The sequence below is a fragment of the Ipomoea nil genome, unplaced genomic scaffold, assembly GCF_001879475.1.
Source record: "Ipomoea nil cultivar Tokyo-kokei standard unplaced genomic scaffold, Asagao_1.1 scaffold1250, whole genome shotgun sequence".
In the NCBI taxonomy this organism is placed as follows: Eukaryota; Viridiplantae; Streptophyta; class Magnoliopsida; order Solanales; family Convolvulaceae; genus Ipomoea; species Ipomoea nil.
Window position 1 is genome coordinate 2,982,106 of NW_017617678.1, and position 144,179 is coordinate 3,126,284.

Genomic DNA, 144,179 nt, shown 5'->3' on the forward strand with positions numbered 1-144,179 from the left:
TTGGAAGGGATAGCATTCAATATGGCCTTTAATTGGTATTAAACCAATTGTATAACACCTGTAACAGTATTAATTCCGTAACAAATGAGTTTAATCTGTACAACAGGCTGAACTTTCGCGTTTCAGACCGCAAGGCCAGCCCATTTCCGGACGACATTCGTGCCCGCAGGTGCCGGCGCATGCGAGCTCGGGCTTGAATCAAGCCTTTTTGATGTCCTCTAGTTGGATTTTGATTTGCACCCCCCCCCCCCCCCCCCGCGCGAGACTGTGTTCAACGGTCGATCCCTGCATAGGATAGGTAGGGTCACACCCTTTGAACCTTCCCTCGTGAAGATACATTTACTGTACTGACTGTACGGTAGAACGCGATGTCTTTGAACGGACTGCCGTTTGTGTAGACGATGACATATCTCATACAGGAACCTCCCAACCATGCTTTGTTCTCATGATTGTGCCCATTTTGGTCGTGGGTCACCATTCCTGGTTCTGCAAGAGTTTGTGAAGAATTGTCCCCGTCAATTCTCCTTTGAAGCGACCCTCACTTCTCTCTCACATAGGTGATTCTTTCCCGAGTATCCCGCATACTCACATATGTCAACCAACATTCGAATCACTAAAGCATTTAACATGCTAACCTTGTGCGGGAGCCACTGTTTCTAACGAGGAGTGGTAGGGAATCCGAGACCCCCACAGTGACACGCTTCATTCCATAATTTAGTTGTCCCATTGAACCTAGGTGCCAGCTAGGTTGGGTGTCCACTATAGAACTTTATACCAAGGGCTTTAGACCCATTCCTTGTCTCAACTTCTCCACAGCTACTCTACATAACCCTTTGGTTAGCGGATCCGCTATGTTGACTTTACGTAGTCAATCGAGACAACACCAGTTGTGAGAAGTTGTCTAATGGTATTATGTCTACGACGCACATGTCTAGACTTACCATTATACATGTGATTCTGTACTCTCCCAATTGCAGCTTGACTATCACAATGCACACACATTGGAGGTACAGGTCTTTCCCAATTAGGAATATCCTCTAAAAAATGGCGTAGCCATTCAGCCTCTTCACAACATTTGTCCAAGGCTGTCAGCTCAGATTCCATCGTGGATCTAGCTATCACGGTCTGTTTAGAGGATTTCCATGCAACGGCTGCACCGGCTAGTGTAAACACATAGCCACTTGTGGACTTGGAGTCCATAATATCGGATATCCAGCTAGCGTCGCTATACCCTTCAAGTACAGCAGGATATCTCCCATAGTGCAGTCCAAGGTCTCGAGTATACCTTAAGTATCCCAGAACCTTCACTATTGCCGTCCAGTGCATGGCACCGGGGTTACTAAGTTTACTAAGTTTACTATTACTGAGTTTACTAACCACAAAGGCAATATCCGGCCTAGTACAGCTCATTAGATACATTAAACTACTAATAACCCGAGCATATTCTCCTTGAGAAATACACTCCCCGTGGTTCTTGGTTAGATGAACGCTTCGATCTAATGGCGTCCTAGTCCCTTGATGATTATCCTTGTTAAATTTTTCAAGGATTTTATCAATATAATGTGATTGGCTTAACACCAGACCTTCAGGTCTTCTAATGATTCTAATCCCGAGGATTAAATCAGCCAAACCCATATACTTCATGTCAAATCTCGCATTTAACATGTTTTTTGGTAGACTTGATCATCCGATCATTACTACCAACGATGAGAATATCATCGACATATAAACAAAGAATGACGTAGCCGTCTATCGTTTCCTTAACGTAGACACATTTGTCACTTTCGTTTATTTTAAACCCGTTAGTTAACATCGCATGGTCAAACTTCTCGTGCCACTGCTTAGGCGCTTGTTTCAAACCATAGAGCGATTTAACCAACTTACACACTTTCCTCTCTTGGCCCGGAACCACGAACCCTTCGGGTTGTTCCATATAGATTTCCTCATCTAATTCGCCATTTAGGAAAACTGTTTTCACATCCATTTGATGAACTTCCAAGTTCCGCAACGCGGCTATGGCAAGTATCATCCTAATGGAGTTTATTCTCGTCACAGGAGAATACGTATCGAAGTAATCGAGGCCCTCGCGTTGCCTGTAACCCTTGATTACAAGCCTAGCCTTATACTTCTCGATGGAACCGTCCGGTTTCATCTTCCTTTTAAAGACCCACTTGGATCCTAAGGGTTTACTACCCGGAGGAAGATCAACCGGTTCCTAAGTGTGATTCTGTAGAATAGAATCCACTTCACTTTTTATAGCCTCTTTCCACATTGGTCCTTCTGTAGAAGTCACGGCTTCTACATACGTTTGAGGCTCGTTCTCTATCAAACAAGATAGAAAATTGGGTTCATTTTCTAATAAACAAGTTAGAGTACCCGAATCGTACTCTAGCAAGTAAGTTAGAAAATCAGGACCGAATGATGTTCCAACTCTCACCCGCTTACTGCGTCTTGGCTCGAGCTCGGGTTCTCTCTCGGATTCCCCATTATCATTATCCATAGCTTCGTCAAATGTTCGTTTTGATGAACTCGGTCCCTCATTGGACCTACAAGGAAATACATTTTCAAAGAAAGATGCATTCCTTGATTCTATTATCGTTGACTCGTGTACGTCCGGATTATGGGACTCGTGTACTAAGAACCGATAAGCACTACTATTATGTGCATATCCAATAAAGATACAGTCCACCGTCTTAGGACCTATCTTTACTTTCTTAGGTGTTGGCACCAAAACTTTGGCAAGACACCCCCACACTTTCAGGTACTGGTAGGAAGGTTTCCTACCGTTCCACAGCTCATAAGGAGTCTTATCAAGCTTCTTGTGGGGTACCTTATTTAAAAGGTAATTACTTGTCAAAATAGCCTCACCCCACGCGTCTTGAGGTAGGCCTGAACTTATAAGCATCGCATTCATCATATCTTTCAAAGTACGATTCTTTCGTTCGGCAACACCGTTCGATTGAGGTGAGTAAGGTGCAGTACGTTGGTGTATTATACCTACACTCGCACAGAAGTCACCAATAGGCGCTTCGTACTCACCACCTCGATCGCTTTTAACTTTCTTAATCTTACAATTAAGTTGGTTTTCAACTTCATTCTTATAAAGAATGAATTTTTCCAAGGCTTCGTCTTTGCTTTTAAGCAAATACACATAGCAATAACGTGTGCTATCGTCGATAAACGTGATAAAATATTTATTACCACCTCTCGTTTGTATCGATCTAAAATCGCACAAATCATTATAGATTAATTCTAGTGGTTCAGTTTCCCTTTCAACCGATTTGAAAGGTACTTTTGTTAATTTTGCCTCAACACAAATTTCACATTTGTTATTTGTGTTAATTTGAAAATTAGGAATATGGTCCATGTTAATTAATCTGCGTATAGAATTATAATTAACGTGACCTAGTCTACCATGCCACAAATTGGAAGACTCAAGCAAGAAAACGGAATTAACTTTGCTCGTATTCATGATAATAGGCATTACATTGAGCTTAAAAAGCCCATCAGTTACATAACCTTTGCCTACAAACATTCCTAACTTAGACAAAACAACCTTGTCTGACTCGAACACCATGCGAAAGCCATGCTTGTTCAACAGTGAGCCAGACACCAGATTCTTCCTCAGCTCTGGAACATACAGCACGTTGTTCAACGTCAGTTCCTTCCCAGAAGTCATCTTCAGAACCACCTTGCCCACGCCTTCCACAGCAGACTGAGCAGAGTTTCCCATCCAAACCTTCTCGCCCGCAACGGTCTCAAAGGTGTTGAACATTTCTCGGTTGCAACACAAGTCCCTTGTTGCACCAGTGTCGATGAACCACTCTCGTGGGTTAGAGTCCACGAGGTTCACCTCGGTCACCATAGCTGAAAGGCTAATCTCGACCTCCTTCTGATTGCTTTTCTCAACCATGTTGGCTTCAGAACTATTGTTCTTCTTCTTTAGAACTTTGCACTCAGAGGACTTGTGGCCAGTCTTGCCACAATTGAAGCATTTTCCATGAAATTTCTTCTTGGTAATGCCTCTTTTCGGACCTAGCTTTTGCTTGTCCTTCTTGTTCTTCTTGGAGCCTTTAGCATGCTCCACAACATTGGCTTTAGCACCAATAGTGACAGAATTTCTTCCATCATTCGTCCTGTTCCCCTCCTCAATTCGGAGTCGCTGGACCAGGTCCTCCAGGTTCATTTCCTTTCGCTTATGCTTAAGGTAATTCTTGAAGTCCTTCCACCCTGGAGGCAGCAAGTGGATAACAGATCCCACTAGGAAGGCTTCACTCAACGTCATGCCTTCGTCACGGATTTCATCAAAGATTAGTTGTAGATCTTCAACCTGACTTAGCACGGTTTTGGAATCAACCATTTTGAAGTCAAGGAATCGGCCAACCACAAATTTCTTTGCGCCGGCATCCTCACTTCGGTATTTATGATCCAAAGCTTCCCACAGCGCTTTCGCTGTGCCAATCTTGCGATATACATCGTATAACGCATCACATAATCCATTTAGGATGTAGTTTCGGCATAGGAAGTCCGAATCCTTCAAATAGCCAACTGCCATCACGGATTGGGCATCCTGTTCCCTTAGTTCGGGAACCTTCTCGGTCAAAAATCTCGCCAAGCCGAGAGTTGCTAGGTAGAACAACATCTTTTGTTGCCACCTCTTGAAGTTCGATCCAATACCGGTGAACTTCTACGGTCTTTCGGCCGAACCACTCGGTACCGTAGGTACCCGAGTCATGGGAATATATCCCTCGGTGCTCCCACCATCTTGTGAACCAACGTTCACTAGTGTAGCTTGGGAATTAGCGACATTATTGCCATTCCCACCATTGTTGTTCTCAACAACATTCTCCTCCCCGAGAGCTGGCAAAACTGGATTCTCCATTTCTTCTAGGAAATTAGAGATTAACAACCAACGGGAAACGGATATAAGGTTTTAAGATTGTTGGGTAATAAGGTTGAAAAATCCCAAAAATAATAATCCTACGAAAAGATTAATATTATATGGGAAAAAGAAAAACTGGGAAGGAAAAGGTTGAGTGTTTGGGTATAGATTTAGCACGAGTTCGAACACAAAGCTCTTTTCCTTAAAACCTTATTTGCTACCTCCCGCAAGTGCTAGGAGCGTTGTAGCCTAGGTTTCCCAGGATAAAACGTGCTACGATTCCTTGTTTAAGCACCTAAACAAGGAACCCGGCAAACAAAGCAAAGCTTAGAACACTGGTTGGCTAAAAGAAGAGAGTAGAAGCAGAGTTTTGAGATGAAAAGCTACTGGAATTCCTTTGTTTCTCACTGTGTGTAAAATGCTACTGCTCTACCTCTCTTTATATAGGGATGTTGGAAGGGATAGCATTCAACATAGCCTTTAATTGGTATTAAACCAATTGTATTACACCTGTAACGGTCACCACTAAGTAGGGATTAAACTCAGAATTTAAAATTGGAATTAAAACAGTATTAATTCCGTAACAGATGAGTTTAATCTGTACAACAGGCTGAACTTTCGGGTTTCAGACCGCAAGGCCAGCCCATTTCCGGACGACATTCGTGCCCGCAGGTGCCGGCGCACGCGAGCTCGGGCTTGAATCAAGCCTTTTTGATGTCCTCTAGTTGGATTTTGATTTGCACCCCCCCCCCCTCTGTAACACCCCAGATTTTCAAGACTTTTAAAACTTGTATAATAAAGATAGAATCTCATTAAATCCCAAAATACGATACAAAGAGTACGGGGTGCTATGCCACACCCGAGCTAGAGAACTCGGGTGCACAGGCTAATTTCTAAAACCTCAATCAGTATCAATACTAAATCATGGCACGCAGGCCGAAAGGGAAAACTATCTACTTCTACGTCCCAAGTTCTAGCGCGCTTCAGTGACTTATTCTTCTGTGCCTGAAAGCCAAATATATCTGTTCAGCGAGAGATGCTGGTAACCCACTCCAACGCGTTGAAATACATTACATATAGAGATATATATAGATATACGAAAACCATTTTGAAGCATGAAGATATATCCTACGAGACTCTAGCTTTTAAAACCGGGAATGACTCGACAGATAAGGCTAGACACAAGCAACAGTTATAACAAGCGCATACCATAGGCAAGACAGATAAAGCTGAGCACAATTAATAATCATGACCCAACATAAACAATCCCCAACATAAATCCCATAGTCACATCCCCCAATATACTCATAAACACAACTCATCCATTTCTCACCACATAGCACACTTTGTTGGCGCCACAGGACCAATCGCATGCCCATACATGAGGGTCAGCGCATATAGCTCTGACACGGCCCCGCAGCACCCTGCCCCGTCTCACATTACGGAGGAGTCGATCGCAACCGACTAATGAACTGCAGTTCTATATAATATTTATATACCTGACCGGTCTTTACCAGCCTGGTTAACAGTTGGGATGGTTCTCAACCCATTCAACTGCCCGTATAGTGGACCTTTGCCCTATATAATATTTATATACCTGACCGGTCTTTACCAGCCTGGTTAACAGCCGGTATGGTTCTCAGCCCACCCGACTGCCCGTATAGTGGAACTTAGTCCTATATAATATTTATATACCTGACCGGTCTCTACCTGCCTGGTTAACAGCCGGTATGGTTCTCAGCCCACCCGACTGCCCGTATAGCCCGATTGATCTCAACCAAATCGGGGTAACATGCACACATAACACATAGCAAGCACATGCAACCCACATTAACACATTGGGAAGGGGAGAAAACGTATAACAAAACCTATGCGTGATCCTTCACATACTAAGAATAGTCCTAAGGGGTTCATACTCCTTTCACCTAGGTCAGCGGGATACCAATTCAACTAGCATGCAATATATAAGACTCATACAACCTACGAACGGTACCTGAAACATCAAACTAGACATAGGCACGATAGACGGAGTCCGTTGGGACACCACGGGGGTCGGGGAAACATCAAACGGGGAAGTCGGGGTCCCAAGTGTGGGAATTTCTAGCGGGTAGCCGGTGGGTGGGGGGGCCACCCGCCGGCTGCCCGCTGCCGGAACTGCTCCTTTTTTACCGCGGGTAGGTGGCGGGTCCCCTACCCCCACCTACCCCCCCACTGACTCATTAACACCAAAAACGCCCCGGGAACCTTCGTGGGACCCGAGGCCATGCTTAGACACTTTCAAACGCAATTGATAACACACGTAGACAATTTAACGGATCAAAATCAAGAATCAAACGACACATAACCTATCATGCTTTTCTAGACCTAATAAACACCCAATCATGTGAAATCCCACCCAATATACCAAGAATAATACCATACGAATTCCACGATATAACCTAGGGTTCTAATTATTTTTAATCCAACAAGAATACGATTCGTCTTCTAATTACAAGATTCGGTAAGAATATTACATAAGCATCAAGAACGCCAACAAGAACATCAACCTAGGGTTCTAATTACTTTTATATCAACAAGAATACGGTTCGCCTTCTAATTACAAGATTCGGTACAAATAACACATAAGCATCAAGAACGCCATACAATTATCAATAACACCATATAATCATTAAGAACTCCACATAATCGTTAAGAACACCATGGTTATCAAGAATCTCCCGATGTCAAGATCACCCATGGAACTATCCCATCAATCATCAATAATAACATCACAAATCATCAATACACAATAATATGGGGAAAACCTACGGGGGAATTCATAACTATGAAAATAGGTTTTGTTGAGACATGGGTTACCTCTTAGCCTTAATTAATTCCTTGGCTATGAAGGGTCTTTCTTTAAGCTTTCTTTCTTTCTTGATTTCTTCTAAGGGAATTCTTGGAGCTCTTTGGGGTGGTGGGACGTTTATTGTGGTGAAAGATCTAGGTGCCTCCTATATCCCTATTTATATATTTAAGACTCCTAATTAGGGTCTGAATGGTATGGGTTTACTAATTCTATTCCTTATAGGACTAAGGGTTTATTTTAGGGATAAGGGTCCATGGTCCATAGTGGACCATATTAATTAATTAAAGGGAATCCTAATCGTAGTCGGGTTTAATAGGCTTAAGACATTAATTTAGGCAAGGGTCCACGGTTCATGGTAGACCTTATTAATTAATTAAAGGAAACCTAACCGAATTAAATCATATTTAATTATTATTAACGGGATTAATTAAATAATTAATTAATTAATCCAGGATTGAAGGCCGTAACACGGGGTGTTACACCCCCCCCCCCCGCTCGAGAGAGCCTCTATGCTATACAATTCTACAAGCTTCAAAAGAGCTCATGTATATAAGGGGGGCAAATCTTGTTTCCAAACCAATGTGGGACAAAGTCCCTTATTTTCCCTTCATTTCCCAACTCAAATGGGTCTACTTTGAGAATCAATATCTCATTCACCCATTATCCGTTTTGAGCGTACAATATATCAATATCTTCGTCTCACTACGAAGAACACGAATCCACTTTGACCCGACCGAAATCGGAAGTGGACCCCACTGATAATTGTACCACAAAATAGCCACTTAATATGCCATTTTAAGCTAATTTTTCCAACAAGTCCATCGCTCATTACCCATGCGCATTGACTTCCAAACACCGAGACTTAGTAAAATTTAGGCATCTTAATTATGAGTAACAATTAATACGAGCTCATGGTTAAAGTTCAGGATTTTGTTATTATACATAGTAGATATTAGAATAGGAATTGTATTAAACAATTTTATAATATTAGTATACTAATTTTAACCTAGAATTATAGTACGAATAGAAAAGTAGAAAAAAATATATTTTTATTAGAAAGAGAGTATTTTCGGAATCGGGCGGGAAGTGAAAGATCAGGATTTTGTTTTTATATATAATATAGATATAGATTATAATAGGAAACATATTACACTATATTATAATATTAAAATAGGAATTCTTAAGCCCGCACGGGTTTAGCTCAATGGTTCCATGGGTAATATTTGGGAGAAAAAACCAAGGATCAATCCTCAGGCAGCGATAGTGTGGGAATTATGTCCAAAGTGGGCAGATTCCTTTTATTAGAAATAGAGATTTTTTTAGGAATTTGGCCGGAAGTTAAAGTTTTGGATTTTGTTTTTATATGTAGTGTAGATTAGAATAGGAATTGTATTACACTATTTTATAATATTAGTCCACCGTTAACTTGAAACCAAAGTAGTCAACCGTTTATATTTATACGTGAAGTATAATATTATGAGAACAAAATAATTTTATGGTTATACACACACACACACACACACACACACACACACACACAAACACACACACACACACACATACAATTTTATGGTTATTTTCGCAATTATGACAATGCTTGGTGAGGGGGGCAAAAAAAAACATTATAATATTAATTTAACAGGTGAATAAAAGCCTAATGATAATAATGAATGAAAAGTCAAGCTTGGTTAGGGGTTGGGGGTTGGGGGTTGTGGGGTTGGTGGGTGGGTAGGGGGGGTGGCAAAGCCTCCTGCAATTAATAGGTGGTTGCACCCCTAGAGGGAAACAATACAAAATGAAGAATTATAATTTTCAAAGTCACTCATCCATTGTATTAATTATTTAACAATGAAAAGAAAGAGAATAGTGTAAAAAATATTATTCAAACTGGAGGAAATTTTCATATGCTGGCATAATATGCAGAAAATTAACCATAATACCTCCAGGACATACATTAACATAAAGAAACCAAGTTCAGTTTTGGACTCACAAAAGAAGTTATACTTCAAAAATAAGTAAAACACTGAGCAGAAAATAACCTTCTTCCCTCGCAGTTGGTTGCCAAAGCTGGACGCCGCTACTCGCCTCACAGATATATAGCTAACGGTGGTCTCGCAAAAGCTCACTGCCGTTGTCTCGCATCGTAGATGGTCATTGAAACTTGAAGTCGCTGTCTCGTCAATGCCGCTACTCGCCTCATAGATATATAGCTAACGGTGGTCTCGCTCAAGCTCGCTGCCGTTGTCTCGCATCGTAGAGGTTCGTAGCTAACGGTGGTCTCGCTAAAGCTCGATGCTGGCGTTGTCTCGCATCGTAGATGGTCGTTGAAGCTTGAAGTCGCTGTCTCGCCACTGCCGATGTCTAACATTGCAAAGATATACAGCTAAAGCTCGCTGCCATTGTAGCCTCACAGATATATGGCTAACGGGCTAACGGTGGGGTCTTGATAAAGCTGGACGCCGCTCCATGTGCCCATTAAATATGCGTCAACAGCAGGATTTGAACCTGCGCAGGCAAAGCCCAATAGATTTCGAGTCTATATCCTTAACCACTCGGACATATTGACAATAAGCCCAATAGATTTCGAGTCTATATCCTTAACCACTCGGACATATTGACAATCATGCTAAGATCATTGAAATAGATACATCAAAGACAAACTGAAAGGAAAAACAACCGGTAACAACAATAAACTACCCACTGTGGGGCTTGAACCCACAACCACAAGCTTAAGAGCCTTGCACTCTACCAACTGAGCTAGACAGGCTTGTTGATAATTAGCCACCAATAATATAAATAATCCGTAATCATAGAAAAGTCTACACTAATCTTCCATTTAAAAAGGTGAGTGGAAAACCCATTATTTGTTTGGAGGGGCATATTGCATAAGTCTGCCATTTAACTATTGACTCCATCACATCAGTCCATCGCTCATTACCCATGCCGTTTGATGCTGCTACTAGCCTCACAGATATATAGCTCGCTAAAGCTGGCTGCCGTTGTCTCGTCACAGGCGATGGTCTACGAAGCTCGACGCCATTTCTAACATATTGACAAGTGAAACGTCAACAGCAGGATTCGAACTTGCGCAGGCAAAGCCCAATAGATTTCGAGTCTATCTCCTTAACCACTCGGACATATTGACAGGTTAACACTCATGCTAAGATCATTGTAAGGAAACAGCAAAAAAAATTGCCCACCGTGGAGCTCCAACCCACGACCACAAAGTTAAGAGCCTTGCATTCTACCAACTGAGCTAAACAGGCTTGTTGATAATTAGCCACAACTACTATAAATAATCCGTAATCATAGAAAAGTCTACACTAATCTTCCATTTAAAAAGGTGAGTGGAAAACCAATTATTTCTTTGGGGGCGCGTATTGCTTAAGTTTGCCATTACACTATTGACTCCATCACATCAGTCCATCGCTCATTACCCATGCGCATTGACTTCCAAACACCGAGACTTAGTAAAATTTAGACATCTTAATTATGAGTAACAATTAATACGAACTCATGGTTAAAGTTCATGATTTTGTTTCTATATATAGTATAGATTAGAATGGGAATTGTATTAAACAATTTTATACTTTTAGAATACTAATTTTAACCTAGAATTATAGTACGAATAGAAAAGTAGAAAACAATATATTTTTATTAGAAAGAGAGATTTTTCCGGAATCGGGCGGGAAGTGAAAGATCAAGATTTTGTTTTTATATATAATATAGATATAGATTATAATAGGAATCGTATTACACTATTTTATAATATTAAAATAGGAATTTTTAAGCCCGCACGGGTTTAGCTCAATGGTTTAGTGAGTAATATTTGGGAGAAAAAACCAAAGTTCAATCCTCAGACAGCGGTAGTGTGGGAATTATGTCCAAAGTGGGCAGATTCCTTTTATTAGAAAGAGAGGTTTTTTTAGGAATTTGGCCGGAAGTTAAAGTTTTGGATTTTGTTTTTATATGTAGTGTAGATTAGAATAGGAATTGTATTACACTATTTTATTATATTAGTCCACCGTTAACTCGAGACCAAAGTAGTCAACCGTTTATATTTATACGTGAAGTATAATATTATGAGAACAAAATAATTTTATGGTTATACACACACACACACACACACACACACACAAACAAACACACACACACACTTACAATTTTATGGTTATATTCGCAATTATGACGATGCTTTGTGAGGGGGGCAAAAAAAATATTATAATATTAATTTAACAGGTGAACGAAAGCCTAATGATTATAATGAATGAAAAGTCCAGCTTGGTTAGGGGTTGGGTGTAACACCCCCAAAACAACAAGACCTAAAAACAAGTCTTAACACATGCAGATTAACAACAAAACACTAGCACAGCGGAAGATAGAAAGATAACTGGATAAAGGGAATCCAAAACGGGGTGTTATGACACGTATACCACACTTGGCATACGCTACGGCGACAATCTGAAGGTTTATCACTATCCCAAAAACAACAAACTAGAACAATCTAAAGACATTGGCACACAGGCCTCAAAAACACTGTCTAAAGATACAGGTGCTAAGCTACCGGCTCTAGACATCGCGCTCGACTACGCATCACCTGAAAGATACAAAGATAAACATCGGGGCGACGCCTGGTCAGCGAAAGATGCTGGTAACCCACCAATACCGTTAAGTATCATAAATAGGTAGATATATAATATGAAAACCATTTTCGAAACGGAATACATATATATAAGTCAAAAGCCAAGATCAAAAGACAACACAAGACTCACCACTCACAAAGATAACACCGGGAACACGTCCCAACCACAAGGGTTAACCACACACAAGGATAAAAACTCACCCAACGGTAACACATGCCAAACACCACAAGACTCCGTGACTACACACGTCACGAGAGAAGATAACTCACCGCACGCCTACACAAGCCCTCGTGACATCACCCATCACGAGTTGATATGCCTTCCTTATGCCCTGTTCCAACCTTATGGCTACCCCCAACCTTGTACCTTCGGTGCCAACCATTACCTCCAGAAAACCCCTGTACAGCCAAGTCCAACCTTATTCCGCCGGGACCGTCGTCCCCCACCTATAACCACCAACGAAAACCCACCAATTCACGGCAACACATGCCCGGATAACACAATGTTATCCCCCAAACACGTGGACTCAGCCACAACTCCATAATCACGTCACGGCCACCACCACGACCGCTGTAATACCTTGGTAAATAGCGTCCCATACCACTAATCATGCAATCCAGGTAAAGCCACACACGCACCACCACTCACACGAATCAAGCAACGGATTACAAAAGAGGTATGAAACACACTCAATCAAGAGATGGGTCATCGCCCAACGACAACAACGACGCTAGCATTAAGATAATAACTTGCAAGCTCAACAACGGGGAAACTCAAGATAGTTCCGAGGAACACACAAGACACCACACGGTTCAACGAAACACAATGTTGAACACTTAGCACGATACACAACACCAAAGATCCTACATAGATACCTACCATAAAGCTCTAGACCTACGAAACATCAATAAGACGCTCAAATAGTTCCACAAAAGAACATCGGGAGGCCAAAAGATCAAAGACCGAGACGAACAAATCACGGGGAACAAATCCCATCTCGACTCCAACGTGTTCCCCGCGGGAGGACCCACGGGTAGTGCCCCACCCGTGGTCCCGCCCGCGGGTACACAACCCGCAGGGCGTACGTTCCCCGCGGGTAGGCCGGCGGGTGGTGCCTCGCCCGCGGGTACGTCCCTGTACCATCACAAATCCCTTCGGGGATTTTCTCCTCCAAACACAAATTCAAGTCCAAAACATGCCAAATCTCACCAAACACAACAAAATGACTTGAACCAAGGAACATGCCAAGCAATGGCACAAAGGAATCCTAAACACAAGCTCTAGATATGCAATATCACAAGATAATTAAATGCATAAACACTCACATTTCATAGCAAAACACAAATAGAAGCCAAGAAATCATATATAGGTAAGCAAAATAGGTTTTGTAGAGCATGGGTTACCTCTTGAAGACCAAAAGACTCTTCTTACACCACAACAAGCTCTCCACTAAGCTCACTAGCCAAACCCCACTTCAAGATCAAACCAAAAGATCATAAAGATCCAACCTTTAAGAAAAAGACAACTAAGATGGAACCAAAAAGACTAGACAAGCTTAGATCTTACCCTTCTAGATGCCAAAATAGAGGAAAGATTGAATCTTGGAAGCAAAACTTGGAATCTTGACAAAGGTCTCACTTGGCTTGAAGAACAAGCTACTCTTCTTTTCTAGAGAGAAGGTAGAGATATTTTCTAGGAAATGTAAGGGAATGAAATGAAGAAGTCTTCTAGGTTTAGGTTACAAAACTAGCTCTTGGTGAAAAGACAAGGATACCCTTACTAACTCTTAGAAAGTGTAAGGAACAAGGGAACCCCTCTCAAACCCCAAGGTACAACACCACTTAAAGATTGACTAGTCAAATACTAGTCCTTGAGTATTAAAAATCAGGATTTTAGGAATCAATTCCTCAAAAGAAATAGAATTAATTACTCAATTAATTCATGGTTTGGAGTGTGGATTTTTGGGGTGTCACATCCTCTCCCCCTTCAAAGAAGTTTCGTCCCCAAAACTTGGGTACAACGAGTTAAAACGAAGGTAACAAGGAAACAAAATTGTGACAAGATGTCCAAGAATATCCCTTTTGGTCAAAAACTCCAAAAGTTCTCACAAGGTTCCAAGGCAAAGAGAAAGACATTACGGATTCAAGGATAGGCAAGAGATCAACAAACGGATAGATTGGGCATCAAGAACTCTAACCTCAACACAACAACCAACTTCTAGCCTACAACCAAGAACTAAACTACTAACCCAAACACCAACTAAAAAACTAGCTAAACAACAAGGCAACAAACAAAACAAGCATGCACACAAAGCACACAACAACCAAACACCAAGCTACAACAGCTAAGAAACAACAAGAAAGAAGCGAACGGGGTTACCACAACACCACTAGAACCCTTCACTCTCCGACTCTTCGGCCTCTTCAGACTCTTCCTCTTCGGCTTCAACTCTGTGACTAGAACTAGCTTTAAACCGATCCAGCCTCTGATGCACTGCGGCAAACTGAGACCTCACAAACGCAAAACCTTCGGTGATCAAACTGTTCTGCTGACGAAGCAAAGAGGCGACATCCTGCCCTCTCTTGGTGCGAACTTCTTCCCTTCTAAGGCTTTCCTCACCGTCTGAATCACTTACTTCAGCTTCAGCGATCTCCGGTGTTCCTTCCTCTTCTTCCTGATCTGCTTCCTCCTCAACTTCATCGTCACCACCCAAACTCTGGACTGCAAGGCTCAACTTCCTGGCATGAATCTCAAGCTCAGCAACTAACTCTGCTCTCTCAACAGGTGCTTTCCTAACAACCTCTTCAAGCGTGATGTACTCACCACTATCCAACTGAAAAAGATTACAACTCCGGAGATTAACGGTATCCAACACCATCTTTCCCACAGCCTTCGAGGGACAACCATCCACGCTAACACCTTTCTTAACCAAGATCCAACTTAACCCCATTCCATACGTCAAACTCTTCCGGTTGTGATCCCGGCAAAACACCATGTGTTGCATCATCAAAGCAGGCAGATTGAACTTAACCATATTCTTCAAACAGAATGCAAAGGTACATTCCAACTTACCCAACAAACTGCACTTGTTGTTGTTATGCAACAAACAATCTGACACCAACATAACCAAGATCATTTGTTCCGCAGACAACCACTTCCTTTCCACCCTCGAAGCTTGAGTGAAACCACTCGTATGGCCAAACAGATAACTCAAATAGTCACGGTACCCCATGGTATCCGTACTAACCCAAGAATGGCCACTGTACTGAGCCACTCCGGTAGCAGACAAACTCAACAACTGGGCTAACCTCTTCTCAGACAACACAACCTTCACACCTCTCACCTTAGAGGTGATCTCAAGCCTTTCACCTTCCTTCGTCACAACCATGTGACGGTAAAACTCTTTCACCAAACTCGGGTAAGTCTCGGCCCTTATGGCGAGAAAACCATCTAGCAAACCTTGAAACTTAAGCAAATCCAACAAGGAACTTGAAAAAGATTCCGGATCAAAAGCTTTACCTTCAAGCACAAGGTAGTGGGCATCCACCCATTCCGCTTTTCTTGCCAAACTTGACCTTCTAGGCATGGTGAAAGATGATCCAAAGCTTAACAAACAAAGCCCACACTTCTTCTTCTTCTACCACACTATCGCGGCTCTCTCTCTCTCTCTCGAGCTCTCTCTCTCTCGCGGCTGCTCGGCGGCACGGCACACAGCAGGACAGCGGCGACGACGGGACGGCGAGGCGGCGGCGACGGGCAGGTTGGTGGTGGCGGGTTGCGAAGGAGCGACGGGGTGGGGTGGCTTCGAGTAGCTCACGGGTAGGGAGAAGGAAAAAGATGAAGAGAATTTTGGGGAAAGAAATTAGGGATTTGGGTGAGATTGGGGAAAAAGATGATTAAATTTGGGGATTTTGAACAAAGTGGGATTTAAGGTTTAAAAAGAATTAAAATGGGTTAGGTTCAAGAAAGATAATTGGCTCAAGTGGTTTAGAGGTTGGGTAGAAAAGAAATAGGCTACTTTTAGGCTACACAAGGAAAGATTTTGTTAGGGATTGGCTATTTTTTTTCCAAATCAAAGAATACTTGGAAAATTTAGGGAAAAGCACAAGGAATTGTTGTAAGAACAACCAAGTCCAAAGGTGAAAGAATTGGGCTAAGCACAAGATAACTCAAGGATAGATGGCTACCACAAACAAGATGCCAACTAAAGAAAACACTTAGCAAGAAAAGAGTCTATACTAAGCATCCAACGAAAAACAAGCAAGGGAAACAAGCCAAGGATTGCCAAACAAGGACAACTACGAAACACAAGATAGCACCCAAGGCAACAAAGAACACAATGACAACTACGAAACACAAGATAACACCCAAGGCAACAAAGAACACAAAGCTCTTGGGGACACAAGGATAGGCTCAAAACAAGGGTTACCTGCTAACTCCTCCTCCACCAGACCGTCTGACTCCGCCTGCGAACGCGCCATCACAAAAACTCTCCCAGGCGGCCTAGCCCCAACAGCTCCATGACTCGAACTCCCTCCTGGTGCTCCTCCGACTCCCGGGGGGTGGCGGCAACGCTCTCTGACCGACGAGCTGAGGACACTCCGCAACTCTATGACCAACAGCCCCACAGCGAAAACACTTAAACGCCTGGCCATAACAAACTTGACCCGGATGCACCTTCCCACACTTGCGACAACCAACCGACTTAGCTTGAACCGGAGGCTCCATCCTAACTGGTCCTTGAGAAGAAGATGACACAACTCTAGCCGGAAAACTCGGTCGAGGCTTCTTGAAAGCAAAAGAACCACCACTCTCAACTCTCTTCCTAGCCAACTCAAGCGAACTCTTCTGAAGCTGCTGAACACGAAACAGATCCGTGGCACACAGATACGCATCCTTGAGGGAACTGGGTCTACTCACCGTCAACGCTTTTCGTGCCTCATTTGGCAAGCTCTATAGGCACCAACATCCTCGCGAAGTGCGCCAGCTCTAAAAACTTCTTGTGGTACTCCACCCCAGATAGGGGTCCTTGCTGCAGATGAAGGAACTCATCAAACATGGCGGCTCGCACATGCGCTGGGTAGAACCTTTCGCGCATCCTGTCCTTGAGCGCGGTCCAATCAAACCAGGCTCTTGAAGAAAGGCCGGATTCTCGTGAACCCTCCACAGATCAGCTTCATGGCAGAAGTAGAACGTTGCCAGTTCTACTCTCCTCTCTTCGGAACAACCCACCACGGTAAAAATCTTATCAAACACCCGTTGCCACTCTTCAAGGACTACAGAGTCTTCTTCACCAGCAAAGGAAGGCGGCCGATGCCCTGACACTAGGCGACCCACATCACGGTGCCTAACCGGAGGCGGAGGCGGCACAGCTTGATTGTTGTTCAACAGAGCTTCACTGAGAGACTGCATCGTCTGCGTCAACTGATGGAGATTCTGGGCGAGCTGCTCGTTGGTCGGGGTCTCTGGGGAGCGGGCGCGAGGACGAGGAGGCATCGCACTTCTGCTACAACAACAAGGTTACCACAAAAAGCAAGCAAGCAAGACAGAAAACAACACACATCTCACCACACAACCTAGAGTCCTAAACCTAACACTTAGCTTCTTAAGGTCGCTTAGAGGTCTCAAAACACACTTAAACACATAGAAAGTCTAGACTTAACTCTTCCTAGGCTCTAAACCAAGGTTCAAACCTAGGCTCTGATACCAACTGTAACACCCCCAAAACAACAAGACCTAAAAACAAGTCTTAACACATGCAGATTAATAACAAAACACAAGCACAACGGAAGATAGAAAGATAACTGGATAAAGGGAATCCAAAATGGGGTGTTATGCCATGTATACCACACTTGGCATACGCTACGGCGACAATCTGCAAGTTTATCACTATCCCCAAAACAACAAACTAGAACAATCTAAAGACATTGGCACACAGGCCTCAAAAACACTGTCTAAAGATACAGGTGCTAAGCTACCGCTCTAGACATCGCGCTCGACTACGCATCACCTGAAAGATACAAAGATAAACATCGGTGCGACGCCCGGTCAGCGAAAGAAGCTGGTAACCCACCAATACCGTTAAGTATCATAAATAGGTAGATATATAATATGAAAACCGTTTTCGAAATGGAATACATATATATAAGTCAAAAGCCAAGATCAAAAGACAACACAAGACTCACCACTCACAAAGATAACACCGGGAACACGTCCCAACCACAAGGGTTAACCACACACAAGGATAAAGACTCACCCAACGGCAACACATGCCAAACACCACAAGACTCCGTGACTACACACGTCCCGAGAGAAGAGAACTCACCACACGGCTACACAAGCCCTCGTGACATCACCCATTACGAGTTGATATGCCTTCCTTATGCCCTGTTCCAACCTTATGGCTACCCCCAACCTTGCACCTTCGGTGCCAACCATTACCTCCAGAAAACCCCTGTACAGCCAAGTCCAACCTTATTCCGCCGGGACCGTCGTCCCCCACCTATAACCACCAACGAAAACCCACCAATTCACGGCAACACATGCCCGGATAACACAATGTTATCCCCCAAACACGTGGACTCAGCCACAACTCTATAATCACGTCACGGCCACCACCACGACCGCTGCAATACCTTGGTGACTAGCGTCCCATACCACTAATCGTGCAATCCAGGTAAAGCCACACAAGCACCACCACTCACACGAATCAAGGAATGGATTACAAAAGAGGTATGAAACACACTCAATCAAGAGATGGGTCATCGCCCAATGACAACAACGACGCTAGCATTAAGATAATAACTAGCAAGCTCAACAACGGGGAAACTCAAGATAGTTCTGAGGAACACACAAGACACCACACGGTTCAACGAAACACAATGTTGAACACTTAGCACGATACAGAACACCAAAGATCCTACATAGATACCTACCATAAAGCTCTAGACCTACGAAACATTAAGAAGACGCTCAAATAGTTCCACAAAAGAACATCGGGAGGCCAAAAGATCAAAGACTGAGACGAACAAATCACGGGGAACAAATCCCATCTCGACTCCAACGTGTTCCCCGCGGGTGGACCCACGGGTAGTGCCCCACCCGTGGTCCCGCCCGCGGGTACACAACCCGCAGGGCATACGTTCCCCGCGGGTAGGCCGGCGGGTGGTGCCCCGCCCGCCGTTCCGCCCGCGAGTACACCCCTGTACCACCACAAATCCCTTCGGGGATTTTCTCCTCCAAACACAAATTCAAGTCCAAAACATGCCAAATCTCACCAAACACAACAAAATGACTTAAACCAAGGAACATGCCAAGCAATGGCACAAAGGAATCCTAAACACAAGCTCTAGATATGCAATATCACAAGATAAATGCATAAACACTAACATTTCAAAGCAAAACACAAATAGAAGCCAAGAAATCATATATAGGTAAGCAAAATAGGTTTTGTAGAGCACGGGTTACCTCTTGAAGACCAAAAGACTCTTCTTACACCACAACAAGCTCTCCACTAAGCTCACTAGCCAAACCCCACTTCAAGATCAAACCAAAAAATCATAAAGATCCAACCTTTAAGAAAAAGACAACTAAGATGGAACCAAAAAGACTAGACAAGCTTAGATCTTACCCTTCTAGATGCCAAAATAGAGGAAAGATTGAATCTTGGAAGCAAAACTTGGAATCTTGACAAAGGTCTCACTTGGCTTGAAGAACAAGCTACTCTTCTTTTCTAGAGAGAAGGTAGAGATATTTTCTAGAAAATGTAAGGGAATGAAATGAAGAAGTCTTATAGGTTTAGGTTACAAAACAAGCTCTTGGTGAAAAGACAATGATACCCTTACTAACTCTTAGAAAGTGTAAGGAACAAGGGAACCCCTCTCAAAGCACAAGGTACAACACCACTTAAAGATTGACTAGTCAAATACTAGTCCTTGAGTATTAAAAATCAGGATTTTAGGAATCAATTCCTCAAAAGAAATAGAATTAATTACTCAATTAATTCATGGTTTGGAGTGTGGATTTTTGGGGTGTCACATTGGGGGTTGGGGGTTGGTGGGTGGAGAGGGGGGGGGGGGCATAGCCTCATGCAATTAATAGGTGGTTGCACCCCTGGAGGGAAACAGTACAAAATGAAGAATTATAATTTTCAAAGTCACTCATCCATTGTATTAATTATTTAACAATGAAAAGCAAAAGAATACTGTAAAAAATATTATTCAAACCAGAGGAAATTTTCATATGCTGGCATAATATGCAGAAAATTAACCCATAATACCTCCAGGAGATACATCAACATAAAGAAACCAAGTTCAGTTTTAGACTCACAAAAGAAGTTATACTTCAAAAATAAGTAAAACACTGAGCAGAAAATTACCTTCTTCCCTCGGAGATAGTTGCCAAAGCTGGATGCCGCTACTCGCCTAACATATATATATATAGCTAACGGTGGTATCGCTAAAGCTCGTTGCCGTTGTCTCACATCGTAGATGGTCGTTGAAGCTTGAAGTCGCTGTCTTGCCACTGCCGCTACTCGCCTCACAGATATATAGCTAATGGTGGTCTCGCTAAAGCTCGTTGCCGTTGTCTCACATCGTAGATGGTCTTTGAAGCTTGAAGTCGTTGTCTCACCACTGCCGATGTCTAACATTGCAATTGGTCTACGAAGCTCCCCTCGCAGAGGGTTGCCAAAGCTGGACGCCGCTACTCGCCTCGATGTCTAACATTGCAATTGGTCTACGAAGCTCCCCTCGCAGAGGGTTGCCAAAGCTGGACGCCGCTACTCGCCTCACAGATATATTATATATAGCTAACGGTGGTCTCGCTAAAGCTGGACGCCACTACTTGGCTGCCGTTGTCTCGCCAAAGGCGTTGGTCTACGAAGCTCGACACCATGTCAGCCAATAAAATGCGTCACCAACAGGAAAGCCCAATAGTTGACACATTGACAAGTGAATGTGCTCAATAAATTTACGTCAACAGCAGGATTCGAACCTGCGCAGGCAAAGCCTAATAGATTTCGAGTCTATCTCCTTAACCACTCCGACATATTGACAAGTTGACACTCATGCTAAGATGATTGTAAAAGATAAATCAAAGAGAAACTAAAAGGAAAAACAACCGGCAACAGCAAAAAACTGCCCACCGTGGGGCTTGAACCCACGACCACAAGGTTAAGAGCCTTGCACTCTAACAACTGAGCTAGACGACCTTGTTGATAATTAGAATAGGAGTGGAAAACCCATTATTTGTTTGGGGGCGCGTATTGCATAAGTCTTCCATTAAACTATTGACTCCGTCACATCAGTCCATCGCTCATTACCCGTGCGGATTGACTTCCAAACACGGAGACTTAGTAAAATTTAGACATCTTAATTATGAGTAACAATTAAAATGAGCTCATGGTTAAAGTTCAGGATTTTGTTTTTATATATAATATAGATTACAATAGGAATTGTATTAAACAATTTTATAATATTAGAATACGAATTTTAACCTAGAATTATAGTACGAATAGAAAAGTAGAAAAAAATATATTTTTATTAGAAAGAGAGATTTTTTTTCAGAATCGGGCGGGAAGTGAAAGATTGGGATTTTGTTTTTATATATAATATAGATATAGATATAGATTATAATAGGAATTGTATTACACTATTTTATAATATTAAAATAGGAATTTTTAAGCCCGCACGGGTTTAGCTCAATGGTTTAGTGTGTAATATTTGGGAGAAAAAACCAAGTTTGAATCCTCAGACAGCGGTAGTGTGGGAATTATGTCCAAAGTGGGCAGATTCCTTTTATTAGAAAGAGAGATTTTTTTAGGAATTTGGCCGGAAGTTAAAGTTTTGGATTTTGTTTTTATATGTAGTGTAGATTAGAATAGGAATTGTATTACACTATTTTATTATATTAGTCCACCGTTAACTTGAGACCAAAGTAGTCAACCGTTTATATTTATACGTGAAGTATAATGTAATGAGAAAAAAATAATTTTATGGTTATACACACACACACACACAAAACAAACACACACACACATACAATTTTATGGTTATATTCGAAATTATGACAATGCTTGGTGAGGGGGGCAAAAAAAAACATTATAATATTAATTTAACAGGTGAACGAAAGCCTAATGATTATAATGAATGAAAAGTCCGGCTTGGTTAGGGGTTGGGGGTTGGGGGTTGGTGGGTGGGTAGGGGGGTGGCAAAGCCTCTTATAATTAATATGTGGTTGCACCCCTGGAGGGAAACAATACAAAATGAAGAATTATAATTTTCAAAGTCACTCATCCATTGTATTAATTATTTAACAATGAAAAGCAAAAGAATAGAGTAACAAAATTATTCAAACTGGAGGAAATTTTCAAATGCTGGCATAATATGCAGAAAATTAACCATAATACCTCCAGTAGATACATCAACATAAAGAAACCAAGTTCAGTTTTGGACTCACAAAAGAAGTTATACTTCAAAAATAAGTAAAACACTGAGCAGAAAATTACCTTCTTCCCTCGCAGATGGTTGCCAAAGCTGGACGCCGCTACTCACCTCACAGATATATAGCTAACGGTGGTCTCGCTAAAGCTCACTACCGTTGTCTCGCATCATAGATGGTCATTGAAATTTGAAGTCGCTGTCTCGCCACTGCCGCTACTCGCCTGACAGATATATAGCTAATGGTGGTCTCGCTAAAGGTCGCTGCCATTGTCTCGCATCGTAGATGGTCTTTGAAGCTTGAAGTCGCTGTCTCACCACTGCCGATGTCTAACATTGCAATTGGTCTATGAAGCTCCCCTCGCAGAGGGTTGCCGAAGCTGGACGCCGCTACTCGCCTCACAGATATATATAGTTGATTGAAGATTGCAACATCGAGGTACTTGAAGCTACATGGGATTCTTCCAAGTCTTTGAGGATTCGAGACAAAGGGTTTCTCGTGAGATTTAGGGTATTTTGATCCATCTCTATCTTTACTTTTGAGAGTAATCTTGGGACAATATTCCAACTTATTTGAACCTTGGACTAGGTTCATATCAATTTGGTATTCAGAGCCTAGGTTTATCTCATTATCATTAGAAATTTGGTTTCTTCGGTTCCCTAGGTTTATCTCGTTCTTATCTTACATACTACTTTTATTCGTGTCTTATTCGTTAAAAACCCCCCAAAAAAATTTTCCTTTGCATTCTTGATTGTGTTCTTGAATCTTGATACATGTTCTCCAGTTTCTTGAAAAACAATCCCGAGGATTCGAGACAAAGGGTTTCTCGTGAGGTTTAAGGTATTTCGATCCATCTATATCTTTATATTGAGAGCAATCTTGGGGCAATACTCCATCTTATTTGAATCTTGGACTAGGTTCATATCAAAAAAATCAAAAAAAAAAAAAGAAATCAAGAAATTTGAAAAAAAAAAAACAAAAAAGAGAAAGCAATAAAGAAGAAGAATAAGGTTGGGAAAAGAATCTGGTTGGTAGGAGAAATTTGGAGGGATAAGGAAGGGGAAAAGTATAAGGTTCGAAGGAGTTCTTGATATATTCTTATTTAGTTCTGGTACACTTGCACCCCTATTACATTCTATTTGTATCTATCTATTGATATTGGTCCTGAGTAAGGTGTATCGCGAGGTAGGTAATAAAATTGAGAGCAAGAAGCAAAGAAAAAGGACAATACTAGCAAAGAAACTAAGCAAGATTTGAAAGAAAAAGGGAAGCAAAGAATGAAGTATGGCAGAAAGATATTCAGGACCAATATCAGAAGATAGACACAAATAGAATGTAAGAGGGGTTCACGTGTACCACAACCAATTACGAATCTATCAAGAACTCCTTCCAACCTTATACTTTTCCCCTTCCTTGTCCCTCCAAAATTCTCCTACCAGCCAAATTCTTTCCCCAACCTTATTCTTCTTCTTTATTGTTTTTTTTTTCAACTTTCTTGATTTTTTTTGATAAGTAACCTCCAAATAACTACTGTAAATATCAACAAAAATTTCGGACCAAGAGGATCCACACAACCCCTTCAAAATAGAACCAAGAATTTCAAGAATCACCGAGAAAAACAGAAACGCTGCACTTACTTCGAAGATCAATATCTCAATGGACGTAAGTAATTAGAAAGTGTATAATATATCAATAGAACTCCCCAGAAGAGATCTAAAACATATCAAAATATCTGATAAAACTAACTGGTGGATCTCGAGATATAGGTCATTATTTGAAACTGGTCACAGAACGCGGAAATCTGGACAGGGTGTGATTGCGATGTGATTGCGCGTAAATGCGCTTTGGATATAGGTAAGGGTGATATGGGGCTGTTTTCCTGAAAGAAATTTTGATAATATGGTGCTTAGGAGGTGTGAGGTCTCGTTGATATTGGATGGTAAAAAAGGAAAACCTTTTCGAGATTGTTTTTCAAGAAAATGGACAACATGTATCAAGATTCAAGAACACAATCAAGAATGCAAAGGAAATTTTTTTTGGGGGGTTTTAATGAATAAGACACGAATAAAAGTAGTATGTAAGATAAAAACAAGATAAATCTAGGGAACCAAAGAAACGAAATTTCTAATGATAATGAGATAAACCTAGGCTTTGAATACCAAATTGATATGAACCTAGTCCAAGGTTCAAATAATATGGAATATTGTCCCAAGATTACTCACAATGCAAAGATAGAGATGGATCAAAATACCTTAAACCTCACGAGAAACCCTTTGTCTCGAATCCTCAAAGACTTGGAAGAATCCCATTGTAGCTTCAAGTACCTCGATGATGCAATCTTCAATCAACTAGAGTCGGATCTTGTTTCCTTCGATTCAAGAACGAGTCCACGAACCAAAATCTAAGGTTGAAGAAAGGAAGATTGATACGAGTCCACGAATCAATTTGCTAGTCAAGTCCACGACTAGCCACTAATTGAGTGGGGGTCTCGCTAAAGCTCGCTGTCGTTGTAGCCTCACAGATATATATATGGCTAACGGTGGTCTCGCTAAAGCTGGACGCCACTACTCGCCTCACAAATATATAGCTCTTTAAAGCTGGCTGAGACGCTCTTTAAAGCTGGCTGCCGTTGTCTCGCCACAAGCGATGGTCTACGAAGCTCGACGCCATGTCAGCCAATAAAATGCGTCACCAGCAGGAAAGCCGTGCTCAATAAATATACATCAACAGCAGGATTCGAACCTGCGCAGGCAAAGCCCAATAGATTTCGAGTCTATCTCCTTAACCACTCGAACATATTGACAAGTTGACACTCATGCTAAGATGATTGTAATAGATACATCAAAGACAAACTGAAAGGAAAAACAAACCGGCAACAGCAAAAAGGTGCACACCGTAGGGATCGAACCCACAACAACAAGGTTAAAAGCCTTGCGCTCTACCAACTGAGCTAGACGAGCTTGTTGACAATTAGCCACAAATACTGTAAATAATCCGTAATCATAGAAAAGTCTACACTGATCTTCCATTTAAAAAGGTGAGTGGAGAACCCATTATTTGTTTGGGGGCGCGTATTGCTTAAGTCTTCCATTAAACTATTGACTCCATCACATCAGTCCATCGCTCATTACCCATGCGGATTGACTTCCAAACACGGAGACTTAGTAAAATTTAGACATCTTAATTATGAGTAACAATTAAAACGAGCTCTTGGTTAAAGTTCAGGATTTTATTTTTATATATAGTATAGATTACAATAGGAATTGTATTAAACAATTTTATAATATTAGAATACGAAATTTAATCTAGAATTATAGTACGAATAGAAAACTAGAAAAAAATATATTTTTATTAGAAAGAGAAATTTTTTCGGAATCGGGCGGGAGGTGAAAGATTGGGATTTTGTTTTTATATATAATATAGATATAGATTATAATAGGAATTGTATTACACTATTTTATAATATTAAAATAGGAATTTTTAAGCCCGCACGGGTTTAGCTCAATGGTTTAGTGGGTAATATTTGGGAGAAAAAACCAAGGTTCAATCCTCAGACAGCGGTAGTGTGGGAATTATGTCCAAAGTGGGCAGATTCCATTTATTAAAAAGAGAGATTTTTTTAGGAATTTGGCCGGAAGTTAAAGTTTTGGATTTTGTTTTTATATGTAGTGTAGATTAGAATAGGAATTGTATTACACAATTTTATTATATTAGTCCACCGTTAACTTGAGACCAAAGTAGTCAATCGTTTATATTTATACGTGAAGTATAATATAATGAGAAAAAAATAATTTTATGGTTATACACACACACACACAAATAAACACACACACACACACATACAGTTTTATGGTTATATTCGCAATTATGACAATGCTTGGTGAGGGGGGAAAAAAAAACATTATAATATTAATTTAACAGGTGAACGAAAGCCTAATGATTATAATGAATGAAAAGTCCAGCTTGGTTAGGGGTTGGGAGTTGGGGGTTGGGGGTTGGTGGGTGGGTAGGCGGGGGGCGGGGGGGAGGGGGGTGGCGGCAAAGCCTCTTATAATTAATAGGTGGTTGCACCCCTGGAGGGAAACAATACAAAATGAAGAATTATAATTTTCAAAGTCACTCATCCATTGTATTAATTATTTAACAATGAAAAGCAAAAGAATAGTGTAAAAAATATTATTCAAACTGGAGGAAATTTTAATATGCTGGCATAATATGCAGAAAATTAACCATAATACCTCCAGTAGATACATCAACATAAAGAAACCAAGTTCAGTTTTGGACTCACAAAAGAAGTTATACTTCAAAAATAAGTAAAACACTGAGCAGAAAATTACCTTCTATCCTCGCAGACGGTTGCCAAAGCTGGACGCCGCTACTCGCCTCACAGATATATAGCTAACGGTGGTCTCGCTAAAGCTCGTTGCCGTTGTCTCGCATCGTAGATGGTCGTTGAAACTTGAAGTCAATGTCTCGCCACTACCGCTACTCGCCTCACAGATATATAGCTAATGGTGGTCTCGATAAAGCTCGCTGTCGTTGTCTCGCATCGTAGATGGTCGTTGAAGCTTGAAGTCGCTGTCTCACCACTGCCGATGTCTAACATTGCAATTGGTCTACGAAGCTCCCCTCGCAGATGGTTGCCGCTACTCGCCTCACAGATATATAGCTAACAGGGGTCTCGCTAAAGCTCGCTGCCGTTGTAGCCTCACAGGTATATGGCTTAATGGTGGTCTCGCTAAAGCTGGACGCCACTACTGGCCTCACAGATATATAACTTGCTAAAGCTGGCTACCGTTGTCTCGCCACAGGCGATGGTCTGCAGGAAAGCCCAATAGTTGACATATTAACAAGTGAATATGCTCAATAAATATACGTCAACAGCAGCATTCGAACCTGCGCAGGCAAAGCCCAATAAATTTCAAGTCTATCTCCTTCGAACCTGCGCAGGCAAAGCCCAATAAATTTCAAGTCTATCTCCTTAACTACTCGGACATATTGACAAGTTGACACTCATGCTAAGATGATTGTAATAGATACATCAAAGACAAACAGAAAGGAAAAACAAACCGGCAACAGCAAAAAATTGCCCACCGTGGGGCTTGAACCCACAACCACAAGGTTAAGAGCCTTGCGCTCTACCAACTGAGCTACACGAGCTTGTTGATAATTAGCCACAAATACTATAAATAATCCGTAATCATAGAAAATTCTACGCTGATCTTCCATTTAAAAAGGTGAGTGGAAAACCCATTATTTGTTTGGGCTCCCGTATTGCATAAGTCTTCCATTAAACTATTGACTCCATCACATCAGTCCATCGCTCATTACCCATGCGGATTGACTTCCAAACACGGAGACTTAGTAAAAGTTAGACATCTTAATTATGAGTAACAATTAAAACGAGGTCATTGTTAAAGTTCAGGATTTTATTTTTATATATAGTATAGATTACAATAGGAATTGTATTAAACAATTTTATAATATTAGAATACGAATTTTAATCTAGAATTATAGTACGAATAGAAAACTAGAAAAAAATATATTTTTATTAGAAAGAGAAATTTTTTCGGAATCGGGCGGGAGGTGAAAGATTGGGATTTTGTTTTTATATATAATATAGATATAGATTATAATAGGAATTGTATTACACTATTTTATAATATTAAAATAGGAATTTTTAAGCCCGCACGGGTTTAGCTCAATGGTTTAGTGGGTAATATTTGGGAGAAAAAACCAAGGTTCAATCCTCAGACAGCGGTAGTGTGGGAATTATGTCCAAAGTGGGTAGATTCCTTTTATTAGAAAGAGAGATTTTTTTAGGAATTTGGCCGGAAGTTAAAGTTTTGGATTTTGTTTTTATATGTAGTGTAGATTAGAATAGGAATTGTATTACACAATTTTATTATATTAGTCCACCGTTAACTTGAGACCAAAGTAGTCAATCGTTTATATTTATACGTGAAGTATAATATTATGAGAAAAAAATAATTTTATGGTTATACACACACACACACAAACAAACACACACACACACACATACAGTTTTATGGTTATATTCGCAATTATGACAATGCTTGGTGAGGGGGGCAAAAAAAAACATTATAATATTAATTTAACAGGTGAACGAAAGCCTAATGATTATAATGAATGAAAAGTCCAGCTTGGTTAGGGGTTGGGAGTTGGGGGTTGGGGGTTGGTGGGTGGGTAGGCGGGGGGCGGGGGGGAGGGGGGTGGCGGCAAAGCCTCTTATAATTAATAGGTGGTTGCACCCCTGGAGGGAAACAATACAAAATGAAGAATTATAATTTTCAAAGTCACTCATCCATTGTATTAATTATTTAACAATGAAAAGCAAAAGAATAGTGTAAAAAATATTATTCAAACTGGAGGAAATTTTAATATGCTGGCATAATATGCAGAAAATTAACCATAATACCTCCAGTAGATACATCAACATAAAGAAACCAAGTTCAGTTTTGGACTCACAAAAGAAGTTATACTTCAAAAATAAGTAAAACACTGAGCAGAAAATTACCTTCTATCCTCGCAGACGGTTGCCAAAGCTGGACGCCGCTACTCGCCTCACAGATATATAGCTAACGGTGGTCTCGCTAAAGCTCGTTGCCGTTGTCTCGCATCGTAGATGGTCGTTGAAACTTAAAGTCAATGTCTCGCCACTACCGCTACTCGCCTCACAGATATATAGCTAATGGTGGTCTCGATAAAGCTCGCTGTCGTTGTCTCGCATCGTAGATGGTCGTTGAAGCTTGAAGTCGCTGTCTCACCACTGCCGATGTCTAACATTGCAATTGGTCTACGAAGCTCCCCCTCGCAGATGGTTGCCGAAGCTGGACGGTGTACGAAGCTCCCCTCGCAGATGGTTGCCGAAGCAGGACGGTGTACGAAGCTCCCCTCACAGATGGTTGCCGCTACTCGCCTCACAGATATATAGCTAACAGGGGTCTCGCTAAAGCTCGCTGCCGTTGTAGCCTCACAGGTATATGGCTTAATGGTGGTCTCGCTAAAGCTGGACGCCACTACTGGCCTCACAGATATATAACTTGCTAAAGCTGGCTGCCGTTGTCTCGCCACAGGCGATGGTTTGCAGGAAAGCCCAATAGTTGACATATTAAGAAGTGAATATGCTCAATAAATATACGTCAACAACAGGATTCGAACCTGCGCAGGCAAAGCCCAATAAATTTCAAGTCTATCTCCTTAACTACTCGGACATATTGACAAGTTGACACTCATGCTAAGATGATTGTAATAGATACATCAAAGACAAACAGAAAGGAAAAACAAACTGGCAACAGCAAAAAACAGCCCACCGTGGGGCTTGAACCCACGACCACAAGGTTAAGAGCCTTGCGCTCTACCAACTGAGCTAGACGAGCTTGTTGATAATTAGCCACAAATACTATAAATAATCCGTAATCATAGAAAATTCTACGCTGATCTTCCATTTAAAAAGGTGAGTGGAAAACCCATTATTTGTTTGGGGGCACGTATTGCATAAGTCTTCCATTAAACTATTGACTCCATCACATCAGTCCATCGCTCATTACCCATGCGGATTGACTTCCAAACACGGAGACTTAGTAAAATTTAGACATCTTAATTATGAGTAACAATTAAAACGAGGTCGTGGTTAAAGTTCTGGATTTTGTTTTTATATATAGTATAGATTAGAATAGGAATTGTATTAAACAATTTTATAATATTAGAATACGAATTTTAATCTAGAATTATAGTACGAATAGAAAACTAGAAAAAAATATATTTTTATTAGAAAGAGAAATTTTTTCGGAATTGGGCGGGAGGTGAAAGATTGGCATTTTGTTTTTATATATAATATAGATATAGATTATAATAGGAATTGTATTACACTATTTTATAATATTAAAATAGGAATTTTTAAGCCCGCACGGGTTTAGCTCAATGGTTTAGTGGGTAATATTTGGGAGAAAAAACCAAGGTTCAATCCTCAGACAGCGGTAGTGTGGGAATTATGTCCAAAGTGGGCAGATTCCATTTATTAAAAAGAGAGATTTTTTTAGGAATTTGGCCGGAAGTTAAAGTTTTGGATTTTGTTTTTATATGTAGTGTAGATTAGAATAGGAATTGTATTACACAATTTTATTATATTAGTCCACCGTTAACTTGAGACCAAAGTAGTCAATCGTTTATATTTATACGTGAAGTATAATATAATGAGAAAAAAATAATTTTATGGTTATACACACACACACACAAATAAACACACACACACACACATACAGTTTTATGGTTATATTCGCAATTATGACAATGCTTGGTGAGGGGGGAAAAAAAAACATTATAATATTAATTTAACAGGTGAACGAAAGCCTAATGATTATAATGAATGAAAAGTCCAGCTTGGTTAGGGGTTGGGAGTTGGGGGTTGGGGGTTGGTGGGTGGGTAGGCGGGGGGCGGGGGGGAGGGGGGTGGCGGCAAAGCCTCTTATAATTAATAGGTGGTTGCACCCCTGGAGGGAAACAATACAAAATGAAGAATTATAATTTTCAAAGTCACTCATCCATTGTATTAATTATTTAACAATGAAAAGCAAAAGAATAGTGTAAAAAATATTATTCAAACTGGAGGAAATTTTAATATGCTGGCATAATATGCAGAAAATTAACCATAATACCTCCAGTAGATACATCAACATAAAGAAACCAAGTTCAGTTTTGGACTCACAAAAGAAGTTATACTTCAAAAATAAGTAAAACACTGAGCAGAAAATTACCTTCTATCCTCGCAGACGGTTGCCAAAGCTGGACGCCGCTACTCGCCTCACAGATATATAGCTAACGGTGGTCTCGCTAAAGCTCGTTGCCGTTGTCTCGCATCGTAGATGGTCGTTGAAACTTGAAGTCAATGTCTCGCCACTACCGCTACTCGCCTCACAGATATATAGCTAATGGTGGTCTCGATAAAGCTCGCTGTCGTTGTCTCGCATCGTAGATGGTCGTTGAAGCTTGAAGTCGCTGTCTCACCACTGCCGATGTCTAACATTGCAATTGGTCTACGAAGCTCCCCTCGCAGATGGTTGCCGCTACTCGCCTCACAGATATATAGCTAACAGGGGTCTCGCTAAAGCTCGCTGCCGTTGTAGCCTCACAGGTATATGGCTTAATGGTGGTCTCGCTAAAGCTGGACGCCACTACTGGCCTCACAGATATATAACTTGCTAAAGCTGGCTACCGTTGTCTCGCCACAGGCGATGGTCTGCAGGAAAGCCCAATAGTTGACATATTAACAAGTGAATATGCTCAATAAATATACGTCAACAGCAGCATTCGAACCTGCGCAGGCAAAGCCCAATAAATTTCAAGTCTATCTCCTTCGAACCTGCGCAGGCAAAGCCCAATAAATTTCAAGTCTATCTCCTTAAACTACTCGGACATATTGACAAGTTGACACTCATGCTAAGATGATTGTAATAGATACATCAAAGACAAACAGAAAGGAAAAACAAACCGGCAACAGCAAAAAATTGCCCACCGTGGGGCTTGAACCCACAACCACAAGGTTAAGAGCCTTGCGCTCTACCAACTGAGCTACACGAGCTTGTTGATAATTAGCCACAAATACTATAAATAATCCGTAATCATAGAAAATTCTACGCTGATCTTCCATTTAAAAAGGTGAGTGGAAAACCCATTATTTGTTTGGGCTCCCGTATTGCATAAGTCTTCCATTAAACTATTGACTCCATCACATCAGTCCATCGCTCATTACCCATGCGGATTGACTTCCAAACACGGAGACTTAGTAAAAGTTAGACATCTTAATTATGAGTAACAATTAAAACGAGGTCATTGTTAAAGTTCAGGATTTTATTTTTATATATAGTATAGATTACAATAGGAATTGTATTAAACAATTTTATAATATTAGAATACGAATTTTAATCTAGAATTATAGTACGAATAGAAAACTAGAAAAAAATATATTTTTATTAGAAAGAGAAATTTTTTCGGAATCGGGCGGGAGGTGAAAGATTGGGATTTTGTTTTTATATATAATATAGATATAGATTATAATAGGAATTGTATTACACTATTTTATAATATTAAAATAGGAATTTTTAAGCCCGCACGGGTTTAGCTCAATGGTTTAGTGGGTAATATTTGGGAGAAAAAACCAAGGTTCAATCCTCAGACAGCGGTAGTGTGGGAATTATGTCCAAAGTGGGTAGATTCCTTTTATTAGAAAGAGAGATTTTTTTAGGAATTTGGCCGGAAGTTAAAGTTTTGGATTTTGTTTTTATATGTAGTGTAGATTAGAATAGGAATTGTATTACACAATTTATTATATTAGTCCACCGTTAACTTGAGACCAAAGTAGTCAATCGTTTATATTTATACGTGAAGTATAATATTATGAGAAAAAAATAATTTTATGGTTATACACACACACACACAAACAAACACACACACACACACATACAGTTTTATGGTTATATTCGCAATTATGACAATGCTTGGTGAGGGGGGCAAAAAAAAACATTATAATATTAATTTAACAGGTGAACGAAAGCCTAATGATTATAATGAATGAAAAGTCCAGCTTGGTTAGGGTTGGGAGTTGGGGGTTGGGGGTTGGTGGGTGGGTAGGCGGGGGCGGGGGGGAGGGGGGTGGCGGCAAAGCCTCTTATAATTAATAGGTGGTTGCACCCCTGGAGGGAAACAATACAAAATGAAGAATTATAATTTTCAAAGTCACTCATCCATTGTATTAATTATTTAACAATGAAAAGCAAAAGAATAGTGTAAAAAATATTATTCAAACTGGAGGAAATTTTAATATGCTGGCATAATATGCAGAAAATTAACCATAATACCTCCAGTAGATACATCAACATAAAGAAACCAAGTTCAGTTTTGGACTCACAAAAGAAGTTATACTTCAAAAATAAGTAAAACACTGAGCAGAAAATTACCTTCTATCCTCGCAGACGGTTGCCAAAGCTGGACGCCGCTACTCGCCTCACAGATATATAGCTAACGGTGGTCTCGCTAAAGCTCGTTGCCGTTGTCTCGCATCGTAGATGGTCGTTGAAACTTAAAGTCAATGTCTCGCCACTACCGCTACTCGCCTCACAGATATATAGCTAATGGTGGTCTCGATAAAGCTCGCTGTCGTTGTCTCGCATCGTAGATGGTCGTTGAAGCTTGAAGTCGCTGTCTCACCACTGCCGATGTCTAACATTGCAATTGGTCTACGAAGCTCCCCCTCGCAGATGGTTGCCGAAGCTGGACGGTGTACGAAGCTCCCCTCGCAGATGGTTGCCGAAGCAGGACGGTGTACGAAGCTCCCCTCACAGATGGTTGCCGCTACTCGCCTCACAGATATATAGCTAACAGGGGTCTCGCTAAAGCTCGCTGCGTTGTAGCCTCACAGGTATATGGCTTAATGGTGGTCTCGCTAAAGCTGGACGCCACTACTGGCCTCACAGATATATAACTTGCTAAAGCTGGCTGCCGTTGTCTCGCCACAGGCGATGGTTTGCAGGAAAGCCCAATAGTTGACATATTAAGAAGTGAATATGCTCAATAAATATACGTCAACAACAGGATTCGAACCTGCGCAGGCAAAGCCCAATAAATTTCAAGTCTATCTCCTTAACTACTCGGACATATTGACAAGTTGACACTCATGCTAAGATGATTGTAATAGATACATCAAAGACAAACAGAAAGGAAAAACAAACTGGCAACAGCAAAAAACAGCCCACCGTGGGGCTTGAACCCACGACCACAAGGTTAAGAGCCTTGCGCTCTACCAACTGAGCTAGACGAGCTTGTTGATAATTAGCCACAAATACTATAAATAATCCGTAATCATAGAAAATTCTACGCTGATCTTCCATTTAAAAAGGTGAGTGGAAAACCCATTATTTGTTTGGGGGCACGTATTGCATAAGTCTTCCATTAAACTATTGACTCCATCACATCAGTCCATCGCTCATTACCCATGCGGATTGACTTCCAAACACGGAGACTTAGTAAAATTTAGACATCTTAATTATGAGTAACAATTAAAACGAGGTCGTGGTTAAAGTTCTGGATTTTGTTTTTATATATAGTATAGATTAGAATAGGAATTGTATTAAACAATTTTATAATATTAGAATACGAATTTTAATCTAGAATTATAGTAAATAGAAAACTAGAAAAAATATATTTTTATTAGAAAGAGAAATTTTTTCGAAATTGGGCGGGAGGTGAAAGATTGGCATTTTGTTTTTATATATAATATAGATATAGATTATAATAGGAATTGTATTACACTATTTTATAATATTAAAATAGGAATTTTTAAGCCCGCACGGGTTTAGCTCAATGGTTTAGTGGGTAATATTTGGGAGAAAAAACCAAGGTTCAATCCTCAGACAGCGGTAGTGTGGGAATTATGTCCAAAGTGGGCAGATTCCATTTATTAAAAAGAGAGATTTTTTTAGGAATTTGGCCGGAAGTTAAAGTTTTGGATTTTGTTTTTATATGTAGTGTAGATTAGAATAGGAATTGTATTACACAATTTTATTATATTAGTCCACCGTTAACTTGAGACCAAAGTAGTCAATCGTTTATATTTATACGTGAAGTATAATATAATGAGAAAAAAATAATTTTATGGTTATACACACACACACACAAATAAACACACACACACACACATACAGTTTTATGGTTATATTCGCAATTATGACAATGCTTGGTGAGGGGGGAAAAAAAAAACATTATAATATTAATTTAACAGGTGAACGAAAGCCTAATGATTATAATGAATGAAAAGTCCAGCTTGGTTAGGGGTTGGGAGTTGGGGGTTGGGGGTTGGTGGGTGGGTAGCGGGGCGGGGGGGAGGGGTGGCGCAAAGCCTCTTATAATTAATAGGTGGTTGCACCCCTGGAGGGAAACAATACAAAATGAAGAATTATAATTTTCAAAGTCACTCATCCATTGTATTAATTATTTAACAATGAAAAGCAAAAGAATAGTGTAAAAAATATTATTCAAACTGGAGGAAATTTTAATATGCTGGCATAATATGCAGAAAATTAACCATAATACCTCCAGTAGATACATCAACATAAAGAAACCAAGTTCAGTTTTGGACTCACAAAAGAAGTTATACTTCAAAAATAAGTAAAACACTGAGCAGAAAATTACCTTCTATCCTCGCAGACGGTTGCCAAAGCTGGACGCCGCTACTCGCCTCACAGATATATAGCTAACGGTGGTCTCGCTAAAGCTCGTTGCCGTTGTCTCGCATCGTAGATGGTCGTTGAAACTTGAAGTCAATGTCTCGCCACTACCGCTACTCGCCTCACAGATATATAGCTAATGGTGGTCTCGATAAAGCTCGCTGTCGTTGTCTCGCATCGTAGATGGTCGTTGAAGCTTGAAGTCGCTGTCTCACCACTGCCGATGTCTAACATTGCAATTGGTCTACGAAGCTCCCTCGCAGATGGTTGCCGCTACTCGCCTCACAGATATATAGCTAACAGGGGGTCTCGCTAAAGCTCGCTGCCGTTGTAGCCTCACAGGTATATGGCTTAATGGTGGTCTCGCTAAAGCTGGACGCCACTACTGGCCTCACAGATATATAACTTGCTAAAGCTGGCTACCGTTGTCTCGCCACAGGCGATGGTCTGCAGGAAAGCCCAATAGTTGACATATTAACAAGTGAATATGCTCAATAAATATACGTCAACAGCAGCATTCGAACCTGCGCAGGCAAAGCCCAATAAATTTCAAGTCTATCTCCTTCGAACCTCGCAGGCAAAGCCCAATAAATTTCAAGTCTATCTCCTTAACACTCGGACATATTGACAAGTTGACACTCATGCTAAGATGATTGTAATAGATACATCAAAGACAAACAGAAAGGAAAAACAAACCGGCAACAGCAAAAAAATTGCCCACCGTGGGCTCGAACCCACAACCACAAGGTTAAGAGCCTTGCGCTCTACCAACTGAGCTACACGAGCTTGTTGATAATTAGCCACAAATACTATAAATAATCCGTAATCATAGAAAATTCTACGCTGATCTTCCATTTAAAAAAGGTGAGTGGAAAACCCATTATTTGTTTGGGCTCCCGTATTGCATAAGTCTTCCATTAAACTATTGACTCCATCACATCAGTCCATCGCTCATTACCCATGCGGATTGACTTCCAAACACGGAGACTTAGTAAAAGTTAGACATCTTAATTATGAGTAACAATTAAAACGAGGTCATTTGTTAAAGTTCAGGATTTTATTTTTATATATAGTATAGATTACAATAGGAATTGTATTAAACAATTTTATAATATTAGAATACGAATTTTAATCCTAGAATTATAGTACGAATAGAAAACTAGAAAAAAATATATTTTTATTAGAAAGAGAAATTTTTTCGGAATCGGGCGGGAGGTGAAAGATTGGGATTTTGTTTTTATATATAATATAGATATAGATTATAATAGGAATTGTATTACACTATTTTATAATATTAAAATAGGAATTTTTAAGCCCGCACGGGTTTAGCTCAATGGTTTAGTGGGTAATATTTGGGAGAAAAAACCAAGGTTCAATCCTCAGACAGCGGTAGTGTGGGAATTATGTCCAAAGTGGGTAGATTCCTTTTATTAGAAAGAGAGATTTTTTTAGGAATTTGGCCGGAAGTTAAAGTTTTGGATTTTGTTTTTATATGTAGTGTAGATTAGAATAGGAATTGTATTACACAATTTTATTATATTAGTCCACCGTTAACTTGAGACCAAAGTAGTCAATCGTTTATATTTATACGTGAAGTATAATATTATGAGAAAAAAATAATTTTATGGTTATACACACACCACACAAACAAACACACACACACACACATACAGTTTTATGGTTATATTCGCAATTATGACAATGCTTGGTGAGGGGGGCAAAAAAAAACATTATAATATTAATTTAACAGGTGAACGAAAGCCTAATGATTATAATGAATGAAAAGTCCAGCTTGGTTAGGGGTTGGGAGTTGGGGGTTGGGGGTTGGTGGGTGGGTAGGCGGGGGCGGGGGGGAGGGGGGTGGCGGCAAAGCCTCTTATAATTAATAGGTGGTTGCACCCCTGGAGGGAAACAATACAAAATGAAGAATTATAATTTTCAAAGTCACTCATCCATTGTATTAATTATTTAACAATGAAAAGCAAAAGAATAGTGTAAAAAATAATTATTCAAACTGGAGGAAATTTTAATATGCTGGCATAATATGCAGAAAATTAACCATAATACCTCCAGTAGATACATCAACATAAAGAAACCAAGTTCAGTTTTGGACTCACAAAAGAAGTTATACTTCAAAAATAAGTAAAACACTGAGCAGAAAATTACCTTCTATCCTCGCAGACGGTTGCCAAAGCTGGACGCCGCTACTCGCCTCACAGATATATAGCTAACGGTGGTCTCGCTAAAGCTCGTTGCCGTTGTCTCGCATCGTAGATGGTCGTTGAAACTTAAAGTCAATGTCTCGCCACTACCGCTACTCGCCTCACAGATATATAGCTAATGGTGGTCTCGATAAAGCTCGCTGTCGTTGTCTCGCATCGTAGATGGTCGTTGAAGCTTGAAGTCGCTGTCTCACCACTGCCGATGTCTAACATTGCAATTGGTCTACGAAGCTCCCCCTCGCAGATGGTTGCCGAAGCTGGACGGTGTACGAAGCTCCCCTCGCAGATGGTTGCCGAAGCAGGACGGTGTACGAAGCTCCCCTCACAGATGGTTGCCGCTACTCGCCTCACAGATATATAGCTAACAGGGGTCTCGCTAAAGCTCGCTGCCGTTGTAGCCTCACAGGTATATGGCTTAATGGTGGTCTCGCTAAAGCTGGACGCCACTACTGGCCTCACAGATATATAACTTGCTAAAGCTGGCTGCCGTTGTCTCGCCACAAGGCGATGGTTTGCAGGAAAGCCCAATAGTTGACATATTAAGAAGTGAATATGCTCAATAAATATACGTCAACAACAGGATTCGAACCTGCGCAGGCAAAGCCCAATAAATTTCAAGTCTATCTCCTTAACTACTCGGACATATTGACAAGTTGACACTCATGCTAAGATGATTGTAATAGATACATCAAAGACAAACAGAAAGGAAAAACAAACTGGCAACAGCAAAAAACAGCCCACCGTGGGGCTTGAACCCACGACCACAAGGTTAAGAGCCTTGCGCTCTACCAACTGAGCTAGACGAGCTTGTTGATAATTAGCCACAAATACTATAAATAATCCGTAATCATAGAAAATTCTACGCTGATCTTCCATTTAAAAAGGTGAGTGGAAAACCCATTATTTGTTTGGGGGCACGTATTGCATAAGTCTTCCATTAAACTATTGACTCCATCACATCAGTCCATCGCTCATTACCCATGCGGATTGACTTCCAAACACGGAGACTTAGTAAAATTTAGACATCTTAATTATGAGTAACAATTAAAACGAGGTCGTGGTTAAAGTTCTGGATTTTGTTTTTATATATAGTATAGATTAGAATAGGAATTGTATTAAACAATTTTATAATATTAGAATACGAATTTTAATCTAGAATTATAGTACGAATAGAAAACTAGAAAAAAATATATTTTTATTAGAAAGAGAAATTTTTTCGGAATTGGGCGGGAGGTGAAAGATTGGCATTTTGTTTTTATATATAATATAGATATAGATTATAATAGGAATTGTATTACACTATTTTATAATATTAAAATAGGAATTTTTAAGCCCGCACGGGTTTAGCTCAATGGTTTAGTGGGTAATATTTGGGAGAAAAAACCAAGGTTCAATCCTCAGACAGCGGTAGTGTGGGAATTATGTCCAAAGTGGGCAGATTCCATTTATTAAAAAGAGAGATTTTTTTAGGAATTTGGCCGGAAGTTAAAGTTTTGGATTTTGTTTTTATATGTAGTGTAGATTAGAATAGGAATTGTATTACACAATTTTATTATATTAGTCCACCGTTAACTTGAGACCAAAGTAGTCAATCGTTTATATTTATACGTGAAGTATAATATAATGAGAAAAAAATAATTTTATGGTTATACACACACACACACAAATAAACACACACACACACACATACAGTTTTATGGTTATATTCGCAATTATGACAATGCTTGGTGAGGGGGGAAAAAAAAACATTATAATATTAATTTAACAGGTGAACGAAAGCCTAATGATTATAATGAATGAAAAGTCCAGCTTGGTTAGGGGTTGGGAGTTGGGGGTTGGGGGTTGGTGGGTGGGTAGGCGGGGGGCGGGGGGGAGGGGGTGGCGGCAAAGCCTCTTATAATTAATAGGTGGTTGCACCCCTGGAGGGAAACAATACAAAATGAAGAATTATAATTTTCAAAGTCACTCATCCATTGTATTAATTATTTAACAATGAAAAGCAAAAGAATAGTGTAAAAAATATTATTCAAACTGGAGGAAATTTTAATATGCTGGCATAATATGCAGAAAATTAACCATAATACCTCCAGTAGATACATCAACATAAAGAAACCAAGTTCAGTTTTGGACTCACAAAAGAAGTTATACTTCAAAAATAAGTAAAACACTGAGCAGAAAATTACCTTCTATCCTCGCAGACGGTTGCCAAAGCTGGACGCCGCTACTCGCCTCACAGATATATAGCTAACGGTGGTCTCGCTAAAGCTCGTTGCCGTTGTCTCGCATCGTAGATGGTCGTTGAAACTTGAAGTCAATGTCTCGCCACTACCGCTACTCGCCTCACAGATATATAGCTAATGGTGGTCTCGATAAAGCTCGCTGTCGTTGTCTCGCATCGTAGATGGTCGTTGAAGCTTGAAGTCGCTGTCTCACCACTGCCGATGTCTAACATTGCAATTGGTCTACGAAGCTCCCCTCGCAGATGGTTGCCGCTACTCGCCTCACAGATATATAGCTAACAGGGGTCTCGCTAAAGCTCGCTGCCGTTGTAGCCTCACAGGTATATGGCTTAATGGTGGTCTCGCTAAAGCTGGACGCCACTACTGGCCTCACAGATATATAACTTGCTAAAGCTGGCTACCGTTGTCTCGCCACAGGCGATGGTCTGCAGGAAAGCCCAATAGTTGACATATTAACAAGTGAATATGCTCAATAAATATACGTCAACAGCAGCATTCGAACCTGCGCAGGCAAAGCCCAATAAATTTCAAGTCTATCTCCTTCGAACCTGCGCAGGCAAAGCCCAATAAATTTCAAGTCTATCTCCTTAACTACTCGGACATATTGACAAGTTGACACTCATGCTAAGATGATTGTAATAGATACATCAAAGACAAACAGAAAGGAAAAACAAACCGGCAACAGCAAAAAATTGCCCACCGTGGGGCTTGAACCCACAACCACAAGGTTAAGAGCCTTGCGCTCTACCAACTGAGCTACACGAGCTTGTTGATAATTAGCCACAAATACTATAAATAATCCGTAATCATAGAAAATTCTACGCTGATCTTCCATTTAAAAAGGTGAGTGGAAAACCCATTATTTGTTTGGGCTCCCGTATTGCATAAGTCTTCCATTAAACTATTGACTCCATCACATCAGTCCATCGCTCATTACCCATGCGGATTGACTTCCAAACACGGAGACTTAGTAAAAGTTAGACATCTTAATTATGAGTAACAATTAAAACGAGGTCATTGTTAAAGTTCAGGATTTTATTTTTATATATAGTATAGATTACAATAGGAATTGTATTAAACAATTTTATAATATTAGAATACGAATTTTAATCTAGAATTATAGTACGAATAGAAAACTAGAAAAAAATATATTTTTATTAGAAAGAGAAATTTTTTCGGAATCGGGCGGGAGGTGAAAGATTGGGATTTTGTTTTTATATATAATATAGATATAGATTATAATAGGAATTGTATTACACTATTTTATAATATTAAAATAGGAATTTTTAAGCCCGCACGGGTTTAGCTCAATGGTTTAGTGGGTAATATTTGGGAGAAAAAACCAAGGTTCAATCCTCAGACAGCGGTAGTGTGGGAATTATGTCCAAAGTGGGTAGATTCCTTTTATTAGAAAGAGAGATTTTTTTAGGAATTTGGCCGGAAGTTAAAGTTTTGGATTTTGTTTTTATATGTAGTGTAGATTAGAATAGGAATTGTATTACACAATTTTATTATATTAGTCCACCGTTAACTTGAGACCAAAGTAGTCAATCGTTTATATTTATACGTGAAGTATAATATTATGAGAAAAAAATAATTTTATGGTTATACACACACACACACAAACAAACACACACACACACACATACAGTTTTATGGTTATATTCGCAATTATGACAATGCTTGGTGAGGGGGGCAAAAAAAAACATTATAATATTAATTTAACAGGTGAACGAAAGCCTAATGATTATAATGAATGAAAAGTCCAGCTTGGTTAGGGGTTGGGAGTTGGGGTTGGGGGTTGGTGGGTGGGTAGGCGGGGGGCGGGGGGAGGGGGGTGGCGGCAAAGCCTCTTATAATTAATAGGTGGTTGCACCCCTGGAGGGAAACAATACAAAATGAAGAATTATAATTTTCAAAGTCACTCATCCATTGTATTAATTATTTAACAATGAAAAGCAAAAGAATAGTGTAAAAAATATTATTCAAACTGGAGGAAATTTTAATATGCTGGCATAATATGCAGAAAATTAACCATAATACCTCCAGTAGATACATCAACATAAAGAAACCAAGTTCAGTTTTGGACTCACAAAAGAAGTTATACTTCAAAAATAAGTAAAACACTGAGCAGAAAATTACCTTCTATCCTCGCAGACGGTTGCCAAAGCTGGACGCCGCTACTCGCCTCACAGATATATAGCTAACGGTGGTCTCGCTAAAGCTCGTTGCCGTTGTCTCGCATCGTAGATGGTCGTTGAAACTTAAAGTCAATGTCTCGCCACTACCGCTACTCGCCTCACAGATATATAGCTAATGGTGGTCTCGATAAAGCTCGCTGTCGTTGTCTCGCATCGTAGATGGTCGTTGAAGCTTGAAGTCGCTGTCTCACCACTGCCGATGTCTAACATTGCAATTGGTCTACGAAGCTCCCCCTCGCAGATGGTTGCCGAAGCTGGACGGTGTACGAAGCTCCCCTCGCAGATGGTTGCCGAAGCAGGACGGTGTACGAAGCTCCCCTCACAGATGGTTGCCGCTACTCGCCTCACAGATATATAGCTAACAGGGGTCTCGCTAAAGCTCGCTGCCGTTGTAGCCTCACAGGTATATGGCTTAATGGTGGTCTCGCTAAAGCTGGACGCCACTACTGGCCTCACAGATATATAACTTGCTAAAGCTGGCTGCCGTTGTCTCGCCACAGGCGATGGTTTGCAGGAAAGCCCAATAGTTGACATATTAAGAAGTGAATATGCTCAATAAATATACGTCAACAACAGGATTCGAACCTGCGCAGGCAAAGCCCAATAAATTTCAAGTCTATCTCCTTAACTACTCGGACATATTGACAAGTTGACACTCATGCTAAGATGATTGTAATAGATACATCAAAGACAAACAGAAAGGAAAAACAAACTGGCAACAGCAAAAAACAGCCCACCGTGGGGCTTGAACCCACGACCACAAGGTTAAGAGCCTTGCGCTCTACCAACTGAGCTAGACGAGCTTGTTGATAATTAGCCACAAATACTATAAATAATCCGTAATCATAGAAAATTCTACGCTGATCTTCCATTTAAAAAGGTGAGTGGAAAACCCATTATTTGTTTGGGGGCACGTATTGCATAAGTCTTCCATTAAACTATTGACTCCATCACATCAGTCCATCGCTCATTACCCATGCGGATTGACTTCCAAACACGGAGACTTAGTAAAATTTAGACATCTTAATTATGAGTAACAATTAAAACGAGGTCGTGGTTAAAGTTCTGGATTTTGTTTTTATATATAGTATAGATTAGAATAGGAATTGTATTAAACAATTTTATAATATTAGAATACGAATTTTAATCTAGAATTATAGTACGAATAGAAAACTAGAAAAAAATATATTTTTATTAGAAAGAGAAATTTTTTCGGAATTGGGCGGGAGGTGAAAGATTGGCATTTTGTTTTTATATATAATATAGATATAGATTATAATAGGAATTGTATTACACTATTTTATAATATTAAAATAGGAATTTTTAAGCCTGCACGGGTATAGCTCAATGGTTTAGTGGGTAATATTTGGGAGAAAAAACCAAGGTTCAATCCTCAGACAGCGGTAGTGTGGGAATTATATCTAAAGTGGGTAGATTCCTTTTATTAGAAAGAGAGATTTTTTTTGGAATTTGGCCGGAAGTTAAAGTTTTGGATTTTGTTTTTATATATAGTGTAGATTAGAATAGGAATTGTATTACACTATTTTATTATATTAGTCCACCGTTAACTTGAGACCAAAGTAGTCAATCGTTTATATTTATACGTGAAGTATAATATTATGAGAAAAAAATAATTTTATGGTTATACACACACACACACACAAACAAACACACACACATAAATACAATTTTATGGTTATATTCGCAATTATGACAATGCTTGGTGAGGGGGGCAAAAAAAAAAAACAATATAATATTAATTTAACAGGTGAACGAAAGCCTAATGATTATAATGAATGAAAAGTCCAGCTTGGTTAGGGGTTGGGGGTTGGGGGTTGGTGGGTGGGTAGGAGGGGGGGGGGTGGCAAAGCCTCTTATAATTAATAGGTGGTTGCACCCCTGGAGGGAAACAATACAAAATGAAGAATTATAATTTTTAAAGTCACTCATCCATTGTATTAATTATTTAACAATGAAAAGCAAAAGAATAGTGTAAAAAATATTATTCAAATTGGAGGAAATTTTCATATGCTGGCATAATATGCAGAAAATTAACCATAATACCTCCAGGAGATACATCAACATAAAGAAACCAAGTTCAGTTTTGGACTCACAAAAGAAGTTATACTTCAAAAATAAGTAAAACACTGAGCAGAAAATTACATTCTATCCTCGCACACGGTTGCCAAAGCTGGACGCCGCTACTCGCCTCACAGATATATAGCTAACGGTGGTCTCGCTAAAGCTCGCTGCCGTTGTTTCGCATCGTAGATGGTCGTTCAAACTTGAAGTCAATGTCTCGCCTCACAGATATATAGCTAATGGTGGTCTCGCATCGTAGATGGTCGTTGAAGCTTGAAGTCGCTGTCTCACCACTGCCGATGTCTAACATTGCAATTGGTGTACGAAGCTCCTCGCGCAGATAGATGCCGAAGCTGGACGCCGCTACTCGCCTCTCAGATATATAGCTAACGGGGGTCTCGCTAAAGCTCACTGCCGTTTTTGCCTCACAGATATATGGCTAACGGTGGTCTCGCTAAAGCTGGACGCCACTACTCGTCTCACAGATATATAGCTCGCTAATGCTGGCTGCTGTTGTCTCGCCACAGGCGATGGTCTACGAAGCTCGACGCCATGTCAGCCAATAAAATGCGTCACCAGCAGGAAAGCCCAATAGTTGACATATTGACAAGTGAATATGCTCAGTAAATATACGTCAACAGCAGGATTCGAACCTGCGCAGGCAAAGCACAATAGATTTCGAGTCTATCTCCTTAACCACTCGGACATATTGACAAGTTGACACTCATGCTAAGATGATTGTAATAGATACATCAAAGACAAACTGAAAGGAAAAATAAACCGGTAACAGCAAAAAACTGCCCATCGTGGGGCTCGAACCCACGACCACAAGGTTAAGAGCCTTGCGCTCTACCAACTGAGCTAGACGGGCTTGTTAATAGTTAGCCACAAATACTATAAATAATCCGTAATCATAGAAAAGTCTACACTGATCTTCCATTTAAAAAGGTGAGTGGAAAACCCATTATTTGTTTGGAGGCGCGTATTGCATAAGTCTTCCATTAAACTATTGACTCCATCACATCAGTCCATCGCTCATTACCCATGCGGATTTACTTCCAAACACGGAGACTTAGTAAAATTTAGACATCTTAATTATGAGTAACAATTAAAACGAGCTCTTAGTTAAAGATCAGGATTTTATTTTTATATATAGTATAGATTACAACAGGAATTGTATTAAACAATTTTATTATATTAGAATACGAATTTTATCCTAGAATTATAGTACGAATAGAAAAGTAGAAAAAAAATATATTTTTATTAGAAAGAGAGATTTTTTCGGAATCGGGCGGGAAGTGAAAGATTGGGATTTTGTTTTTATATATAATATAGATATAGATTATAATAGGAATTGTATTACACTATTTTATAATATTAAAATAGGAATTTTTAAGCACGCACGGGTTTAGCTCAATGGTTTAGTGGGTAATATTTGGGAGAAAAAACCAAGGTTCAATCCTCAGACAGCGGTAGTGTGGGAATTATGTCCAAAGTGGGCAAATTCCTTTTATTAGAAATAGAGATTTTTTTAGGAATTTGGCCGGAAGTTAAAGTTTTGGATTTTGTTTTTATATGTAGTGTAGATTAGAATAGGAATTGTATTACACTATTTTATTATATTAGTCCACCGTTAACTTGAGACCAAAGTAGTCAATCGTTTATATTTATACGTGAAGTATAATATTATGAGAAAAAAATAATTTTATGGTTATACACACACACACACACATACAGTTTTATGGTTATATTCGCAATTATGACAATGCTTGGTGAGGGGGGCAAAAAAAACATTATAATATTAATTTAACAGGTGAACGAAAGCCTAATGATTATAATGAATGAAAAGTCCAGCTTGGTTAGGGGTTGGGGGTTGGGGGTTGGTGGTTGGGTAGGGGGGGGGGTGGCAAAGCCTCTTATAATTAATAGGTGGTTGCCCCCCTGGAGGGAAACAATACAAAATGAAGAATTATAATTTTTAAAGTCTCTCATCCATTGTATTAATTATTAAACAATGAAAAGCAAAAGAATAGTGTAAAAAATAATATTCAAACTGGAGGAAATTTTAATATGCTGGCATAATATGCAGAAAATTAACCACAAAACCTCCAGTAGATACATCAACATAAAGAAACCAAGTTCAGTTTTGGACTCACAAAAGAAGTTATACTTCAAAAATAAGTAAAACACTGAGCAGAAAATTACCTTCTATCCTAGCAGACGGTTGCCAAAGCTGGACGCCGCTACTCGCCTCACAGATATATAGCTAACGGTGGTCTCGCTAAAGCTCGTTGTCGTTGTCTCGCATCGTAGATGGTCGTTGAAACTTGAAGTCAATGTCTCGCCACTACCGCTACTCGCCACACAGATATATTAGCTAATGGTGGTCTCGATAAAGCTCGCTGTCGTTGTCTCGCATCGTAGATGGTCGTTGAAGCTTGAAGTCGCTGTCTCACCACTGCCGATGTCTAACATTGCAATTGGTTTACGAAGCTCCCCTCGCAGATGGTTGCCGAAGCTGGACGGTGTACGAAGCTCCCCACGCAGATGGTTGCCGCTACTCGCCTCACAGATATATAGCTAACAGGGGTCTCGCTAAAGCTCGCTGTCGTTGTAGCCTCACAGATATATGGCTTAATGGTGGTCTCGCTAAAGCTGGACGCCACTACTCGCCTCACAGATATATAACTTGCTAAAGCTGGCTGCCGTTGTCAAGCCACAGGCGATGGTCTACGAAGCTCAACGCCATGTCAGCCAATAAAATGCGTCACCTGCAGGAAAGCCCAATAGTTGACATATTAACAAGTGAATATGCTCAATAAATATACGTCAACAGTAGGATTTGAACCTGCGCAGGTAAAGCCCAATAGATTTCAAGTCTATCTCCTTAACCACTCGGACATATTGACAAGTTGACACTTATGCTAAGATGATTGTAATAGATACATCAAAGACAAACTGAAAGGAAAAACAAACCGGCAACAGCAAAAAATTGCCCAATGTGGGGCTTGAACCCACAACCACAAGGTTAAGAGCCTTGCGCTCTACCAACTGAGCTAGACGGGCTTGTTAATAATTAGCCACAAATATTATAAATAATCCGTAATCATAGAAAATTCTACACTGATCTTCCATTTAAAAAGGTGAGTGGAAAACCCTTTATTTGTTTGGGGGCACGTATTGCATAAGTCTTCCATTAAACTATTGACTCCATCACATCAGTCCATCGCTCATTACCCATGCGGATTGAGTTCCAAACACGGAGACTTAGTAAAATTTAGACATCTTAATTATGAGTAACAATTAAAACGAGGTCGTGGTTAAAGTTCAGGATTTTATTTTTATATATTGTATAGATTAGAATAGGAATTGTATTAAACAATTTTATAATATTAGAATACGAATTTTAATCTAGAATTATAGTACGAATAGAAAACTAGAAAAAAATATATTTTTATTAGAAAGAGAAATTTTTTCGGAATCGGGCGGGAGCTGAAAGATTGGGATTTTGTTTTTATATATAATATAGATATAGATTATAATAGGAATTGTATTACACTATTTTATAATATTAAAATAGGAATTTTTAAGCCCGCACGGGTTTAGCTCAATGGTTTAGTGGGTAATATTTGGGAGAAAAAACCAAGGTTCAATCCTCAGACAGCGGTAGTGTGGGAATTATATCCAAAGTAGGCAGATTCCTTTTATTAGAAAGAGAGATTTTTTTTTGGAATTTGGCCGGAAGTTAAAGTTTTGGATTTTGTTTTTATATATAGTGTAGATTAGAATAGGAATTGTATTACACTATTTTATTATATTAGTCCACCGTTAACTTTAGACCAAAGTAGTCAATCGTTTATATTTATACGTGAAGTATAATATTATGAGAAAAAAATAATTTTATGGTTATACACACACACACACAAACAAACACACACACAGAAATACAATTTTATGGTTATATTCGCAATTATGACAATGCTTGGTGAGGGGGGCAAAAAAAAAACAATATAATATTAATTTAACAGGTGAACGAAAGCCTAATGATTATAATTAATGAAAAGTCCAGCTTGGTTAGGGGTTGGGGGTTGGGGGTTGGTGGGTGGGTAGGGGGGGGGGGGTGGCAAAGCCTCTTATAATTAATAGGTGGTTGCACCCCTGGAGGGAAACAATACAAAATGAAGAATTATAATTTTTAAAGTCACTCATCCATTGTATTAATTATTTAACAATGAAAAGCAAAAGAATAGTGTAAAAAATATTATTCAAATTGTAGGAAATTTTCATATGCTGGCATAATATGCAGAAAATTAACCATAATACCTCCAGGAGATACATCAACATAAAGAAACCAAGTTCAGTTTTCGACTCACAAAAGAAGTTATACTTCAAAAATAAGTAAAACACTGAGCAGAAAATTACCTTCTATCCTCGCAGACGGTTGCCAAAGCTGGACGCCGCTACTCGCCTCACAGATATATAGCTAACGGTGGTCTCGCTAAAGCTCGCTGCCGTTGTTTCGCATCGTAGATGGTCGTTCAAACTTGAAGTCAATGTCTCGCCTCACAGATATATAGCTAATGGTGGTCTCGCATCGTAGATGGTCGTTGAAGCTTGAAGTCGCTGTCTCACCACTGCCGATGTCTAACATTGCAATTGGTGTACGAAGCTCCCCGCGCAGATAGATGCCGAAGCTGGACGCCGCTACTCGCCTCACAGATATATCGCTAACGGGTGTCTCGCTAAAGCTCGCTGCCGTTGTTGCCTCACAGATATATGGCGAACGGTGGTCTCGCAAAAGCTGGACGCCACTACTCGCCTCACAGATATATAGCTCGCTAAAGCTGGCTGCTGTTGTCTCGCCACAGGCGATGGTCTACGAAGCTCGACGCCATGTCAGCCAATAAAATGTGTCACCAGCAAGAAAGCCCAATAGTTGACATATTGACAAGTGAATGTGCTCAATAAATATACGTCAATAGCAGGATTCGAACCTGCCCAATAGTTGACATATTGACAAGTGAATGTGCTCAATAAATATACGTCAACAGCAGGATTCGAACCTGCGCAGGCAAAGCCCAATAGATTTCGAGTCTATCTCCTTAACCACTCGGACATATTGACAAGTTGACAGTCATGCTAAGATGATTGTAATAGATACATCAAAGACAAACTGAAAGCAAAAACAACTGGCGACAGAAATAAACTACCCACCGTGGGGTTCGAACCCATGACCACAAGGTTAAGAACCTTGCGCTCTACCATCTGAGCTAGACAGGCTTGTTGATAATTAGCCACAAATACTATAAATAATCCGTAATCATAGAAAAGTCTTCACTGATCTTCCATTTAAAAAGGTGAGTGGAAAACCCATTATTTGTTTGGGGGCGCGTATTGCATAAGTCTTCCAATAAACTATTGACTCCATCACATCAGTCCATCGCTCATTACCCATGCGGATTGACTTCCAGACACGGAGACTTAGTAAAATTTAGACATCTTAATTTTGAGTAACAATTAAAACGAGCTCTTGGTTAAAGTTCAAGATTTTATTTTTATATATAATATAGATTACAATAGGAATTGTATTAAACAATTTTATTATATTAGAATACGAATTTTAACCTAGAATTATAGTACGAATATAAAAGTAGAAAAAAATATATTTTTATTAGAAAGAGAGATTTTTTCGGAATCGGGCGGGAAGTGAAATATTGGGATTTTGTTTTTATATATAATATAGATATAGATTATAATAGGAATTGTATTACACTATTTTATAATATTAAAATAGGAATTTTTAAGCCCGCACGGGTTTAGCTCAATGGTTTAGTAGGTAATATTTGGGAGAAAAAACCAAAGTTCAATCCTCAGACAGCGGTAGTGTGGGAATTATGTCCAAAGTGGGCAGATTCCTTTTATTAGAAAGAGAGATTTTTTTAGGAATTTGGCCTGAAGTTAAAGTTTTGGATTTTCTTTTGTATGTAGTGTAGATTAGAATAGGAATTGTATTACACTATTTTATTATATTAGTCCACCGTTAACTTGAGACCAAAGTAGTCAATCGTTTATATTTATACGTGAAGTATAATATTATGAGAAAAAAAATAATTTTATGGTTATACACAAACACACACATACAGTTTTATGGTTATATTCGCAATTATGACAATGCTTGGTGAGGGGGGCAAAAAAAAACATTATAATATTAATTTAACAGGTGAACGAAAGCCTAATGATTATAATGAATGAAAAGTCCAGCTTGGTGAGGGGTTGGGGGTTGGTGGGTGGGTAGGGGGGGGGGGGTGGCAAAGCCTCTTATAATTAATAGGTGGTTGCACCCCTGGAGGGAAACAATACAAAATGAAGAATTATAATTTTCAAAGTCACTCATCCATTGTATTAATTATTTAACAATGAAAAGCAAAAGAATAGTGTACAAAATATTATTCAAACTGGAGGAAATTTTAATATGCTGGCATAATATGCAGAAAATTAACCATAATACCTCCAGTAGATACATTAACATAAAGAAACCAAGTTCAGTTTTGGACTCACAAAAGAAGTTATACTTCAAAAATAAGTAAAACACTAAGCAGAAAATTACCTTCTATCCTCGCAGACGGTTGCCAAAGCTGAACGCCGCTACTCGCCTCACAGATATATAGCTAACGGTGGTCTCGCTAAAGCTCTTTGCCGTTGTCTCGCATCGTAGATGGTCGTTGAAACTTGAAGTCAATGTCTCTCCACTACCGCTACTCGCCTCACAGATATATTAGCTAATGGTGGTCTCGATAAAGCTCGCTGTCGTTGTCTCGCATCGTAGATGGTCGTTGAAGCTTGAAGTCGCTGTCTCACCACTGCCGATGTCTAACATTGCAATTGGTCTACGAAGCTCCCCTCGCAGATGGTTGCCGAAGCTGGACGGTGTACGAAGCTCCCCACGCAGATGGTTGCCGAAACTGGACGCCGCTACTCGCCTCACAGATATATAGCTAACAGGGGTCTCGCTAAAGATCGCTGTCGTTGTTGCCTCACAGATATATGGCTTAATGGTGGTCTCGCTAAAGCTGGACGCCACTACTCGCCTCACAGATATATAACTTGCTAAAGCTGGCTGCCGTTGTCTCACCACAGGCGATGGTCTACGAAGCTCGACGCCATGTCAGCCAATAAAATGTGTCACCTGCAGGAAAGCCCAATAGTTGACATATTAACAAGTGAATATGCTCAATAAATATACGTCAACAGTAGGATTCGAACCTGCGCAGGCAAAGCCCAATAGATTTCAAGTCTATCTCCTTAACCACTAGGACATATTGACAAGTTGACACTCATGCTAAGATGATTGTAATAGATACATCAAAGACAAACTGAAAGGAAAAACAAACCGGCAACAGCAAAAAACTGCCCACTATGGGGCTTGAACCCACAACCACAAGGTTAAGAGCCTTGCGCTCTACCAACTGAGCTAGACGGGCTAGTTGATAATAAGCCACAAATACTATAAATAATCCGTAATCATAGAAAAGTCTACACTGATCTTTCATTTAAAAAGGTGAGTGGAAAACCCATTATTTGTTTGGGGGCACGTATTGCATAAGTCTTCCATTAAACTATTGACTCCATCACATCAGTCCAAAGTGGGCAGATTCCTTTTATTAGAAAGAGAGATTTTTTTTGGAATTTGGCCGGAAGGTAAAGTTTTGGATTTTGTTTTTATATATAGTGTAGATTAGAATAGGAATTGTATTACACTATTTTATTATATTAGTCCACCGTTAACTTGAGACCAAAGTAGTCAATCGTTTATATTTATACGTGAAGTATAATATTATGAGAAAAAAATAATTTTATGGTTATACACACACACACACAAACAAACACACACACACACACACATACAATTTTATGGTTATATTCGCAATTATGACAATGCTTGGTGGGGGGGGCAAAAAAAAAACAATATAATATTAATTTAACAGGTGAACGAAAGCCTAATGATTATAATGAATGAAAAGTCCAGCTTGGTTAGGGGTTGGGGGTTGGGGGTTGGTGGGTGGGTAGGTGGGGGGGGGGGGTGGCAAAGCCTCTTATAATTAATAGGTGGTTGCACCCCTGGAGGGAAACAATACAAAATGAAGAATTATAATTTTTAAAGTCACTCATCCATTGTATTAATTATTTAACAATGAAAAGCAAAAGAATAGTGTAAAAAATATTATTCAAATTGGAGGAAATTTTCATATGCTGGCATAATATGCAGAAAATTAACCATAATACCTCCAGGAGATACATCAACATAAAGAAACCAAGTTCAGTTTTCGACTCACAAAAGAAGTTATACTTCAAAACTAAGTAAAACACTGAGCAGAAAATTACCTTCTATCCTCGCAGACGGTTCTTAAAGCTGGACGCCGCTACTCGCCTCACAGATATATAGCTAACGGTGGTCTCGCTAAAGCTCGTTGCCGTTGTCTCGCATCGTAGATGGTAGTTGAAACTTGAAGTCAATGTCTCTCCACTACCGCTACTCGCCTCAGAGATATATTAGCTAATGGTGGTCTCGATAAAGCTCGCTGTCGTTGTCTCGCATCGTAGATGGTCGTTGAAGCTTGAAGTCGCTGTCTCACCACTGCCGATGTCTAACATTGCAATTGGTCTACGAAGCTCCCCTCGCAGATGGTTGCCGAAACTGGACGGAGTACGAAGCTCCCCACGCAGATGGTTGCCGAAACTGGACGCCGCTACTCGCCTCACAGATATATAGCTAAGCTGGACGCCACTACTCGCCTCACAGATATATAACTTGCTAAAGCTGGCTGCCGTTGTCTCACCACAGGCGATGGTCTACGAAGCTCGACGCCATGTCAGCCAATAAAATGTGTCACCTGCAGGAAAGCCCAATAGTTGACATATTAACAAGTGAATATGCTCAATAAATATACGTCAACAGTAGGATTCGAACCTGCGTAGGCAAAGACCAATAGATTTCAAGTCTATCTCCTTAACCACTCGGACATATTGACAAGTTGACACTCATGCTAAGATGATTGTAATAGATACATCAAAGACAAACTGAAAGGAAAAACAAACCGGCAACAGCAAAAAACTGCCCACTGTGGGGCTTGAACCCACAACCACAAGGTTAAGAGCCTTGCGCTCTACCAACTGAGCTAGACGGGCTAGTTGATAATTAGCCACAAATACTATAAATAATCCGTAATCATAGAAAAGTCTACACTGATCTTCCATTTAAAAAGGTGAGTGGAAAACCCATTATTTGTTTGGGGGCACGTATTGCATAAGTCTTCCATTAAACTATTGACTCCATCACATCAGTCCAAAGTGGGCAGATTCCTTTTATTAGAAAGAGAGATTTTTTTTGGAATTTGGCCGGAAGGTAAAGTTTTGGATTTTGTTTTTATATATAGTGTAGATTAGAATAGGAATTGTATTACACTATTTTATTATATTAGTCCACCGTTAACTTGAGACCAAAGTAGTCAATCATTTATATTTATACGTGAAGTATAATATTATGAGAAAAAAATAATTTTATGGTTATACACACACACACATACAATTTTATGGTTATATTCGCAATTATGACAATGCTTGGTGGGGGGGGGGGGCAAAAAAAAAAATAATATAATATTAATTTAACAGGTGAACGAAAGCCTAATGATTATAATGAATGAAAAGTCCAGCTTGGTTAGGGGTTGGGGGTTGGGGGTTGGTGGGTGGGTAGGGGGGGGGGGTGGCAAAGCCTCTTATAATTAATAGGTGGTTGCACCCCTGGAGGGAAACAATACAAAATGAAGAATTATAATTTTTAAAGTCACTCATCCATTGTATTAATTATTTAACAATGAAAAGCAAAAGAATAGTGTAAAAAATATTATTCAAATTGGAGGAAATTTTCATATGCTGGCATAATATGCAGAAAATTAACCATAATACCTCCAGGAGATACATCAACATAAAGAAACCAAGTTCAGTTTTCGACTCACAAAAGAAGTTATACTTCAAAAATAAGTAAAACACTGAGCAGAAAATTACCTTCTATCCTCGCAGACGGTTGCTAAAGCTGGACGCCGCTACTCGCCTCACAGATATATAGCTAACGGTGGTCTCGCTAAAGCTCGTTGCCGTTGTCTCGCATCGTAGATGGTCGTTGAAACTTGAAGTCAATGTCTCTCCACTACCGCTACTCGCCTCACAGATATATTAGCTAATGGTGGTCTCGATAAAGCTCGCTATCGTTGTCTCGCATCGTAGATGGTCGTTGAAGCTTGAAGTCGCTGTCTCACCACTGCCGATGTCTAACTTTGCAATTGGTCTACGAAGCTCCCCTCGTAGATGGTTGCCGAAACTGGACGGAGTACGAAGCTCCCCACGCAGATGGTTGCCGAAACTGGACGCCGCTACTCGCCTCACAGATATATAGCTAACAGGGGTCTCGCTAAAGCTCGCTGTCGTTGTTGCCTCACAGATATATGGCTTAATGGTGGTCTCGCTAAAGCTGGACGCCACTACTCGCCTCACAGATATATAACTTGCTAAAGCTGGCTGCCGTTGTCTCACCACAGGCGATGGTCTACGAAGCTCGACGCCATGTCAGCCAATAAAATGTGTCACCTGCAGGAAAGCCCAATAGTTGACATATTAACAAGTGAATATGCTCAATAAATATACGTCAACAGTAGGATTCGAACCTGCGTAGGCAAAGCCCAATAGATTTCAAGTCTATCTCCTTAACCACACGGACATATTGACAAGTTGACACTCATGCTAAGATGATTGTAATAGATACATCAAAGACAAACTGAAAGGAAAAACAAACCGGCAACAGCAAAAAACTGCCCACTGTGGGGCTTGAACCCACAACCACAAGGTTAAGAGCCTTGCGCTCTACCAACTGAGCTAGACGGGCTAGTTGATAATTAGCCACAAATACTATAAATAATCCGTAATCATAGAAAAGTCTACACTGATCTTCCATTTAAAAAGGTGAGTGGAAAACCCATTATTTGTTTGGGGGCACGTATTGCATAAGTCTTCCATTAAACTATTGACTCCATCACATCAGTCCAAAGTGGGCAGATTCCTTTTATTAGAAAGAGAGATTTTTTTTGGAATTTGGCCGGAAGGTAAAGTTTTGGATTTTGTTTTTGTATATAGTGTAGATTAGAATAGGAATTGTATTACACTATTTTATTATATTAGTCCACCGTTAACTTGAGACCAAAGTAGTCAATCATTTATATTTATACGTGAAGTATAATATTATGAGAAAAAAATAATTTTATGGTTATACACACACACACATACAATTTTATGGTTATATTCGCAATTATGACAATGCTTGGTGGGGGGGGGGGGGGGGGCAAAAAAAAAACAATATAATATTAATTTAACAGGTGAACGAAAGCCTAATGATTATAATGAATGAAAAGTCCAGCTTGGTTAGGGGTTGGGGGTTGGGGATTGGTGGGTGGGTAGGGGGGGGGGGTGGCAAAGCCTCTTATAATTAATAGGTGGTTGCACCCCTGGAGGGAAACAATACAAAATGAAGAATTATAATTTTTAAAGTCACTCATCCATTGTATTAATTATTTAACAATGAAAAGCAAAAGAATAGTGTAAAAAATATTATTCAAATTGGAGGAAATTTTCATATGCTGGCATAATATGCAGAAAATTAACCATAATACCTCCAGGAGATACATCAACATAAAGAAACCAAGTTCAGTTTTCGACTCACAAAAGAAGTTATACTTCAAAAATAAGTAAAACACTGAGCAGAAAATTACCTTCTATCCTCGCAGACGGTTGCTAAAGCTGGACGCCGCTACTCGTCTCACAGATATATAGCTAACGGTGGTCTCGCTAAAGCTCGTTGCCGTTGTCTCGCATCGTAGATGGTCGTTGAAACTAGAAGTCAATGTCTATCCACTACCGCTACTCGCCTCACAGATATATTAGCTAATGGTGGTCTCGATAAAGCTCGCTGTCGTTGTCTCGCATCGTAGATGGTCGTTGAAGCTTGAAGTCGCTGTCTGACCACTGCCGATGTCTAACATTGCAATTGGTCTACGAAGCTCCCCTCGCAGATGGTTGCCGAAGCTGGACGGTGTACGAAGCTCCCCACGCAGATGGTTGAAGCTCCCCACGCAGATGGTTGCCGAAACTGGACGCCGCTACTCGCCTCACAGATATATAGCTAACAGGGGTCTCGCCTCACAGATATATAGCTAACAGGGGTCTCGCTAAAGCTCGCTGTCGTTGTAGCCTCACAGATATATGGCTTAATGGTGGTCTCGCTAAAGCTGGACGCCACTACTCGCCTCACAGATATATAACTTGCTAAAGGTGGCTGCCGTTGTCTCGCCACAGGCGATAGTCTACGAAGCTCGACGCCATGTCAGCCAATAAAATGCGTCACCTGCAGGAAAGCCCAATAGTTGACATATTAACAAGTGAATATGCTCAATAAATATACGTCAACAGTAGGATTCGAACCTGCGCAGGCAAAGCCCAATAGATTTCAAGTCTATCTCCTTAACCACTCAGACATATTGACAAGTTGACACTCAAGCTAAGATGATTGTAATAGATACATCAAAGACAAACTGAAAGGAAAAACAAACCGGCAACAGCAAAAAACTGCCCACCGTGGGGCTTGAACCCACAACAACAAGGTTAAGAGCCTTGCGCTCTACCAACTGAGCTAGACGGGCTTGTTGATAATTAGCCACAAATACTATAAATAATCCGTAATTATAGAAAAGTCTACACTGATCTTCCATTTAAAAAGGTGAGTGGAAAACCCATTATTTGTTTGGGGGCACGTATTGCATAAGTCTTCCATTAAACTATTGACTCCATCACATCAGTCCATCGCTCATTACCCATGCGGATTGACTTCCAAACACGGAGACTTAGTAAAATTTAGACATCTTAATTATGAGTAACAATTAAAACGAGGTCGTGGTTAAAGTTCAAGATTTTATTTTTATATATAGTATAGATTAGAATAGGAATTGTATTAAACAATTTTATAATATTAGAATACGAATTTTAATCTAGAATTATAGGACGAATAGAAAACTAGAAAAAAATATATTTTAATTAGAAAGAGAAATTTTTTCGGAATTGGGCGGGAGGTGAAAGATTGGGATTTTGTTTTTATATATAATATAGATATAGATTATAATAGGAATTGTATTACGCTATTTTATAATATTAAAATAGGAATTTTTAAGCCCGCACGGGTTTAGCTCAATGGTTTAGTGGGTAATATTTGGGAGAAAAAACCAAGGTTCAATCCTCAGACAGCGGTAGTGTGGGAATTATATCCAAAGTGGGCAGAATCCTTTTATTAGAAAGTCAGATTTTTTTTGGAATTTGGCCGGAAGTTAAAGTTTTGGATTTTGTTTTTATATATAGTGTAGATTAGAATAGGAATTGTATTACACTATTTTATTATATTAGTCCACCGTTAACTTGAGACCAAAGTAGTCAATCATTTATATTTATACGTGAAGTATAATATTATGAGAAAAAAATAATTTTATGGTTATACACACACACACACAAACAAACACACACACACACATACAATTTTATGGTTATATTCGCAATTATGACAATGCTTGGTGGGGGGGGGGGGGGGCAAAAAAAAAAACAATATAATATTAATTTAACAGGTGAACGAAAGCCTAAGGATTATAATGAATGAAAAGTCCAGCTTGGTTAGGAGTTGGGGTTGGGGGTTGGTGGGTGGGTAGGGGGGGTGGCAAAGCCTCTTATAATTAATAGGTGGTTGCACCCCTGGAGGGAAACAATACAAAATGAAGAATTATAATTTTTAAAGTCACTCATCCATTGTATTAATTATTTAACAATGAAAAGCAAAAGAATAGTGTAAAAAATATTATTCAAATTGGAGGAAATTTTCATATGCTGGCATAATATGCAGAAAATTAACCATAATACCTCCAGGAGATACATCAACATAAAGAAACCAAGTTCAGCTTTCGACTCACAAAAGAAGTTATACTTCAAAAATAAGTAAAACACTGAGCAGAAAATTACCTTCTATCCTCGCAGACGGTTGCCAAAGCTGGACGCCGCTACTCGCCTCACAGATATATAGCAAACGGTGGTCTCGCTAAAGCTCGCTGCCGTTGTTTCGCATCGTAGATGGTCGTTCAAACTTGAAGTCAATGTCTCGCCTCACAGATATATAGCTAATGGTGGTCTCGCATCGTAGATGGTCGTTGAAGCTTGAAGTCGCTGTCTCACCACTGCCGATGTTAGGTCGTTGAAGCTTGAAGTCGCTGTCTCACCACTGCCGATGTCTAACATTGCAATTGGTGTACGAAGCTCCCCGCGCAGATAGATGCCGAAGCTGGACGCCGCTACTCGCCTCTCAGATATATAGCTAACGGGGGTCTCGCTAAAGCTCGCTGCCGTTTTTGCCTCACAGATATATGGCTAACGGTGGTCTCGCTAAAGCTGGACGCCACTACTCGTCTCACAGATATATAGCTCGCCACTACTCGTCTCACAGATATATAGCTCGCCACTACTCGTCTCACAGATATATAGCTCGCTAAAGCTGGCTGCTGTTGTCTCACCACAGGCGATGGTCTACGAAGCTCGACGCCATGTCAGCCAATAAAATGCGTCACCAGCAGGAAAGCCCAATAGTTGACATATTGATAAGTGAATGTGCTCAATAAATATACGTCAACAGCAGGATTCGAACCTGCGCAGGCAAAGCCCAATAGATTTCGAGTCTATCTCCTTAACCACTCGGACATATTGACAAGTTGACACTCATGCTAAGATGATTGTAATAGATACATCAAAGACAAATTGAAAGGAAAAACAACTGGCAACAGTAAAAAACTACCCATCGTGGGGCTCGAACCAACAACCACAAGGTTAAGAGCCTTGCGCTCTACCAACTGAGCTAGACGGGCTTGTTGATAATTAGCCACAAATACTATAAATAATCTGTAATCATAGAAAAGTCTACACTGATCTTCCATTTAAAAAGGTGAGTGGAAAACCCATTATTTGTTTGGGGGCGCGTATTGCATATGTCTTCCATTAAACTATTGACTCCATCACATCAGTCCATCGCTCATTACCCATGCGGATTGACTTCCAGACACGGAGACTTAGTAAAATTTAGACATCTTAATTATGAGTAACAATTAAAACGAGCTCGTGGTTAAAGTTCAGGATTTTATTTTTATATATAATATAGATTACAATAGGAATTGTATTAAACAATTTTATTATATTAGAATACGAATTTTATCCTAGAATTATAGTACGAATAGAAAAGTAGAAAAAAATATATTTTTATTAGAAAGAGAGATTTTTTCGGAATCGGGCAGGAAGTGAGAGATTGGGATTTTGTTTTTATATATAATATAGATATAGATTATAATAGGAATTGTATTACACTATTTTATAATATTAAAATAGGAATTTTTAAGCCCGCACGGGTTTAGCTCAATGGTTTAGTGGGTAATATTTGGGAGAAAAAACCAAGGTTCAATCCTCAGACAGCGGTAGTGTGGGAATTATGTCCAAAGTGGGCAGATTCCTTTTATTAGAAAGAGAGATTTTTTTAGGAATTTGGCCGGAAGTTAAAGTGTTAGATTTAGTTTTTATATGTAGTGTAGATTAGAATAGGAATTGTATTACACTATTTTATTATATTAGTCCACCGTTAACTTGAGAAAAAAGTATTCAACCGTTTATATTTATATGTGAAGTATAATATTATGAGAAAAAAATAAATTTATGGTTATACACACACACACACAAACAAACACACACACACACACACACATACAGTTTTATGGTTATATTCGCAATTATGACAATACTTGGTGAGGGGGGCAAAAAAAAACATTATAATATTAATTTAACAAGTGAACGAAAGCCTAATGATTATAATGAATGAAAAGTCCAGCTTGGTTAGGGGTTGGGAGTTGGGGGTTGGGGGTTGTCGGGTGGGTAGGCGGGGGGGGGGGGGGTGGCGACAAAGCCTCTTATAATTAATAGGTGGTTGCACCCCTGGAGGGAAACAATACAAAATGAAGAATTATAATTTTCAAAGTCACTCATCCATTGTATTAATTATTTAACAATGAAAAGCAAAAGAATAGTGTAAAAAATATTATTCAAACTGGAGGAAATTTTAATATGCTGGCATAATATGCAGAAAATTAACCATAATACCTCCAGTAGATACATTAACATAAAGAAACCAAGTTCAGTTTTGGACTCACAAAAGAAGTTATACTTCAAAAATAAGTAAAACACTGAGCAGAAAATTACCTTCTATCCTCGCAGACGGTTGCCAAAGCTGGACGCCACTACTCGCCTCACAGATATATAGCTAACGGTGGTCTCGCTAAAGCTCGTTGCCGTTGTCTCGCATCGTAGATGGTCGTTGAAACTTGAAGTCAATGTCTCGCCACTACCGCTACTCGCCTCACAGATATATAGCTAATGGTGGTCTCGATAAAGCTCGCTGTCGTTGTCTCGCATCGTAGATGGTCGTTGAAGCTTGAAGTCGCGGTCTCACCACTGCCAATGTCTAACATTGCAATTGGTCTACGAAGCTCCCCAGGCAGATGGTTGCCGAAGCTGGACGGTGTACGAAGCTCCCCACGCAGATGGTTGCCGAAACTGGACGCCACTACTCGCCTCACAGATATATAGCTAACAGGGGTCTCGCTAAAGCTCGCTGCCGTTGTAGCCTCACAGATATATGGCTTAATGGTGGTCTCGCTAAAGCTGGACGCCACTACTCACCTCACAAATATATAACTTGCTAAAGCTGGCTGCTCTTGTCTAGCCACAGGCGATGGTCTACGAAGCTCGACACTCTGTCACCTGCAGGAAAGCCCAATAGTTGACATATTAACAAGTGAATATGCTCAATAAATATACGTCTATCTCCTTAACCACTCGGACATATTGACAAGTTGACACTCATGCTAAGATGATTGTAATAGATACATCAAAGACAAACTGAAAGGAAAAACAAACCGGCAACAGCAAAAAACTGCCGGAAAATTGCCCACCGTGGGGCTCGAACCCACGACCACAAGGTTAAGAGCCTTGCACTCTACCAACTGAGCTAGACGGGCTTGTTGATAATTAGCCACAAATACTATAAATAATCCGTAATCATAGAAAAGTCTACACTGATCTTCCATTTAAAAAGGTGAGTGGAAAACCCATTATTTGTTTGGGGGCGCGTATTGCATAAGTCTTCCATTAAACTATTGACTCCATCACATCAGTCCATCGCTCATTACCCATGCGGATTGACTTCCAGACACGGAGACTTAGTAAAATTTAGACATCTTAATTATGAGTAACAATTAAAACGAGCTCTCGGTTAAAGTTCAGGATTTTATTTTTATATATAATATAGATTACAATAGGAATTGTATTAAACAATTTTATAAAATTAGAATACGAATTTTATCCTAGAATTATCGTACGAATAGTAAACTAGAAAAATATATTTTTATTAGAAAGAGAGATTTTTTCGGAATCGGGTGGGAGGTGAAAGATTGGGATTTTGTTTTTTATATATAATATAGATATAGATTATAAAAAGAATTGTATTACACTATTTTATAATATTAAAATAGGAATTTTTAAGCCCGCACGGGTTTAGCTCAATGGTTTAGTGGGTAATATTTGGGAGAAAAAACCAAGGTTCAATCCTCAGACAGCGGTAGTGTGGGAATTATGTCCAAAGTGGGCAGATTCCTTTTATTAGAATTAGAGATTTTTTTAGGAATTTGGCCGGAAGTTAAAGTTTTGAATTTTGTTTTGTATGTAGTGTAGATTAGAATAGGAATTGTATTACACTATTTTATTATATTAGTCCACCGTTAACTTGAGACCAAAGTAGTCAATCGTTTATATTTATACGTGAAGTATAATATTATGAGAAAAAAATAATTTTATGGTTATACACACACACACACACACATATAATTTTATGGTTATATTCGCAATTATGACAATGCTTGGTGAGGGGGGCAAAAAAAAACATTATAATATTAATTTAACTGGTGAACGAAGCCTAATGATTATAATGAATGAAAAGTCCAGCTTGGATAGGGGTTGGGGGTTGGGGGTTGGTGGGTGGGTAGGGGGGGGGGGTGGCAAAGCTTCTTATAATTAATAGGTGGTTGCACCCCTGGAGGGAAAGAATACAAAATGAAGAATTATAATTTTTAAAGTCACTCATCCATTGTATTAATTATTTAACAATGAAAAGCAAAAGAATAGTGTAAAAAATATTATTCAAACTGGAGGAAATTTTCATATGCTGGCATAATATGCAGAAAATTAACCATAATACCTCCAGGAGATACATCAACATAAAGAAACCAAGTTCAGTTTTGGACTCACAAAAGAAGTTATACTTCAAAAATAAGTAAAACACTGACCAGAAAATTACCTTCTATCCTCGCAGACGGTTGCCAAAGCTGGACGCCGCTACTCGCCTCACAGATATATAGCTAACGGTGGTCTCGCTAAAGCTCGCTGCCGTTGTCTCGCATCGTAGATGGTCGTTGAAACTTGAAGTCAATGTCTCGCCACTGCCGCTACTCGCCTCACAGATATATAGCTAATGGTGGTCTCGCATCGTAGATGGTCGTTGAAGCTTGAAGTCGCTGTCTCACCACTGCCGATGTCTAACATTGCAATTGGTGTACGAAGCTCCCCGCGCAGATAGATGCCGAAGCTGGACGCCGCTACTCGCTTCAAAGATATATAGCTCGCTAAAGCTCGCTGTCGTTGTTGCCTCACAGATATATGGCTAACGGTGGTCTCGCTAAAGCTGGACGCCACTACTCGCTTCAAAGATATATAGCTCGCTAAAGCTGGCTGCTGTTGTCTCGCCACAGGCGATGGTCTACGAAGCTCGACGCCATGTCAGCCAATAAAATGCGTCACCAGCAGGAAAGCCCAATAGTTGACATATTGACAAGTGAATATGCTCAATAAATATACGTCAACAGCAGGATTCGAACCTGCGCATGCAAAGCCCAATAGATTTCGAATCTATCTCCTTAACCACTCAGACATATTGACAAGTTGACAGTCATGCTAAGATGATTGTAATAGATACATCAAAGACAAACTGAAAGCAAAAACAACTGGCAACAGAAAAAAACTGCCCACCGTGGGGTTCGAACCCACGACCACAAGTTTAAAAGCCTTGCGCTCTACCAACTGAGCTAGACGGGCTTGTTGATAATTAGCCACAAATACTATAAATAATCCGTAATCATAGAAAAGTCTACACTGATCTTCCATTTAAAAAGGTGAGTGGAAAACCCATTATTTGTTTGGGGGCGCGTATTGCATAAGTCTTCCATTAAACTATTGACTCCATCACATCAGTCCATCGCTCATTACCCATGCGGATTGACTTCCAGACACGGAGACTTAGTAAAATTTAGACATCTTAATTATGAGTAACAATTAAAACGACCTCTTGGTTAAAGTTCAGGATTTTATTTTTATATATAATATAGATTACAATAGGAATTGTATTAAACAATTTTATTATATTAGAATACGAATTTTATCCTAGAATTATAGTACGAATAGTAAACTAGAAAAATATATTTTTATTAGAAAGAGAGATTTTTTCGGAATCGGGTGGGAGGTGAAAGATTGGGATTTTGTTTTTATATATAATATAGATATTGATTATAATAGGAATTGTATTACACTATTTTATAATATTAAAATAGGAATTTTTAAGCCCGCACGGGTTTAGCTCAATGGTTTAGTGGGTAATATTTGGGAGAAAAAACCAAGGTTCAATCCTCAGACAGCGGTAGTGTGGGAATTATGTGCAAAGTGGGCAGATTCCTTTTATTAGAAAGAGAGATTTTTTTAGGAATTTGGCCGAAAGTTAAAGTTTTGGATTTTGTTTTTATATGTAGTGTAGATTAGAATAGGAATTGTATTACACTATTTTATTATATTAGTCCACCGTTAACTTGAGACAAAAGTAGTCAACCGTTTATATTTATACGTGAAGTATAATATTATGAGAAAAAAATAATTTTATGGTTATACACACACACACACAAACAAACACACACACACACATACAATTTTATGGTTATATTCGCAATTATGACAATGCTTGGTGAGGGGGGCAAAAAAAAAACATTATAATATTAATTTAACAGGTGAACGAAAGCCTAATGATTATAATCAATGAAAAGTCCAGCTTGGTTAGGGGTTGGGGGTTGGGGGTTGGTGGGTGAGTAGGGGGGGGGGGTGGCAAAGCCTCTTATAATTAATAGGTGGTTGCACCCCTGGAGGGAAACAATACAAAATGAAGAATTATAATTTTTAAAGTCACTCATCCATTGTATTAATTATTTAACAATGAAAAGCAAACGAATAGTGTAAAAAATATTATTCAAACTGGAGGAAATTTTCACATGCTGGCATAATATGAAGAAAATTAACCATAATACCTCCAGGAGATACATCAACATAAAGAAACCAAGTTCAGTTTTGGACTCACAAAAGAAGTTATACTTCAAAAATAAGTAAAACACTGACCAGAAAATTACTTTCTATCCTCGCAGACGGTTGTCAAAGCTGGACGCCGCTACTCGCCTCACAGATATATAGCTAACGGTGGTCTCGCTAAAGCTCGTTGCCGTTGTCTCGCATCGTAGATGGTCGTTGAAATTTGAAGTCAATGTCTCGTCACTACCGCTACTCGCCTCACTGATATATAGCTAATGGTGGTCTCGATAAAGCTCGCTGTCGTTGTCTCGCATCGTAGATGGTCGTTGAAGCTTGAAGTCGCTGTCTCACCATTGCAGATGTCTAACATTGCAATTGGTCTACGGAGCTCCCCTCGCAGATGGTTGCCGAAGCTGGACGGTGTACGAAGCTCCCCACGCAGATGGTTGCCGAAACTGGACGCCGCTACTCGCCTCACAGATATATAGCTAATAGGGGTCTCGCTAAAGCTCTCTGCCGTTGTAGCCTCACAGATATATGGCTTAATGGTGGTCTCGCTAAAGCTGGACGCCACTACTCGCCTCACAGATATATAACTTGCTAAAGCGGGCTGCCGTTGTCTAGCCACAGGCGATGGTCTACGAAGCTCGACGCCCTGTCAGCCAATAAAATGCGTCACCTGCAGGAAAGCCCAATAGTTGACATATTAACAAGTGAATATGCACAATAAATATACGTCAACAGCAGGATTCAAACCTGCGCAGGCAAAGCCCAATAGATTTCAAGTCTATCTCCTTAACCACTCGGACATACTGACAAGTTGACACTCATGCTAAGATGATTGTAATAGATACATCAAAGACAAACTGAAAGGAAAAACAAACCGGCAACAGCAAAAAACTGCCCACTGTGGGGCTCAAACCCACGACCACAAGGTTAAGAGCCTTGCGCTCTACCAACTGAGCTAGACGGACTTGTTGATAATTAGCCAGAAATACTATAAATAATCCGTAATCATAGAAAAGTCTACACTGATCTTCCATTTAAAAAGGTGAGTGGAAAACCCATTATTTGTTTGGGGGCGCGTATTGAATAAGTCTTCCATTAAACTATTGACTCCATCACATCAGTCCATCGCTCATTACCCATGCGGATTGACTTCCAAACACGGAGACTTAGTAAAAGTTAGACATCTTAATTATGAGTAACAATTAAAACGAGGTCATGGTTAAAGTTCAGGATTTTATTTTTATATATAGTATAGATTACAATAGGAATTGTATTAAACAATTTTATAATATTAGAATAAGAATTTGAATCTAGAATTATAGTACGAATAGAAGACTAGAAAAAAATATATTTTTATTAGAAAGAGAAATTTTTTCGGAATCGGGCGGGAGCTGAAAGATTGGGATTTTGTTTTTATATATAATATAGATATAGATTATAATAGGAATTGTATTACACTATTTTATAATATTAAAATAGGAATTTTTAAGCCCGCACGGGTTTAGCTCAATGGTTTAGTGGGTAATATTTGGGAGAAAAAACCAAGGTTCAATCCTCAGACAGCGGTAGTGTGAGAATTATGTCCAAAGTGGGCAGATTCCTTTTATTAGAATGAGAGATTTTTTTAGGAATATGGCCGGAAGTTAAAGTTTTGGATTTTGTTTTGTATGTAGTGTAGATTAGAATAGGAATTGTATTACAATATTTTATTATATTAGTCTACCGTTAACTTGAGACTAAAGTAGTCAATCGTTTATATTTATACGTGAAGTATAATATTATGAGAAAAAAATAATTTTATGGTTATACACACACACACACAAACAAACACACACACACACACACATACAATTTTATGGTTATATTCGCAATTATGACAATGCTTGGTGAGGGGGGAAAAAAAACATTAAAATATTAATTTAACAGGTGAACGAAAGCCTAATGATTATAATGAATGAAAAGTCCAGCTTGGTTAGGGGTTGGGGGTTGGGGGTTGGTGGGTGGGTAGGGGGGGTGGCAAAGCCTCTTATAATTAATAGGTGGTTGCACCCCTGGAGGGAAACAATACAAAATGAAGAATTATAATTTTTAAAGTCACTCATCCATTGCATTAATTATTTAACAATGAAAAGCAAAAGAATAGTGTAAAAAATATTATTCAAACTGGAGGAAATTTTCATATGTTGGCATAATATGCAGAAAATTAACCATAATACCTCCAGTAGATACATCAACATAAAGAAACCAAGTTCAGTTTTGGACTCACAAAAGAAGTTATACTTCAAAAATAAGTAAAACACTGACCAGAAAATTACCTTCTATCCTCGCAGACGATTGCCAAAGCTGGACGCCGCTACTCGCCTCACAGATATATAGCTAACGGTGGTCTCGCTAAAGCTCGCTGCCGTTGTCTCGCATCGTAGATGGTCATTGAAACTTGAAGTCATTGTCTCGCCACTACCGCTACTCGCCTCATAGATATATAGCTAATGGTGGTCTCGCATCGTAGATGGTCGTTGAAGCTTGAAGTCGCTGTCTCACCACTGTCGATGTCTAACATTGCAATTGGTGTACGAAGCTCCCCGCGCAGATAGATGCCGAAGCTGGACGCCGCTACTCGCCTCACAGATATATAACTAACGGGGGTCTCGCTAAAGCTCGCTGCCGTTGTGCCTCACAGATATATGGCTAACGGTGGTCTCGCTAAAGCTGGACGCCACTACTCGCCTCACAGATATATAGCTCGCTAAAGCTGGCTGCTGTTGTGTCGCCACAGGCGATGGTCTACGAAGCTCGACGCCATGTCAGCCAATAAAACGCGTCACCAGCAAGAAAGCCCAATAGTTGACATATTGACAAGTGAATGTGCTCAATAAATATACGTCAATAGCAGGATTCGAACCTGCGCAGGCAAAGCCCAATAGATTTCGAGTCTATCTCCTTAACCACTCGGACATATTGACAAGTTGACAGTCATGCTAAGATGATTGTAATAGATACATCAAAGACAAACTGAAAGAAAAAACAACTGGCAACAGAAAAAAACTGCCCACCGTAGGGCTCGTACCCACGACCACAAAGTTAAGAGCCTTGCGCTCTACCAACTGAGCTAGACGAGCTTGTTGATAATTTGCCACAAATACTATAAATAATCCGTAATCATAGAAAAGTCTACACTGATCTTCCATTTAAAAAGGTGAGTGGAAAACCCATTATTTGTTTGGGGGCGCGTATTGCATAAGTCTTCCATTAAACTATTGACTACATCACATCAGTCCATCGCTCATTACCCATGCGGATTGACTTCCAGACACGGAGACTTAGTAAAATTTAGACATCTTAATTATGAGTAACAATTAAAACGAGCTCTTGGTTAAAGTTCAGGATTTTATTTTTATATATCATATAGATTACAATAGGAATTGTATTAAACAATTTTATTATATTAGAATACGAATTTTATCCTAGAATTATAGTACGAATCGAAAACTAGAAAAAAAATATATTTTTATAAGAAAGAGAGATGTTTTCGGAATCGGGTGGGAGGTGAAAGATTGGGATTTTGTTTTTATATATAATATAGATATAGATTATAATAGGAATTGTATTACACTATTTTATAATATTAAAATAGGAATTTTTAAGCCCGCACGGGTTTAGCTCAATGGTTTAGTGGGTAATATTTGGGAGAAAAAACCAAGGTTCAATCCTCAGACAGCGGTAGTGTGGGAATTATGTCTAAAGTGGGCAGATTCCATTTATTAGAAAGAGAGATTTTTTTAGGAATTTGGCCAGAAGTTAAAGTGTTGGATTTTGTTTTTTATATGTAGTGTAGATTAGAATAGGAATTGTATTACACAATTTTATTATATTAGTCCACCGTTAACTTGAGACCAAAGTAGTCAATCCTTTATATTTATACGTGAAGTATAATATTATGAGAAAAAAATAATTTTATGGTTATACACGCACACACACACACAAACAAACACACACACCCACATACATTTTTATGGTTATATTCGCAATTATGACAATCTTGGTGAGGGGGGAAAAAAAACATTATAACATTAATTTAACAGGTGAACGAAAGCCTAATGATTATAATGAATGAAAAGTCCAGCTTGGTTAGGGGTTGGGGGTTGGGGGTTGGTGGGTGGGTAGGGGGGGTGGCAAAGCCTCTTATAATTAATAGGTGGTTGCACCCCTGGAGGGAAACAATAAAAAATGAAGAATTACAATTTTTTAAAGTCACTCATCCATTGAATTAATTATTTAACAATGAAAAGCAAAAGAATAGTGTAAAAAATATTATTCAAACTGGAGGAAATTTTCATATGCTGGCATAATATGCAGAAAATTAACCATAATACCTCCAGGAGATACATCAACATAAAGAAACCAAGTTCAGTTTTGGACTCACAAAAGAAGTTATACTTCAAAAATAAGTAAAACACTGAGCAGAAAATTACCTTCTATCCTCGCAGACGGTTGCCAAAGCTGGACGCCGCTACTCGCCTCACAGATATATAGCTAACGGTGGTCTCGCTAAAGCTCGCTGCCGTTGTCTCGCATCATAGATGGTCGTTGAAACTTGAAGTCAATGTCTCGCCACTGCCGCTACTCGCCTCACAGATATATAGCTAATGGTGGTCTCGCATCGTAGATGGTCGTTGAAGCTTGAAGTCGCTGTCTCACCACTGCCGATGTCTAACATTGCAATTGGTGTACGAAGCTCCCCGCGCAGATAGATGCCGAAGCTGGACGCCGCTACTCGCCTCACAGATATATAGCTAACTGGGGTCTCGCTAAAGCTCGCTGCCGTTGTAGCCTCACAGATATATGGCTAACGGTGGTCTCGCTAAAGCTGGACGCCACTACTCGCCTCACAGATATATAGCTCGCTAAAGCTGGCTGCTAGTTCCCCGCGCAGATAGATGCCGAAGCTGGACGCCGCTACTCGCCTCATAGATATATAGCTAACGGGGGTCTCGCTAAAGCTCGCTGCCGTTGTTGCCTCACAGATATATGGGTAACGGTGGTCTCGCTAAAGCTGGACGCCACTACTCGCCTCACAGATATATAGCTCGCTAAAGCTGGCTGCTGTTGTCCCCGCGCAGATAGATGCCGAAGCTGGACGCCGCTACTCGCCTCATAGATATATAGCTAACGGGGGTCTCGCTAAAGCTCGCTGCCGTTGTTGCCTCACAGATATATGGGTAACGGTGGTCTCGCTAAAGCTGGACGCCACTACTCGCCTCACAGATATATAGCTCGCTAAAGCTGGCTGCTGTTGTCTCGCCACAGGCGATGGCCTCACAGATATATAGCTCGCTAAAGCTGGCTGCTGTTGTCTCGCCACAAGGCGATGGTCTACGAAGCTCGACGCCATGTCAGCCAATAAAATGCGTCACCAGCAGGAAAGCCCAATAGTTGACACAATGAATAAATTAACGTCAACAACAGGATTCGAACCTACGCAGGCAAAGCCCAATAAATTTCGAGTCTATCTCCTTAACCACTCGGAAATATTGACAAGTTGACACTCATGCTAAGATGATTGTAATAGATACATCAAAGACAAACTGAAGGGAAAAACAACTGGAAACAGCAAAAAATTGCCCAACGTGGGGCTCGAACCCACGACCACAAGGTTAAGAGCCTTGCGCTCTACTAACTGAGCTAGACAAGCTTGTTGATAATTAGCCACAAATACTATAAATAATCCGTAATCATAGAAAAGTCTACACTGATCTTCAATTTAAAAAGGTGAGTGGAAAACCCATTATTTGTTTTGGGGCACGTATTGAATAAGTCTTCCATTAAACTATTGACTCCATCACATCAGTCCATCGCTCATTACCCATGCGGATTGACTTCCAAACACGGAGACTTTGTAAAATTTAGACATCTTAATTATAAGTAACAATTAAAACGAGGTCATGGTTAAAGTTCAGGATTTTATTTTATATATAGTATTATAGATTACAATAGGAATTGTATTAAACAATTTTATAATATTTGAATACCAATTTTAATCTAGAATTATAGTACGAATAGTAAACTAGAAAATATATTTTTATAAGAAAGAGAGATTTTTTGGGAATCGGGTGGGAGGTGAAAGATTGGGATTTTGTTTTTATATATAATATAGATATAGATTATAATAGGAATTGTAGTACACTATTTTATAATATTAAAATAGGAATTTTTAAGCCCGCACGGGTTTAGCTCAATGGTTTAGTGGGTAATATTTAGGAGAAAAAACCAAGGTTCAATCCTCAGACAGCGGTAGTGTTGGAATTATGTCCAAAGTGGGCAGATTCCATTCATTAGAAAGAGAGATTTTTTTAGGAATTTGGCCAGAAGTTAAAGTTTTGGATTTTGTAAAAGAGATTTTTTTAGGAATTTGGCCAGAAGTTAAAGTTTTGGATTTTGTTTTTATATGTAGTGTAGATTAGAATAGGAATTGTATTACACTATTTTATTATATTAGTCCACCGTTAACTTGAGACCAAAGTAGTCAATCCTTTATATTTATACGTGAAGTATAATATTATGAGAAAAAAATAATTTTATGGTTATACACACACACACACACAAACAAACACACACACACACAAACAAACACACACACACACATACATTTTATGGTTATATTCGCAATTATGACAATCTTGGTGAGGGGGGAAAAAAAAACATTATAACATTAATTTAACAGTGTGAACGAAAGCCTAATGATTATAATGAATGAAAAGTCCAGCTTGGTTAGGGGTTGGGGGTTGGGGGTTGGTGGGTGGGTAGGGGGGGTGGCAAAGCCTCTTATAATTAATAGGTGGTTGCACCCCTGGAGGGAAACAATAAAAAATGAAGAATTACAATTTTTAAAAGTCACTCATCCATTGATATTAATTATTTAACAATTGAAAAGCAAAAGAATAGTGTAAAAAATATTATTCAAACTGGAGGAAATTTTCATATGCTGGCATAATATGCAGAAAATTAACCATAATACCTCCAGGAGATACATCAACATAAAGAAACCAAGTTCAGTTTTGGACTCACAAAAGAAGTTATACTTCAAAAATAAGTAAAACACTGAGCAGAAAATTACCTTCTATCCTCGCAGACGGTTGCCAAAGCTGGACGCCGCTACTCGCCTCACAGATATATAGCTAACGGTGGTCTCGCTAAAGCTCGCTGCCGTTGTCTCGCATCATAGATGGTCCGTTGAAACTTGAAGTCAATGTCTCGCCACTGCCGCTACTCGCCTCACAGATATATAGCTAATGGTGGTCTCGCATCGTAGATGGTCGTTGCAAGCTTGAAGTCGGTCTCACCACTGCCGATGTCTAACATTGCAATTGGTGTACGAAGCTCCCCGCGCAGATAGATGCCGAAGCTGGACGCCGCTACTCGCCTTCAAAGATATATAGCTAACTGCGGTCTCGCTAAAGCTCGCTGCCGTTGTAGCCTCACAGATATATGGCTAACGGTGGTCTCGCTAAAGCTGGACGCCCACTAACTCGCCTTCATCACAGATATATAGCCGTTCGCACTACCCCCACATAAGCTCGCGCTGCTGATTGTCTCGCCACAGGCGATGGTCTACGAAGCTCGACGCCATGTCAGCCAATAAAATGCGTCACCAGCAGGAAAGCCCAATAGTTGACATATTGACAAGTGAATGTGCTCAATAAATATACGTCAACAGCAAGATTCGAACTTGCGCAGGCAAAGCCCAATAGATTTCGAGTCTATCTCCTTAACCACTCGGACATTATTGACAAGTTGACACTCATGCTAAGATGATTGTAATAGATACATCAAAGACAAACTGAAAGGCAAAAACAACTAGGCAACAAGCGAAAACTACCCACCGTGGGGCTCGAACCCACGACCACAAGGTTTAAGAGCCTTGCGCTCTACCAACTGAGCTAGACGAGCTTGTTGATAATTAGCCACAAATACTATAAATAATCCGTAATCATAGAAAAGTCTACATCTGATCTTCCATTTAAAAAGGTGAGTGGAAAACCATTATTTGTTTGGGGGCGCGTATTGCATAAGTCTTCCATTAATACTATTGACTCCATCACATCAGTCCATCCGCTCATTACCCATGCGGATTGACTTCCAGACACGGAGACTTAGTAAAATTTAGACATCTTAATTATGAGTAACAATTAAAACGACCTCTATGGTTAAAGTTCAGGATTTTATTTTTATATATAGTATAGATTACAATAGGAATTGTATTAAACAATTTTATTAATATTAGAATACGAATTTTAATCCTAGAATTATAGTACGAATAGTAAACTAGAAAAATATATTTTTATTAAGAAAGAGAGATTTTTTCGGAATCGGGTGGGAGGTGAAAGATTGGGATTTTGTTTTTATATATAATATAGATATTGATTATAATAGGAATTGTATTACACTATTTTATAATATTAAAATAGGAATTTTTAAGCCCGCACGGGTTTAGCTCAATGGTTTAGTGGGTAATATTTGGGAGAAAAAACCAAGGTTCAATCCTCAGACAGCGGTAGTGTGGGAATTATGTGCAAAGTGGGCAGATTCCTTTTATTAGAAAGAGAGATTTTTTTAGGAATTTGGCCGGAAAGTTAAAGTTTTGGATTTTGTTTTTATATGTAGTGTAGATTAGAATAGGAATTGTATTACACTATTTTATTATATTAGTCCACCGTTAACTTGAGACAAAAGTAGTCAACCGTTTATATTTATACGTGAAGTATAATATTATGAGAAAAAAATAATTTTATGGTTATACACACACACACACAAACAAACACACACACACACATACAATTTTATGGTTATATTCGCAATTATGACAATGCTTGGTGAGGGGGGCAAAAAAAAACATTATAATATTAATTTAACAGGTGAACGAAAGCCTAATGATTATAATCAATGAAAAGTCCAGCTTGGTTAGGGGTTGGGGGTTGGGGGTTGGTGGGTGAGTAGGGGGGGGGGGTGGCAAAGCCTCTTATAATTAATAGGTGGTTGCACCCCTGGAGGGAAACAATACAAAATGAAGAATTATAATTTTTAAAGTCACTCATCCATTGTATTAATTATTTAACAATGAAAAGCAAACGAATAGTGTAAAAAATATTATTCAAACTGGAGGAAATTTTCACATGCTGGCATAATATGAAGAAAATTAACCATAATACCTCCAGGAGATACATCAACATAAAGAAACCAAGTTCAGTTTTGGACTCACAAAAGAAGTTATACTTCAAAAATAAGTAAAACACTGACCAGAAAATTACTTTCTATCCTCGCAGACGGTTGTCAAAGCTGGACGCCGCTACTCGCCTCACAGATATATAGCTAACGGTGGTCTCGCTAAAGCTCGTTGCCGTTGTCTCGCATCGTAGATGGTCGTTGAAATTTGAAGTCAATGTCTCGTCACTACCGCTACTCGCCTCACTGATATATAGCTAATGGTGGTCTCGATAAAGCTCGCTGTCGTTGTCTCGCATCGTAGATGGTCGTTGAAGCTTGAAGTCGCTGTCTCACCATTGCAGATGTCTAACATTGCAATTGGTCTACGGAGCTCCCCTCGCAGATGGTTGCCGAAGCTGGACGGTGTACGAAGCTCCCCACGCAGATGGTTGCCGAAACTGGACGCCGCTACTCGCCTCACAGATATATAGCTAATAGGGGTCTCGCTAAAGCTCTCTGCCGTTGTAGCCTCACAGATATATGGCTTAATGGTGGTCTCGCTAAAGCTGGACGCCACTACTCGCCTCACAGATATATAACTTGCTAAAGCGGGCTGCCGTTGTCTAGCCACAGGCGATGGTCTACGAAGCTCGACGCCCTGTCAGCCAATAAAATGCGTCACCTGCAGGAAAGCCCAATAGTTGACATATTAACAAGTGAATATGCACAATAAATATACGTCAACAGCAGGATTCAAACCTGCGCAGGCAAAGCCCAATAGATTTCAAGTCTATCTCCTTAACCACTCGGACATACTGACAAGTTGACACTCATGCTAAGATGATTGTAATAGATACATCAAAGACAAACTGAAAGGAAAAACAAACCGGCAACAGCAAAAAACTGCCCACTGTGGGGCTCAAACCCACGACCACAAGGTTAAGAGCCTTGCGCTCTACCAACTGAGCTAGACGGACTTGTTGATAATTAGCCAGAAATACTATAAATAATCCGTAATCATAGAAAAGTCTACACTGATCTTCCATTTAAAAAGGTGAGTGGAAAACCCATTATTTGTTTGGGGGCGCGTATTGAATAAGTCTTCCATTAAACTATTGACTCCATCACATCAGTCCATCGCTCATTACCCATGCGGATTGACTTCCAAACACGGAGACTTAGTAAAAGTTAGACATCTTAATTATGAGTAACAATTAAAACGAGGTCATGGTTAAAGTTCAGGATTTTATTTTTATATATAGTATAGATTACAATAGGAATTGTATTAAACAATTTTATAATATTAGAATAAGAATTTGAATCTAGAATTATAGTACGAATAGAAGACTAGAAAAAAATATATTTTTATTAGAAAGAGAAATTTTTTCGGAATCGGGCGGGAGCTGAAAGATTGGGATTTTGTTTTTATATATAATATAGATATAGATTATAATAGGAATTGTATTACACTATTTTATAATATTAAAATAGGAATTTTTAAGCCCGCACGGGTTTAGCTCAATGGTTTAGTGGGTAATATTTGGGAGAAAAAACCAAGGTTCAATCCTCAGACAGCGGTAGTGTGAGAATTATGTCCAAAGTGGGCAGATTCCTTTTATTAGAATGAGAGATTTTTTTAGGAATATGGCCGGAAGTTAAAGTTTTGGATTTTGTTTTGTATGTAGTGTAGATTAGAATAGGAATTGTATTACAATATTTTATTATATTAGTCTACCGTTAACTTGAGACTAAAGTAGTCAATCGTTTATATTTATACGTGAAGTATAATATTATGAGAAAAAAATAATTTTATGGTTATACACACACACACACAAACAAACACACACACACACACACATACAATTTTATGGTTATATTCGCAATTATGACAATGCTTGGTGAGGGGGGAAAAAAAACATTAAAATATTAATTTAACAGGTGAACGAAAGCCTAATGATTATAATGAATGAAAAGTCCAGCTTGGTTAGGGGTTGGGGGTTGGGGGTTGGTGGGTGGGTAGGGGGGTGGCAAAGCCTCTTATAATTAATAGGTGGTTGCACCCCTGGAGGGAAACAATACAAAATGAAGAATTATAATTTTTAAAGTCACTCATCCATTGCATTAATTATTTAACAATGAAAAGCAAAAGAATAGTGTAAAAAATATTATTCAAACTGGAGGAAATTTTCATATGTTGGCATAATATGCAGAAAATTAACCATAATACCTCCAGTAGATACATCAACATAAAGAAACCAAGTTCAGTTTTGGACTCACAAAAGAAGTTATACTTCAAAAATAAGTAAAACACTGACCAGAAAATTACCTTCTATCCTCGCAGACGATTGCCAAAGCTGGACGCCGCTACTCGCCTCACAGATATATAGCTAACGGTGGTCTCGCTAAAGCTCGCTGCCGTTGTCTCGCATCGTAGATGGTCATTGAAACTTGAAGTCATTGTCTCGCCACTACCGCTACTCGCCTCATAGATATATAGCTAATGGTGGTCTCGCATCGTAGATGGTCGTTGAAGCTTGAAGTCGCTGTCTCACCACTGTCGATGTCTAACATTGCAATTGGTGTACGAAGCTCCCCGCGCAGATAGATGCCGAAGCTGGACGCCGCTACTCGCCTCACAGATATATAACTAACGGGGGTCTCGCTAAAGCTCGCTGCCGTTGTGCCTCACAGATATATGGCTAACGGTGGTCTCGCTAAAGCTGGACGCCACTACTCGCCTCACAGATATATAGCTCGCTAAAGCTGGCTGCTGTTGTGTCGCCACAGGCGATGGTCTACGAAGCTCGACGCCATGTCAGCCAATAAAACGCGTCACCAGCAAGAAAGCCCAATAGTTGACATATTGACAAGTGAATGTGCTCAATAAATATACGTCAATAGCAGGATTCGAACCTGCGCAGGCAAAGCCCAATAGATTTCGAGTCTATCTCCTTAACCACTCGGACATATTGACAAGTTGACAGTCATGCTAAGATGATTGTAATAGATACATCAAAGACAAACTGAAAGAAAAAACAACTGGCAACAGAAAAAAACTGCCCACCGTAGGGCTCGTACCCACGACCACAAAGTTAAGAGCCTTGCGCTCTACCAACTGAGCTAGACGAGCTTGTTGATAATTTGCCACAAATACTATAAATAATCCGTAATCATAGAAAAGTCTACACTGATCTTCCATTTAAAAAGGTGAGTGGAAAACCCATTATTTGTTTGGGGGCGCGTATTGCATAAGTCTTCCATTAAACTATTGACTACATCACATCAGTCCATCGCTCATTACCCATGCGGATTGACTTCCAGACACGGAGACTTAGTAAAATTTAGACATCTTAATTATGAGTAACAATTAAAACGAGCTCTTGGTTAAAGTTCAGGATTTTATTTTTATATATCATATAGATTACAATAGGAATTGTATTAAACAATTTTATTATATTAGAATACGAATTTTATCCTAGAATTATAGTACGAATCGAAAACTAGAAAAAAAATATATTTTTATAAGAAAGAGAGATGTTTTCGGAATCGGGTGGGAGGTGAAAGATTGGGATTTTGTTTTTATATATAATATAGATATAGATTATAATAGGAATTGTATTACACTATTTTATAATATTAAAATAGGAATTTTTAAGCCCGCACGGGTTTAGCTCAATGGTTTAGTGGGTAATATTTGGGAGAAAAAACCAAGGTTCAATCCTCAGACAGCGGTAGTGTGGGAATTATGTCTAAAGTGGGCAGATTCCATTTATTAGAAAGAGAGATTTTTTTAGGAATTTGGCCAGAAGTTAAAGTGTTGGATTTTGTTTTTATATGTAGTGTAGATTAGAATAGGAATTGTATTACACAATTTTATTATATTAGTCCACCGTTAACTTGAGACCAAAGTAGTCAATCCTTTATATTTATACGTGAAGTATAATATTATGAGAAAAAAATAATTTTATGGTTATACACGCACACACACACACAAACAAACACACACACCCACATACATTTTTATGGTTATATTCGCAATTATGACAATCTTGGTGAGGGGGAAAAAAAACATTATAACATTAATTTAACAGGTGAACGAAAGCCTAATGATTATAATGAATGAAAAGTCCAGCTTGGTTAGGGGTTGGGGGTTGGGGGTTGGTGGGTGGGTAGGGGGGGTGGCAAAGCCTCTTATAATTAATAGGTGGTTGCACCCCTGGAGGGAAACAATAAAAAATGAAGAATTACAATTTTTAAAGTCACTCATCCATTGAATTAATTATTTAACAATGAAAAGCAAAAGAATAGTGTAAAAAATATTATTCAAACTGGAGGAAATTTTCATATGCTGGCATAATATGCAGAAAATTAACCATAATACCTCCAGGAGATACATCAACATAAAGAAACCAAGTTCAGTTTTGGACTCACAAAAGAAGTTATACTTCAAAAATAAGTAAAACACTGAGCAGAAAATTACCTTCTATCCTCGCAGACGGTTGCCAAAGCTGGACGCCGCTACTCGCCTCACAGATATATAGCTAACGGTGGTCTCGCTAAAGCTCGCTGCCGTTGTCTCGCATCATAGATGGTCGTTGAAACTTGAAGTCAATGTCTCGCCACTGCCGCTACTCGCCTCACAGATATATAGCTAATGGTGGTCTCGCATCGTAGATGGTCGTTGAAGCTTGAAGTCGCTGTCTCACCACTGCCGATGTCTAACATTGCAATTGGTGTACGAAGCTCCCCGCGCAGATAGATGCCGAAGCTGGACGCCGCTACTCGCCTCACAGATATATAGCTAACTGGGGTCTCGCTAAAGCTCGCTGCCGTTGTAGCCTCACAGATATATGGCTAACGGTGGTCTCGCTAAAGCTGGACGCCACTACTCGCCTCACAGATATATAGCTCGCTAAAGCTGGCTGCTAGTTCCCCGCGCAGATAGATGCCGAAGCTGGACGCCGCTACTCGCCTCATAGATATATAGCTAACGGGGGTCTCGCTAAAGCTCGCTGCCGTTGTTGCCTCACAGATATATGGGTAACGGTGGTCTCGCTAAAGCTGGACGCCACTACTCGCCTCACAGATATATAGCTCGCTAAAGCTGGCTGCTGTTGTCCCCGCGCAGATAGATGCCGAAGCTGGACGCCGCTACTCGCCTCATAGATATATAGCTAACGGGGGTCTCGCTAAAGCTCGCTGCCGTTGTTGCCTCACAGATATATGGGTAACGGTGGTCTCGCTAAAGCTGGACGCCACTACTCGCCTCACAGATATATAGCTCGCTAAAGCTGGCTGCTGTTGTCTCGCCACAGGCGATGGCCTCACAGATATATAGCTCGCTAAAGCTGGCTGCTGTTGTCTCGCCACAGGCGATGGTCTACGAAGCTCGACGCCATGTCAGCCAATAAAATGCGTCACCAGCAGGAAAGCCCAATAGTTGACACAATGAATAAATTAACGTCAACAACAGGATTCGAACCTACGCAGGCAAAGCCCAATAAATTTCGAGTCTATCTCCTTAACCACTCGGAAATATTGACAAGTTGACACTCATGCTAAGATGATTGTAATAGATACATCAAAGACAAACTGAAGGGAAAAACAACTGGAAACAGCAAAAAATTGCCCAACGTGGGGCTCGAACCCACGACCACAAGGTTAAGAGCCTTGCGCTCTACTAACTGAGCTAGACAAGCTTGTTGATAATTAGCCACAAATACTATAAATAATCCGTAATCATAGAAAAGTCTACACTGATCTTCAATTTAAAAAGGTGAGTGGAAAACCCATTATTTGTTTTGGGGCACGTATTGAATAAGTCTTCCATTAAACTATTGACTCCATCACATCAGTCCATCGCTCATTACCCATGCGGATTGACTTCCAAACACGGAGACTTTGTAAAATTTAGACATCTTAATTATAAGTAACAATTAAAACGAGGTCATGGTTAAAGTTCAGGATTTTATTTTTATATATAGTATTATAGATTACAATAGGAATTGTATTAAACAATTTTATAATATTTGAATACCAATTTTAATCTAGAATTATAGTACGAATAGTAAACTAGAAAAATATATTTTTATAAGAAAGAGAGATTTTTTGGGAATCGGGTGGGAGGTGAAAGATTGGGATTTTGTTTTTATATATAATATAGATATAGATTATAATAGGAATTGTAGTACACTATTTTATAATATTAAAATAGGAATTTTTAAGCCCGCACGGGTTTAGCTCAATGGTTTAGTGGGTAATATTTAGGAGAAAAAACCAAGGTTCAATCCTCAGACAGCGGTAGTGTTGGAATTATGTCCAAAGTGGGCAGATTCCATTCATTAGAAAGAGAGATTTTTTTAGGAATTTGGCCAGAAGTTAAAGTTTTGGATTTTGTAAAAGAGATTTTTTTAGGAATTTGGCCAGAAGTTAAAGTTTTGGATTTTGTTTTTATATGTAGTGTAGATTAGAATAGGAATTGTATTACACTATTTTATTATATTAGTCCACCGTTAACTTGAGACCAAAGTAGTCAATCCTTTATATTTATACGTGAAGTATAATATTATGAGAAAAAAATAATTTTATGGTTATACACACACACACACACAAACAAACACACACACACACAAACAAACACACACACACACATACATTTTTATGGTTATATTCGCAATTATGACAATCTTGGTGAGGGGGGAAAAAAAACATTATAACATTAATTTAACAGGTGAACGAAAGCCTAATGATTATAATGAATGAAAAGTCCAGCTTGGTTAGGGGTTGGGGGTTGGGGGTTGGTGGGTGGGTAGGGGGGGTGGCAAAGCCTCTTATAATTAATAGGTGGTTGCACCCCTGGAGGGAAACAATAAAAAATGAAGAATTACAATTTTTAAAGTCACTCATCCATTGAATTAATTATTTAACAATGAAAAGCAAAAGAATAGTGTAAAAAATATTATTCAAACTGGAGGAAATTTTCATATGCTGGCATAATATGCAGAAAATTAACCATAATACCTCCAGGAGATACATCAACATAAAGAAACCAAGTTCAGTTTTGGACTCACAAAAGAAGTTATACTTCAAAAATAAGTAAAACACTGAGCAGAAAATTACCTTCTATCCTCGCAGACGGTTGCCAAAGCTGGACGCCGCTACTCGCCTCACAGATATATAGCTAACGGTGGTCTCGCTAAAGCTCGCTGCCGTTGTCTCGCATCATAGATGGTCGTTGAAACTTGAAGTCAATGTCTCGCCACTGCCGCTACTCGCCTCACAGATATATAGCTAATGGTGGTCTCGCATCGTAGATGGTCGCTGTCTCACCACTGCCGATGTCTAACATTGCAATTGGTGTACGAAGCTCCCCGCGCAGATAGATGCCGAAGCTGGACGCCGCTACTCGCCTCACAGATATATAGCTAACTGCGGTCTCGCTAAAGCTCGCTGCCGTTGTAGCCTCACAGATATATGGCTAACGGTGGTCTCGCTAAAGCTGGACGCCGCTACTCGCCTCACAGATATATAGCTAACTGGGGTCTCGCTAAAGCTCGCTGCCGTTGTAGCCTCACAGATATATGGCTAACGGTGGTCTCGCTAAAGCTGGACGCCACTACTCGCCTCACAGATATATAGCTCGCTAAAGCTGGCTGCTATTGTCTCGCCACAGGCGATGGTCTACGAAGCTCGACGCCATGTCAGCCAATAAAATGCGTCACCAGCAGGAAAGCCCAATAGTTGACATATTGACAAGTGAATGTGCTCAATAAATATACGTCAACAGCAAGATTCGAACTTGCGCAGGCAAAGCCCAATAGATTTCGAGTCTATCTCCTTAACCACTCGGACATATTGACAAGTTGACACTCATGCTAAGATGATTGTAATAGATACATCAAAGACAAACTGAAAGGAAAAACAACTAGCAACAGCGAAAACTACCCACCGTGGGGCTCGAACCCACGACCACAAGGTTAAGAGCCTTGCGCTCTACCAACTGAGCTAGACGAGCTTGTTGATAATTAGCCACAAATACTATAAATAATCCGTAATCATAGAAAAGTCTACTCTGATCTTCCATTTAAAAAGGTGAGTGGAAAACCCATTATTTGTTTGGGGGCGCGTATTGCATAAGTCTTCCATTAATCTATTGACTCCATCACATCAGTCCATCGCTCATTACCCATGCGGATTGACTTCCAAACACGGAGACTTAGTAAAATTTAGACATCTTAATTATGAGTAACAATTAAAACGAGGTCATGGTTAAAGTTCAGGATTTTATTTTTATATATAGTATAGATTACAATAGGAATTGTATTAAACAATTTTATAATATTAGAATACGAATTTTAACCTAGAATTATAGTACGAATAGAAAACTAGAAAAAAATATATTTTTATAAGAAAGAGAGATGTTTTCGGAATCGGGTGGGAGGTGAAAGATTGGGATTTTGTTTTTATATATAATATAGATATAGATTATAATAGGAATTGTATTACACTATTTTATAATATTAAAATAGGAATTTTTAAGCCCGCACGGGTTTAGCTCAATGGTTTAGTGGGTAATATTTGGGAGAAAAAACCAAGGTTCAATCCTCAGACAGCGGTAGTGTGAGAATTATGTCCAAAGTGGGCAGATTCCTTTTATTAGAAAGAGAGATTTTTTTAGGAATTTGGCCGGAAGTTAAAGTTTTGGATTTTGTTTTTATATGTAGTGTAGATTAGAATAGGAATTGTATTACACTATTTTATTATATTAGTCCACCGTTAACTTGAGACAAAAGTAGTCAACCGTTTATATTTATACGTGAAGTATAATATTATGAGAAAAAAATAATTTTATGGTTATACACACACACACACAAACAAACACACACTCACACACATACAATTTTATGGTTATATTCGCAATTATGACAATGCTTGGTGAGGGGGGCAAAAAAAAAACATTACAATATTAATTTAATAGGTGAACGAAAGCCTAATGATTATAATCAATGAAAAGTCCAGCTTGGTTAGGGGTTGGGGGTTGGGGGTTGGTGGGTGAGTAGGGGGGGGGTGGCAAAGCCTCTTATAATTAATAGGTGGTTGCACCCCTGGAGGGAAACAATACAAAATGAAGAATTATAATTTTTAAAGTCACTCATCCATTCTATTAATTATTTAACAATGAAAAGCAAACGAATAGTGTAAAAAATATTATTCAAACTGGAGGAAATTTTCACATGCTGGCATAATATGAAGAAAATTAACCATAATACCTCCAGGAGATACATCAACATAAAGAAACCAAGTTCAGTTTTGGACTCACAAAAGAAGTTATACTTCAAAAATAAGTAAAACACTGACCAGAAAATTACTTTCTATCCTCGCAGACGGTTGTCAAAGCTGGACGCCGCTACTCGCCTCACAGATATATAGCTAACGGTGGTCTCGCTAAAGCTCGTTGCCGTTGTCTCGCATCGTAGATGGTCGTTGAAATTTGAAGTCAATGTCTCGTCACAACCGCTACTCGCCTCACAGATATATAGCTAATGGTGGTCTCGATAAAGCTCGCTGTCGTTGTCTCGCATCGTAGATGGTCGTTGAAGCTTGAAGTCGCTGTCTCACCACTGCAGATGTCTAACATTGCAATTGGTCTACGAAGCTCCCCTCGCAGATGGTTGCCGAAGCTGGACGGTGTACGAAGCTCCCCACGCAGATGGTTGCCGAAACTGGACGCTGCTACTCACCTCACAGATATATAGCTAATAGGGGTCTCGCTAAAGCTCTCTGCCGTTGTAGCCTCACAGATATATGGCTTAATGGTGGTCTCGCTAAAGCTGGACGCCACTACTCGCCTCACAGATATATAACTTGCTAAAGCGGGCTGCCGTTGTCTAGCCACAGGCGATGGTCTACGAAGCTCGACGCCCTGTCAGCCAATAAAATGCGTCACCTGCAGGAAAGCCCAATAGTTGACATATTAACAAGTGAATATGCACAATAAATATACGTCAACAGCAGGATTCGAACCTGCGCAGGCAAAGCCCAATAGATTTCAAGTCTATCTCCTTAACCACTCGGACATACTGACAAGTTGACACTCATGCTAAGATGATTGTAATAGATATATCAAAGACAAACTGAAAGGAAAAACAAACCGGCAACAGCAAAAAACTGCCCACTGTGGGGCTCAAACCCACGACCACAAGGTTAAGAGCCTTGCGCTCTACCAACTGAGCTAGACGGGCTTGTTGATAATTAGCCAGAAATACTATAAATAATCCGTAATCATAGAAAAGTCTATACTGATCTTCCATTTAAAAAGGTGAGTGGAAAACCCATTATTTGTTTGGGGGCGCGTATTGAATAAGTCTTCCATTAAACTATTGACTCCATCACATCAGTCCATCGCTCATTACCCATGCGGATTGACTTCCAAACACGGAGACTTAGTAAAAGTTAGACATCTTAATTATGAGTAACAATTAAAACGAGGTCATGGTTAAAGTTCAGGATTTTATTTTTATATATAGTATAGATTACAATAGGAATTGTATTAAACAATTTTATAATATTAGAATAAGAATTTGAATCTAGAATTATAGTACGAATAGAAGACTAGAAAAAAATATATTTTTATTAGAAAGAGAAATTTTTTCGGAATCGGGCGGGAGCTGAAAGATTGGGATTTTGTTTTTATATATAATATAGATATAGATTATAATAGGAATTGTATTACACTATTTTATAATATTAAAATAAGAATTTTTAAGCCCGCACGGGTTTAGCTCAATGGTTTAGTGGGTAATATTTTGGAGAAAAAACCAAGGTTCAATCCTCAGACAGCGGTAGTGTGAGAATTATGTCCAAAGTGGGCAGATTCCTTTTATTAGAATGAGAGATTTTTTTAGGAATATGGCCGGAAGTTAAAGTTTTGGATTTTGTTTTGTATGTAGTGTAGATTAGAATAGGAATTGTATTACAATATTTTATTATATTAGTCTACCGTTAACTTGAGACTAAAGTAGTCAATCGTTTATATTTATACGTGAAGTATAATATTATGAGAAAAAAATAATTTTATGGTTATACACACACACACACATACAATTTTATGGTTATATTCGCAATTATGACAATGCTTGGTGAGGGGGGAAAAAAAACATTAAAATATTAATTTAACAGGTGAACGAAAGCCTAATGATTATAATGAATGAAAAGTCCAGCTTGGTTAGGGGTTGGGGGTTGGGGGTTGGTGGGTGGGTAGGGGGGGGGTGGCAAAGCCTCTTATAATTAATAGGTGGTTGCACCCCGGGAGGGAAACAATACAAAATGAAGAATTATAATTTTTAAAGTCACTCATCCATTGCATTAATTATTTAACAATGAAAAGCAAAAGAATAGTGTAAAAAATATTATTCAAACTGGAGGAAATTTTCATATGCTGGCATAATATGCAGAAAATTAACCATAATACCTCCAGTAGATACATCAACATAAAGAAACCAAGTTCAGTTTTGGACTCACAAAAGAAGTTATACATCAAAAATAAGTAAAACACTGAGCAGAAAATTACCTTCTATCCTCGCAGACGGTTGCCAAAGCTGGACGCCGCTACTCGCCTCACAGATATATAGCTAACGGTGGTCTCGCTAAAGCTCGCTGCCGTTGTCTCGCATCGTAGATGGTCGTTGAAACTTGAAGTCAATGTCTCGCCACTACCGCTACTCGCCTCACAGATATATAGCTAATGGTGGTCTCGCATCGTAGATGGTCGTTGAAGCTTGAAGTCGCTGTCTCACCACTGCCGATGTCTAACATTGCAATTGGTGTACGAAGCTCCCCGCGCGACGCCGCTACTCGCCTCACAGATATATAGCTAACGGGGGTCTCGCTAAAGCTCGCTGCCGTTGTGCCTCACAGATATATGTCTAACGGTGGTCTCGCTTAAGCTGGACGCCACTACTCGCCTCACAGATATATAGCTCGCTAAAGCTGGCTGCTGTTGTGTCGCCACAGGCGATGGTCTACGAAGCTCGACGCCATGTCAGCCAATAAAACGCGTCACCAGCAAGAAAGCCCACAATAGTTGACATATTGACAAGTGAATGTGCTCAATAAAGCAAGAAAGCCCACAATAGGATTCGAACCTGCGCAGGCAAAGCCCAATAGATTTCGAGTCTATCTCCTTAACCACTCGGACATATTGACAAGTTGACAGTCATGCTAAGATGATTGTAATAGATACATCAAAGACAAACTGAAAGGAAAAACAACTGGCAACAGAAAAAAACTGCCCACCGTAGGGCTCGTACCCACGACCACAAAGTTAAGAGCCTTGCGCTCTACCAACTGAGCTAGACGGGCTTGTTGATAATTTGCCACAAATACTATAAATAATCCGTAATCATAGAAAAGTCTACACTGATCTTCCATTTAAAAAGGTGAGTGGAAAACCCATTATTTGTTTGGGGGCGCGTATTGCATAAGTCTTCCATTAAACTATTGACTACATCACATCAGTCCATCGCTCATTACCCATGCGGATTGACTTCCAGACACGGAGACTTAGTAAAATTTAGACATCTTAATTATGAGTAAAAATTAAAACGAGCTCTTGGTTAAAGTTCAGGATTTTATTTTTATATATCATATAGATTACAATAGGAATTGTATTAAACAATTTTATTATATTAGAATACGAATTTTATCCTAGAATTATAGTACGAATCGAAAACTAGAAAAAAATATATTTTTATAAGAAAGAGATATGTTTTCGGAATCGGGTGGGAGGTGAAAGATTGGGATTTTGTTTTTATATATAATATAGATATAGATTATAATAGGAATTGTATTACACTATTTTATAATATTAAAATAGGAATTTTTAACCCCGCACGGGTTTAGCTCAATGGTTTAGTGGGTAATATTTGGGAGAAAAAACAAAGGTTCAATCCTCAGACAGTGGTAGTGTGGGAATTATGTCTAAAGTCGGCAGATTCCATTTATTAGAAAGAGAGATTTTTTTAGGAATTTGGCCAGAAGTTAAAGTGTTGGATTTTGTTTTTATATGTAGTGTAGATTAGAATAGGAATTGTATTACACTATTTTATTATATTAGTCCACCGTTAACTTGAGACCAAAGTAGTCAATCCTTTATATTTATACGTGAAGTATAATATTATGAGAAAAAAATAATTTTATGGTTATACACACACACACACACACAAACAAACACACACACACACATACATTTTTATGGTTATATTCGCAATTATGACAATCTTGGTGAGGGGGGAAAAAAAACATTATAACATTAATTTAACAGGTGAACGAAAGCCTAATGATTATAATGAATGAAAAGTCCAGCTTGGTTAGGGGTTGGGGGTTGAGGGTTGGTGGGTGGGTAGGGGGGGTGGCAAAGCCTCTTATAATTAATAGGTGGTTGCACCCCTGGAGGGAAACAATAAAAAATGAAGAATTACAATTTTTAAAGTCACTCATCCATTGAATTAATTATTTAACAATGAAAAGCAAAAGAATAGTGTAAAAAATATTATTCAAACTGGAAGAAATTTTCATATGCTGGCATAATATGCAGAAAATTAACCATAATACCTCCAGGAGATACATCAACATAAAGAAACCAAGTTCAGTTTTGGACTCACAAAAGAAGTTATACTTCAAAAATAAGTAAAACACTGAGCAGAAAATTACCTTCTATCCTCGCAGACGGTTGCCAAAGGTGGACGCCGCTACTCGCCTCACAGATATATAGCTAACGGTGGTCTCGCTAAAGCTCGCTGCCGTTGTCTCGCATCATAGATGGTCGTTGAAACTTGAAGTCAATGTCTCGCCACTGCCGCTACTCGCCTCACAGATATATAGCTAATGGTGGTCTCGCATCGTAGATGGTCGCTGTCTCACCACTGCCAATGTCTAACATTGCAATTGGTGTACGAAGCTCCCCGCGCAGATAGATGCCGAAGCTGGACGCCGCTACTCGCCTCACAGATATATAGCTAACTGGGGTCTCGCTAAAGCTCGCTGCCGTTGTAGCCTCACAGATATATGGCTAACGGTGGTCTCGCTAAAGCTGGACGCCACTACTCGCCTCACAGATATATAGCTCGCTAAAGCTGGCTGCTGTTGTCTCACCACAGGCGATGGTCTACGAAGCTCGACGCCATGTCAGCCAATAAAATGCGTCACCAGCAGGAAAGCCCAATAGTTGACATATTGTTAAGTGAATGTGCTCAATAAATATACGTCAACAGCAGGATTCGAACCTGCGCAGGCAAAGCCCAATAGATTTCGAGTCTATCTCCTTAACCACTCGGACATATTGACAAGTTGACACTCATGCTAAGATGATTGTAATAGATACATCAAAGACAAACTGAAAGGAAAAACAACTGGCAACAGCGAAAACTACCCACCGTGGGGCTCGAACCCACGACCACAAGGTTAAGAGCCTTGCGCTCTACCAACTGAGCTAGACGAGCTTGTTGATAATTAGCCACAAATACTATAAATAATCCGTAATCATAGAAAAGTCTACTCTGATCTTCCATTTAAAAAGGTGAGTGGAAAACCCATTATTTGTTTGGGGGCGCGTATTGCATAAGTCTTCCATTAATCTATTGACTCTATCACATCAGTCCATCGCTCATTACCCATGCGGATTGACTTCCAAACACGGAGACTTAGTGAAATTTAGACATCTTAATTATGAGTAACAATTAAAACGAGGTCATGGTTAAAGTTCAGGATTTTATTTTTATATATAGTATAGATTACAATAGGAATTGTATTAAACAATTTTATAATATTAGAATACGAATTTTAACCTAGAATTATAGTACGAATAGAAAACTAGAAAAAAATATATTTTTATAAGAAAGAGAGATGTTTTCGGAATCGGGTGGGAGGTGAAAGATTGGGATTTTGTTTTTATATATAATATAGATATAGATTATAATAGGAATTGTATTACACTATTTTATAATATTAAAATAGGAATTTTTAAGCCCGCACGGGTTTAGCTCAATGGTTTAGTGGGTAATATTTGGGAGAAAAAACCAAGGTTCAATCCTCAGACAGCGGTAGTGTGGGAATTATGTCTAAAGTGGGCAGATTCCATTTATTAGAAAGAGAGATTTTTTTAGGAATTTGGCCAGAAGTTAAAGTTTTGGATTTTGTTTTTATATGTAGTGTAGATTAGAATAGGAATTGTATTACACACACACACACACACACACACACACACACACCCACATACATTTTTATGGTTATATTCGCAATTATGACAATCTTGGTGAGGGGGGAAAAAAAACATTATAACATTAATTTAACAGGTGAACGAAAGCCTAATGATTATAATGAATGAAAAGTCCAGCTTGGTTAGGGGTTGGTGGGTGGGTAGGGGGGGTGGCAAAGCCTCTTATAATTAATAGGTGGTTGCACCCCTGGAGGGAAACAATAAAAAATGAAGAATTATAATTTTTAAAGTCACTCATCCATTGTATTAATTATTTAACAATGAAAAGCAAAAGAATAGTGTAAAAAATATTATTCAAACTTGAGGAAATTTTCATATGCTGGCATAATATGCAGAAAATTAACCATAATACCTCCAGGAGATACATCAACATAAAGAAACCAAGTTCAGTTTTGGACTCACAAAAGAAGTTATACTTCAAAAATAAGTAAAACACTGAGCAGAAAATTACCTTCTATCCTCGCAGACGGTTGCCAAAGCTGGACGCCGCTACTCGCCTCACAGATATATAGCTAACGGTGGTCTCGCTAAAGCTCGCTGCCGTTGTCTCGCATCATAGATGGTCGTTGAAACTTGAAGTCAATGTCTCTCCACTGCCGCTACTCGCCTCACAGATATATAGCTAATGGTGGTCTCGCATCGTAGATGGTCGTTGAAGCTTGAAGTCGCTGTCTCACCACTGCCGATGTCTAACATTGCAATTGGTGTACGAAGCTCCCCGCGCAGATAGATGCCGAAGCTGGACGCCGCTACTCGCCTCACAGATATATAGCTAACGGGGGTCTCGCTAAAGCTCGCTGCCGTTGTTACCTCACTCATATATGGCTAAGGGTGGTCTCGCTAAAGCTGGACGCCACTACTCGCCTCACAGATATATAGCTCGCTAAAGCTGGCTGCTAGCTCCCCGCGCAGATAGATGCCGAAGCTGGACGCCGCTACTCGCCTCATAGATATATAGCTAACAGGGGTCTCGCTAAAGCTCGCTGCCGTTGTTGCCTCACAGATATATGGCTAACGGTGGTCTCGCTAAAGCTGGACGCCACTACTCGCCTCACAGATATATAGCTCGCTAAAGCTGGCTGCTGTTGTCTCGCCACAGGCGATGGCCTCACAGATATATAGCTCGCTAAAGCTGGCTGCTGTTGTCTCGCCACAGGCGATGGTCTACGAAGCTCGACGCCATGTCAGCCAATAAAATGCGTCACCAGCAGGAAAGCCCAATAGTTGACACATTGAATAAATTAACGTCAACAACAGGATTCAAACCTACGCAGCCAAAGCCCAATAGATTTCGAGTCTATCTCCTTAACCACTGGGACATATTGACAAGTTGTCACTCATGCTAAGATGATTGTAATAGATACATCAAAGACAAACTGAAAGGAAAAACAACTGGAAACAGCAAAAAATTACCCACCGTGGGGCTCGAACCCACGACCACAAGGTTAAGAGCCTTGCGCTCTACCAACTGAGCTAGACAAGCTTGTTGATAATTAGCCACAAATACTATAAATAATCCGTAATCATAGAAAAGTCTACACTGATCTTCAATTTAAAAAGGTGAGTGGAAAACCCATTATTTGTTTGGGGCACGTATTGAATAAGTCTTCCATTAAACTATTGACTCCATCACATCAGTCCATCGCTCATTACCCATGCGGATTGACTTCCAAACACGGAGACTTTGTAAAATTTAGACATCTTAATTATTAGTAACAATTAAAACGAGGTCATGGTTAAAGTTCATGATTTTATTTTTATATATAGTATTATAGATTACAATAGGAATTGTATTAAACAATTTTATAATATTTGAATACGAATTTTAACCTAGAATTATAGTACGAATAGAAAACTAGAAAAAATATATTTTTATAAGAAAGAGAGATTTTTTTGGAATCGGGTGGGAGGTGAAAGATTGTGATTTTGTTTTTATATATAATATAGATATAGATTATAATAGGAATTGTATTACACTATTTTATAATATTAAAATAGGAATTTTTAAGCCCGCACGGGTTTAGCTCAATGGTTTAGTGGGTAATATTTTGGAGAAAAAACCAAGGTTCAATCCTCAGACAGCGGTAGTGTGGGAATTATGTCCAAAGTGGGCAGATTCCTTTTATTAGAAAGAGAGATTTTTTTAGGAATTTGGCAAGAAGTTAAAGTTTTGGATTTTGTTTTTATATGTAGTGTAGATTAGAATAGGAATTGTATTACACTATTTTATTATATTAGTCCACCGTTAACTTGAGACCAAAGTAGTCAATCGTTTATATTTATACGTGAAGTATAATATTATGAGAAAAAAATAATTTTATGGTTATACACACACACACACACACACAAACAAACACACACACACACATACAATTTTATGGTTATATTCGCAATTATGACAATCTTGGTGAGGGGGGCAAAAAAAAACATTATAATATTAATTTAACAGGTGAACGAAAGCCTAATGATTATAATGAATGAAAAGTCTAGCTTGGTTAGGGGTTGGGGGTTGGGGGTTGGTGGGTGGGTAGGGGGGGGGTGGCAAAGCCTCTTATAATTAATAGGTGGTTGCACCCCTGGAGGGAAACAATAAAAAATGAAGAATTATAATTTTTAAAGTCACTCATCCATTGTATTAATTATTTAACAATGAAAAGCAAAAGAATAGTGTAAAAATTATTATTCAAACTGGAGGAAATTTTCATATGCTGGCATAATATGCAGAAAATTAACCATAATACCTCCAGGAGATACATCAACATAAAGAAACCAAGTTCAGTTTTGGACTCACAAAAGAAGTTATACTTAAAAAATATGTAAAACACTGAGCAGAAAATTACCTTCTATCCTCGCAGACGGTTGCCAAAGCTGGACGCCGCTACTCGCCTCACAGATATATAGCTAACGGTGGTCTCGCTAAAGCTCGCTGCCGTTGTCTCGCATCGTAGATGGTCGTTGAAACTTGAAGTCAATGTCTCGCCACTGCCGCTACTCGCCTCACAGATATATAGCTAATGGTGGTCTCGCATCGTAGATGGTCGCTATCTCACCACTGCCGATGTCTAATATTGCAATTGGTCTACGAAGCTCCCCTTGCAGATGGATGCCGAAGCTGGACGCCGCTACTCGCCTCACAGATATAGAGCTAACGGGGGTCTCGCTAAAGGTCGCTACCGTTGTAGCCTCATAAATATATGGCTAACGGTGGTCTCGCTAAAGCTGGACGCCACTACTCGCCTCACAGATATATAGCTCGCTAAAGCTGGCTGCTGTTACCTCGCCATGTCAGCCAATAAAATGTGTCACCAGCAGGAAAGCCCAATAGTTGACATATTGACAAGTGAATGTGCTCTATAAATATACGTCAACAGCAGGATTCAAACCTGCGCAGGCAAAGCCCAATAGATTTTGAGTCTATCTCCTTAACCACTCGGACATATTGACAAGTTGACACTCATGATAAGATGATTGTAATAGATACATCAAAGACAAACTGAAAGGAAAAACAACTGGCAACAGCAAAAAACTGCCCATCGTGGGACTCGAACCCACAACCACAAGGTTAAGAGCCTTGCGCTCTACCAACTGAGCAAGACAGGCTTATTGATAATTAGCCACAAATACTAGAAATAATCCGTAATCATAGAAAAGTCTACACTGATCTTCCATTTAAAAAGGTGAGTGGAAAACCCATTATTTGTTTGGGGGCGCGTATTGCATAAGTCTTCCATTAAACTATTGACTCCATCACATCAGTCCATCGCTCATTACCCATGCGGATTGACTTCCAAACACGGAGACTTAGTAAAATTTAGACATCTTAATTATGAGGAACAATTAAAACGAGGTCATGGTTAAAGTTCAGGATTTTATTTTTATATATAGTATAGATTACAATATGAATTGTATTAAACAATTTTATAATATTAGAATACGAATTTTAACCTAGAATTATAGTACGAATAGAAAACTAGAAAAAAATATATTTTTATTAGAAAGAGAGATTTTTTCGGAATGGGCGGGAGGTGAAAGATTGGGATTTTGTTTTTATATATAATAATATAGATATAGATTATAATAGGAATTGTATTACACTATTTTATTATAATAAAATAGGAATTTTTAAGCCCACACGGGTTTAGCTCAATGGTTTAGTGGGTAATATTTGGGAGAAAAAACCAAGGTTCAACCCTCAGACAGCGGTAGTGTGGGAATTATGTCCAAAGTTGGCAGATTCCTTTTATTAGAAAGAGAGATTTTTTTAGGAATTTGGCCGGAAGTTAAAGTTTTGGATTTTGTTTTTATATGTAGTGTAGATTAGAATAGGAATTGTATTACACTATTTTATTATATTAGTCCACCGTTAACTTGAGACCAAAGTAGTTAATCCTTTATATTTATACGTGAAGTATAATATTATGAGAAAAAATAATTTTATGGTTATACACACACACACACACACAAACAAACACACACACACACATACAATTTTATGGTTATATTCGCAATTATGACAATCTTGGTGAGGGGGGCAAAAAAAAACATTATAATATTAATTTAACAGGTGAACGAAAGCCTAATGATTATAATGAATGAAAAGTCTAGCTTGGTTAGGGGTTGGGGGTTGGGGGTTGGTGGGTGGGTAGGGGGGTGGCAACGCCTCTTATAATTAATAGGTGGTTGCACCCCTGGAGGGAAACAATACAAAATGAAGAATTATAATTTTCAAAGTCACTCATCCATTGTATTAATTATTTAACAATGAAAAGCAAAAGAATAGTGTAAAAAATATTATTCAAACTAGAGGAAATTTTAATATGCTGGCATAATATGCAGAAACCAAGTTCAGTTTTGGACTCACAAAAGAAGTTATACTTCAAAAATAAGTAAAACATTGAGCAGAAAATTACCTTCTATCCTCGCTGACGGTTGCCAAAGCTGGACGCCGCAACTCGCCTCACAGATATATAGCTAACGGTGGTCTCGCTAAAGCTCGCTGCCGTTGTCTCGCATTGTAGATGGTCGTTTAAACTTGAAGTCAATGTCTCGCCACTGCCGCTACTCCCCTCACAGCTATATAGCTAATGGTGGTCTCGATAAAGCTCGATGCCATTGTCTCGCATCGTAGATGGTCGTTGAAGCTTGAAGTCGCTGTCTCACCACTGCCGAGGTCTAACATTGCAATTGGTCTACGAAGCTCCCCTCGTAGATGGTTGCCGAAGCTGGACGCCGCTACACGCCACACAGATATATAGCTAACGGTGGTCTCGCTAAAGCTGGTTGTCGTTGTATCGCCACAGGCGATGGTCTACGAAGCTCGACGCCATGTCAGCCAATAAAAAGCGTCACCAGCAGGAAAGCCCAATAGTTGACATATTGACAAGTGAATGTGCTCAATATATATACGTCAACAATAGATTCGAACTACACGCCACACAGATATATAGCTAACGGTGGTCTCGCTAAAGCTGGACGCCACTACTCGCCTCGCATATATATAGCTCGCTAAAGCTGGTTGTCGTTGTATCGCCACAGGCGATGGTCTACGAAGCTCGACGCCATGTCAGCCAATAAAATGCGTCACCAGCAGGAAAGCCCAATAGTTGACATATTGACAAGTGAATGTGCTCAATATATATACGTCAACAACAGATTCGAACCTGCGGAGGCAAAGCCCAATAGATTTCAACTCTATCTCGTTAACCACTCGGACATATTGACAAGTTAACACTCATGCTAAGATGATTGTAATAGATACATCAAAGACAAAGTGAAAGGAAAAAAAACCAGCAACAGCAAAAAACTACCCACCGTGGGGCTCAAACCCACAACCACAAGGTTAAGAGCCTTGCGCTCTACCAACTGAGCTAGACGGGCTTGTTGATAATTAGCCACAAATACTATAAATAATCCGTAATCATAGAAAAGTCTACACTAATCTTCCATTTAAAAAGGTGAGTGGAAAACCCATTATTTGTTTGGGGGCGTATTGCATAATTCTTCCATGAAACTATTGACTCCATCACATCAGTCCATCGCTCATTACCCATGCGGATTAACTTCCAAACACGGAGACTTAGTAAAATTTAGACATCTTAATTATGAGTAACAATTAATACGAGCTCATGGTCAAAGTTAATGATTTTGTTTTTATTTATAGTATAGATTAGAATAGGAATTGTATTAAACAATTTTATAATATTAGAATACGAATTTTAACCTAGAATTATAGTACGAATAGGAAAGTATAAAACAATATATTTTTATTAGAAAGAGAGATTTTTTCGGAATCGGGCGGGAAGTAGAAGATCAGGATTTTGTTTTTATATATAATATAGATATAGATTATAATAGGAATCGTATTACACTATTTTATAATATTAAAATAAGAATTTTTAAGCCCGCACGGGTTTAGCTCAATGGTTCAGTGGGTAATATTTGGAAGAAAAAACCAAGGTTCAATCCTCTGACGGCGGTAGTGTGGGAATTATGTGCAAAATGGGCATATTCCTTTTATTAGAAAGAAAGATTTTTTTAGGAATTTGGCCGGAAGTTAAAGTTTTGGATTTTGTTTTTATATGTAGTGTATATTAGAATAGGAATTCTATCGCACTATTTTCTAATATTAGTCCACCGTTAACTTGAGACCAAATTAGTCAACCGTTTATATTTATACGTAAAGTATAATATTATGAGAACAAAATAATTTTATGGTTATACACACACACACACACACACACACACACAAACACACACACAATTTTATGGTTATATTCGCAATTATGACAATGCTTGGTGAGGGGGGCAAAAAAACATTATAATTTTAATTTAACAGGTGAATGAAGGCCTAATGATTATAATGAATGAAAAGTCCAGCTTGGTTAAGGGTTGGGGGTTGGTGGGTGGGTGGGGGGGGGGTGGCAAAGCCTCCTGCAATTAATATGAGGTTGCACCCCTAGAGGGAAACAATACAAAATGAAGAATTATAATTTTCAAAGGCACTCATCCATTGTATTAATTATTTAACAATGAAATGCAAAAGAATAGTGTAAAAAATATTATTCAAATTGGAGGGAATTTTCATATACTGGCATAATATGCAGAAAATTAACCATAATACCTCCAGGAGATACATCAACATAAAGAAACCAAGTTCAGTTTTAGACTCACAAAAGAAGTTATACTTCAAAAATAAGTAAAACACTGTGCAGAAAATTACCTTCTTCCCTCGCAGATAGTTGCCAAAGCTGGATGCCGCTACTCGCCTCACATATATATATATATATATATATATATATATATATATATATATATATATATATATATATATATATATATATATAGCTAACGGTGGTCTCGCTAAAGCTCGCTGCCGTTGTCTCGCATCGTAGATGGTCGTTGAAGCTTGAAGTCGCTGTCTTGCCAAGACAACCTTTGATGTACTCGTACCAAGAATAGGATTCGCGAACTGAGCAAAACCAATCTGAGATGGTCCTTGTGAGGATTGTCCGCGGCTTCGGCCTTTACCTTGAGTAGACACTACTGGCTGTTGTTGACTTCCAAGAATAAATTCTTGTTGTTGCAAAGCCATGTGACTGAGAATTTCTTCCCCCCTTTTGGCGTTATCAACCAAAAATGCAAGGGTCTTAAAATCTCGGTCTTGATTTGCCTTCACAGTTTCAACACTGTTTTGTGTTTCAATGGAAACGGTTTGCACGTTGTCCAACTTGTTTGTTGTAACTGCGAGTTCAGCTTCAAGTTTGTTGATTCGGCTTTCTTGATCTTGAAACGCTTTGATTTGTCTCAAGTGACGTTCGTTGTTAATCTTTTCAGCTGCTTCACGTTCCTTCTTCATGAGCTGAATCACTTCAAGTAAGCCTTTTGTCAATACTCCATTCAAAATTCTTTCTGCTTTGTCAATCTGGGTCTTCAAAATATTTTGATGCTCCATTAATTCCTTCAGATTAACTCGTGTATCCGTGTGTTGTTGATCTAGCTTTTGGTTTTGTTCAACCAATCTTTCTCCAATTGTTTGACAAACAACATCACTGGATTCGGCCACTTTGGAAAATAAGGATGAAAATATGCCATCATCTTGATCATTCATCTGCACAAAGTTTTGAGGGGATCCGAATGGACTTCTATCCGGATCTGTGAGAACAACTGTATCAATAAGTTGCATCCCTTCTTCTTCAGGTGATTCGGCTTCTTGGTTTTGATCACCAACCTGTTCTTGTAGGACTTCTGTTTTCGTGTAACTGTCTGCAAATAATTCTTCATATTCTAGAACAGGGTCCATGGTAGGCATGGTAGACTCGGTATGGTGTACCGGCAATACACTGGATAAATCCTTTGTGATTTGCAGTCTACTCTCAGTAGCAACTTCTACTGCAACTTCCACTGGTATATCTCTTCTTCTTTATTCTGACACTTCTCGTACTGACACTTCGGCTTCATTGGATCCCACAAGTTGGTCATTGCACTCCAGATTCACATTAGTTGTTGTAGGGGTCAGATCAGATATTAATAAAGAAGCATCATGGACTTTCACAGGTACGTCCATATGATTTTCAGTACTTATGATTGGTACATCAATGAGTGCCGTCCCTTCAGTTCTTTCATCAAAAATTTCATTATCCACAAGAGATGTGTTACCTGGATAATGATGTTTGTCATAAACTGACCTTTGCAGAGCTAACTGAAGGGAAATTTCATTCTGTCGTTCTTGTTCGGCTAAACTTTCTTGAGCCGTACTGCCTCCCTTTATTGGAGCTTTTCCTTTTTGTCTGGCTGCCTTCTCGTGTAGCTTCATGTGATAAACTTGATTTAAATCCATGTTGAGTGCATCTAGCATCACGTTCGTTCCGCACCATTCCATGGAAAAATCTTCACTCCGTATCAAATCTGGGGTGATTTTTGACATGAAAGAATGATATCTTTCAAGTTTCCATTCTCTCCAAGTTTGCACCATTATCAATTCTTTCAACAGCTCCGGATCATCTTGAATGAGAGCTGAGTCAAAAACTATGGGTCCTGCACTTCCTTCGGCTGCAGATTGACTCGAGAGTCTTCTTTGTAGATCATTCGAAATTTGCACATCAACTCCTGCAAATTCCATTTTTGTAGTATCGTCAACTCCTTCGGCCAACACGTTTGGTTCGGCATATTTGATCGGAACAACTGCCATAGCCGTACTTATGGCTTCTTGATCTCTTCCTGATCGATTGCTTGATCCCATTTGATTACTTGAGGTTGAGATTGCTTTGCTGTTTCTCGGTCTGGAACTCTGAGGTGTTTTTGAACTTGTAGAACTCCCACCTTCTTGTCCTCTTCTCTGGCTTGACCTTTTTCCAAAATTAGGACTGAATTTTCTGAAGAGAGCTCTGCAAATTCCAATATTTTTGTGTTTTCTCATTGGAATTGTCTTCTTCGTTAGCAGTTCTCCAATGATGAGACCATATCTAACATTTTGATAGAATCGATCCACTACAGCGGGTTTCTTCATTGGTTTGGCAGCATGAACAAAAATAACCATCTTCCTGTAGATAAATTTTGCCCATTTTGAATTTTATTCCTTTCATGATTCCGTCCATCAGGCACACTGTCAATGCAGTCAAATCTTCAGTACTTCCCAGTTTGTGTTCAAGAATCTTGTAAATCATGTCCACCAACATCTCATATTCAAACTTCAATACATTCTTATGAGCTGATACATCAGAGAAAATTGGAGCCGTAGGACCACGAATCTCGTTCCAAAAATTTTGAACAACATAGCTGTGAGATTCTGGCATTATCTGAGATTCAGGAAAGTTGAAGCACTTGTGTATGTCATCTTCTGTGACCGAAACTTCTGATCCTCCAACTTTAGATTTAATCGAGTCCGTTTCAACGACTGCATATAGATAAAATTCGGCTACATCTTCTTCAATGGTTCCAAAGTAGTTGTAGGTGAAGAAATCTAACAATCCACAGTCATTTAAGGCTTGAAGAATTTTCTCGGCCGTGTCCTTGTTGGTAGAACCTAGTCTAAAGAATTCAGGATTGAGTACCATCCCATTCGTCACTTGTTGCGAGAGGGCAAAAACAGGATCAATTTGCTTTCTTCCAGATTGAGCCATGATGATCAGATCGATTGATCGAGGAAAGATAATTTGAGAGAGAGTTTTCTGATATTCTGAAGGTCTTGAAAGAGTTTTTGAGATATAAGTGAGGGGTTTATATGCGGAGGACGACTCGAAGGGGTTTTTCGAATTTAAGAGAGAGAGATGGGATTTCTCAATTGTACCCTTTGGTTGAGGTGTGTCGATTGGGTGAGATTAGGGTAGATAAGTCATCTGATAGATAGTGTTACGAGGAAAGAGAAAATGTCATCATGAGCAGACAATAGCATTTAATGCTCACACCTCTTTAGAAATACCCAATGCATGTAAGGTGTAGAGGGTGGAGATTTGAAGAGACACTTAGGAAGGATTTGGGTTCTGATCTCCTTGAGATTTGTTTATGGGGATCGATTAGGAGAGTAGTTTTCTGACAGGCGAGATGGGGGTGTCGATTGAGAGAGGGTGTAAATCTTGTTTGGAAAGATTTGATCTAGGAGAGGATTATGGGGGAAGGTTTAGGTTGGGTGGAGGTTTAGAAAGGGTAGGAGTTTATGGGTGGAGGTTTGATACCCAATTAAACTCTAAATTTTCCTCCTTTATCTCCTGATTTCCTTCTCAAATTCGTGTACCACAAACATAATAACACTCAAACATCTCGTTAGTAGCAAAAATTACTCCACAAATAATTAATCACACATACCAATTATATTAAACTCATACACGGTAATTTCCAATAAAAAATTAAACACATTTTGGAAACTAACAAAATTAACACACATATTCCTAAATTATAATTAGAAACAACTTTATATAAAAAGCTCACAAATCAGATTCCAAAATATTTTAGAAACTAGCAAAAATATTAACTTCTAGATTTCTAAAACATTTTATTGCAAATTATATCACATATACTGCACATACACGAAACACATATACAATTTACACTTTACATCACATTTTGCACATAACACATATATATTATTAAACAAACACGGTAAATCATTTTTAGAGAAAATTGTTCATGCAAACAAGTTAGTTAAATTACAGAAACATGAACACATACTCAAAAACTGATTAACACATTAAAACATGTAATTTTAAAAAAATTATCAAATAAATCACGATAAATAACACATGTAATTTGCATGACATATGATCTCACATTAAATAACACATGCAAATGCACAAATAAGATCCTAACACATATTGCAATTTTATCATATAAAAATTTCGAATAAAAACATGCATATAAACACATAAAACAATTTATTCATATAGAACAATTTATTTTGAGCACAAGTATCAATTTAAATAGAGAGATTAAGTCCAGTGATACTTAGCTCATTTCGATCATTCCCAACTCGTGCCTTAAGGTAGAAAATCTCGTTTCGCATAAAGGCTTTGTGAGAATATCACCAACTTGGTTTTCCGTAGGGATATATTCTATCTTCAGATTTTTCTTTTCAACGTGATCCCTTATGAAGTGATGTCGAATGTCGATATGTTTGGTTCTTGAATGAAGCACCAGATTTTGAGTGATAGCGATTGCACTAGTATTATCACAATAAATACTAACGTCATCACAATTAACTCCGTAATCCTTCAATTGTTGCTTCATCCACAAAATTTGCGCACAACAACTTCCTGCAGCAATATATTCGGCCTCGGCGGTACTAGTTGCAATGGAATTTTGCTTTTTGCTGAACCAAGAAACAAGCCTCCCCCCAAGAACTGGCATGTCCCGGAAGTGCTTTTTCTGTCTATTTTGCAACCTGCAAAATCCGCATCTGAAAAACCTGTTAGAGTAAAATCTGTACCTTTTGGATACCATAATCCAACATTGATTGTGCCTTTCAAATATCGTATGATTTTCTTTGTTGCGGTGAGGTGGCTTTCTTTTGGATTTGCTTGGAATCTTGCACACACGCCCACAGCATAAGAAATGTCCGGCCTGCTTGCAGTAAGATATAGAAGTGAACCAATCATTCCTCTATATTTTGTTTGATCGACATCCTTTCCATCTTCATCTTTGTCTAGCCTTATTGATGTGCTCATTGGAATTTTGATCGATGATTTTCCATCAAGGCCAAACTTCTTTATCAAGTCGCGGGTGTACTTTGCTTGATTGATGAATACTCATTCTTTCAGTTGTTTGACTTGTAAGCCCAAGAAGTAATTCAATTCACCCATCATGCTCATTTCGAATTTATTCTGCATAAGCTTCGAAAATTTCTCACACAGAGAATTGTTAGTGCTTCCAAAAATAATATCATCAACATATATTTCCACTAATAAAATATGATCACCATCTTGAATTCTAAATAGAGTTTTGTCAACAAGGCCTTTGGTGAATCCACAGCTTATTAAGAACATTGACAAAGTATCATACCAAGCTCTAGGTGCTTGTTTCAACCCATACAATGCCTTTTTAAGTTTGTAGACTTTATCACCTTCGCCTTTTACCTCAAAACCTGGGGGTTGTTCGACATAAACTTCTTCTTCGAGTAGACCATTCAAGAATGCACTTTTCACGTCCATTTGATAAACGGTGAAATCTTTGTGTGTGGCGTAGGCTAGGAAAATTCTGATTGCTTGAAGTCAAGCCACCGGTGCAAAAGTTTCATCAAAATCTATTCCTTCTTCTTGAGAGTATCCTTTTGCAACGAGCCTTGCTTTATTCCTAACAATCACGCCTTCTTCTTTTGCTTTGTTCCGGAAGACCCATTTGGTTCCTACAACATTGTGGTTCGCCGGTCTTGGAACAAGTTCCCAAACATCATTTCTTTTGAATTGATCGAGCTCCTCTTGCATAGCATTTATCCAATCCGGATCATTGAGAGCTTCGTCAATTTCTTTTGGTTCAATCTGAGATAGATAACACGTGAACAATGCTTCCATGGTAGATGATCTTGTTTTCACGCCTTCATGAATATTCCCAATAATTAATTCTGGAGGGTGATTTTTGAGTCATCTTAAATCTGGTTCAAATGGGTGCATGGTACTGGGTGGATCCATTTGTTGTGTACTGGGAGAGTTGGTTCGAATTTCCACATTTAATTCATTTTGTAATTGACCACCAACTTCACCAGTAACTTGATCACTAATTGGATCACCAACTTGTACTGCATCCTCATTCTCACGTGAGGCATCACTCCCAAAATTATTATTAAAAGAATTTCCAACTTCTTCTAGATGAGGGATGGGATTTTCTAGAGAATTAATTTCCAACTCATCCATTCCCTGCAAAACATCATCTTCACACGTATCATTAGTATCACAAAAATCAATATGACACTTGTTACCGTTTTGTGCAATTTCTTCGTCCAGTGCATCATTCTTGATCTGTGATTTTTCATCAAATACCACGTGTATGGATTCTTCAACCACCATTGATCTTTTATTCAAAACTCTGAACGCCTTGCTGGTAGTCGAATATCCTAGAAAAATTCCTTCATCTGCACGCTCATCAAAAGCTTTTAGATGCAATTTATCATTAATATGAATAAAACATTTGCATCCAAAAATATGAAAATAACCAATATTTGGTTTTCTCCCTTTATAAAGCTCATATGGCGTCTTCTTGTACTGCTTATGGATCATGCTTCGATTTTGCGTGTAACAAGCAGTGTTGATAGCTTCCGCCCAATATCATTTCGGGAGACCGGCAGCACTAATCATCACTCGTGTGGCTTCTTTGAGCGTCCGATTTCTTCTTTCGGCAACACCGTTTTGTTGCGGTGTTCTTGCAGCAGATAATTGATGAGAAATTCCATGTGAATTGCAAAAAGCTTGTATAACTCCATTCACGAACTCGGTTCCGCGATCCGTTCGTATTTTTGATATTTGCAATTCTTTCTCATTTTGTAGTTGCTTCAACAGCTTCGGTAGAACTTGCTCAACTTCATTTTTCTTCTTGAGAAACACGGTCCAAGTGTACCTGGAAAAATCATCAACAACAATGAGAGTATATTTCTTACCACTTACACTTATTGGATCAACCGGTCCAAATAAGTCCATATGTAGTAAGCTTAGCGGTCTTGACGTTGACTCGTGTGTCTTTGATTTGAATGATGATTTGATTTGTTTTCCGCGTTGGCATGCATCACACACTTGGTCCTTCTTGAAGATAATATTTGGCAAGCCTTCTACTAGATTTTTCTTTGCAAGCTGATTGATAGTCTTGAAGTTTAAGTGGTTGAGCTTTCTGTGCCATTCCCAATTAGCTTCATTTGAATTTCTGGCCATTAAGCACACTGATTCATTGCTAGTGCTCCAATCAACAACATACATATTCTTTTGCCGTTTTCCAGATAAAATAATCTCATTTGTGAGCTCATTTTTTATTAGGCAATTATCTTTAGAAAATTCTACAAGATAGCCTTTATCACAAAATTGACTAGTGCTCAACAAATTAAATTTTAATCCTTCAACGAAAGAAACATCTTCAATCTTCAGACCATTTTTCTTGATCGTGCCAACTCCTTTTGTAATTCCATAATTTTGATTTCCTCCGAATATAACTTTTGGTCCATCGATTTCTTTGAAATTCACTAGATATGATTTATTTCTAGTCATGTGGCGTGAGCAACCACTATCGATGTACCAAACATCCTGCAAAAAAGATTAATTAACTTTAGGTACCCATACATGCTTGGGTCCTTTACTGTTAGTGATTTTTGGTAACCTAACCCACCATGATCTTATTGAATTAAGATGAGGCGATTTGTAACCATTAGAGACACGATAATCATAACTCACATTAGAAAATATTTTTGGCGCCGGGTTTTGAAAATTATTTTTATATTTTGGCACCTGGGAAGAGAATGGTTGCTTTGGTCTATAAAAAGTATTACATCTATTGCACAACCAATCTTTTTGAGTGGGATGAAATCTCCCAACTTTATTTCTAGAAAAGCTTCCCTCTTTTCTATGAAATCTTTTTGCACTTGACTCTTGGCATATCTTTGCTTGAAGAAATTTTGTTTTGCCGTATAATTAAATTGTTTCGGCCTTTCAACATTCATCTTTGCATTTGTTTGATAGCCAAGTCCTTGTCTCATCGTGCTATTCTGACTTTTAACAAATTTTACCACTTGAACTTTATTATTTAAAGTAGTAGTAGAATTAGTCAGATTTTGAGGGGTTTGAGAACATGTGGAGTCATAACCAATTCCGGTTCTATCTCCTGATGGCTTTTGCATGCTCACCATTTTATCTATAATTTTAGACGAATTAGTGAACATAGCAATAGTAGCTCTAAGATTATGTTCTCTAACCTCTCTAGCTTTACACTCTTCTTGAAGATGAATATTTTCATTCTTCAATTTACTCACTTCAAGTAAAACATCTTGCAATTTTTTATTCATTTCTTCTTTTTCAAGAATTAGAATATTATTGCGCTCCTTGAGTTGAGGATGAGTGAGCATAATCTCTTGACATTCTCGCATTAGATTGTCAATAGATTCACGACAAAAAGAAGAATTAACAGAATTGAAAGAATTAGATGTTACCTCTTCTTCCTCTGCGTCAAGAGCCATAAGACAATCTTCACTTGTACTCAACTCAATTGACTTGCATATTAGCGCCGTATCATCATCCGAACATGAACTTTCATCTCTTGATGATGAATCCTCAGAATCATCATTTTCGTTTGGTTCGTTGCTAACGAGAGTTTTTCTTTTGTCGCGCTTGAACCTTTTGCTTTCGGATTTGTTCGGCGTAGATTCAACATTTTTGCCTTGATACTTGCTAACGATCGGATACGGACAATTTATTTAAAATGTCCAGGTTTGCGGCAATTGTAGCATAAATCCTTATTTTCTTCGACTTTTTCTTCTTGTGATATGCGTGAGACGAATTTTCCACGAGCATAATTTTTGTTCTCTCCTTTTCGCATAAACCTTCTAAACTTTTTGACAAAAAGAGCAAATTGTTCGTCAGTCATAAAATCAACATTATTTTCTACTGACCTGGAGGTTGACGGTTGTTCGGCCATTAGAGCAGCATTTCGAGCTTCATGAACATCATCATCTTTGGCCTTCATTTCGAACTCATATGCCTTTAGATCACTAAAAAATTTGTCTGTAGACAACATTCTTAAATCTCGGTGATCGCGCATAGCCGTAACCTTCATATCCCATGGAGATGGTAAGCCCCGTAGGATTTTGAGATTAATTTCTTTTTGGATAATATTTTTGCCAAGATCACTAATCTCTCCAAGAACTTTGATCATTCGAGCTTCCATGTCTGCAACACTTTCATTTGGGAGCATTTTGAAATCTTCAAACTTCTTCATGGCGATTGTGAGCTTATTATCTTTTTCTTGTTCATCTCCTTCGCCAATCTTGATGAGAGTTTCCCATATTTCTTTGGCAGTGGCACACTTTCGGATCTTCGGAAATATTGTATCATCTACGGCTTTGAATAGAATATCCTTGGCAATATTGTCAAGATTATTCCGCGTTCTATCGTCCGATGTCCATTCTGGTTTTGGCTTTTGTACGTACTGTGGAGCATCCGGGGATATAACAAACGCCGTATTGATTTTTAATATTTCTATAGGGCCAGTGGAAATATCTTCCCACATTTCATCGTGTAAGGCCGATAAGTGTACCTGCATACGAACTTTCCAATCATCAAATTTATCAAGTGAGAATAATAGATTTTGAGCTAAATCTTTCTTCATCATCATCACGAGAGATATGAAAGATTAATCCAATTCACACACTTTGTAGAATGGATCAGCCTAGCAGTAAAAAACAGTTAACCCAGTTGGGCAACGTGTTTTAATACCAAAGGTTGGTACAAACTGACTCAAATAGGCTACAGGCTCTGATACCAATTGTTTGTCCCAAAAGAGGTAAGGTGAAAGTCTAGAGGGGGGTGGGGTGAATAGACTTTCAAACTTTTTCGCACAGCACAACAATTGCTAAGCCAGAGATAAACCAAAACTCTTAACTAGATTGTTAGAGTATGGTGCACAGCGGAAATAAATAAACATAAAGTGTGTGTGAGATTGTGTGAGCAGTATATCTCGTGTAGAGCGAATATGTAAAGAGCGGTAAGTAAAGAAAGCAGTAAAGAACACAAGACAATTATAGTGGTTCGCGAGGTGGTGTAATCCTCCTACTCCACTTGCTCTTATCTCCAAGAGCAATTCACTATATCTACCACTTCTTGGTTCCAAGATACAATGAATTTCCGTGATCTAGTGCTTTGATCACAAAGCCCGCACTAATCACGCCCAGTGACACCACACTGCTGCTTCGGGTTTCACGTCGCCGCGCTACTATCCCAGGATTTCACGACTCCGCGTTACTTTCCCCCTGTCTTCCACACTCCGGTAGAAACGTATCCCGTGATCTGGTGCTTTGATCACCAAGCCCACACCAATCACGCCCAGTGCCTCCGACACTGCTGCTTTGGATCTCACAGCTCCGTGTGACAATCCAGGATTTCACAGCTCCGTGTGACAATCCAGGATTTCACAGCTCCGTGTTACTTTCCTCCCTTCTCTTGTTTTGCTCCAAAACAAGTGTTGTCTTGCTTCCAACTTCTGAGACTCTGTAGATGATCTTCAATGATGCGCAGGTCTCTTTGATGAAGATAAACAATCTGGAATGATTTCTCTTGATAGCTCTGAGTGTTTTCTCTCTTTGAATATATCAAGTAAAGCACTTGATATTTTTGCTCTGCTTTGCTCTATTTAAGAACTCTCAGAATATTTCTCTTTTGAAGCTCTCTGAGTTCTTTTTCTTTTCTCACTTCTCACTTGAAGATTTTTGGTATGCTCTGTACCAAATGAGATTTTTGCACTATGCTCTTTCAAACATAATTGCTCTATTCATTCTCTTTGATGAGTTTCGAATTTTCTGCTCTTGCTCTATTGCTCTTCAAGTTCGTGTTATGCTCTTCTGCACTTCAAGTCTTCATATCTTCATCATTTTATAGCTGGTAATGAGAATCTGTCCGTTGGAAAGAGACACTCTCATTTTTGAAATCTTGTATCTTTTTGTCAGAGATCTTATCTTATCTTCTGCAAATATGTCAGAAAGCATAAGCTAGCCGTTGTTAGAGCTTCATCTCCATGTAAATGGGTTCTCAAACTTCATATGATATTTCTCTGGTTTAACGTTGAGTGGGAATATCTGGGTCTCTGTTTTGGTGTAGAATGGCTTCTCTGATCAACTCTGAAGTGGTCCTTGTATCTTTGGGATTTAAAAATATTCATTAATTTAATCTCATACTAGTTAAACTAGTATTTTTCCTTGTGAGAATATTTTCACTGTAAGTTCATCTTCATCTTCTTTATTCTCACGTCTGGGTGTTCTCAGACTTCAAACTGGCTTTGAACTTCCACCCAATTTGAATTTCTCCTTTGTAATTGACACCCAATTTCAATTGGCTTGTAATTGGCACCCAATTTGAATTTCTCCATTGTAATTGGCTCCAAATTGACTTTGACTTGCAATTGGCTCCCAAACTGCTCCTTGTGCTTTCAATTACTTCCCAATTTGAATTGTTGACTTTGACTTCGAAATTGGCTCCCAGACTTCTCATGGTATTGAATTTCATCTCAATTCAATTTGATCTCCACAACTTGAAATTGCATCCCATACTACAACTTCAATTGGCTCCCATCTTGAATTGAATCGGTCCACAACTTGAAATTGCATCCCATACTACAACTTCAATTGGCTCCCATCTTGAATTGATTCCCATGTGAAACTTGGTACTACAACTTCAATTGGCTCCCATCTTGAATTGATTCCCATGTGAAACTTGCTCCCAATTTCAACTGATTTCAATTTCTCTGAAACTGGCTCCTAAATTCAATTGCTTCGAACTAGCTCCCAATTTCAATTGCTATGAAATCGGCTCCCAAGTGCAATTGCCACCCAATTTTCACTTGTAATCGGCGCTTCCCAATTTTCACTTGTAATCGGCGCCCAAAGCTTAAACTAGCGCCCAACTCCATCAGATTAATTTAATTTGGCTTCTCAAATTTTACCTTGTAAAATTGTTAATGGTGAGTTTCAAACTTGAGCCATTTCGCATAATATATCAAGCATCATCCACTTCGTCTGTACAGCTTTTGATTATATCTCCAATCACATTTGATGTACTCCTTTCTTTCCATAGATGCTTGATCTCCAAGTCAAATTCATGCATTCTTCCAATATTAATTTTCTTCACGAAAATTCTTCTGGGATATCTTCTTTGAGTAGCATTGACGTGATTTCATATCATTCATCTTCTTCTTCAATTTGTCATTTTCACCAGACAAATTCTTGATTTTAGGCTTTATATCTTCTTCTTGCATCTTCCTCTGTTTTTCTCTTTTCAATTTAAATAATTTCCCGATCATGGTCTTAAGACTCTACTAGACCTATAAATAAAATTGGGGGATCTACAAATACAAATTTGGCATATCAAAACCATTACACTTTATTCCTAACAGCTTCCAAGATTCAACCATTCACCTATTTGGGCATCTAGGAGGGTAAGATCTAAGTCCATCTTGTGTTTTTGGTTTCATCTTAGTTGCGTTTTTCTTAAAGGTAGGATTTTTATGATCTTTTGGTTTAATCATGAAGTGGGTTTGGAAAGTAAGCATTGTGGGGAGCTTGTTGTGGTGTAAAGTGACGTCTTTTGGTCTACAAGATATAACCCATGCTCTACAAAACCTATTTTGCTTACCTATAGGTGATTTCTTGGATTCTACATGTGTTTTGTTATGAAATGTGAGGGTTTATGCATTTGTCTTGTGATATTGCATATTTAGAGCTTGTGTTTAGGGTTCCTTTGTGCCATTGCTTGGCATTTTCCATGATTCAAGTCATTTTGTTGTGTTTGGTGAGATTTGGCATGTTTTGGACTTGAATTGGTGTTTGGAGAAGAAAATCCCCGAAGGGATTATTTTGCACAGGTGTATGTACCCGCGGGCTGAACAATGGGTCGAGCTCCACCCGCCGGCCACCCGCGGGGAACAAAAGCCAGTGGGTAGTGTACCCGCGGACAGAACCACAGGTGGGAGCCTACCCGTGGGTCCACCCGCGGGGAACACAATGGAGTTGGATTGGGATTTGTTCCCCGTGATTCGTTTGACTCGGTATTTGGTCTTTTGACTTCCCGTTGTTCTTTTGTGGAACTATTTGAGCGTCTTCTTGATGTTTCGTATGTCTAGAACTCGGTATATACTTATGTATTCCGTTTCGAAAATGGATTTACAACTTATATCTATCTATGTATGATATTTCACATGTATTGGTGGGTTACCAGCATTATTCGCTGACCGGGCGTCGTCCCAATGTTTATCTTTGTATCTTTCAGGTGATGTTTAGACGAGCGCGATGTCTAATGCCTGGTAGCTTAGTACCTTTATCCATGTTTTGTGGCCTGTGCGCCAATGTAGTTTTAGACTGATGTCTTTGGGATAGATGTATACACTTGCAGATTGATCGCCGTAGCGTTTACCGTGTTTGGTAGACGTGGCATAACACCCCGTTTGGATTTCTTTTATCCAGTTTTCACTTTAACTTCATCCGGAGTGCTAGTTTTGTTGTTTGATCTGCAGGTGTTAAGGCCTTTTATATAGGTCGTGTTTTGGGGGGTGTTATAGCTCATTACCCATGCGGATTGACTTCCAAACACAGAGACTTAGTAAAATTTAGACATCTTAATTATGAGTCACAATTAATACGAGCTCATGGATCAATTTCAGGATATTGCTTTTATATATAGTATAGATTATAATAGGAATTGTATTAAACAAATTTATAATATTAGAATACAAATTTTAACCTAGAATTATAGTACAAATATAAAAGTAGAAAACAATATATTTTTATTAGAAAGAGAGATTTTTTCGGAATAGGGCGGGAAGTGAAAGATCAGGATTTTGTTTTTGTATATAATATAGCTATAGAATATAATAGGAATCGTATTACACTATTTTGTAATATTTAAACAGAAATTTTTAAGCCTGCACGAGTTTAGCTCAATGGTTCAGTGGGTAATATTTGGGAGAAAAGACCAAGGGTCAAACCTCAGACTGCGGTAGTGTGGAAATTATGTCCAAAGTGAGCATATTCCTTTTATTAGAAAGAGAGATTTTTTTAGGAATTTGGCCGGAAGTTAAAGTTTTGAATTTTGTTTTTATATGTAGTGTAGATTAGAATAGGAATTTTATTACACTATTTTATAATATTAGTCCACCGTTAACTTGAGACCAAATTAGTCAACCGTTTATATTTATACGTGAAGTATAATATTATGAGAACAAAAAAATTTTATGGTTATACACACACACACACACACACACACACACACACACACACACAATTTTATGGTTATAATCGCAATTATGACAATGCTTGGTGAGGGGGGCAAAAAAAACATTATAATATTAATTTAACAGGTGAACGAAAGCCTAATGATTATAATGAAAAGTCCAACTTGGTTAGGGGTTGGGGGTTCGGGGTTGGTGGGTGGGTGGGTAGGGGGGTGGCAAAGCCTCCTGCAATTAATAGGTGGTTGCACCCCTGGAGGGAGACAATACAAAATGAAGAATTATAATTTTCAAAGTCACTCATCCATTGTATTAATTATTTAACAATGAAAGCAAAAGAATAGTGTAAAAAAAATTATTTAAACTAGAGGAAATTTTCATATGCTGGCATAATATGCAGAAAATTAACCATAATACCTCCAGGAGATACATCAACATAAAGAAACCAAGTTCAGTTTTAGACTCACAAAAGAAGTTATGCTTAAAAAATAATTGTGTTGTATTCATTGGTAATGTCTAAGAGTACAGGGAGCGAATATATAGAGATGTTAGATAGAATCCTAGTCTAACACGAATAATATAGTCCTAATCTAATATGGATAACAGAGTCCTTATACTCCTAATACTCCCTCTCAAGCACAAGGTTGGTCAGCCAAAACATTGAGCTTGCAACGGAGTAAATTAAAACGTACAGACGAAAGAGACATAGTAAAAATATCCGCTACCTGATCTTTGGTAGAAATAAAATTGACTTGTAATTCCTTTTTCGTGACTTTATCACGAACAAAGTGGTAGTCGATCTCAATGTGCTTGGTGCGAGCATGAAACACCGGATTAGCACACAGATAAGTAGCTCCCAGATTGTCACACCAGAGTTTGGGCACAGAAGGTGGCGCAAACCCGATTTCCTTCATTAGAGAGACGAGCCAAGTAACCTCTGCAGAGACATCAGCCAGTCCTTTGTATTCAGCCTCAGTTGATGAACAAGCCACAGTACGTTGTTTTCGACAAACCCATGAGACAAGATTGGTCCCCAAAAATACAGCAAAACCACTAGTAGATTTGCGATCATCAGGATTGCCAGCCCAATCCGAATCAGAATATGCATGAATATCTAGAGAAGGAGAAGACGTAATCTTAAGACCAAGATGTTGTGTCCCATTTACATACCGTAACACCCTCTTGAGAGCCATCCAATCCGCAGTAGAGGGAGAGTGCATGTGTTGACATAAACGATTGACTGCATAGGAAAGATCAGGCCGAGTTACCATAAGATATTGCAGAGCACCTGCAAAGCTGCGATACTGAGTGGGATCAGAGTATGGTACCACGGCATCAGTCTCGGCATTCGTGGTTGAAACCGGAGTAGCCACGGGCTTGCAATCAACCATACCTGCTCGTTTTAGAATATCCTTCATGTACCGTTGTTGAGACAGAAGCATGCCATCAGACAACGGAATGGTCTCAATACCCAAAAAGAACGAGGGCACACCCATATCACGAACTTTAAACTCAAGAGCCAACTTGTCAATAAGAGCAGTCACATGAGCCGGATCAGATCCCATAACCAAAATATCATCCACATAAACCAGAAAATATAAACGAGTATTGCCATGTGAATATATAAATAGAGAGACATCCGTCTTGGAAGGTGAGAAACCAGCAGAAACCAGAAAATCATGCAAACGAGTGAACCAAGCACGGGGAGCTTGCTTAAGCCCATATAAAGAACGTTGAAGGAGACAAACGTGCCCGGGCATCGTTTTGTCTTCATAACCAGGGGGCTGGCGCATACAAACCGTCTCAGCGAGATTGCCATTTAGAAAAGCATTGTGTATGTCCAACTATCGAATAGTCCATCCACGAGAAATAGCTAAAGATAAAAGAAGACGTACCGTAGTCGGTTTAACAACGGGACTAAAGGTCTCAAAGAAATCCTCGCCGGCAATTTGATTGAATCCCTTGGCAACTAACCGAGCCTTGTAACGCTCAATCGAACCATCAGCCTTTCTCTTGGTTCTAAACACCCACTTACATCTAACTACATTCATACCTGATTTAAAGGGAACAAGCCTCCATGTACTGTTGTGCACCAAGGCATTAAATTGCAAATCCATTGCATCCCGCCATTCAGGAAATTTAACCGCTTGAGTAAAACATGTAGGTTCAGGATAACAGCAGCAGCAGATAAAGCAACATGATCATTTGGTCCCGAACTTCTCGTATTTATTCCATGAGAGCGAACGGGTGAGGGCGCGTGACGAGACCGACCACGAGGCCGGCCTCTTGACCGAGGAGCCGGCTGGTCCTTGACTGTTCGCTCAGACTCGGTCACGGGCTCGGCAGTAGCAGGCTGCTGGCGGTGGTGGTCAGAAGCTGCTATGGGCACGGCAGGAGGGTCACGAGCCATGACAATAGTTGGATCACCACCAGAAACAATTGGTGCAACACCCCACGGCTCCGGGCGTGGTTTTGGAACCTGCGAATCCACAGAAGCAACAAAAGGAAAGACAGCCTCATTCAATCGCACATGGCGACAGATAAAAACCTTGTTAGTGTTAGTGTCTAAACAACGATAGCCACGAAAAGATGGAGGATATCCTAGAAAGACACAAGGGGATGAGCGAAACTGTAGTTTGTTGCGATTATAGGGACGCAGATTTGGAAAGCATAAACACCCAAAAACACGCAGATATGAATAAGATGGAGGAGACCGATGCAAAAGATAATGAGGAGTGGGCATTTTATTGATTAGATAAACTGCAGTTTCAAAAGCATAATCCCAAAAACGAGACGGAACAGAGGATTGAGCCATTAATGCTAGTCCCTTTTCAACAACATGCCTATGCTTACGTTCTACCCTGCCATTTTGTTCATGAGTATACGCACATGATTGCCTGTGACGAATACCTAAGCACGCAAGAGTGGAACCAAGCTTTTTATATTCTCCCCCTAAATCAGATTGAAAACAAATAATCTTGCCAGAAAAGAAACGTTCAACTAGTGACCGAAACTTATCAAATATAGCATACAAATCAGATTTCGCATGCATGGGATAATACCACATATAACGAATGTAATCATCCACAAACAACACAAAATATTTAAAGCCAGACACAGAAAGTAATGGCACAGGGCCCCAAATATCTGAATAAATTAATTCCAAAGGATGCATACTAGTAGTTTCAACACGAGACAAAGGAAAACGAGAAGATTTTCCTAATTGACAAGAGGAACAGACATTGGGAAGATCACTAGAATTAAATGTACCAACAGACGAAGAAGCTAAAATTTTACGTAAGACTCGAGAATGAGGATGCCCCAACCGCATGTGCCAAACGTAAGAGGACCGTGCAGCAACAAATGCAGCAGGGGAAGCAGAAGACGCAGGCCATGTGTAGAGACCCCCAGACGCATGTCCCTTAAAAAGAACCTACTTGGTCAAAATGTCTTTCACATGGAAACAAAGAGGGTGGAACTCAAAGAAAACATTATTGTCCTTTGCAAAACGCTGGACAGATAATAGAGAAGAAGAGAGACCAGGGACATGCAAAACATCATGTAACTTAAAAGACATAGAATCAGTGGCTAACAAAGCAGAACCAACAATAACAATAGGCAAACCTGTACCATTGCCGACTCGCAGAGTCTCCGGGCCATCATAACTTGTCGCAGAAGTCATCAAAGAAGAATCAGGCGTTGCATGATTTGTAGCACCAGTGTCGGGAACCACTGATGAGGACCGTTGGAATCACCATTATCACCAGAGACGGCCACATTAGCCTGAAAACCCGGAGCCCCTGAATAACGCCGAAAACAGTTAGCTCCCGTGTGACCAAAACGGTCACAAATTTGACACGGATCATCATAGCGCCAAAAACAATTGGCTCCCGTGTGACCAAAACGGTCACAAATTTGACACGGATCATCATAACGCCAAACACAATTGGCTCCCGTGTGCCCGAAACCGTTACAAATTTGACACGGATCATCAACGTCACGTCGTTGACCGAACCGCTTCTGATACGATGTATCTTGGATTGATGCCATCGGCTATTGCTACGAAGTGAGGAACACGGATATTGGAAAAGAAAACCCTGGCTAACTGATACCAGATGAGAATATAATTGTGTTGTATTCAATGATAATGTCAAAGAGTACAAGGAGCGAATATATAGAGATGCTAGATTCCTAGTCTAATATGGATAATAGAGTCCTATCGTAGATGGTCGTTGAAGCCTGAAATCGCTGTCTCGCCACTGCCGATGTCTAACATTGCAATTGGACTACGAAGCTCCCCTCGCAGATGGTTGCCGCTACTCGACTCGCCTCACAAATATATAGCTAACGGTGGTCTCACTAAAGCTCGCTGCCGTTGTAGCCTCAAAGATATATGGCTAACGGTGGTCTCGCTAAAGCTGGACGCCGCTACTCGCCTCACAAATATATAGCTCGCTATGGTTGCCGCTACTCGACTCGCCTACAGATATATAGCAAACGGTGGTCTCACTAAAGCTCGCTGCCGTTGTAGCCTCACAGATATATGGCTAACGGTGGTCTTGCTAAAGCTGGACGCCGCTATTCGCCTCACAGATATATAGCTCGCTAAAGCTGGCTGCCGTTGTCTCGCCAGAGGTGATGGTCTACGAAGCTCGACGCCATGTCAGCAAATAAAAAGCGTCAACAGGAAAGCCAAATAGTTTTTGACATATTGACGAGTGACAACATAAATATATGTCAACAGTAGGATTCGAACCTGCACAGGCAAAGCCCAATAGATTTCGAGTCCATCTCCTTAACCACTCGGACATATTGACAAGTTGGCACTCATGTTAAGATCATTGTAATAGACACATCAAAGACAAACTGAAAAGAAAAACAACCGGCAACAGCAAAAAACTACCCATCGTGGGGCTCGAACACACAATCACAAAGTTAAGAGCCTTGCACTCTACCAACTAAGCTAAACGGGCTTGTTGATAATTAGCCACAAATACTAAAAATAATCCGTAATCATAGAAAAGTCTACTGTACTCTTCCATATAAAAAGGTGAGTGGAAAACCCATTATTTGTTTTGGGGGCGCGTATTGCATAAGTCTGCCATTAAACTATTGGCTCCATCACATCAGTCCATCACTCATTACCCATGCGGACTGACTTCCAAACACGGAGACTTAGTAAAATTTAGACATCTTAATTATGAGTAACAATTAATACGAGCTCATGGTTAAAGTTCAGGATTTTTTTTTTATATATAGTATAGATTAGAATAGGAATTGTATTAAACAATTTTATAAAATTAGAATACGAATTTTAACCTAGAATTATAGTACGAATAGAAAAGTAGAAAACAATATATTTTTATTAGAAAGAGAGATTTTTTCGGAAACGGGCGGGAAGTGAAAGATCAGGATTTTGTTTTTATATATAATATAGATATAGATTATAATAGGAATCGTATTACACTATTTTATAATATTAAACTAGAAATTTTTAAGCCCGCATGATTTTAGCTCAATGGTTCAGTGGGTAATATTTGGGAGAAAAGACTAGGGTTCAATCCTCACACGGCAGTAGTGTGGGAATAATGTCCAAAGTGGGCAGATTCCTTTTATTAGAAAGAGCGATTTTTTTAGGAATTTGGCCGGAAGTTAAAGTTTTGAATTTTGTTTTTATATGTAGTGTAGATTAGAATAGGAATTGTACAACACTAATTTATAATATTAGTCCACCGTTAACTTGAGACCAAATTAGTCAACCGTTTATATTTATACGTGAAGTATAATATTATGTGAACAAAATAATTTTATGGTTATACACACACACACACACAAATTTATGGTTATATTCACAATTATGACAATGTTTGGTGAGGGGGGCAAAAAAAACATTATAATATTAATTAAACAGGTGAACGAAAGCCTAATAATTATAATGAAAAGTCCAGCTTGGTTAGGGGTTGGGGGTTGGGGGTTGGTGGGTGGGTAGGGGGTGGCAAAGCCTCCTGCAATTTATAGGTGGTTGCACCCCTGGAGGGAAACAATACAAAATGAAGAATTATAATTTTCAAAGTCACTCATCCATTGTATTAATTATTTAACAATGAAAAGAAAAAGAATAGTGTAAAAAAATTTATTCAAACTGGAGGAAATTTTCATATGCTGCCATAATATGCAGAAAATTAACCATAATACCTCCAGGAGATACATCAACATAAAGAAACCAAGTTCAGTTTTTTACTCACAAAAGAAGTTATACTTCAAAAATAAGTAAAACACTGAGCAGAAAATTACCTTCTTCCCTCGCAGATGGTTGCCAAAGCTGGACGCCGCTAATCGCCTCACAGATATATAGCTAACGGTGGTCTAGCTAAAGCTCGCTACTGTTGTCTCGCATCGTAGATGGTCGTTGAAGCTTGAAGTCGCTGTCTCGTCACTGACGATGTCTAACATTGCATCGTAGATGGTCGTTGAAGCTTGAAGTCGCTGTCTCGCCACTGACGATGTCTAACATTGCAATTGGTCTACGAAGCTCCCCTCGCAGATGGTTGACGAAGCTGGACGCCGCTACTTGCATATATAGCTAATGGGGGTCTCGCTAAAGCTCGCTGCCGTTGTAGCCATACATATATATGGCTAGCGGGGGTCTCGCTAAAGCTGGACGCCGCTACTCGCTTCACAGATATATAGCTCGCTAAAGTTGGCTGCCATTGTAAGCTCAACGCCATAACAACCAATAAAATGCATCACCAAATAGTTTTCGAACATGCGCAGGCAAAGCCCAATAGATTTCGATTCTATCTCCTTAACCACTCGGACATATTGAAAAGTTGACACTCATGCTATGATCATTGTAATAGATACATCAAAGACAAACTGAAAGGAAAAATAACCGGCAACAGCAAAAAACCACCCACAATGGGGTTTGGACCCACGACCACAAGGTTAAGAGCCTTGCGCACTACCAACTAAGCTAGAGGAGCTTGTTGATAATTATCCACAAATACTATAAATAATCCGTAATCATAGAAAAGTCTACACTAATCTTCCATTTAAAAAGGTGAGTGGAAAACCCATTATTTGTTTGGGGGCTCGTATTGCATAAGTCTGCCATTAAACTATTAACTCCATCACATTAGTCCATCGCTCATTACCCATGCGGACTGATTTCCACGCACGGAGACTTAGTAAAATTTAGACATCTTAATTATGAGTAACAATTAATACGAGCTCATGGTTAAAGTTCAGGATTTTGTTTTTATATATAATACAGACTAGAATAGGAATTGTATTAAACAATTTTATAATATTAGAATACGAATTTTAACCTAGAATTATAGTAGGAAAAGAAAAGTAGAAAACAATATATTTTTATTAGAAAGAGAGATTTTTTCGGAATCGTGGGGAAGTGAAAGATCAGGATTTTTCTTTTTATATATAATTTAGATATAGATTATAATAGGAATCGTATACACTATTTTATAATATTAAAATAGGAATTTTTAAGCCCGCACGAGTTTAGCTCAATGGTTCAGTGCGTAATATTTGGGAGAAAAAACAAAGGTTCAATCCTCAGACGGCAGTAGTGTGGGAATTATGTCCAAAGTGGGCAGATTCCTTTTATTAGAAAGGGATATTTTTTTAGGAATTTGGCAGGAAGTTAAAGTTTTGGATTTTGTTTTTATATGTAGTGTAGATTAGAATAGGAATTGTATTACACTATTTTATAATATTAGTCCACCGTTAACTTCAGACCAAATTAGTCAACCATTCATATTTATACGTGAAGTATAATAATATGAGAACAAACTAATTTTATGGTTATACACACACACACACACACACACACACACACAATTTTATGGTTATATTCACAATTATGACAATGCTTGCTGAGGGGGGCAAAATAAAAACATTATAATATTAATTTAACAGGTGAACGAAAGCCTAATGATTATAATGAAAAGTCCAGCTTGGTTAGGGGTTGGGGTTGGGGGTTGGTGGGTTGGTAGGGGGGTGGCAAAGCCTCCTGCAATTTATAGGTGGTTGCACCCCTGGAGGGAAACAATACAAAATGAAGAATTATAATTTTCAAAGTCACTCATCCATTGTATTAATTATTTAACAGTGAAAAGCAAAAGAATAGTGTAAAAAAAATTATTCAAACTGGAGGAAATTTTCATATGCTGGCATAATATGCAGAAAATTAACCATAATACCTCCAGGAGATACATCAACATAAAGAAAACAAGTTCAGTTTTGGACTCACAAAAGAAGTTATACTTCAAAAATAAGTTATTAATTACCTTCTTCCCTCGCAGATGGGTCCCAAAGCTTGACGCCGCTACTCGCCTCACAGATATATAGCTAACGGTGGTCTCGCTAAAGCTCGATGTCCTTGTCTCGCATCGTAGATGATCGTTGGAGCTTGAAATCGCTGTCTCGCCACTGTCACTACTCGCCTCACTGATATATAGCTAATGGTGGTCTCGCTAAAGCTCGCTGCCGTTGTCTCACATCGTAGATGGTCGCTGAAGCTTGAAGTCGCTCTCTCGCCACTGCCGATGTCAAACATTGCAATTGGTCTACGAAGCTCCCCTCGCAGATGGTTGCCGAAGCTAGACGCCGCTACTTGCCTCACAGATATATAACTGTTGGTCCCGAAAGGGTGGCGAGAAGTCTAGAAGGGGGGGGGGGGTGAATAGACTTCTCTAACTTTTCGAATTCTTTCGCAAAACACACAAGGCAAATAACACTTTGGTAATTTCAACTCTAAGTAACAAGCATTAACAAGATAAGCAACTTAGAGTGTGCAGCGGAATAAGTGACGGTAAAGTGTTATGCTTAATTAGTGCGGTGCTCAAAGAGATATTCTAAACATGCAACACGTTAGAAACAATTGATATGGTTCAAGGATGATGTACGTAAAGTTTGGCTCGCATGCAAACGTGGGAACTATCAAACCCAGACAGATAAAGATACGCGATAAATCGTAATTGGGTTAGTTCGCAGTTAGAATAAGCATGCACAAAATATATGAGCAGTAAGTAAATAGAGAGAGAGATTTATAGTGGTTCAGAGGTGGTGTAATCCTCCTAGTCCACTCTTCTCCTTTCACTTCAAGGAGGAAATTCACTATTCTTCGATCACCCAGATACAATAGTGAATAAGTGCCCAACGACACTTCTCCGAGTGCTTCGCACAAAGCTACACTCCTCCAAGGTTTTTCGCAAGCTCCTCTTGTTACTCCGCCTCCCCGAGTACTTCGCACCAAGCTGTACTCCTACACCACGAGAACTACGCACAAAGCTACGTCCTCCAAGGGTTTTCACAAGCTCCTCTTGTTACTCTGCCCTTCACCACGAGTGCTACGCACAAAGCTACACTCAACCAGGGTTTTTCACTCTCTCTAGTTACTCCGCCCTCTTTCTACACTCAGTAGAGAATATTACAAAGAAATAAAATTTCTCTCTCACTCAGACTTGAATTTTATCGTGTATAGCTCAATACATGACTTGATGATTGATTGGATATTTTTTGAGTTTGTATACTGCTCTTGTTCGTGATTCAAGTCATTCAATCTCTGCTTGTCTTCAAGTCTGCTTGGACAATTTATAGCTAGTGAAAAGCTATTTGCCCGTTGATCAACTTTCGATCTTGATCGTCCATTTTGAATTGTAGTTGATCTGATAATTTTGTCAACTTGATCTGCAATTGTAGGTAGATGTCATTTCTCCTTTTTGTCAGATGATTTGAATAATTTGCCCGTTGCCGTGTCTTGAATTTTGTAGCCTCCATAATTTGAAAAAGATCGGCGCGGCGTGCTTGATTTTCTTTTCCTTCATAAATGCTCTGACATGTCAAGTTGATCAAATAATTTATCTGCTGATTCTTGCTTGAGTATAAAATAACTTCTCCGCAAATCAGCCTTCTTCGAGCGTCTCCGGTTCCATCGTAAAAACTTGATGTTCAGATGAAAATATATCAGATATTTTCTCCTTCATGATCCTTGTAGAATAATATACTGGAACCCCTGTAAAAACTCCACTGTTGTTCATGGTGAGATGCTCTGTTTCGAATTTCAAGCTTAGTCCACCATACTTGGTATGTTTCTCCACATGGTGCATGGCTTCTGTGAGACTTGTGCATTTACCTTAGCTAGTCTCTCCTTGGCTAGTCTCCATTCTAGCTAGTCTCTCCTTAGCTAGTCTCTATTTTAGAGAGTCTCTTTTTAGCTAGTCTCTATTTTAGCCAGTCTCTTTTTCAAGCTAGTCTCCATGGTAGTCTCTATTTTAGAGAGTCTCTTTTTAGCTAGTCTCTATTTTAGCTAGTCTCTTTTTCAAGCTAGTCTCCATACGGTTTTGTATACATTGAGCTAGTCTCTCATACTTCTCCAAGCTAGTCTCCCATACGATTATACGGTCCAAGCTAGTCTCCCATACGGTCTTAGTATACATTGAGTCTCCCATACGATCCAAGCTAGTCTCTCATACGGTTATACGGTCCAAGCTAGTCTCCCATACGATCCAAGCTAGTCTCTCATACGGTGGAGTTAGTCTCTCATACGGTCCAAGCTAGTCTCCAAAGCAAGCTTAAAAATTGCTTCACTTGAGATTCAAACTAAGGATCACTTGGCTTAGCTCACACGCGTTTCTTCCAACTCCTCTAGCATGGTTCTTAGTGACTTCTCCGCAACATAATTATGTTAAACTATAATCCCGCTTAACATCGAAAATCAAAATATGATTTTCCAGACTTGTACATGGGTTGCATGATATAGGTGCACCATACTCCGTAGACTAGAACTGACTCAAATAGAATAAAATTGGGGACTACTTGATTTTTCAAAAATACATTCGCCTCATCAAAATTTACAATATATTCCTAACAATAGCTAACGGGGGTATCGCTAAAGCTCGCTGCCGTTGTAGCCTCACAGATATATGGCTAACAGTGGTCTCGCTAAAGCTGGACGCCGCTACTCGCCTCACAGATATATAGCTCGCTGAAGCTCGACGCCATGTCAGCGAATAAAACGCGTCACTAGTAGGAAAGCCCAATAGTTTTTGACTTATTGACAGAGCCATGTTAGCGAATAAAACGCGTCACCAACAAGAAAGCCCAATAGTTTACATTAACAACAAGATTTGAACTTGCGCAAGCAAAGCCCAATAGATTTCGAGCCTATCTCCTTAACCACTCGAACATATTGACAAGTTGACACACATGCTAAGATCATTGTAATAGATACATCAAAGACAAACTTAAAGGAAAAACAACCGGCAACAGCTAAAAACTACCCACCGTAGGGCTCAAACCCACGACCACAAGGTTAAAAACCTTGCGCTCTACCAACTAAGCTAAACAAGCTTGTTAATAATTAGCCACAAATACTATAAATAATCCGTAATCATAGAAAAGTCTGCACTAATCTTCCATTTAAAAAGGTGGGTGGAAAACCCATTATTTGTTTGGGGGCGCATATTGCATAACTCTGCCATTAAACTATTGACTCCATCACATCAGTCCATCGCTCATTACCCATGCGGACTAACTTCCAAATACGGAGACTTAGTAAAATTTAGACATCTTAATTATGTGTAACAATTAATACGAGCTCATGGTTAAAGTTCATGTTTTTATTTTTATATATAGTATATATTAGAATAGGAATTGCATTAAACTATTTTATAATATTAGAATACGAATTTTAACCTAGAATTATAGTACGAATAGAAAAGTAGAAAACTATATATTTTTATTAGAAAGAGAGATTTTTTCGGAATCGGGCGGGAAGTGAAACATCAGGATTTTGTTTTTATATATAATATAGATATTCATTATAATAGGAATCGTATTACACTATTTTATAATATTAAAATAGGAAATTTTAAGCCCGCACGAGTTTAGCTCAATGGTTCAGTGGGTAGTATAGTTCAATCCTCAGCAGACGACGGTAGTGTGGGAATTAAAGTGGGCAGATTCCTTTCATTAGAAAGAGAGATTTTTTAGGAATTTAGCTGGAAGTTAAAGTTTTGGATTTTGTATTTATATATAGTGTCGATTAGAATAAGAATTGTATTACACTATTTTATAATATTAGTCCACCATTAACTTGGGACCAAATTAGTCAACCGTTTATATTTATATGTGAAGTATAATATTATGAGAACAAAATAATTTTATGGTTATACACACACACACACACACACACACAATTTTGTGGTTATATTCACAATTATGACAGTGTTTGGTGATAGGGGCAAAAAAAAACATTATAATATTAATTTAAAAGGTGAACGAAAGCGTAATGATTATAATGAAAAGTCCAGCTTGGTTCGGGGTTGGGGGTTGGGGGTTGGTGGGTGGGTAGGGGGTGGCAAAGCCTCCTGCAATTAATAGGTGGTTGCACCCCTGGAGGGAAACAATACAAAATGAAAAAATATAATTTTCAAAGTCACTCATCCATTGTATTAATTATTTAACAATGAAAAGCAAAAAAATAGAGTAACAAAATTATTCAAACTGGAGGAAATTTTCATATGCTGGCATAATATGCAGAAAATTAACCATAATACCTCCAGGAGATACATCAACATAAAGAAACCAAGTTCAGTTTTGGACTCACAAAAGAAATTATACTTCAAAAATAAGTAAAACACTGAGCAGAAAATTACCTTCTTCCCTCGCAGATGGATGCCAAAGCTGGACGCCGCTACTCGCCTCACAAATATATAGCTAACGGTGGTCTCGCTAAAGCTCGCTGTCGTTGTCTCGCATCGTAGATGGTCGTTGAAACTTGAAGTCGCTGTCTCGTCAATGCCGCTACTCGTCTCACTGATATATAGCTAACGGTGGTCTCACCAAAGCTCGCAGCCGTTGTCTCGCATCATAGAGGGTAGTAGCTAACGGTGGTCTCGCTAAAGCTCGCTGTCGTTGTCGACCCAAAACTATTTAAACTAGTCTACTACTGCTACTCTTTTATTTCTAAACGGTGTATTATGGCTAATAATTATTTATTTATATATGTGTTACATATGTATATATGTTAAGTACTAGTAGGCTAATATGTATATTAATATTATATTAAGTTTTTAAGTATTGTAGTCTCCTACAACTAGAATTATTATTTATAATACAAGTTATTAGTTAAGTGTTTAAGTACTAGTCTAATTGTTCCCATCCTCATCAGTAGCTGATTCATTAACCCTTCCCCTTCATCATCATCAGCCGACAATTCAATTCGGAATTTTATAAATTCTTTAGGTGCGCCGAATGAGAAAAAAAAACTTAATCCTATTTGTCAACGATTCAATTATCGATTGGCCTGGTCATCTTCATCTGTCATCGTCGTCTGTTCATTGTAGGAATTCAAGGGTTTTGTTGATTTCGGATTTCAGGTAAGATTTATGTTCACTAAAATCCTTTTACCCCAAATCAAAAATTGATTTTTCTAATTGTTTATGTGATTCATGATTTTAATGAATTTGTGATAATTAACGTGGGAAGTTATTTTATTATATTGTGTGAGTAGACATGTGCGTTTAGATGTTCTGGAATCCCTTAATATGTGATATGGTGATTTAAAAGGAAAAATTGTACTCAATCTGAATATTGCCTGATAAAATTCTGACTGGCGCATCTGGAAAGAAAAATTCGTGAAAAATGCTTACTAAACTTATTTTTTCTTGAAAATTTTTTTGGAGAATCTAGACTTGATGTAATTGATGTTTGTAAAAAATTTTGATTAAAAATATGTTTAGGTTTTTCCAGAATAATTTCGTAAAGTTGAGGCATTCTGCCAGTTAAATGTGTTGGGAAATATTTCGGGAAAAATACTTCTAGGCCTTGGATTGGCTTGAAACTTTTTGTGTGTAGTCTAGACTCTTTGTACTACTTATCTGGAAAATTTCATATGAAAATACATTACCGATTTTTCTCAGTAAATTCTGCAATTCAGGTCATAGTTTCTGAAAATTTTTGTTAGTTTCTTATTTGAGATATTGAGAAGTTGCTTGCTTGAGAAATATCACTACTGTTATCATTTTTATAAATATGGAGAATAAAGAGGTTTTGTTGACTTGTGTAGTATCCTGTTGTGAATTCTGGATACTTGGGCTGTGACCCAGTTTATTAAGGAGTGAATAGTTGAAATATACTGATTCACTAGGGAGCCTAAAAACTCTCTGTTATTTTGAGGAGTGAGCAGTGGAACCATATCCTGTCTCACTAGGACTTTTGGTCCTGTTATAGTTTGAGGAGTCGTTAGCGAAGTCCACCACTAGGGTATTTACCCTGTTTGAGTAGTAGTCGGTAGAAATGTATCCTGACTACTAGGACTAGTTACTACCCATTGGGCTTGGAAACCCATTGGGGGTGTGCACACTTAAGGTATTAGTTCTGCTCCACTTAAATGGGATTTTTGCGTAGTGTTCAGTAGAGTGAGTACTGTTCACTAGGGCTTATTGAATAAGACCCTACCCAATATTTGGTTGGTTTAAATGGGATTTCTGCGTAGTGTTCAGTAAAGTTATTACTGTTCACTAGGGCTTAAATAATTAAGACCCTGCCCATTATTTGAGATTGAATGGGATTTTGTGTAGTGTTCAGTATGGTGATTACTGTTCACTAGGGCTTGATGAAACAAGACCCTGCCCAATATGTTGAAATTGGTGTTCCTCCATGTTGGAGAAAAATAAATTACGTTTGAAAGGTTCCTGAAATTCCTATTGTGAGAAATATTGATTTGGTATTATTGATGAGAATAAAAATATTTAAGGGGTCATTCTAGAAGCAAACTATCTTCTCCTATATGTTACATGCTATGTGCAAAATGTTTTACGGGGTGAAGTAGATCTTACAAGCTTAATGCTGAATTTGTGTGTTTCTTTGTTTTCTATTCTTTAATTGTTTTTGCAGGAACTCTTGCATGAGCATTGGACATGAGAATGAGTGAACCACCTAGAGATATCATTTATTAGTTAGACATTTGAATTGTTAGTTGTTTTTGTACTAATACATATTTTTAGTTGTTTATTGTAAATTGTAAATTTAGCCTTAGCGTTTGGGTATAGAGAAATATTTGAGCATGGCGGTAGCACTCTCCTTTTCTTTTAGTTTTATTTTCGCTTCCGCAGTTACATTTGTATTCAAAAAAAAATTATTTGTATTTTCGACAGTTTATGTAGTTTAAGAAATGGGGGTGTTACAAGTTTATGGTCGTTGAAGCTTGAAGTCGCTGTCTCGCCACTGCCGATGTCTAACATTGCAATTGTTGGTCTACGAAGCTACCTTCGCAAATGGTTGCGGAAGCTGGACGCCGCTACTCGCCTCAGAGATATATAGCTAACGGGGATCTCGCTAAAGCTCGCTGCCGCTGTAGCCTCACAGATATATGGCGATGTCTAACATTGCAATTGTTGGTCTACGAAGCTACCCTCTCAAATGGTTGCGGAAGCTGGACGCCGCAACTCTACGAAGCTACCCTCGCAAATGGTTGCGGAAGCTGGACGCCGCTACTCACCTCACAGATATATAGCTAACGGGGGTCTCGCTAAAGCTCGCTGCCGCTGTAGCCTCACAGATATATGGCTAACGGTGGTCTCGCGAAAGCTGGACGCCGCTACTCGCCTCACAGATATATAGCTCGCTACAGCTGGCTACCGTTGTCTCGCTCGCTAAAGCTGGACGCCGCTACTCGCCTCACAGATATATAGCTCGCTACCGTTGTCTCGCCACAGCCAATGGTCTACGAAACTCGACGCCATGTCAGCAAATAAAATGCGTCACTAGCAGGAAAACCCAATAGTTTTTGACATATTGAAAAGTGAATGTGCCCAATAAATATGTGGCGTCAATAGCAGGATTCGAACCTGCGCAGGCAAAGCCCAATAAATTTCGAGTCTATCTCCGTAACCACTCGGACATATTGACAATCATGCTATGATCATTGTAATAGATACATCAAAGACAAACTGAAAGGGAAAACAACCAGCTACAGCAAAAAATTGCCCACCATAGGGCTCAAACCCACAACTACAAGGTTAAGAGCCTTGCGCTTTACCAACTAAGCTAGGCAGGCTTGTTGATAATTAGCCACAAATAATATAAATAATCCGTAATCATAGAAAAGTCTACACTAATCTTCCATTTAAAAAGGTGAGTGGAAAACCCATTATTTGTTTGGGGGCGCGTATTGCATAAGTCTGCTATTAAACTATTGACCCCATCACATCAGTCCATCGCTCATTACCCATGCGGACTAACTTCCAAACACGGAGACTTAGTAAAATTTAGACATCTTAATTATGAGTAACAATTAATACGAGCTCATGGTTAAAGTTCAGGATTTTATTTTTATATATAGTATAGAATAGAATAGGAATTGTATTAAACAATTTTATAATATTAGAATACGAATTTTAACCTAGAATTATAGTACGAATAGAAACGTAGAAAACAATATATTTTTATTAGAGAGAGAGATTTTTTCGGAATCGGGCGAGAAGTGAAAGATCAGGATTTTGTTTTTATATATAATAGGAATCGTATTACACTATTTTATAATATTACAATAGGAATTTTTAAGCCTGCACGGGTTTAGCTCAACGGTTCAGTGGGTAATATTTGGGAGAAAAGACCAAAGGTTCAATCCTCAGATGGCGGTAGTGTGGGAATTATGTCCAAAGTGGGCAGGTTCCTTTTATTAGAAAGAGAGATTTTTTTAGGAATTTGGCGGGAAGTTAAAGTTTTGGATTTTGTTTTTATATGTAGTGTAGATTAGAATATGAATTGTATTACATTATTTTATAATATTTGTCCACCATTAACTTGAGACCAAATTAGTCAACCGTTTATATTTATACGTGAAGTATAATATTATGAGAACAAAATAATTTTATGGTTATACACACACACATACACACACACAAAATTTTATGGTTATATTCACAATTATGACAATGCTTGGTGAGGGGGGCAAAAAAAAAAACGTTATAATATTAATTTAACAGGTGAACGAACGCCTAATGATTATAATGAAAAGTCCAGCTTGGTTAGGGGTTGGTGGGTGGGCAGGGGGGGGGGTGGCAAAGCCTCCTGCAATTAATAGGTGGTTGTACCCCTGGTGGGAAACAATACAAAATGAAGAATTATAATTTTCAAAGTCACTCATCCATTGTATTAATTATTTAACAATGAAAAGCAAAAGAATAGTGTAAAAAAAATTATTCAAACTGGAGGAAATTTTCATATGCTTGCATAATATGCAGAAAATTAAACATAATACCTCCAGGAGATATATCAACATAAAGAAACCAAGTTCAGTTTTGGACACAACGGGGGCCGTTGTAGTCTCACAAATATATCTGGCTACCGTTGTCTCGCCACAGCCAATTATCACCAGCAGGATTCAAACCTGCGCAAGTAAAGCCCAATAGATTTCAAGTTTATCTCCTTAACCACTCAGACATATTGACATGTTGACACTCATGCTAAGATCATTGTAATAGATATATATCAAAGACAAACTGAAAGGGAAAACAACCGGCAACAGCAAAAAATTGCCCACCGTGGTGCTCAAACCCACAACCACAAGGTTAAGAGCCTTGCGCTCTACCAACTGAGCTAGACAGGCTTGTTGATAATTAGCCACAGATACTATAAGTAATCAGTAATCATAGAAAAGTCTACACTAATCTTCCATTTAAAAAGGCGAGCGGAAAACCCATTATTTTTTTGGGGGCGCGTATTGCATAAGTCTGCCATTAAACTATTGACTCCATCACATCAGTCCATCGCTCATTACCCATGCGGACTGACTTCCAAACACGGAGACTTAGTAAAATTTAGACATCTTAATTATGAGTAACAATTAATACGAGCTCATGGTTAAAGTTTAGGATTTTATTTTTATATATAGTATAGATTAGAATAGGAATTGTATTAAACTATTTTATAATATTAGAATATGAATTTTAACCTAGAATTATAGTACGAATAGAAAAGTAGAAAACAATATATTTTTATTAGAAACAAAGATTTTTTAGGAATTGTGCGGGAAGTGAAATATCAGGATTTTGTTTTTATATATAATATAGATTATAATAGGAATCGTATTACACTATTTTATAATATTAAATTACGAATTTTAAGCCTGTACGGGTTTAGCTCAATGGTTACGTGGGCAGTATTTGGGAGAAGAGACTACGGTGGGAATTAGGTCAAAAGTAGGCAGATACCTTGTGCGCACCGGCATTTCGCCCTTCTCGCTGAACCATTGAGTCAATTTAAAAGGTTGAAAAATAGAAATTTTAACCTAGAATTATACTACGGAGAGGAAAGTAGAAAACCCTATATTTTATTAGGAAGAGAGACTTTTTAGGAATTTGGCGGGTAGTTAAAGTTTAGGATTTTGTTTTTATATATAGTATTGATTAGAATAGGAATTGTATTACACTATTTTTTAAAAATATTAGAATAGCAATTTTAACTTAGAAATATAGTACGAATAGAAAAGTAGAAAACAAAATATTTTTATTAGAAAGAGATATTTTTTAGGAATTGGGCGGGAAGTTAAAGTTCAGGATTTTGTTTTTATATATAGTATAGATTAAAATCGGAATTGTATTACTCTATTTTATAATTTTATAATTTTAGAATATGAATTTTTTCCTAGAATTATACTACGAATAGGAAAGTAGAAAACAATATATTTTATTAGAAAGATAGATTTTTTAGGAATTGGGCGGGATGTTAAAGTTCAGGATTTTGTTTTTATATATAACTAGTATTTTCACCCGTGCGATGCACGGAATGGATTTATTATAATATATTAAGAATATTTGGATCGATATATAATTGTATGAATTATAACATCAAAATATTATATAGTGCAATTGAAGATATTGTTTGGATCGATGATGTTTTATGATGTTATACTTGCTTGAATTTGAGCAAATAATTGTTCAATTAATAGCTATGTGTATGGTAGATGTACGCATGCGTTGCTAAAAATTTAGAGATTTTATATATCATTATTTAGGATTTTTATAAATTGGACAAATGTGCTCACACGTTGTATTTACACATATTATAAATATCTAGTATTTTTACAAATGTGTGTTAATTGTATTAGTATATCATTGTTTAGCAATTTTGCTATCTTTGAAAAAAAAAAGAAGTGAACATAATATTACCGGTTATATTTAAACATTATTGAAAACCTCTTTGTTGATGACATTGCTAGTAGCCACACAATCTTGTCAATCCTCGTCTAGAGCTAATACCTTTAGGCCATCATGATGGGTGACTCGGGAGAAAACCACGTACAATTGACTTTGATTAAAGATCGTTTTTTTCAGCAATAATCCAACGTGAGTTAGTATTTGATCCTGACATTTGTTGATAGTCATGGCATATGCAAGCATCAACGGGAATTGTTTACGTTGGAACATTAAGGGCAATCTCGTATCAGAAGAAGTGAGGGACATTCGGTGAATAAGAACTTTGGTTCCTTCATGTGTCCCATTAACTATTCTTGCTTCGACAATGTGATCTACCAATCTTGTGACGATGAGCCGTGTATCGTTACAGAGTGATCTATGTTCCGCAATAACATAACAGGTGCACCAACCTTTAATGTCAATGAAAGATTAAGAAGACCAGACAATCTCAAACTATTTAAGAATTCAAGAGTGTGTACTTCTGATAGATTTTTACAATCTAATTCTGCCTTACACAAAGAGTCACAACTTAAATATGTTCATCCTTCTATAGTATTCATGTCGCACATGTACTGATTAATTTGATCAACGATATCTAGAGTCAGCGAGAGGATCGCATCAGCCTTCCAGTTGCGACTCATCAAGCATGCCATATCTCGAGCTTGAGAATGTGTTTTCCACTATAGTTGTTATGTGATCGTGCCCACACTTCAACAAAAACCATGCCACGATATAGATCTCAGATGAACCATCGTTTATAACCCCTGTAATCCCAACTCCGATGTCTGCAATCCATTTTGAAAACAAATCAACCGTCTGTCTATCTTCCTCTAAAGCTAAGCTCCGTAATCTCAAGTTCTTGGTGAGCCTTAATACCTTGTGACTTGTCCACAGGTACGAAGAATTAATAGTGGTTCCGACAACTACTGGTCTCATTACTTTCGGAATAAAGGGTAGGATATGTCTAAAATCGCCTCCCAAAATTAATGTCTTTCTACAAAAAGTCTTTTCAACACTACCCAGTATGGCGAACCTCAATAGATCCCTCATGGTTTTGTCCAAAGCCTCAAAACAGTGTTTGTGCGCCATTGGTGCTTCATCCCATATTATCAATTTGCTCCTTATTATAAGCTCGACAATGTCACTACCTTGCGATATATTGCGCGTGGATTCTTCGTTCAAAGAGAGTGGTGTAGCAAATTTGGAATGCGTTGTTCTGCCTCCCGGCAATAGCAAATATGATATTCTACTCGAAGCAACGTTCAGAACAATATCACCGCAGCTTCTTATCTTTAATGATAACGTTCTCCACACGAACGTCTTGCCTGTTCCTCCGTAACCATACACAAAGAACAATCCACCTCCATTGGAATCAATATCATTCATCACAAAGTTGTAAACATTCTTTTGCTTGTCGGCTAATTATGTTACCAATGTTTCATGCGCTGTCTTCAACGATTCCTTGTCATACGCCAACTCTTCGGCTATCAATATGTTTGCACTCAAACCCATGCTACTTTCGTTTGAAATTGGCATTTCTGGAAAGTCCCTCAGGTTCTAACCCCACAAAGATAGCAACTTCTCTAACTCCACCAGAGCGAATTCTGTCTTATCTAAATCCGATAACATCAACTCTTAAAAGGAAACAAAAATAACAAATTAATTTATTTATAAATAATGATAAGCAAATAACAAAGTTGAATAAATACATTGGAGCTCAATATACCTGGATTTTGCATGACATGTCGACTCTGAATGTCAATATAAGACAACTGAAAATCTTAATTATAAAATGAAGTGGTTGAAAGTCAATATAAGGCAACCTTAAAATACAGTAATGCATGAAGAATGGAATCGATATTATTCAATCAATTTAATTTGATCTAAAGAGAATAAAATTTTATTTCTTTTCCACAAAATCATTTTGTATCCATATGAAGGGAAAAAATGGCATGAGATGGAACAGTGAATCATATATCTAAACTGTCCAAACTTAACTCCAGATAAACTTCACTCCAGATTACCAAATGGAGTGTATGATATTTAATTGGGCAGACCGCTCGTGTTTCATAATTCATCAAAGTATCCATTTCTTATGATATTATGATTTATAACATATAAGAATCGCCAAATAAACTATAGTATAAGTCTTCCTTGCATGCAACCAATATCACAAAAATTCAGTGTTAAAAAATAAGTCTATAAATGTAATATGTAGCTAATCTGTGAGTCATAGAATAAGCACTCGAGTGTTTGTTAGTTGACCGTAGAGCATTGATATTCCCTGGACAAATAACAACACATCAACTGGAGCCTTATAGAGCTTTTTCTCATCCTAGGAATAGGTCGGAGGCAGAGAATAAAACAGACTACATCACTAAACAATAAGGAGAAATACCAGACAAAAATAAATAATATTCAATGGTAGAATTGTTATTTTCTTTTGAGAATATTTATAGTCAAATTTTAATAGTCAAATAATGGCCTGTATTTTATTCAAAATTATGAATTACCGACTCCTTACCTTTTTTTTTTTTTTTTTTTTGCACAATCTTCCTTATATTCATATCTATTACATTAATTAGTAATTTTTTTTTAACATTAAGGCTTCTTGAATTCTAGATTATTATTATTATACCAAGACTATGTATGCGGTCTAATGGTACCCGGGTTGGACTTCTATTTGTAGGTTGAGAAAGTATATGAACAGATACTACATTGTAATAGAGCCAGTACCATTCAAAAAAAAAAAAGATTATTATTAAATGTAGTAGAGCCAGTACCATTCAAAAAAAAAAGATTATTATTAAATGTAGTAGAGCCAGTACCATTCAAAAAAAAAAGATTATTATTATTGTCATTCAAAAAAAAAAAGATTATTATTAATGTTTATTAATCTTTTATTTTTTTTCATTTTGTACTTCTAACTTTTTTACTGATTATTATTCGTATTAATCAGTGAATTATGTTCATTTTCCATTTTTAGTGAATTAGTGATCCTTTTTTATTTTTTTACTGCTAAATTTTTACTGATTATTATTAGTAATAATTAGTGAATTCCGTTTCCTTTTCCATTTTCAGTGAATTAGAGATAATTTTTTTATTTTCCTTTTTTACTGCCAACTTTTTTATTGATTATTATTATTATTAATATTATTATTATTATTATTTTATTTTTAATAATAGTATAGATTGGAGTAGTGACGGAATAATATTGTTGTATATGAATATGAATTTTAATATTATTTTATTGTATTACGAATATGAATTTTATTGTAGAATTGTGCTACGAATAGAAATGTAGAAAACAATATATTCTATTAAGAATTGTATTACACTATTTTACAATATATTACGCAAACCTTAATAGTATAGGACTGTTTTGGGCGGGAAGTTAAAATGGAGGATCTTGTTTTTATATATAGTATAGAAGTATAGATATAGATATAGGTTACATATCCTTTTTTAAATTTATACGGATTATTATTAGTAGTAATCAATGGATTCCGTTTCCTTTTCCATTTTTCCTTTTCTATTGTTTGGGAAGAAATGCACGAAAGGAAGATTTACTTTTTAATAATAAGTATAAAAGTATAGATTGTTAGCTTAATTATCATAAGAATTATTAGTCAATTATACTTATATATCTGTAATTAATTTATTGATTGTCGTAATAATTATTAGATAATGGGCATCTTTAGTTATTGGCGAATCCGCAAAAAAAAAAAAAAATGATAGATCCGATATTTCGCCTTTGATCAAAAGGCCAAAAATATTGTTTGATAACTAAATAAGCTGTTTCGAGCAACAATTTTCTCCAAACCGCTGAAAACTAAAATGGCTACATTTTGCAACGTTTTAATTCAACATTTTGGAAAAAGATTAATCTTTCCAAAAAAAAAAACATCCTCATACATTTAGGAAAAATGAGAGGTTACCCGCATGGGATTAGCTCAATGGTTTAGTGGACAGTATTTGGGGTAAGAGACCAAGGTTTAAACCTTGGCAGCGGCAGTGTGGGCAGATTCCTTGTGTGCACCGACATTTGGCCCTGCCTACTAACCCATTGAGTAAAAAGGCTTTTTCAGCCCACGTCAATGGGCAAATAATTGTGTTTGGAAGAAGAACATTGTTCATCTTATATAGAGGAGCTCAAGAGCTCCATCATTTACAAAGGGGATCCACTGGCTCCCCTTAGTCTTCTTCTTTTTTGTTTTTTAAATTTTTTTAAAATTTAAATTTTATTTGTTATACAGTTTTGTTTTGATTATTCTCAAAATATAGTTTTGTTGTTGTTATTATATTATTATTATTATTATTATTATTATTATTATTATTATTATTATTGTAATTTTATTTTATTATTATTCTACGTGTGTAGATTTATGGCCGTAAACAACATAATTTTATATTCGTATTAGTCTGTAAATAATAATTAATAAATCATTATTTTCTTTTAAATTACATAATAATTAGTAAATTATTATTTTCTTAAGCAATTACGTTATTATGCAGAATTTGCAATGAATATTACCTATGAATTGATATTAGTTACTTTTCATATAATATTTTCTTACCAATTAAGCTTTATTAATTCTTTTACCAATAAATTAATTAATTAATATTAAAAAAAAGTCTGAATGGGAAAATTGAAGAGAAGGATTTTACTTTTATTAATAGTATGGATATAGATTTTATTTTATTATTATTTTACGTGTGTAGACTTATTGGTGTAAACAACATAAATTTATATTAATATTATTGGTGTAAATAATAATTAATAAATAATTATTGCTTTATAAAATTACATAATAATTAGCAAATTATTATTTTCTAAAACAATTACGTTATTATGCAGATTTTCCAAAGAATATTACCAATTAATAGATATTAGTTAATTTTCATATAATATTTTGTTATCAATTAAGATTTAATAATTCGATTACCAATTAATTAATTAATTAATTAATTAATCAATATTAAGAAAAGTTTGAGCGAGAAAGTTGAGGAGTAGGGAAAAGTGGGAAAACAAAAGTGGAGCCGCGCAAGCTGCTTCCTTCTCCTTCTTGTATTATTATTATTATTATTATTATTATTATTATTATTACTATTATTATTATTATTATTATTATTATTATTATTATTATTATTATTATTATTATTATTATTATTATTATTATTATTATTTATTATTATTATTATTATTATTATTATTATTATTATTATTATTATTATTATTATTATTATTATTATTATTATTATTATTATTATTTATTATTATTATTATTATTATTATTATTATTATTATTATTATTATTATTATTATTATTATTATTATTATTATTATTATTATTATTTTATTATTATTATTATTATTATTATTATTATTATTATTATTATTATTATTATTATTATTATTATTATTATTATTATTATTATTATTATTATTATTATTATTATTATTATTATTATTATTATTATTATTATTATTATTATTATTATTATTATTATTATTATTATTATTATTATTATTATTATTATTATTATTATTATTATTATTATTATTATTATTTTATTATTATTATTATTATTATTATTATTATTATTATTATTATTATTATTATTATTATTATTTTATTATTATTATTATTATTATTATTATTATTATTATTATTATTATTATTATTATTATTATTATTATTATTATTATTATTATTATTATTATTATTATTATTATTATTATTATTATTATTATTATTATTATTATTATTATTATTATTTATTTTAATCTAGAATTATATTGAAATAGGAAAGTATGAAAGAATATATTGTATTAAAAAATTTAAAAAATTTAAAAATTTAAAAAAAAAAAAAAAAAGAGGAAGAAGACAAAGGTTTCTTAAAACCCCCTAATAAATTAAAAAATTAAAAAAAAAAACTAAAATAAGAAGCCATTAAGATAAGGTTTCTTAAATAAGAGCCTTTTGACACATTGGGCATCAATAGGTTGAGAAAGTTTATATGAACAGATACTACATGTAACATGGTGAATCGAATAGTTATGCTGTGGAACCATGTCCACCTTGCAATGTGGACATAGTTCTATTTTCATAATTACTGAACTACATGTTCATAATTATAAAGCTAAATATTCATAATCATTGAACTTCATATTCATAATTATTGAACTCTATATTCACAATTACAGAACTCTATATTCATAATTACTGAACTATATGTTCATAATTATAAAGCTTTATATTTATAATTTTTGAAGTCCATATTCACAATTATTGAATCTCTATATTAATAATTACATAACTATATGTTCATAATTATGCTCACAACACTATGTTCATAATTATAGAACTATATGTTCATAATTTTTGAACTATATATATTCATAATTATGCACAATTTTAGAACCGTGTCTACCTTACATGGTACACATGATTCCACGGCATAATTTGTAAGATGAGCATTGCTCTTCTTATACAAAGGAGCTTGTTAGGAATAAAATGTAACATTTTTGATGAGCCAAATTTGTATTTTTAGAATCCCCTATTTTATTTTGAGTCTAGTTGTCTATTAGCGTAAGTCCCAAGTCAAGTCATAAAGTCTACAAATTCTTAGCAAAATATACTTATCCAGAATATTACTATTTGAGAATTATTTACCTTAGAAAACATCAAAGGATGAAGCGGTAAAGTGGATAAGGAACAAGGTTGCTAAAGTCAAAGGTCATGGGTTTGAGACTCAATCTTTGCATCTTTGATGAAGAGACAAAGAAGGGGACGACCAAGAGGCACGTGGGAGATATATGTTGTTTGCTTGTGTTTAAAACTCATTTGAAGCATATATTTTTAAGGATGACCCTTGTTAGGTGCATGCTACAATGTAGACACATGTAAGGATAAATTGACTACAAGTTTGGAAGCTTGTGGACATGATAAGGAAGACGCACGTGAATTCTTCTACACATCTCCTTTCTCATTTAAATATCTTGCTATGCATCTCAAATCATTTCAGAAGAAGAAATGGACGAAGATATAATTTTTACTCAAGCAAGAATCAGCAGAAAATCTTTTGGAAGATTTCATCATTTTGAATCCGTCAAAGATAAGGTAATTATTTTTCGGAGAAGATTCAGCTGATGAGCCGATATGTATGACTTTTGAAGATTTGTCAGGTGAGGATTTTCAAACTCACTGTGGAAGCCCATCTCTTGCATTAAATCACCGCAATGCAAGTTGGCAATAATCTGTAGCTGATCAAAATGAACGATCAAGATCAACTGATGCTACAATGTACTACCAAGAAGACTTGAAGACTTGAAGACATACCAAGAAGACTTGAAGACATGAAGCAGAGAAGGCAAGTCAATACAAAGAAAAGCAAAATTCGAAAATATCCATTTTGAGCTTACACGAGAGATTCTTCAAGTCATTAGAAGAGAAATTTGTTTTCTCTTAAACTTACCTCTACTGTGTGTAGAAAGAGGGTTGAGTGTAGCTTTGTGCAAGACACTCCCCTGTTGAGTGTAGCTTTGTGCGAGACACTCGTGAGTGTAGCTTTGTGCGAGACACTCGTGGTTGCTGAGTGTAGCTGTGTGCGAGACGCTCGGTGGTGCTAAGTGTAGCTGGGTGCAAGACACTTAGTTGGTGTAGGAGTATAGCTTTGTGCACGATACTCGGGAGTATAGCTTTGTGCGAGATACTCGGGATTGAGTGTAGCTGTGTGCAAAACACTGAGGAAGTGCCTGTGTGCACTTGATTCACTATTTGTATCTGGGTGAACGAGATAGTGAATTTCCTCCTTGGAGTGAAAGGAGAAGAGTGGACTAGGAGGATTACACCACCTCTGAACCACTATAAATTGCCTCTCTCTCATTTACTTACTGCTTTATTTATTATTGCATGCATACTAACCCATTTACTATTCGTCTTATTCATTTATCTTATTGATTGGGTTATGTGACTTTACAAGTGCATGCAGACACAATTCCATTTGGATTCATTCATTGATTCACACGTGACATTGCATACATATTGAGTGAACCATCTCTTAAATATTTTGTTGTCTTGCATGTTGAATATTTGACTGACCCATCTTGTATTGTGCGAATTTATTCATCTGGGTTTAGTAGTTTTCACATATGCACGTGAGCATAAATTTGCATACTGATTATTTGAGCCATACCAAGCATATCCATGATATTGCATTGATATATCTCTTTGATTTTACGTAACACTTGGTTGATTAATTATTCCGCTGCGCATCTAAGTTTCATATCTTGTTACTTTGAGTTGAAATTACCACAGTGTTATTAATTGTGAAAAAGTTTAAAAAGTCTATTCACCCCCCCCCCCTACACTTTTTACCACTCTATCGGGACCAACAATTGGTATCAGAGCGGGTTGCCTATTTGGGTCAAATTGTCTCTGACTGATACCAACAATTGGTATCAGATCGGTTGTCGAGTCAATTTTGACTGCTAGACAGATCTCGAAAAATCAAGATGATGAAAAGAGATATGGCTCTTGCCCAAAATTTATTATTTTCTCTAGAAAAATTTGATGATTGGAAAATTCGCATGCAGGTACATTTAGCTGCACTACATGATGAAATGTGGGAAGTAATCACTAATGGTCCAATTGAAATCTTGCAAGTAAACAATGCATCCGTACAAACAAGTGATACACCACAGTACGTTCCAAAGCCTAAAGTGGAATGGACTCGTGAAGATAGAACACGAAATAACTTGGACAATATTGCCAAGGATATTTTGTTCAAATCTATCGATGATACGATATTCCCAAAAGTCCAAAAATGCCAATCCGCAAAAGAAGTTTGGAAAACACTCATCCATATTGGTGAAGGAGACGAACAGGAAAAGGATAATAAACTCACCATAGCATTAAAGAAATTTGAGGATTTCAAAATGCTAAGCGGCGAGAATATTACCGACATGGAAACAAGATTTGCCAAAATCTTGGGAGAAATTAATGATCTTGGAAAAGACATTAATCAAAAGGAAATCTCACTCAAAATCCTACGTGGTTTACCGTCAAGTTGGGACATGGAAGTCACTGCCATGCGTGATCATAGAGATCTAAACACTCTAGCAACTGATAAGCTTTTTAATGATCTAAAAGCCTATGAGTTTGAAATGAGTCTAGGACGGAGGAAGAACGCGAAGAAAAGAACAACGCACTAGTTGCCGAACAACTGTCCACGTCAAGGTCAGTAGATAATAGTGAATTATTAAATAACGATAACTTTGCTTTGTTTGTCAGGAAATTCAAGAGGTTCATTAGGAAAAACAATCACAAAAGTTTTCCTAAAGCAAGCACATCACGAAGGCATAAAAAGGAAATCTTGGAGGACAATTCGAATTTATGCTACAACTGTAGAAAACCTGGACACTTTATGGCCGAATGTCCTTATCCCAAGGTAAGCAAAAATCAATCTAACACCGTGCATGAGGAAACCAAAGTCAAGGATAGGAGATTCAACAAGAAAGACAAAAGGAAAGCTCTTATTAGTGACCCACTAGAAACAAGTGAGTCTGAGGAATCTTCTAGCAATGAAAGTGACAGCTCTACAGATGATAATGCACTATTTGGAATGAGCATGTCAAGCAATTCAAATAGTCAAGATCTATGTCTTATGGCACACGAAACAGATGATGATGAGGTAACTTCTAAATCTTTTGATTCTGTAAGTTCATCTTTCTCTAAAGAGTCTATCTTTCATATGATGAAGGATTGTCAAACCATGATGGACACTTACTCGCAAATCAAGTAGCGCAATAATTTACTGATTCTTGAAAAAGATCAACTAAATGAAAAATTGCAAAATGCTCTATCTGAGATACGAGACTTGAACGACGAAAATATTCGACTTCAAGAAGAGTGTAAATCAAGGGAAGTGAGAGAACACAACCTAAGGGAAGTTATAGCAATATCTAATCATTCATCCAAAATAATGGATAAAATGGTAAATATGCAAAAATCCTCAGGAGATAAAACCGGACTTGGTTATGATCCATCGTGTTCTCAAGCCTCCGAGAAATTGACCAATTCTACTACTGCTTTAAATAATAAAGTCCAAGTAGTAAAATTTGTAAAAGGTCAAGATAGCACAGTGAGACAAGGAATTGGTTACCAAGCTAATGCCAAAAACGTTACTGCAAGGCCGAAGCCTCAAAGAAAATTTAATTCGCCAATGCAGTCAAATAATAGGCAAAAGTTTGTTCCTAAATGGAAACATGCCAATAAGACGAGTGCACAAAGTCCTCATAGGAGAACGGGAAGAACTCCAAGGATTGGGGCAGGGAGACTCTATCCCTCTGAACAAGATTGGTTTGATGATATTAAACCATGGACTAAGTCCAGATTTAATGCCTTTCATAGGCTCAAACAAATCTCTTCCCAAGTGCCAAAAGATCGAGTCAATTTTCAAAACCCGGCACCAAAACCTTTTTCAAAATTAGGTATGATTATAATGTTTTCAATGGTTACGAATCACCTAATCTTGGATCAATAAGAACTAGGTGGATTTGGATACCAAAAAGGACTAACACTCAAGGACCCAAATTAAGTTGGGTACCTAAAAATGCGTAAACTGTTTGCAGGAAATTTGGTACTTCGATAGTGGATGCTCTCGACACATGACTGGAAATAAATCTAGTCTTGTGGATTTTAAATATATCGAAGGACCAAAAGTTGTGTTTGGAGGAAATGATCGATATGGTACAACCAAAGGAATAGGAATAGTATCCCGCAATGGTCTAAAAATAGAAGACGTATCCTATGTTGAAGGATTAAAATTCAACTTGCTGAGCACAAGTCAATTTTGCGATAAAGGCTATCTTGTAGAGTTTTTCAAAGACAAGTGTCAAGTGAAGAACGGATCCACAAGCGAGATTGTTCTAGAAGGAATCAAAAAGAAAAATATGTATGTTGTAGACTGGAGCACAACCAAAGACTCTTTGTGTCTTGTAGCAAACAACTCAAGCAATGTGGGTTGGGAATGGCACAAAAAGTTGAGTCATCTCAATTCCAAAACCATTAACAAGCTCGTGACAAGAAATCTAGTCAAAGGACTACCCAACATCACCTACAGAAAGGATCAGATTTGCGATGCATGTCAAAAGGGAAAGCAAATCAAATCATCCTTCAAGACAAAAACACACGAATCAACTCAAAGACCCCTTAGTCTATTACATATGGATCTATTTGGTCCTGTGGAGCCAGTAAGTATGAGTGGTAAGAAATATACTCTTGTTGTTGTTGATGATTTTTCCAGGTACACATGGACAATATTTCTCCACAAGAAAAATGAAGTAGAGAAGAAGCTACCAGAACTTCTCAAACAACTTCAAAATGAAAAGGAAGTCAACATTGTCAAAATTCGTACCGATAGAGGAACAGAGTTTGTGAATAGCGTAATTCAAAATTACTGCAATACTCAAGGAATTATGCATCAACTATCAGCCACAAGAACTCCACAACAAAACGGAGTTGCCGAAAGGAGGAATCGTACGCTTAAAGAAGCCGCACGAGTAATGATAGCTGCAGCCGAGCTACCTAAACGTTTTTGGGCTGAAGCAATCAATATTGCATGCTATACCCAAAACAGAAGTCTAATCTACAAGCTGCACAACAAGACACCTTATGAATTGTGGAAAGGGAGAAAACCTAATCTTAGTTATTTTCATTCATTTGGTTGCAAATGTTTTGTTCTTAATAATGGCAAAATCTATCTAAGAACATTTGATCAACGTGCAGATGAAGCAATATTCTTAGGATATTCATCCACCAGTAGAGCATTCAGAGTATTAAATAAATCAAAAATGGTGGTTGAAGAATCCATTCATGTCGTGTTTGATGAACTCTCGAAAAGCAAGGAATCTCCAACATTTGGTATCAATGTTCCTAAACACGTAGATAATGCTAATGAAATTTCTGAAGATATTTTGCAGGGAAATAGCAATCTAAACTACTCCGGAACAGAAACCGATGTGGAAAATGATATAAGGGAAGAAGTAAGGGAATGTGTTGGGGTTGGAGTTGGAACTAATAGTGAAGATCAACGAATGGATCAAACCGCAAATCCAAATCCCTCCTCTTCACACGAACCCTCTACTTCTCAAGGAAGCTTTCAACCGGATTTGAAGTGGCTAAGAAATCATCCACAAGATCAAATCATTGGAGATGTTCATGATGGCGTGAGAACTAGATCTGCAATACAGGAAACCCTATTTTCATGTTTTCTTTCTCAGGTTGAACCGAAGGACGTAGATGAAGCTTTAAAAGATCCTAGTTGGATTGAAGCAATGCAAGAAGAGCTGAATCATTTTGAACGCAACGATGTTTGGGAGCTTGTTTCAAGACCATCTAATCACAACGTGATTGGAACAAAATGGGTCTTTAGAAATAAAGAAAATGAAGATGGAATCGTTGTTAGGAATAAAGCAAGGCTAGTTGCAAAGGGCTACTCACAGGAAGAAGGAATAGATTTTGATGAGACATTTGCTCCGGTTGCAAGATTGGAAGCAATATGAATTTTTCTAGCCTTTGCAGCTTACAAGAGTTTTACGGTCTATCAAATGGACGTAAAAAGTGCATTCTTAAATGGCCTACTCGAAGAAGAAGTATATGTTGAACAACCCCCAGGTTTCGAGGTAAAAGGTAATGTTGATAAGGTCTATAAACTAAAGAAGGCATTATACGGGTTAAAACAAGCACCGAGAGCTTGGTATGATACCCTATCAATGTTCTTAATTAGTTGTGGGTTTACCAAAGGCCTTGTTGACAAAATCTTATTTAAAATTCAAGAAAATGATCATATATTATTAGTACAAATTTATGTTGATGATATTATTTTTGGAAGTACTAATAAATTGTTATGTGAGAAATTTTCTAAGCTCATGCAGAACAAGTTTGAAATGAGCATGATGGAGAGCTAAACTACTTCCTTGGACTGCAAGTGAAACAACTGAAGGAAGGAATACTCATAAATCAGGCCAAATACACCAAAGATCTCATTAAGAGATTCGGTCAAGAAGGAAAGAGCTCAATGAAAATTCCAATGAGCACATCAGTCAAATTAGACAAAGACGATGAAGGCAAAGATGTTGACGAGATGCAATATCGAGGAATGATTGGATCTTTATTATACCTCACTGCGAGTAGACCCCGATATATCTTACTCAGTGGGTGTATGTGCAAGGTTCCAATCTAAGCCAAAAGAAAGTCATCTACTTGCCGTCAAGAAGATTATACGATATCTCAAAGGAACCATTAATGTTGGATTATGGTATCCTAAAGAAAGAAATTTTGAACTAACCGGTTTTTCAGATGCAGATTTTGCAGGCTGCAAAATTGATAGATAAAGTACCTCAGGAACGTGCCAGTTATTAGGGGGAAGGTTAGTTTCATGGTTTAGCAAAAAGCAAAACTCCATTGCAACAAGCACAGTCGAAGCCGAATATATCGCTGCAGGGAGTTGTTGCGCACAAATTCTATGGATGAAGCAACAATTAAAAGATTATGGAGTCAATTGCAATGAAGTTAGTATTTTCTGTGATAATACTAGCGCCATAGCAATTTCTCAAAACCCAGTACTTCATTCAAGAACAAAGCACATTGATGTCCGACACCATTTCATATGAGATCATGTTGAGAAGAAAGACATCAAAATCGATCATGTAC

The 144,179-nt window shown here is 38.3% G+C and overlaps 54 non-coding genes across 54 annotated transcripts; all 54 read right to left on the bottom strand.

Annotated features, from left to right (window-relative positions):
* Nucleotides 1-10,214: 10,214 nt before the first annotated feature.
* On the bottom strand, nt 10,215-10,296 carry TRNAS-CGA. Its single transcript has one exon. It is a non-coding gene; the product is annotated as a tRNA-Ser (tRNA).
* Nucleotides 10,297-10,793: 497 nt separating this feature from the next.
* Nucleotides 10,794-10,875, bottom strand: TRNAS-CGA. Its single transcript has one exon. It is a non-coding gene; the product is annotated as a tRNA-Ser (tRNA).
* Nucleotides 10,876-21,346: 10,471 nt separating this feature from the next.
* TRNAS-CGA lies at nt 21,347-21,428 on the bottom strand. The gene has a single exon. It is a non-coding gene; the product is annotated as a tRNA-Ser (tRNA).
* A 4,106-nt stretch (nt 21,429-25,534) lies between these two features.
* On the bottom strand, nt 25,535-25,616 carry TRNAS-CGA. The gene has a single exon. It is a non-coding gene; the product is annotated as a tRNA-Ser (tRNA).
* Nucleotides 25,617-27,900: 2,284 nt separating this feature from the next.
* Nucleotides 27,901-27,973, bottom strand: TRNAK-CUU. Its single transcript has one exon. It is a non-coding gene; the product is annotated as a tRNA-Lys (tRNA).
* A 2,001-nt stretch (nt 27,974-29,974) lies between these two features.
* Nucleotides 29,975-30,056, bottom strand: TRNAS-UGA. The gene has a single exon. It is a non-coding gene; the product is annotated as a tRNA-Ser (tRNA).
* Nucleotides 30,057-30,140: 84 nt separating this feature from the next.
* Nucleotides 30,141-30,213, bottom strand: TRNAK-CUU. The gene has a single exon. It is a non-coding gene; the product is annotated as a tRNA-Lys (tRNA).
* A 2,128-nt stretch (nt 30,214-32,341) lies between these two features.
* TRNAK-CUU lies at nt 32,342-32,414 on the bottom strand. The gene has a single exon. It is a non-coding gene; the product is annotated as a tRNA-Lys (tRNA).
* Nucleotides 32,415-34,411: 1,997 nt separating this feature from the next.
* Nucleotides 34,412-34,493, bottom strand: TRNAS-UGA. The gene has a single exon. It is a non-coding gene; the product is annotated as a tRNA-Ser (tRNA).
* An 84-nt stretch (nt 34,494-34,577) lies between these two features.
* Nucleotides 34,578-34,650, bottom strand: TRNAK-CUU. Its single transcript has one exon. It is a non-coding gene; the product is annotated as a tRNA-Lys (tRNA).
* A 4,194-nt stretch (nt 34,651-38,844) lies between these two features.
* TRNAS-UGA lies at nt 38,845-38,926 on the bottom strand. The gene has a single exon. It is a non-coding gene; the product is annotated as a tRNA-Ser (tRNA).
* An 84-nt stretch (nt 38,927-39,010) lies between these two features.
* On the bottom strand, nt 39,011-39,083 carry TRNAK-CUU. The gene has a single exon. It is a non-coding gene; the product is annotated as a tRNA-Lys (tRNA).
* Nucleotides 39,084-41,209: 2,126 nt separating this feature from the next.
* TRNAK-CUU lies at nt 41,210-41,282 on the bottom strand. The gene has a single exon. It is a non-coding gene; the product is annotated as a tRNA-Lys (tRNA).
* Nucleotides 41,283-43,281: 1,999 nt separating this feature from the next.
* TRNAS-UGA lies at nt 43,282-43,363 on the bottom strand. Its single transcript has one exon. It is a non-coding gene; the product is annotated as a tRNA-Ser (tRNA).
* An 84-nt stretch (nt 43,364-43,447) lies between these two features.
* On the bottom strand, nt 43,448-43,520 carry TRNAK-CUU. The gene has a single exon. It is a non-coding gene; the product is annotated as a tRNA-Lys (tRNA).
* Nucleotides 43,521-45,431: 1,911 nt separating this feature from the next.
* TRNAS-CGA lies at nt 45,432-45,513 on the bottom strand. The gene has a single exon. It is a non-coding gene; the product is annotated as a tRNA-Ser (tRNA).
* Nucleotides 45,514-45,597: 84 nt separating this feature from the next.
* On the bottom strand, nt 45,598-45,670 carry TRNAK-CUU. The gene has a single exon. It is a non-coding gene; the product is annotated as a tRNA-Lys (tRNA).
* A 1,956-nt stretch (nt 45,671-47,626) lies between these two features.
* On the bottom strand, nt 47,627-47,708 carry TRNAS-UGA. Its single transcript has one exon. It is a non-coding gene; the product is annotated as a tRNA-Ser (tRNA).
* An 84-nt stretch (nt 47,709-47,792) lies between these two features.
* TRNAK-CUU lies at nt 47,793-47,865 on the bottom strand. Its single transcript has one exon. It is a non-coding gene; the product is annotated as a tRNA-Lys (tRNA).
* A 1,976-nt stretch (nt 47,866-49,841) lies between these two features.
* TRNAS-CGA lies at nt 49,842-49,923 on the bottom strand. The gene has a single exon. It is a non-coding gene; the product is annotated as a tRNA-Ser (tRNA).
* Nucleotides 49,924-52,041: 2,118 nt separating this feature from the next.
* On the bottom strand, nt 52,042-52,123 carry TRNAS-UGA. The gene has a single exon. It is a non-coding gene; the product is annotated as a tRNA-Ser (tRNA).
* Nucleotides 52,124-52,207: 84 nt separating this feature from the next.
* On the bottom strand, nt 52,208-52,280 carry TRNAK-CUU. Its single transcript has one exon. It is a non-coding gene; the product is annotated as a tRNA-Lys (tRNA).
* Nucleotides 52,281-53,746: 1,466 nt separating this feature from the next.
* Nucleotides 53,747-53,828, bottom strand: TRNAS-UGA. The gene has a single exon. It is a non-coding gene; the product is annotated as a tRNA-Ser (tRNA).
* Nucleotides 53,829-53,912: 84 nt separating this feature from the next.
* On the bottom strand, nt 53,913-53,985 carry TRNAK-CUU. Its single transcript has one exon. It is a non-coding gene; the product is annotated as a tRNA-Lys (tRNA).
* Nucleotides 53,986-55,496: 1,511 nt separating this feature from the next.
* On the bottom strand, nt 55,497-55,578 carry TRNAS-UGA. The gene has a single exon. It is a non-coding gene; the product is annotated as a tRNA-Ser (tRNA).
* An 84-nt stretch (nt 55,579-55,662) lies between these two features.
* On the bottom strand, nt 55,663-55,735 carry TRNAK-CUU. The gene has a single exon. It is a non-coding gene; the product is annotated as a tRNA-Lys (tRNA).
* A 1,568-nt stretch (nt 55,736-57,303) lies between these two features.
* TRNAS-UGA lies at nt 57,304-57,385 on the bottom strand. The gene has a single exon. It is a non-coding gene; the product is annotated as a tRNA-Ser (tRNA).
* An 84-nt stretch (nt 57,386-57,469) lies between these two features.
* On the bottom strand, nt 57,470-57,542 carry TRNAK-CUU. Its single transcript has one exon. It is a non-coding gene; the product is annotated as a tRNA-Lys (tRNA).
* A 2,012-nt stretch (nt 57,543-59,554) lies between these two features.
* Nucleotides 59,555-59,636, bottom strand: TRNAS-CGA. The gene has a single exon. It is a non-coding gene; the product is annotated as a tRNA-Ser (tRNA).
* An 83-nt stretch (nt 59,637-59,719) lies between these two features.
* TRNAK-CUU lies at nt 59,720-59,792 on the bottom strand. Its single transcript has one exon. It is a non-coding gene; the product is annotated as a tRNA-Lys (tRNA).
* Nucleotides 59,793-61,912: 2,120 nt separating this feature from the next.
* Nucleotides 61,913-61,985, bottom strand: TRNAK-CUU. Its single transcript has one exon. It is a non-coding gene; the product is annotated as a tRNA-Lys (tRNA).
* Nucleotides 61,986-63,875: 1,890 nt separating this feature from the next.
* On the bottom strand, nt 63,876-63,957 carry TRNAS-CGA. The gene has a single exon. It is a non-coding gene; the product is annotated as a tRNA-Ser (tRNA).
* An 83-nt stretch (nt 63,958-64,040) lies between these two features.
* Nucleotides 64,041-64,113, bottom strand: TRNAK-UUU. The gene has a single exon. It is a non-coding gene; the product is annotated as a tRNA-Lys (tRNA).
* A 1,986-nt stretch (nt 64,114-66,099) lies between these two features.
* TRNAS-UGA lies at nt 66,100-66,181 on the bottom strand. Its single transcript has one exon. It is a non-coding gene; the product is annotated as a tRNA-Ser (tRNA).
* Nucleotides 66,182-68,254: 2,073 nt separating this feature from the next.
* Nucleotides 68,255-68,336, bottom strand: TRNAS-CGA. The gene has a single exon. It is a non-coding gene; the product is annotated as a tRNA-Ser (tRNA).
* Nucleotides 68,337-70,827: 2,491 nt separating this feature from the next.
* Nucleotides 70,828-70,909, bottom strand: TRNAS-CGA. Its single transcript has one exon. It is a non-coding gene; the product is annotated as a tRNA-Ser (tRNA).
* A 2,169-nt stretch (nt 70,910-73,078) lies between these two features.
* Nucleotides 73,079-73,161, bottom strand: TRNAS-CGA. Its single transcript has one exon. It is a non-coding gene; the product is annotated as a tRNA-Ser (tRNA).
* Nucleotides 73,162-75,312: 2,151 nt separating this feature from the next.
* Nucleotides 75,313-75,394, bottom strand: TRNAS-UGA. The gene has a single exon. It is a non-coding gene; the product is annotated as a tRNA-Ser (tRNA).
* A 2,072-nt stretch (nt 75,395-77,466) lies between these two features.
* Nucleotides 77,467-77,548, bottom strand: TRNAS-CGA. Its single transcript has one exon. It is a non-coding gene; the product is annotated as a tRNA-Ser (tRNA).
* A 2,487-nt stretch (nt 77,549-80,035) lies between these two features.
* On the bottom strand, nt 80,036-80,117 carry TRNAS-CGA. Its single transcript has one exon. It is a non-coding gene; the product is annotated as a tRNA-Ser (tRNA).
* A 2,234-nt stretch (nt 80,118-82,351) lies between these two features.
* On the bottom strand, nt 82,352-82,433 carry TRNAS-CGA. The gene has a single exon. It is a non-coding gene; the product is annotated as a tRNA-Ser (tRNA).
* An 82-nt stretch (nt 82,434-82,515) lies between these two features.
* Nucleotides 82,516-82,588, bottom strand: TRNAK-CUU. The gene has a single exon. It is a non-coding gene; the product is annotated as a tRNA-Lys (tRNA).
* Nucleotides 82,589-84,576: 1,988 nt separating this feature from the next.
* TRNAS-UGA lies at nt 84,577-84,658 on the bottom strand. The gene has a single exon. It is a non-coding gene; the product is annotated as a tRNA-Ser (tRNA).
* An 84-nt stretch (nt 84,659-84,742) lies between these two features.
* Nucleotides 84,743-84,815, bottom strand: TRNAK-CUU. The gene has a single exon. It is a non-coding gene; the product is annotated as a tRNA-Lys (tRNA).
* Nucleotides 84,816-86,696: 1,881 nt separating this feature from the next.
* On the bottom strand, nt 86,697-86,778 carry TRNAS-CGA. The gene has a single exon. It is a non-coding gene; the product is annotated as a tRNA-Ser (tRNA).
* A 2,057-nt stretch (nt 86,779-88,835) lies between these two features.
* TRNAS-CGA lies at nt 88,836-88,917 on the bottom strand. The gene has a single exon. It is a non-coding gene; the product is annotated as a tRNA-Ser (tRNA).
* Nucleotides 88,918-88,999: 82 nt separating this feature from the next.
* TRNAK-CUU lies at nt 89,000-89,072 on the bottom strand. Its single transcript has one exon. It is a non-coding gene; the product is annotated as a tRNA-Lys (tRNA).
* A 2,021-nt stretch (nt 89,073-91,093) lies between these two features.
* Nucleotides 91,094-91,175, bottom strand: TRNAS-CGA. Its single transcript has one exon. It is a non-coding gene; the product is annotated as a tRNA-Ser (tRNA).
* An 83-nt stretch (nt 91,176-91,258) lies between these two features.
* Nucleotides 91,259-91,331, bottom strand: TRNAK-CUU. Its single transcript has one exon. It is a non-coding gene; the product is annotated as a tRNA-Lys (tRNA).
* Nucleotides 91,332-93,210: 1,879 nt separating this feature from the next.
* On the bottom strand, nt 93,211-93,292 carry TRNAL-CAA. The gene has a single exon. It is a non-coding gene; the product is annotated as a tRNA-Leu (tRNA).
* An 83-nt stretch (nt 93,293-93,375) lies between these two features.
* TRNAK-CUU lies at nt 93,376-93,448 on the bottom strand. Its single transcript has one exon. It is a non-coding gene; the product is annotated as a tRNA-Lys (tRNA).
* Nucleotides 93,449-95,652: 2,204 nt separating this feature from the next.
* On the bottom strand, nt 95,653-95,725 carry TRNAK-CUU. The gene has a single exon. It is a non-coding gene; the product is annotated as a tRNA-Lys (tRNA).
* Nucleotides 95,726-115,973: 20,248 nt separating this feature from the next.
* TRNAS-CGA lies at nt 115,974-116,055 on the bottom strand. The gene has a single exon. It is a non-coding gene; the product is annotated as a tRNA-Ser (tRNA).
* An 11,034-nt stretch (nt 116,056-127,089) lies between these two features.
* On the bottom strand, nt 127,090-127,171 carry TRNAS-CGA. Its single transcript has one exon. It is a non-coding gene; the product is annotated as a tRNA-Ser (tRNA).
* Nucleotides 127,172-144,179: the final 17,008 nt, after the last annotated feature.